The sequence below is a fragment of the Coregonus lavaretus genome (genome assembly GCF_964263955.1).
Source record: "Coregonus lavaretus genome assembly, chromosome: 14".
Lineage (NCBI taxonomy): Eukaryota > Metazoa > Chordata > Actinopteri > Salmoniformes > Salmonidae > Coregonus > Coregonus lavaretus.
Genome location: NC_140001.1, coordinates 10,875,274 through 10,995,899, shown reverse-complemented (window position 1 = coordinate 10,995,899; position 120,626 = coordinate 10,875,274). Strand labels below are relative to the sequence as shown.

At 42.0% G+C, this 120,626-nt stretch overlaps 3 protein-coding genes and 1 pseudogene across 4 annotated transcripts; all 4 read right to left on the bottom strand.

The window, feature by feature from the left end:
- Positions 1 to 55,483: 55,483 nt before the first annotated feature.
- Positions 55,484 to 57,456, bottom strand: LOC311140885 (arrestin domain-containing protein 3-like; the record flags this gene model as incomplete). Its single annotated transcript, XM_084176159.1, has 5 exons — positions 55,484 to 55,600; positions 55,818 to 56,074; positions 56,407 to 56,494; positions 56,915 to 56,925; positions 57,204 to 57,456. 5 exons carry the CDS (start codon positions 57,454 to 57,456, stop codon positions 55,484 to 55,486), a joined length of 726 nt encoding a protein of 241 aa, XP_084032285.1.
- Positions 57,457 to 57,566: 110 nt separating this feature from the next.
- On the bottom strand, positions 57,567 to 74,315 carry LOC311140883 (annotated as a pseudogene). The gene is made up of 5 exons: positions 74,289 to 74,315; positions 60,909 to 61,005; positions 60,328 to 60,383; positions 60,025 to 60,145; positions 57,567 to 57,570 (listed from the first exon to the last, which is right to left on the bottom strand). The product of its transcript is annotated as an uncharacterized misc_RNA (transcript).
- Positions 74,316 to 77,733: 3,418 nt separating this feature from the next.
- On the bottom strand, positions 77,734 to 87,671 carry LOC311140882 (arrestin domain-containing protein 3-like; the record flags this gene model as incomplete). The annotated part of the gene is made up of 7 exons (XM_084176158.1): positions 77,734 to 77,931; positions 78,671 to 78,927; positions 79,151 to 79,247; positions 79,840 to 79,990; positions 80,868 to 80,928; positions 86,775 to 87,200; positions 87,659 to 87,671. The coding sequence occupies 7 exons, from the start codon at positions 87,669 to 87,671 to the stop codon at positions 77,734 to 77,736; spliced, it is 1,203 nt and encodes a 400-aa protein (XP_084032284.1).
- LOC311140992 (arrestin domain-containing protein 3-like) lies at positions 87,080 to 104,983 on the bottom strand. Its single transcript, XM_084176262.1, has 7 exons — positions 104,628 to 104,983; positions 101,243 to 101,287; positions 94,190 to 94,250; positions 91,405 to 91,555; positions 91,103 to 91,199; positions 88,944 to 89,200; positions 87,080 to 88,246 (listed from the first exon to the last, which is right to left on the bottom strand). The coding sequence occupies exons 1-7, from the start codon at positions 104,881 to 104,883 to the stop codon at positions 87,905 to 87,907; spliced, it is 1,209 nt and encodes a 402-aa protein (XP_084032388.1). The 5' UTR covers positions 104,884 to 104,983; the 3' UTR covers positions 87,080 to 87,904.
- Between the last annotated feature and the right edge of the window lie 15,643 nt (positions 104,984 to 120,626).

The following is a 120,626-nucleotide window of genomic DNA, read 5'->3' as shown; positions in this document are numbered from 1 at the left end:
CTTGGATTGATTTGCACTTTTCGCACCAAAGTACGTTCATCTCTAGGAGACAGAACGCATCTCCTTCCTGAGCGGTTTGACGGCTGCGTGGTCACATGGTGTTTATACTTGCGTACTATTGTTTGTACAGATGAACGTGGTACCTTCAGGCATTTAGAAATTGCTCCCAAGGATGAACCAGACTTGTGGAGGTCTACAATTTTTTTTCTGAGGTCTTGGCTGATTTCTTTTGATTTTCCCATGATGTCAAGCAAAGACGCACTGAGTTTGAAGGTAGGCCTGAAATACATCCACAGGTACACCTCCAATTGACTCAAATTATGTCAATTAGCCTATCAGAAGCTTCTAAAGCCATGATATCATTTTCTGGAATTTTCCAAGCTGTTTAAAGGTACAGTCAACTTAGTGTATGTAAACTTCTGACCCACTGGAATTGTGATACAGTGAATTATAAGTGAAATAATCTGTCTGTTAAACAATTGTTGGAAAAATTACTTGTGTCATTCACAAAGTAGATGTCGTAACCGACTTGCCAAAACTATAGTTTGTTAACAAGACATTTGTGGAGTGGTTAAAAAATGAGTTTTAATGACTCCAACCTAAATGTATGTAAACTTCCGACTTCAACTGTATGCACGCACCACTTTTCCGTTATTTATTTTGTAGAATGTTTTGATACAAGTTATTTTTTTCATTTCACTTCACCAATTTGGACTATTTTGTGTATGTCCATTACATGAAATCCAAATAAAAATCCATTTAAGTTGCAGGTTGTAATGTAACAAAATTGGAAAAACGCCAAGGGGGATGAATAGGGGCAATACCAGAATAAATGGTCATTTAGCAGACGCTCTTATCCAGAGCGACTTACAGGAGCAATTAGGTTTAAGTGCCTTGCTCAAGGGCACATCGACAGATTTTTCACCTAGTCGGTTCGGGGATTAGAACCAGCAACCTTTCGGTTACTGGCACAATGCTCTTAACCACTAAGCAACCTGCCGCCCGATATCATTAATAAGTATAATATCATATTTAAACATTTTTTCAATAAATAATGATTTTTCATTAATCAGTATATTTGAGTTTAACCATAACATCTGTTGTAATTTTTGTTCTATCTTTTCTGGAGGATAACACTGAAATTGTACCCAGCTTTGTATGGCTTGTTTAAGAAAGGGCGATACTTTAAGCAAAATTTCATTTTCAATTTGTCGGAAATGAGAAGTTGTAATCTGTATAAAGGCAAAAGATTGAATCGCCTCAAAAAGTTCCTCCTCTGTAAATTGGCCTTCACACGGGTCTTTCTGTACATTTGTTCTTTTACATTATTATTATTATTATTATTATTATTATTATTATTATTATTATTATTATTATTATTATTAGGAAATAAATCCTTACAGTTAACATCATTCAGTGGAAATGGAGGAGACTGACAAGAAAATATACACTTAAAATATTTTGCTTCCTCTTTCAAAATATAATTTGGTGAATCATGGATGACTCCATCATTTGTAACGAGTTTCTATAAATTCTTTTTGGTAGCATTTATATGTTGAAGATTCAAGAAAGAATTTGTGCATTTTTCACCATTTTCCATCCAATTCGTTTTATTTTTGTAATACATTACACTTGATCGTTCTTGAATAATTACCTCCAATACTTTTAGTTTTTCCTCTAACCTATTTTGTGCCTCTATAGTCCAGTTTCCATTACCATCTACCTGCACTGTTATTTCCTCTATTTCCTTTATTAGTCTAACCTCTTTTGACCTAAACAGCTTTTGTTTTAATGATGAGTATTGTGTTGAATGGCCTCTAAAAGTACATTTAAAAGTGACCCATACAATAAGGGGATCTGCTGTACCTACTGTATGTTTTGCAGAAAAAAGTCAATTATGAATAATTTTGTCTTGGTTAAGAACAAATTGTCATCCAATAGGCTTTGATAAAATGTCCAATATCCCTGTCCACGTGGACATTCTGTAAGAGTTATATGGAGGCCAATTAGATGGTGGTCCAATCGCATTAGGTCTCCTATTAATACTTTTTTTTACTTTCAATGCCAGCAAGAATGAGACCAGGAAGTAATCAAGACGGCTAGCTTGATTAAGCCTCCTCCATGTATATCTCACTAGGTCAGGGTTTTTTAGCCTCCATATATCCACTAGTTCTAATGTATCCATGATATTCGTGATCTCCTTAAGTGCTTGAGGGTGATAGTTTGTAGTGTGATTTCCATTACGATCCATTGCGGTACTTAAAACCATATTATAATCTCCCACCATAATAATAGATTAATTAGTTGCTTGTGAGCTCAATAGATTATTATATATATATATATTTTTGAAGAAGTATGGCTCATCATTATTTGGCTCAGATAGATTAATTAGCCAGATCTGTTTTTGTTCCAATAGCATATTTAAAATAATCCATCTTCCTTGAGGATCTGTTTGCACAATCGGATCAAAATGTTTATTAATTTGTATAATCACTCCTTTTGAGTTTCTTTGCCCATGACAAAAATATATTTCTCCCTCCCAGTCCTTTTTCCACCCAACCTCATCTATATTTGTAGAGTGAGTTTCCTGTAAACAATAGATATTATATTCTTTCTCTTTTAGCCAGGTAAAAATGTATCTTATTTTTTTATGATCTGCTAAGCCATTACAATTGTAACTGGCTATACTTATTTCCCCACTTACCATAATGATACCCAAGTTTCAATTATACTTACCACAAGCAATGTTTGTAAACTTACCATTAAAAAGCACCATGCTGATTAAGTGTCCATATAGCTGTACCATAATATTTGCCCTGTTAAGCATACTGGAGCTGCAACTTTGTAAACCTCCAATTGTCCTAATATTCCACCCATTAAAACCTCCCCCCATATCTAGGTCTGTTGTCACTAAGACCATCAGACCATCTCCCTGACTCATGACGCACTTTTGCGTCCTAAGGCAAACCCTTGGCCGCCAATTGGCGTAGGCCAGAGAGAAATATGGGCAGTCCCATGAAAACACAATTCAATACTGCCACCCTTCACTAACACATTCAAAGCCCCGTAGGTCTATTGCATATCTATGAGGGTGCTTTTTAAGAGAACTAACCAAATAACATGGAAAACAGTCAGAAAAAAATAATAATAACAATAGTAGATCATATTAATAGAAATATTAACAGCACAATATTATAAATTCATGCTCATATTTAGAAAGTCCTAGCAAGGCTATAAGCATGTCAGCCCAGCCTGCTCAGTTCAGTGGATCTGATTGGCTATAAGCATGTCAGCCCAGCCTGCTCAGTTCAGTGGATCTGATTGGCTATAAGCATGTCAGCCCAGCCTGCTTAGTTCATTGGATCTGATTGGCTATAAGCATGTCAGCCCAGCCTGCTTAGTTCATTGGATATGATTGGCTATAAGCATGTCAGCCCAGCCTGCTTAGTTCATTGGATCTGATTGGCTATAAGCATGTCAGCCCAGCCTGCTTAGTTCATTGGATCTGATTGGCTATAAGCATGTCAGCCCAGCCTGCTCAGTTCAGTGGATCTGATTGGCTATAAGCATGTCAGCCCAGCCTGCTCAGTTCAGTGGTTCTGATTGGCTATAAGCATGTCAGCCCAGCCTGCTCAGTTCATTGGATCCAATTGTTCGAAAAAAAATTAGAAAAAATGAAGAGAAAACGACCAATTTATATTCAAGACCAGTTCTTTATGTCCATTACATGCAATACATATTTAATGTAGTCCTCATTATATCCTGTTTTAATGTAGTCCTCATTACATCCTGTTTTAATGTAGTCCTCATTACATCCTGTTTTAATGTAGTCCTCATTACATCCTGTTTTAATGTAGTCCTCATTATATCCTGTTTTAATGTAGTCCTCATTATATCCTGTTTTAATGTAGTCCTCATTATATCCTGTTTTAATGTAGTCCTCATTATATCCTGTTTTAATGTAGTCCTCATTATATCCTGTTTTAATGTAGTCCTCATCACATCCTGTTTTAATGTAGTCCTCATTATATCCTGTTTTAATGTAGTCCTCATCATATCCTGTTTTAATGTAGTCCTCATTATATCCTGTTTTAATGTAGTCCTCATTATATCCTGTTTTAATGTAGTCCTCATTATATCCTGTTTTAATGTAGTCCTCATTATATCCTGTTTTAATGTAGTCCTCATTATATCCTGTTTTAATGTAGTCCTCATTATATCCTGTTTTAATGTAGTCCTCATTATATCCTGTTTTAATGTAGTCCTCATTATATCCTGTTTTATTCCCACTAAAGTAACAAGGAAAAAGGAAAATAGATTCTAATGGCCACTAATGACTGGCAGGAAGAATTTGTTTTAGGCATCAACACTACCCATAAAGGAATACCTAAGTTTAACTTACAATCGACCCTGACACAGCCATGGCACGATAGCCAAGAATACATGCAGTACAGACAATCCAGAGCGAGTAAACCTGTAAAACCAACCCTCTTTCCACCCACACACATTTTGTTTTTATTCCAGGGTCGTTGCTCTATCACCTCCGTTGTTTTACACCTAGGCCTATATCACTAGGATCAAGAATATAAAAGGTAGTGTAAATAGTTTATATAGAATTATAAACTGGGTGGTTCGAGCCCTGAATGCTGATTGGCTGACAGGCCGTATACCATGGGTATGAAAAAATATTATTTTTACTGCTCTAATTACGTTGGTAACCAGTTTATAATCGCAATAAGGCACCTCGGGGGTTTGTGTTATATGGCCAATATACCACGGCTAAGGGCTGCATCTAGGCACATTCATTAACTTTTCTATTTGTGAAGAGGCCCTATGAAGAGTGTTAATTGGAATGAAAGTGAAGCACAAACAAAACACATTCAAGAAGTTTGTACACTGCCTTTAGCACCACCCATGCAGAAAGGATTATTTGCATTAAAACCCCCTGAGAGTCCACAGGAAACCCACTCTGGCTCACACCCCTGACCTCTCTGTAAGTGTCGGTCACATCGCTGTGAGAATTTTGAATGACCCTAATATCCCCCCAAAACAAGACTCCAGTTATTTATTTATTTCATTTTGGTGACGACTTGTTTCTCCAGCTACCACCGGAGAGGATGACCTCTCTCTGACGGACAAACAAACTCTCTGGTCAGGAGACAGATGTCAAATCGGTTGAGATCACAAGGTCATGCCACACGTGGATGTGTGTGTGGATGGTGTGTCTGTGTTAGTGTGTGCGTGCGTGTGTGTGTGCTTGCCATGGACACAGGCTCCTGGACCCTCAGTGTCAGCTGTGCACCCATATAGTCTCACAGTGAGAGGTAGAAGTCCAGAGGAGCCTAGCGGGTCCAGTCTAGAGTGGTTTAATGAGTCTCCAATCACAGACATTTTGCCCACAAAGGTGGGCAAGCAATTTGGCTGCATAGTTTAGCTCTAGACATTTAGCTCTACACATGAATGAATGGCAGTTAGATGCAAAGGTAAAGGCTAAAAGCCTTGTCCCTAAATGTGTACATGGGATATTCAGGGATCGCATGTCACAGGTCGGACATGGAGGGATGCCAGTTCTCAGGCAGTTACGGACCAATTAAACCCTATCGACAGAGCTCAGGACACTCTAGGAAAATAGGTGGAGAATAAGGGAAGCAGTACAGTATAATAACCCAGTTAGTCACTTCAAGCTTGTTGTTTTCCTTTGTCTGAGAAAAGTAAAGGCTCTGGGTGAGTGTAGTGTGATGGAATGAGCTTTAGGGCTCGCCTCCTTTACTTTACCCATAAGAAACCAGGGAATTCAAACTGTGATAGCCTGATTGATTGTACTGGCTGTGCTTGTATTGAAGAGTAATACGCTGATATGCTATGACCTTTGAGCCATCTTCAACACTAATTTGATGGTTTAGTATCACGCTGTCACCCGCTGCTAATTCAAATACATTTTGTTTGTCAACATGAAGCATCTGCATCTTTAGTGCTTCGTTGAAACCCACAAACCACCATTAATTCCCTGATGCCCATGGGTGGGACTGGTATGTGACATGGTAACCAGAGAGTGGTTCAGGAGGAATTCCAGATTTAGGAGGAGATTCCCCACCAGCATCATCGACGGCTACATGGAGTCAAAATGTTCTGCCTGAAACAAGACCAAGTTAATGACAAGCCACAGGAGGAGGCTCTGCTGACATACACAGATAATGTTGTAAACAGACAGCTTACATGTACACCATCTGATGGGATATAGGTTTGTACTATGGGTTCAGATCTAGGACCAGCTAACCAGTACCCTTCCCAAAAATTACGACCCGCTCCGCCGACAAGTATTTTGCTCCGCTCATACAGGAGTAATAAAGGCCTAGTACACTAATTTGGTGGGGGAATTTTTATTTATTTATATACAGTACCAGTCAAAAGTTTGGACACACCTACTCATTTAAGGGTTTTTCTTTATTTTTACTATTTTCTACATTGTAGAATAATAGTGAAGACATCAAAAATCATGAAATAACGCATATGGAATCATGTATTTTATATTTGAGATTCTTCAAATAGCCACCCTTTGTCTTGATGACAGCTTCGCACACTCTTGGCATTCTCTCAAATAGCTTCACCTGGAATGCTTTTCCAACAGTCTTGAAGGAGTTCCCATATATACTTAGCACTTGTTGGCTGCTTTTCCTTCACCCTGCCATCCGACTCATCCCAAACCATCTCAATTGGGTTGAGGTCGGGGGATTGTGGAGGCCAGGTCATCTGATGCAGCACTCCATCACTCTCCTTCTTGGTAAAATAGCCCTTACACAGCCTGGAGGTGTGTTGGGTCATTGGCCTGTTGAAAAACAAATGATGTTCCCACTAAGCGCAAACCAGATGGGATGACTTATCGCTGCAGAATGCTGTGGTAGCCATACTGGTTAAGTGTGCCTTGAATTCTAAATAAATCACAGACAGTGTCACCAGCAAAGCACCACCACACCATAACACCTCCTCCTCCATGCTTTACGGTGGGAACTACACATGCAGAGATCATCCGTTCACCCACACCACGTCTCACAAAGACACGGCAGTTGGAACCAAAAATCTCAAATTTGGACTCCAGACCAAAGGACACATTTCCACTGGTCTAATGTCCAATGCTCGTGTTTCTTGGCCCAAGCAGGTTTCTTCTTATTATTGGTGTCCTTTAATAGCGGTTTCTTTGCAGATATTCAATCATGAAGGCCTGATTCACACAGTCCCATCTGAACAATTGATGTTGAGATGTGTCTGTTACTTGAACTCTGTGAAGCATTTATTTGGGCTGCAATTTCTGAGGCTGGTAACTCTAATGAACTTATCCTCTGCAGCAGAGGTAACTCTGGGTCTTCCATTCCTGTGGTGGTCCTCATGAGAGCCAGTTTCATCATAGTGCTTGATGGGTTTTGCGACTGCTCTTGAAGAAACTTTCAAAGTTCTTGAAATGTTCCGTATTGACTGACCTTCATGTCTTAAAGTAATGATGGACTGTCGTTTCTCTTTGCTTATTTGAGCTGTTCTTGCCATAATATGCACTTGGTCTTTTACCAAATAAGGCTATTGTATGTATACCCCCCCCCCCTCCCCCCCCCCACCTTCTCACAGCACAACTGATTGCCTTTAAATTGTTTAACTTGGGTCAAACGTTTCAGGTAGCCTTCCACAAGCTTCCCACAATAAGTTGGGTGAATGTTGGCCCATTCCTCCTGACAGAGCTGGTGTAACTGAGTCAGGTTTGTAGGCCTCCACGCTTTTTCAGTTCTGCCCACACATTTTCTATAGGATTGAGGTCAGAGCTTTGTGATTGCCACTCCAATACCTTGACTTTGTTGTCCTTAAGCCATTTTTGCCACAACTGGAAGTATGCTTGGGGTCATTGTCCATTTGGAAGACCCATTTGCAACCAAGCTTTAACTTCCTGACTGATGTCTTGAGATGTTGCTTCAATATATCCACATTATTGTCCTTCCTCATGATGCCATCTATTTTGTGAAGTGCACCAGTCCCTCCTGCAGCAAAGCACCCACACAGCATGATGCTGCCACCCCCGTGCTTCATGGTTGGGATGGTGTTCTTCGGCTTGCAAGTTGCCACCTTTTTCCTCCAAACATAACGATGGTCATTATGACCAAACAGTTCTATTTTTGTTTCATCAGACCAGAGGACATTTCTCCAAAAAGTACGATCTTTGTCCCCATGTGCAGTTGCAAACCGTAGTCTGGCTTTTTAATGGCGGTTTTGGACCAGTGGCTTCTTCCTTGCTGAGCAGCCTTTCAGGTTATGTCGATATAGTGGTCCTCTGTAGCTCAGCTGGTAGAGCACGGCGCTTGTAACGCCAAGGTAGTGGGTTCGATCCCCGGGACCACCCATACACAAAAATGTATGCACGCATGACTGTAAGTCGCTTTGGATAAAAGCGTCTGCTAAATGGCATATTTTATTTTTATTTTTATATAGGACTCGTTTTACTGTGGATATAGATACTTTTGTACCTGTTTCCTCCAGCATCTTCACAAGGTCCTTTGCTGTTGTTCTGAGATTGATTTGCACTTTTCACACCAAAGTACATTCATCTCAAGGAGACAGAATGCGTCTCCTTCCTGAGCGGTATGACGGCTGTGTGGTCCCATGGTGTTTATACTTGCGTACTATTGTTTGTACATATGAACGTGGTACCTTCAGGTGTTTGGAAATTGCTCCCAAGGATGAACCAGACTTGTGGAGGTCTACAATTTTTTTCTGATGTCTTGGCTGATTTCTTTTGATTTTCCCATGATGTCAAGCAAAGAGGCACTGAGTTTGAAGGTAGGCCTTGAACTACATCCACAGGTACACCTCCAATTGACTCAAATGATGTCAATTAGCCTATCAGAAGCTTCTAAAGCCATGACATAATTTTCTGGAATTTTCCAAGCTGTTTAAAGGCACAGTGAACTTAGTGTATGTAAACTTCTGACCCACAGGAATTGTGATACATTGAATTATAAGTGAAATAATCTGTCTGTAAACAATTGTTGGAAAGGTTACTTGTGTCATGCACAAAGTAGATGTCCTAACCGACTTGCCAAAACTATAGTTTGTTAACAAGAAATGTGTGGAGTGTTTGAAAAATGAGATTTAATGACTCCAACCTAAGTGTATGTAAACTTCCTACTTCAACTGTATATTATTTCATAGTTTTTATTATTCTACAATGTAAAACATTTTAAAAATAAAGGAAAACCCTTGAATGAGTAGGCGTGTCCAAACCTTTGACTGGTAGTGTATATATATTTTTGTGTGTGTGTGTGATTTATCAGGGGGTGCTGCAGCACCCTCTGCACCACTACTTCCCACAGCTATGGTTCCTGATGTTTGAGGAGTGCTTTTCTGAGATTTGGCAGAGTATACTATTTGCAGGCTCACTGAAGTACAAAAGCTCCTCTGTTCCCTCCCCACCGCTCAGACATGACTCAGAGTGAGACATCTCTTACTGAATGGGCTCCGTCTCGCCACGTCTCCTACTGAAGGACAACTCTCCAAGACTCACTCTCAGTGTGCAGGGCTCACTTTGTAACCACCTATCTCTACTGCAACCTATCACTTTTGAACACCACCAGCAACCTTTCAGTTTTGACAGGTGAAGTGAAGTTTGATGTCCCTTTTCTGTACAAATTAGTGCAATGTTTCACATGAAATTGAAATAGGAAAATGATTAATTGAAATTATTGTATTTGTACATATGGGACATTGTAACATCGTATTTGGGTTGTATTGCCAGGTGTGCACTGTCTGTGTGGTCACCCCCACCTGCTGTCTGTGACCTCTGACCCCAGAGTACATTCCTGAGAGAGTGACGTAACACCAGCCCCCAGAGAGAGGCATCACTACGTGGACAATAATTCTGTATACAGGATAAAATACATCAACCTAATTTATATAGAGTGCCTTCGGAAAGTATTCAGACCCCTTGACTTTATCCACATTTTGTTACATTACAGTCTTATTCTAAAATGGATTAAATTAATGTTTTTCCTCATCAATCTACAGAATACCCCATAATGACAAAGCAAAACCAGTTTTTTTTTAAATTTTTGCTAATTTATTAAACATAAAAAAACAGAAATACCTTATTTACATAAGTATTCAGACCCTTTGCTATGAGACGCGAAATTGAGCTCATGTGCATCCTGTTTCCATTGATCATCCTTGAGATGTTTCTACAACTTGATTGGAGTCCACCTGTGATAAATTCAATTGATTGGGCATGATTTGGAAAGACACACACCTGTCTATATAAGGTCCCAGAGTTGACAGTGCATGTCAGAGCAAACACCAAGCCATGAGGTCGAAGGAATTGTCCGTAGAGCTCCGAGACAGGATTGTGTCGAGGCACAGATCTGGGGAAGGGTACTAAAACATTTCTGCAGCATTGAAGGTCCCCAAGAAGACAGTGGCCTCCATCATTTTTAAATGGAAGATGTTTGGGACCTCCAAGACTCTTCCTAGAGCTGGCCTCCCGGCCAAACTGAGCAATCAGGGAGAAGGGCCTTGGTCAGGGAGGTGACCAAGAACCCGATGTTCACTCTGATAGAGATCCAGAGTTCCTCTGTGGAGATGGGAGAACCTTCCAGAAGAACAACCATCTCTGCAGCACTCCACCAATCAGGCCTTTATGGTAGAGTGGCCAGACGGATGCCACTCCTCAGTAAAAGGCACATGATAGCCCGCTTGGAGTTTGCCAAAAGGCATCTAAAGACTCATGAGAAACAAGATTCTCTGGTCTGATGAAACCAAGATTGAACTCTTTGGCCTGAATGCAAAGCGTCACGTCTAGAGGAAACCTGGCACCATCCCTACTGTGAAGCATGGTGGTGGCAGCATCATGCTGTAGGGATGTTTTTCAGCGGCAGGGACTGGGAGACTAGTCAGGATCGAGGGAAAGATGAACGGAGCAAAGTACAGAGAGATCCTTGATGAAAACCTGCTCCAGAGCGCTCAGGACCTCATACTGGGGCATAGGTTCACCTTCCAACAGGACAATGACCCTAAGCACACAGCCAAGACAATGCAGGAGTGGCTTCGGGATAAGTCTCTGAATGTCCTTGAGTGGCCCGACCAGAGCCCGGACTTGAACCCGATCAAAATCTCTGGAGAGACCTGATAATAGCTTTGCAGCGATGCTCCCCATCCAACCTGACAGAGCTTGAGAGGATCTGCAAAGAAGAATGGGAGAAGCTCCCTAAATATAGGTGTACCAAGCTTCTAGCATCATACCCAAGAATACTTAGTAATTCACATTTCCTCTTGCTGCACGATTATTTTCCTGCTGTAGCAAACTGGCTGAAATTAAGATCCTACATCTGCATAGGATATGTATAATTTGATATCCATCAAGGCTTTAAAGAAAACAAACTCTTACAGAACAGATCAAAGAACTCTCTATTAAATGACAAACAGCCTCTAACCTCCTCTTACCCAGTGGAAGTGTTGTTTGACGTGTCTGAAATAAATACAGCATTGCACACCATATTTTGTAGGGGACTTTTCCCCAATATGACCAGATGTATAATTCAAGCTGTAAACCTCTCACTTTCTTTAAATCAGGCTGTCAGTAAAACTAGGGCGAACAAATTCTGTGCCTCTAAAGATCATTAAGGCAATATAGCTTGTTCTCCACACAAATATTTCCAGAGGGGAAGTTAACTTCTGTTTCCTTTTATTTTATTTATTGAGGACATATGGACTGTTTAGCTTGACATTTACAAATCAGTCCATTAGCTTACGCCATTTGAGGTGTGTCATGCTCACCTCAAGTGCTCTGTCACGAGTTCTGGTGAAGATGTTAAATACATATTTGCTTTGTTACGCTCTAGTCATAAAAAGGAACATTTCATTCAAGGTGTACAACACTGCCACACTCCAAACGCTGAATGCTGAGCTATCACTCATGGTTATAGAGTTGTCCCTGACCATGTTACCTGACCTGTAAAAGGATTTACCAGACTGAGTTTATTGGTCAGGTGATCTGGTTAACCAGACTGAGTTTACTGGTCAGGTGATGTGGTCAGGAAAATAGTTTACCAAACTGAGTTTACTGGTCAGGTGATCTGGTTAACCAGACTGAGTTTACTGGTCAGGTGATCTGGTTAACCAGACTGAGTTTACTGGTCAGGTGATGTGGTCAGGAAAAACTAATGGCCTTACTTATGGGCAATAGCAGAGGACATAAATGTTGGCGTGATTCATGACATCCTCAATTCATGATTCCCAGAAAGGAACAAGTTAATGATATTGTCTGGCTATTTACTGACAAGGATGGGCCCTTCTTCACATAACCAACACTCACTCATAGACACTGGGGCTTGTGGGGAGTTGAGTCTCTCTATCGTGTTGATTTGAGGGTGCTAATGTTGATGTGGAGGCCTACTCTGTTGAGCTGTTGGTCTGATATGGATAATGGGCCATGGCTCTTCATTGGCGGTGTCTTCCCATCCTCCCCCATGTTGTGTGCGTCAAGCCCATGGGACAGTAACAAGGTCCATATGTGGCCTCTTCCTCCGGCCGCCCCCCAAACCTGAGGGGGGTAGTGTTAACAGGATGACAGCCTATTGATTTACTCACACAGAGAGAGAGAGAGAGAGAGAGAGAGAGAGAGAGAGAGAGAGAGAGAGAGAGAGAGAGAGAGAGAGAGAGAGAGAGAGAGAGAGAGAGAGAGAGAGAGAGAGAGAGAGAGAGAGAGAGAGAGAGAGAGAGAGAGAGAGAGAGAGAGAGAGAGAGAGAGAGAGAGATCAAATCATTTGTAGTACAATCCCCAAAAAATATGGTCAAGGATCAAGACCAGTTGCTGGGTTGGAAGGTGGCTGGAACTACCACCAGAAACTACTAGGTGTGTGTTTAATGTGACTTAAACTGCTAGTCATTTTAGCTTGCTTATCTTTTTATGACTACCACTTTTTATGACTAACATTTTACTACCAGAAGCATTTGAAGAGGTCATCCTTTTCAGGAGGGGAAATCTACAATTAGACCGTGGGATCGTTTTGTAGGAGTGGTGGATCTGAACTTTTCTCCACAATCATATCCTAACTGCTTGAGGCTATGTGGTTAGGGTGGGGCTTAGTAAAGGCAAATCAACCATAAAAAAAATGCCCCCTGGACTTATCCAGATACTTAACCTAATTTCTCACAGTAATAAAGTATCCATAATTAATTGACAGGACAGTATTGCCAATGCAGTACAGGAGTTTGGGCTTGGCATGCTCTCTGACTCACTTCAAATAAGCGTCAGATACACAACCTTAGTCCCAGTCCACCAAAATCGATCTGATCCAATCTGAAATGGGGAATTCCTTGTTCAGAGATTTTTCATAAAAGAGTCTAAAACGACAATCAGTAAAGGTCACATTAAGTACATAAGTAATGTTGTGTCTCACCATAATCGTTCCCTTAAAAGGTGACCAAAACAGTCATTGATAAGAATACGTTGAGGTTTCTTGCTGATACAAAGCTTGTGGGATTTTTTTTTGTAAGTCATTCAACATAAAATGTCTAGACCTGCGATGCTTCATCTTGGCAAAACAAGGACAAGTAGATTTCTCATAGACTGTATGTAGTATGGCTATTGTTTTATAACTGGGCTTTACTTTCTAGGGGAATGGAAGGGGGCCCTCTGAATGAGTCTCCAGTCTTCCCACAACTAACACAGTCTATCAAAGACAGGAGACAATGTTGTCTGAAACCACACCAGCCACAGATATGCATTAGAATAATTGTTCATTGGTGATGTGTTTTTTGGGTGACCAAATCAGAATGTTCTGGCATCTGGATTGTGTTCCTGCTGGGATCTTCCTGAATTTGAAAGAACCACAACTTTATCAAGAAAGGATAGAGTTGTTTTAAAACAAACAGACGTCAGCCGCCCTTTAGACTCACAGAGCCTCAGCTTGTTTACAGTGGATGTCAAATGAACATGCTAACAAATAACATTGGCAAATCATAAATATTTTACACCTGCCAAAATGGCAAACACTCCTAACATAACCCATAATGATGCACTCATAATTCAATGTTTGTTGTCTTTTCTCAGCTACAGCTCAATGGGACCACATTTCAGGCAACTTGTAAACAATTTAAGAGATTATATTACAAATTAACAATCAAGATTTATTCTTGTAATAAAACCAGAGGAATATTTAGGAGAGGAAATAAATGAAAGACATGTCACATCTTGGGTGTATCCACTGTACCAGACAATGGATGTGTTTCAAATCTAAATCAACAAAGATCTTCAAGTTTCCCATGCCTACTTAAGAAGATATAAATTATTGGCACATGTTGGAGGATCTGTGATTAAATACCTCAAGATGTACTATTTATTTGTTTATTACCGTCTGTTATGTATATTCTGTATAGAGCAGACAAATACAACAACCATACACTTGAACAATTCCCTACTGTCTGATATTGGGAAAGGCTTTGGGGGTTGGTTACATGAGAATATGAGTGGTAGTATGGGAAGTTTGTGTGTAACAACAAGCATGCTGATGAAAGCTACAGTACAGAGGCTTGCCAAAGTATTCACCCCCCTTGGCATTTCTCCTAATTTGTTGCCTTACAACCTGGAATTAAAATGGATTTTTGGGGGGGGGTTGTATCATCTGATTTACACAACATACCTACCACTTTGAAGATGCAAAATATTTTTTGGTGTGAAACAAACAAGAAATAAGACAAAAAAATAGAACGCTTGAGCGTGCATAACTATTTCCCGCCCCAAAGTCAATACTTTGTAGAGCCCCCTTTTGCAGCAATTACAGCATGTCTCTATAAGCTTGGCACATCTAGCCACTGAGATCCTTGCCCATTCTTCAAGGCAAAACTGCTCCAGCTCCTTCAAGTTGGATGGGTTCCACTGGTGTACAGCAATCTTTAAGTCATACCACAGATTCTCAATTGGATTGAGGTCTGGGCTTTGACTAGGCCATTCCAAGACATTTAAATGTTTCCCCTTAAACCACTTGAGTGTTGCTTTAGCAGTATGCTTAGGGTCATTGTCCTGCTGGAAGGTGAACCTCCGTCCCAGTCTCTTTCAACAGGCTTCCCGTTGCGATGACCACGAAGATCCATCTGCTAGCCCCGGCCCGCTAGCACGCTCAATCAACAGTCGTGCCTCCTGCTCACCTGTGCTGTAGCAGCCTACGAACTGCTCCCGGACTTACCTATTGCTGTTCACTGAACCTTATGATCACTCAGCTACACAGCTGATGCCTGCTGGACTGTTCCTTTACACGGTACCCTATCCTGTTTATCTGTTTAGCCTCAGCCCAAACTTTCGTCGCCATTACCAGTTGTTGTCTTAGCCCTCTCGAATAACACCTGTGATTGCGTTATGCCTCTCTCCCATGTCAATATGCCTAGTTGTTTGGGCTAGTTCTTATTGTACTATTTCACTGTAGAGCCCCCAGTCCCGCTCAATCAGCCTCAGTGAGCTCCTTTGTCCCACCCCCCATACACACGGAGACCGGCTCAATCGGTACCTCCAGTGATGCTATCTCTTTCATCGTTACCCAAAGCTTAGGTGTACCTCCACTGTACTCATATCCTTCCATATCCTTGTCTGTACATAATGCCCTGAATCTATTCTACAACGGCCGGAAATCTGCCCCCTTTATTCTCTGTACCCAACGCACTAGAAGACCAGTTCTTAAAGCCTTTAGCCGTACCCTTATTCTATTCCTCCTCTGTTCCTCTGGTGATGTAGAGGTTAACCCAGGCCCTGTAGCACCCAGTATCACTCCTACTCCCCAGGTGCTATCATTTGTTGACTTCTGTAACCGTAAAAGCCTTGGTTTCTTGCATGTTAACATCAGAAGCCTCCTCCCCAAGTTTGAGTTATTCACTGCGTTAGCGCACTCTGCCAACCCTGATGTTCTAGCAGTGTCTGAATCCTGGCTTAGGAAGGTCACCAAAAATTCAGACATTTCCATCCCGAATTACAACATTTTCCGTCTAGATAGAACTGCCAAAGGGGGCGGAGTTGCAATCCACTGTAGAGATAGCCTACAGAGCTCTATCATACTATCCAGGTCTGTGCCCAAACAGTTTGAGCTTCTACTTTTCCAGAAATAAGTCTCTCACTGTCGCCGCTTGCTACAGACCCCCCTCAGCCCCCAGTTAAATAAGCATAAAAAAATTCAGAACTAAGAACAGATATAGCCCCTGGTTCACCTCAGACTTGACTGCCCTTGACCAGCACAAAAACATCCTGTGGCGTACTGCATTAGCATCGAACAGCCACCGCGATATGCAACTTTTCAGGGAAGTCAGGAACCAATATACACAATCAGTTAGGAAAGTAAAGGCTAGCTTTTTCAAACAGAAATGTGCATCCTGTAGCACTAACTCCAAAAAGTTTTGGGACACTGTAAAGTCCATGGAGAATAAGAGCACCTCCTCCCAGCTACCCACTGCACTGAGGCTAGGAAACACTGTCACCACCGATAAATTTCAATAAGCATTTTGCTACGGCTGGCCATGCTTTCCACCTGGCTACCCCTACCCCGGCCACCAGCTCTGCACCCTCCGCTGCAACTTGCCCATGCCCCCTGCTTCTCCTTCACCCAAATTCAGATAGCTGATGTCCTGAAAGAGCGGCAAAATCTGGACCCCTACAAATCAGCTGGGCTAGACAATCTAGCCCCCTGAAATTGGCGCAACCCCTATTACTAGCCTGTTTAACCTCTCTTTCGTATCGTCTGAGATCCCCAGAGATTGGAAAGCTGCTGCGGTCATCCCCCTCTTCAAAGGGGGTGACACTCTAGATCCAAACTGTTACAGACCTATATCCATCCTGCCCTGCCTTTCGAAAGTATTTGAAAGCCAAGTTAACAAACAGATCACCGACCATTTCGAATCCCACCGTACCTTCTCCGCTATGCAATCTGGTTTCCGAGTTGGTCATGGGTGCACCTCAGCCACGCTCAAGGTCCTAAACGATATAATAACCGTGATCGATAAAAGACAGTACTGTGCAGCCGTCTTCATCGACCTGGCCAAGGCTTTTGACTCTGTCACCGCATTCTTATTGGCAGACTAAATAGCCTTGGTTTCTCAAATGACTGCCTCGCCTGGTTCACCAACTACGTCTCAGATAGAGTTCAATGTGTCAAATCGGAGGGCCTGTTGTCTGGACCTCTGGCAGTCTCTATGGGGGTGCCACAGGGTTCAATTCTTGGGCCGACTCTAATCTCTGTGTATATCAATGATGTCGCTCTTGCTGCTGGTGACTCTCAGATCCACCTCTACGCAGACGACACGACTTTGTATACATCTGGCCCTTCATTGGACGCTGTGTTAACAAACCTCCAAACGAGCTTCAATGCCATACAACACTCCTTCCGTGGCATCCAACTGCTCTTAAACGATAGTAAAACTAAATGCATGCTCTTCAATCGAACGCTGCTTGCACCCGCCCGCCCAACTAGAATCACTACTCTTGGCGGGTCTGACTTAGAATATGTGGACAACTACAAATACCTAGCTGTCTGGTTAGACCGTAAACTCTCCTTCCAGACTCACATTAAGCATCTCCAATCCAAAGTTAAATCTAGAATCGGCTTCCTATTTCGCAACAAAGCCTCCTTCACTCATGCTGCTAAACATGCCCTCGTAAAACTGACTATCCTACCGATCCTTGACTTCGGCGATGTCATTTACAAAATAGCTTCCAACACTCTACTCAGCAAATTGGATGTAGTTTATCACAGTGCCATCCGTTTTGTCACCAAAGCCCCATATACTACCCACCATTGTGACCTGTACGCTCTCGTTGGCTGGCCCTCACTACATATTCGTCGCCAAACCCACTGGCTCCAGGTCATCTATAAATCACTTCTAGGCAAATCCCCGCCTTATCTTAGCTCATTGGTCACCATAGCAATACCCACCCGTAGTATGCGTTCCAGCAGGTATATCTCACTGGTCATCCCCAAAGCCAACACCTCCTTTGGCCGCCATTCCTTCCAGTTCTCTGCTGCAAATGACTGGAACGAACTGCAAAAATCTCCCTCACTATCTTTAAGCATCAGTTGTCAGAGCAGCTTACCGATCACTGCACCTGTACACAGCCCATCTGTAATTAGCCCACCCAACTACCTCATCCCCATATTGTTATTTACATTGTTATTTATTTTGCTAATTTGCACCCCAGTATCTCTATTTACACATCATCCTCTGCACATCTATCACTCCAGTGTTAATACTAAATTGTAATTATTTTGCACTATGGCCTATTTATTGCCTTACCTCCATAACTTACTACATTTGCACACACTGTATATAGATTTTCTATTGTGTTATTGACTGTACGTTTTGTTTATTCCATATGTAACTCTGTGTTGTTGTTGTTTTTATCGCACTGCTTTGCTTTATCTTGGCCAGGTTGCAGTTGTAAATGAGAACTTGTTCTCAACTGGCTTACCTGGTTAAAAAAAGGTGAAATAAAAATTAATTAATAAAATCTCTGGAAGACTGAAACAGGTTTCCCTCAAGAATTTCCCTGTATTTAGCGCCATCCATCATTCCTTCAATTCTGACCAGTTTCCCAGTCCCTGCCAATGAAAAACATCCCCACAGCATGCAGGATGCTGTTCTCGGGGTGATGAGAGGTGTTGGGTTTGCGCCAGATAGCGTTTTCCTTACTGGCCAAAAAGCTACATTTTAGTCTCATCTGACCAGAGTACCTTCTTCCATATGTTTCATTTCACTTCACCAATTTGGACTATTTTGTGTATGTCCATTACATGAAATCCAAATAAAAATCCATTTAAATTACAGGTTGTAATTGAACAAAATAGGAAAAACGCCAAGGGGGATGAATACTTTTGCAAGGCACTGTATATGCCGAAATTGTCCACTGTTCTCCAAGACTGACTGGATATTTTTCACATATCTAGTTTGTTCCTTTAGTCAAGAACCATAGTTGGAATCCAAGGTGGCACCAGAATACCTTTTCCTCTGGTGTAACAATGTAGAGGACCTCAGAGGTAGATGAGACCAAACCACCTGGAACAACTACTAGAGGAGTGATCTTGTTTCAGTTTCACTTGGGACTGATTCACTGTAAAAACAAAAACAAAAAAGCATTTCTCAAGTTCATTATCAGTGAGGGGAATTCATACAGTTCCTTATAAGCCTCACTGGAGTTATTTTGTTTTATCATCAAATGAAAACATGAAACTCACTCCTTCCTGTTCTTCACTCCTTGTTCTTGGATAACTTCTCAATAGATACCATCATCATTTTCTATTTGAAGGTATCCTGTGGTACATGATAAGCTGGCTGCATGGATGGATGTGTAGAAGGATTTTGTTTGTCGGACACACTCTGAATTTAGGGTTTATTTTGTTAAGAAAAGTACTGTACTTGATTCCACGTCAATTGTTTACAGACAGATTATTTCACTTATAATTCACTGTATCACAATTCCAGTGGGTCAGAAGTTTACATACACTCAGTTGACTGTGCTTTAAAACAGCTTGGAAAATTCCAGAAAATGATGTCATGGCTTTAGAAGCTTCTGATAGGCTAATTGACATCATTTGAGTCAATTGGAGGTGTACCTATGGATGTATTTCAAGGCCTACCTTCAAACTCATTGCCTCTTTGCTTGACATCATGGGAAAATCAACCAAGACCTCAGAAAACAAATTGTAGACCTCCACAAGTCTGGTTCATCCTTGAGAGCAATTTCCAAATGCCTGAAGGTACCACGTTCATCTGTACAAACAATAGTACGCAAGTATAAACACCATGGGACCACGCAGCCATCATACCGTTTAGGAAGGAGACGCGTTCTGTCTCCTAGAGATGAACGTACTTTAGTGCGAAAAGTGCAAATCAATCTCAGAACAACAGCAAAGGACCTTGTGAAGATGCTGGAGGAAACAGGTACAAAAGTATCTATATCCACAGTAAAACGAGTCCTATATCGACATAACCTGAAAGGCTGCTCAGCAAGGAAGAAGCCACTGGTCCAAAACCGCCATTAAAAAGCCAGACTACGGTTTCAACTGCACATGGGGACAAAGATTGTACTTTTTGGAGAAATGTCCTCTGGTCTGATGAATCAAAAATAGAACTGTTTGGTCATAATGACCGTCGTTATGTTTGCCAGCCGAAGAACACCATCCCAACCGTGAAGCACCGGGGTGGCAGCATCATGCTGTGGGGGTGCTTTGCTGCAGGAGGGACTGGTGCACTTCACTAAATAGATGGCATCATGAGGAAGGACAATTTTGTGGATATATTGAAGCAACATCTCAAGACATCAGTCAGGAAGTTAAAGCTTGGTCGCAAATGGGTCTTCCAAATGGACGATGACCCCAAGCATACTTCCAAAGTTGTGGCAAAATGGCTTAAGAACAACAAAGTCAATGTATGGGAGTGGCCATCACAAAGCCCTGACCTCAGTCTTATAGAAAATGTGTGGGCGAGCAAGGAAAAAAAAAGCGTGTGCGAGCAAGGAGGCCTACAAACCTGACTCAGTTACACCAGCTCTGTCAGGAGGAATGGGCCAAAATTCACCCAACTTATTGTGGGAAGCTTGTGGAAGGCTACCCGAAATGTTTGACCCAATTTAAACAATTTAAAGGCAATGCTACCAAATACTAATTGAGTGTATGTAAACTTCCCACTGGGAATGTGATTAAAGAATTAAAAGCTGAAATAAATAATTCTCTCTACTATTATTCTGACATTTCACATTCTTAAAATAAAGTGGTGATCCTAATTTTTACTAGGATTAAATGTCAGGAATTGTGAAAAACTGAGTTTAAATGTATTTGGCTTAAATGTATTTGGCTAAGGTGTATGTAAACTTCCGACTTCAACTGTACATAGTTGTTGTTATCAGTCTCACACAGTGAGAATTGATCATGGTGTATCAAACCACATACTACAGCTTGTAGCATATTGTATCTCTACAGTACATTTTTACATTTCAGTCATTTAGCAGACGCTATTATACAGAGCGACTTACAGCTAGCACATTCATCTTAGGATAGCTAGGTGTGACAACCACATATCGCGGTCGTAGTAAGCGGCCAGTTTCTTGCTTCATATAGATAATCCTCATCCACAAAGAAATCCATCGTCACACTTCCTAGTGGAGTGTTTCTACATAGTTTGTATAGAGTGTTACACACACAGACCCTCATCCCTTGGCGACTACCACACGCATGCTGCACACACACACACACACAGGCGTTCAATACAGTTAGTGTCACTTCAAGACAAAGTGGTGTTTGGTTGGACCAGCTCCAGTAGACAACAACTTCCCTTCCCTTGTCCTGAAAGGAAGTGTAGAAAAGTGCAAAGATATTCCCCCTCTGTGTATTATTCCAGCCTCCTCTCTTTACCACATTGTCTGATACTCTGGTAGCAGAGAATGAGGCTCACCATTCTCCAGCAGGGAGAATAAAAGTGGGAGGGTTGAGTCCAAGATGGCAAAGGGCCAAATGAACTGGAGGAGATGTGTTAAGACGAGGCACCACACCGTAATAAGGTAATATCACAATGAACCAGTTGAATGTAATACTTTTTTGTATTACAACTTCTCTGAAATATTGTATTAGAATATGCAAATATTCTCTATGAAATGGGCTTTAAAATTATGTAAGCTTTGAAATATATGTCAATTTTTAAATGAATTACATTCTGATGACGGTAGTATGATAACCAAAAGGAAATATACATTTACATCAAGTTTTAGACATTTTTATGTTTACTTTTTGAAAGTACTAATATTAAAGGACAAAAACTACCCCAAAATCTCAAAATTGATAAATAGTTTTAAAAAAAAAGTAATTTCAGCCTGTGGTGCCTTGCCTTAACATGGGCAATGGCACGTTAATTAACTGTAATCTTCCAGTGATTTCCTTTTCATTAGGCTATGTTTACTTATGGAGTCAAAGAGGAGTTTAGGACCGCCTACTGAGAATGGGTCCAGGAAGAGTCTAGGGGAAACTAGGAGCCTCTCTCTTCCATCTACCCCAGACGCTGTCTTTCCTTTCTTTTCCTTTTGTTTTATTCCACATTACTGTCATCTATAATATACTGTATGCAACAATTTCAATGCATTGAATTCCATTCCATTTCCCGAACAAAGGCCTTCTACCTTCTTCAGTTCGGTACCTCTGAAACAGTGACAGAAATGAATAATCACCACAGTAAAAAAATGGAGAGGCAGAATATCAACGGGCTAATATGGATAGATTGCTCAGGGAATTAGGATTAGTCACTGGTTGGATGTGGTGATGTCCAGAACCAGAGTGGGCCGGGCCAGGCCGGGATCTTGGCCAAAGCCACTGTGACCCAGTACATCAGCTCTGGCCCCAGCAGAATGGCCATAATGACAAACACATGGCCTGGCCATAAACAGAGCTGAAGACCAAGAGACAAAATATATTTTACATTGTGTGTGCTTGTTTGTGTGTGTGTGTGTGTGTGTGTGTGTGTGTGTGTGTGTGTGTGTGTGTGTGTGTGTGTGTGTGTGTGTGTGTGTGTGTGTGTGTGTGTGTGTGTGTGTGTGTGTGTGTGTGTGTGTGTGTGTGTGTGTGTGTGTGTGTGTGTCTCCAGATCCAGTATGATTTTTCACCTGGACACATTAGCCCCTCTCTCCTTCATGACTGGTAAAATAACTTATAGTCAAAGATGGTAAGAAGAAGGATAATAACAGGAGGTGTTGTGTGTAGTTCTGAAAACTCATGCTGCAACTTTCATTTTTCAGATCTTGAGATTTGAGTCTAGAGGTTGAGAGAAAAGTACCATTCATGCACACAGTAGACAGTCTGGACTGGTATGAAATCCACCACTGTCGACAAATCAAAATACTTTAAATAGATATTTAGTATTACAGGACTCAGTCTAACCCATATACTGTTATTCTCTGTCAATAATCCCACATTTCTCCACCAGCTATTGTGCAATGACATCATTTTGACCAAAGTTTTCTAATGAAAGCCAATGCTTTAGCGCCGTCCAGTGGTTTTATTGGGAAACTCAGTCTGATCCCATCTCCTTATCAGTGCAGCTGTGGACACTGCTATATATGAATGTGTATCACATAATTTCTTAATCTCTCCATTAAAATGTATGTAGATAATTCAGGGTACTGATGTAACCAGTATAAACCCATATAAATTGTTCTCTGTGTGTGTCTGCTTGCGTGTATGTGTGTTATTGAAGTGAGAATGTGTGTATGTTATAGAAGAGAGGGTGTTGCTGATCCCGGCTAACACAACTGCCCAACGCCATAAAAAAGCTTTCACAATTTATAACTAAACAGAATAGTATATCATGCTGTAGTAGTTCTGCATTAGCTTCACATAAATTCCTCCTGGGGAATTTACATCAGTTCTCTCAGACCACCTCAAGGGGGTGGTATGGTCATGGTTTCCCAAAATGGAAAAGGCCACTAGGTGAATGTCATTCAAGGTCACAATTGGCCCTCAGTTTCATCTGAGTACAAGCAACATTAGTGGAATGTAGCCAAAAGTCTCACTCAATAAATAACTAAATGACAATGGGCTTTGCAGCGATGTATGATTAGCATGGATAAAACAAAGACGATATGGTGATGGTCACTTTACCCTTACCTACATCAAATGTAATTTGATTTGATTTGTTGTAGGCATGAACTGATGGTACTCCTAATGACCTTTGAAAATGTATCCATTAAATAACAAATGGTGTTCTTTGACTTTTTGATTTTAGTAATAATAAAGACAAATGCTTGTGTTTAACCTTCGTGAGCTGGTTGGGAGAGGCTTTAATTTACTGTCAATAGTCATATCATCTTATGACATGTGTTATGTCATGTTTATGACAGTCCTATGACGCTGTTATGACGTACAATTCAAATGAAATGTTAAGATTTTTGTTAGGACAAAAACATGACATTTCAAAGGGACATTGCACTAACATAGGAGAATTGTTCATGCAACTGAGAAAATGTATCCAGACATTGCAAAGGGACTAAGAACATTGATGTATCAGGCCACCATGAAGGTACCAATCACACATTCTAACAGTTAATTCCACTGAAGGACATTGATTATTATTGTCTTTACTCATAAAATGTGAAACTTAGCTCATAGATGTGAGCTTGATGGAGTGCTCTGTTCCATTAGGGAAGAATAGTGAGGCTCTGTATAGGCAGCTGCAGTGGTTGTGCTACTACCACTCACTCACACACTGATCTGCTCTGATCCTGTCTATGAAATTGTGTAAAAAATAAGTATTTGAGTTGTCCACACCACAGGTGGACTGGGACCAAATATCGGCTCAGGCATTTCTAACACACAGGCCCATTTTGTTCTTTGAGGCCCCAACACCGGCCCGTTTTTTCCCTTGAGGCCCCCATTATTAGCCAGATAATTATAATTTTGCGCAAAAAAACCATGTTAGACATGCCCACTAGGCTAAAAATGGACCAGCCCATCTGGCATTTGCCCAAAGTGCCAGATGGCTAGTCCGTCCCTACACTACGCACACACACACACACAGTGTCTCACCCCCTATTGGTCGGCATCTCTCCACCCCGCCGCTGAAGTCTCTGAGGGGCTGCTGCAGCACTGTGCTCCAGGGGAGCCACTGGAGGGAGGCTTTTTTGCTTACTTCTATTTTTGGTCCGGATATCTCTAAGCACAGGACCACAGTCTCTCGCTTTCCCCCCCCCCATTTCCTACACACTGGTTACTAGTATAGTTCTACCCAAATGATCCTTTCTGGGCAGATGAGGAAACACATTCTAGCAGTGTAGAGAGGACTAGGCAATATGATACCATAGACACAAAGCCTACTAGAATGTGAGCAAGGAGCAAGGGTAGGCTAAGAACCACCCATAAATCCTGTTCTTCCTGCATGGCCCAGAGGCAGTGACCAAGTGTTCACCCAACCATAGAGTTAGGCAGGCAGGCCATGGTTGTAGCTCCCTTCCCCCATCCTCCATAATAGGAGTTTGGCAGCAGCCTCCTCCCAAGTGTGCAAGGCATAGACCAGACCAGAGTGGTTTAATCTGAACCCAGAGACCTCGGTTAGACATATTTTCTTCATTGCTGCATTCTGGTGTTGTTAACCATGTTTGTCAGTACTACACTCACACTAGGACTTTACAGTAAGATATCCTGAGGAAAGTCTACTCCTTTAGCCTACTGGCATATTTCAGTTGTTGTATACTGCATTAGATCTAGCGATACACTGACCACAGTAGGAGAACACTACAGAAACACAGTTCACCAAGGCTGCATGTCATATAATATAATGTTAACCCAAAGTAATGTATTCAAAGCCAATGCTGAAACCAGTGCATACCTGTAATACTGTACTTAGGTGTGGCCAGAGGAACATTCTTGTTAAATTTAATACTGTAAAAAATGTATCTTGTATGAGAATTATGTGTACCTGTCAGCTCAGGTACATGAAAGTAGGCTAAACAATACATCAGCTAATAGTTAAGAGTGCCAGGTAAAACATCAATTGACTTTACACAAATACTCCCCTCTGAGTGAAGAATAGGGACTGCCCACATTCCAACAATATAAAAGGGATGGACAAAATTCCCCAAATAGCCTATGGGACTTCAGTTTCGTGTAGTAACCCGTTAGAGGAAACATGTTTATGAATGAATGAGCTCATCATTAGGCTGACTGAACTATTATAATAGTATATAACTGTTTGAGATATATCCAGTAGGCTACATAGAGGGGTATGTCGTGTAGAACCACATGCTTCATCATCAGACATTTAGGCTACCTAAATAATATCATGGAGACCTATCATTTACTGCGCATTACTGCGTGCGTAATAACAGCCTACAAATACGCAATGTTATCACTCAGTGAGTGTTCTGTAAATTGATTGTTTATTCATGTAGGCTAGAAATTCAACATTCTTCATTCATTATACAATAAAAACAAACTGTTTATTTAGAAATAGGACATATGTATAGGCATAAACTATATCATGCACTCTTTTCCTTTCCTCCGTGTCCCCGGAGGTGGGTATCCTGCTATTGATAGTGGCGAATGCCAGCGGGCATTACAACAGCAAGCGGCCATCTGCCAGCCTAGCGAACTAGCAACCCCACCAGCTGCAGTCGCAAAACGCCCTACAAAGCAGGACATGCATGCAGCTTCTGACGTCTGCGGCCACACTGCGCTACAAAGCGTAGAAAACCCAAGAGCGGAAACAATGAGATTCAAGCTTATAGAAACCACATGGTTTAAAGACCAGCAAGTTTTACGAAGACGTCTCTAAGTGCATTTCGGCTCATATTGAATTGAAGGTTAGATTTGAGGATTATTTCCCCACGAAAAAATAAATACAAGACTCATGCAGGGACAGTTCTATACCCCGACATGGCGGCAAGAAAAAAGAGAGAGCTTTTTACTATTTTGGAAACTAGCGCGGACACAGAAACTACCACGGTCTCCGAGAGTGAAGATTCTCCGCTTAATCTTTCAGTCGATGTAAAGTGGTTTGAAATTCCTTTCAGAAAGCCAGACTCGGACGAGGAGGAAGACGAAGTACAGGAGGACGGCGAGGAGGGGGAGAATGGATTCAAAAGCACAGCAGCAACGGAGGAGACTGCAGACGCAGTCAGTTACATCGCGGAAGGAGGCTGCAATATTATTTTGGTCACTGGCAATGGAATCAAGCACGAGGAGGAGGAGGAGTACGCGAAGGAGTGCTATTATTCTACCTCCAACAACTGCTCTGACACCACGTCAAACGACTCGGATATTGATTTCTCCGATTTGGAGGAGGAGGAGCACACGAGTTTTTTCAGCTTTGATGATGACTTGGATGAAGACTGCACTTCTCCCGACTTCTGGGGCGAACCTGATCAGGTAATTTCAATAGAGCCATTCTCCGCTGTCAGTGGCCCTCAGCATTCGCTGGGGGCCGATGCTGACACTCGTGACTATTTCCGGTTACTCTTTCCAGATTCTCTTTTTGAACACATGGTAGAACAAACAAACAGTTACGCCCTCTATCGGCAAAGGAGGAGTGGAAAGTCAGACCCCCACTGGCATCCCACTGACCTGAGAGAGATGAAAGCTTACATAGGACTGAACATTCTCATGGGCATCAACCAGCTTCCTGATGCTGACATGTACTGGGCCAGTGACATTTTCATAGGCAATGCAGGCTTTAAAAAGACTATGACAGCTAGGCGCTTTGAGAAACTCACCCAAAACCTCCATCTATGTGACCGTGAGTCAGAGCCTGTGCGTGGCGAGCGAGGGTATGATGGCCTCTACAAAATACGTGCTCTGCTGGATGTCGTTGAGAACACCATGTGGGACTCGTATACGCCCAACCGCTGCCTGACTATCGACCAGGGAACCGTAGCTGTGAAAGGTAGTTTCTCCCCAACCCAGTACATGCCCTCCAAGCCCCTAAAGAAAGGACTCAAATTGTGGATGCTGTGTGATTCCCGGTCAGGCTACTGCCACCGTGCCAGGATCTATGTGGGCAAGGCCAGTGAGGAGGCGGCAGTGGCTGCCCTGGGCTACAGAGTGGTGATGTCCCTGGTGAGGGGTTTGGAGGGGAAGCACCACCACCTCTTCATGGACAGCTTCTTCACCTCTGTGCCCCTCATGCAGAGGCTCCTCCGGGACGGCCTCTACGCCTGCGGCCCCACCCAGCCCAGTCGCCGTGGTTACCCTGAGGTCCTCCGCCCGTGCAACGTTGGCAAGCTGTCGCCGGGCGAGTTTTACCAGTGCCAGCGTGGCAACCTTGTCGCCACGGTGACCCGGGACACCAAGGTGGTCAGCTGTCTGTCTTCCAACTCGGCGCCGGGGATTGTGGGTATCAGCCCGGGCAGGCAGCAGCAGCGTGAGTGGGAGGTGGATAGTGATGGCGGAGGAGGAGTGTCTTTTGGGGTTCCACACCCCCTCCCCCTGCTACTGTACCAGGAGAACATGAGAGGGGTGGACCTGTGTGACCAGCTGAGGGAGTGTTACCAGGTGGGGCGCCCCTGCAAGAAGTGGTGGCGCTACTTCCTGTGGTTCTACGTCAACCTCTGCATCGTCAACGCCTACGTCATCCTACGGGAGAGCCGCGGGGGCGCCCCTCCGGCCGGCTGCAACGGGAAACAGTTCACCCAGCGTCACTTCCGCGTCCGCCTGGCACAGCAGCTCATCGGGGACTACCAGGGGGCGAGGGGCATGGAGCGGGCGGCACGTAAACGCCACGCAGACTCACCCATTGAGTACGGGCACCGACTGGACCGCATGTCTGAGCGCTCCCGACGCTGCAGGAACTGCACGAACAAGGGGCTGCGACATGAGAGCGTGTTTGGTTGCAAGATATGCAACGTTCACCTGTGCAGGGGAGGGTGCTTCTCAGAGTTCCATAAATAAGTCTGGATAGTGGTTTGTATCTTTGTGTCAACCAACTTTAACTTGTGTCAAAAAACAACTTTTTTTATATGCTAAGATTTGTAAATCCAAAGGTTACCATGACAGGTGCACATTATAGTTACACTTTATTCAATGTAGAAGTAGACTAGTCACAAAGTCGTAGGATAGAAGAAGTATTATCGCACGAATGACTAGAGAAAATAAACTGTAATAGTTCATTTATGTTAGTATAGAATGTTTTTGGCTCATTGCCTTTCATAACACTGACAAAAAATGCCTTGTGTCAGTTTTTATACCATGAAAATAGTATGTTTTTATATGAAAATGAGACAAAAAAACCAGTGAAGACATTTTCTGCACTTACATCAACAAAATGTTTACTGTGGGAAGTTTATCTCTGCTTTTCCAAAAGAAATGTGTCCTGAAGATGTTCCTTTTATTGTTTTACACAGTTCTTTCCTCATGACTAAAACCTCTTGTTGGTAAATAAAAAGAAAGAAATGGACTTAAAGGCTTAAAGGACAATCAGCAGTTGAAACAATAACAAAGCATTCTCTCCGCCCTGTTTGGGTAAAAAGCTGAGGAATGGGCTCTTCCACGCTCCAATTCAAGGACTGACCATCCATAATATAACAATTATAGTTTTAACCATGATGCTGTATAGAGTTTGTTTACATTTACTTTGTTTACAAACATTGCAGTAAAATAAGCTTATAGTTTAACTAAGCTCATGAGGCATTTATATTCTTAAAGAATCAATGGTATGTATCATACATTTTGAAGTCAAAATAATTATGTCAGTCAAATTAACAGTCAAATATTAAGCCTTAGATAATTACTGCAAGAATACATTTGACCATTTCCCGCTGGGGCCACCCATATGTAAAATGTATGCATGCATGACTGTAAGTTGCTTTGGATAAAAGCTTCTGCTTAATGGCATATTATTAAATCTGATCACAGGTTAAAGGCATTACGGCTTTTAAAGGCAATTTCCGATTGAGCTGACATGCAACATGCAGTGAATGCGTGAACATTGCCTTTAAAAGATGCAATAACCTGCGATTTGGATTGAATATATATTTTTTACATTAAATTAGTTAGGCCTATATACTCTGTATTTACATCAAATGGATTTCTACTTCTTCACTAGAAATTCCCCCAACCCAACACACACATACACACACACATGAAAAGTGGTTTCCAGACCTTCAAGGGGACACAGCTTGGAGCAATTATGGGGCAAAAAAGCCTCTGTGTATTTCCTAGCCAGCGGACACACTGTTGCCATTTCACAGGCTCCCCAACCACATGACTACAGAACAACACAACCATCTGGGAACAGAGTAGCCTACCCTGGGTCCCAGGTCAGCCCAAACCTATGCTTGTCAGTGAAACGGGTTTGAGTGGGGAGGAAAGGTAACGTACAGACAGTATCAGTTGCAGAGGTTGGTTAAAGCACATGCAGTATCAGTCAAATATTAATCCTCAGATAATTACTGCAAGAATTAGTTTGACAATTTTTAGCAAATCGAGGTTAGCAAATCAATGACTATTGTTTATTTTTGCCAAGGCCATATACCATGGGTTCTCAAACATTTTAGGGCCAGGGACCCCTTTTGTGATAGCAAATTCATCAGGTACTCCCTCATAACCAAAACACAAAAGTGTGATAAAAAAAAAAGCATACAAACCAAGTCTGGGAAGGAACATTTTAAAGGCCTGCCTCTTGGCATCGGAGAGAAAAAAAATCTATTTTCAAGCTAATTTCCTGCAATTCTACAGATTCTGTCATGTGGGAGAGAGATTTGTTGTTGTTGCAGCTTTAAAGCTAATATCCTGCTATTCTATTAAATCTATTACACCCTCTAAACTTATTCCACGGATCCCAAAATGCATTTTAATCTGTTGTTTTTAGTAATATATTTTTTTTTTATTATACTTTTTTATTTAATTTGAGCTCTGACCCCACTTTGAGAATCCCTGCCATAAACTACTTCTCTTTGAAATAGCTTTGGCTAAAGCTACAGTACAGTCAGTTGAAGCCTGTGTGCAGGGCTGGCTCTAGCCTTTTGGGAGCCCTAAACAGATTTGGTTGGGGTGGCAAAACATTTTGTGGCCCCCCTCTTGACAGCGGAGAGAAGAATTTTAACTTTTTAAAGTTAATTTCCTGCAATTTTACTCATTTTGCCATGGGACAGAGAGAAACATTTTCAGTTTTACAGCAAATTTCCTGCAATTCTACACGTTTTGCCATGGGGTGCGCCCCACATGAAAAATAACAATAGTGTATACTATGGTAGGAATACTATAGGATTCACTGTAATGTTTTTGCAGACTTTACTGTAGTATTCACTGTAGTATACTTAGACAATAAGGCCCGAGGTGGTGTGGTAAATGGCCAATATACCACGGCTAAGGGCTGTTCTTTTGCGTCATGCCTGGATACAGTCCTTAGCCGTGGTATATTGGCCATATACTATAAACCCCCGAGATGCCTTATTGCTTTTGTAAACTGGTTACCAACGTAATTAGAGCAGTAAAAATAAATGTTTTGTCATACATATGGTATATGGTCTGATATACCACGGCTGTCAGCCAATCAGCATTCAGGGCTCGAACGACCCAGTTTAAAATGTAGTATACTGTATTATACTGTAGTATTTACTGTAGTAAATATAAATACTGTAGTAAAAAAAAAGAGTAGCATAAACTATAGTAATTACTGTATTCCCTTTGCGGATTGTAGTATACTGTAGTATTTACTGTAATGTGTTTGCTGACTGTAGTATGGTATACTGTATTATTTACTGTAGTATTTTTATGGACTGTAGTATACTGTAGTATTTACAGATTGCACAAACTGAGACATGAGGGAGGGGAATGGGCAGGGTACAGTGAGGGAAAAAATATTTCATCCCCTGCTGATTTTGTACGTTTGCCCCCTGACAAAGAAATGATCAGTCTATAATTTTAATGGTAGGTTTATTTGAACAGTGAGAGACAGAATAACAACAAAAAAATCCAGAAAAACGCATGTCAAAAATGTTATAAATTGATTTGCATTTTAATGAGGGAAATAAGTATTTGACCCCCTCTCAATCAGAAAGATTTCTGGCTCCCAGGTGTCTTTTATACAGGTAACGAGCTGAGATTAGGAGCACACTCTTAAAGGGAGTGCTCCTAATCTCAGCTTGTTACCTGTATAAAAGACACCTGTCCACAGAAGCAATCAATCAATCAGATTCCAAACTCGCCACTATGGCCAAGATCAAAGAGCTCTCCAAGGATGTCTGGGACAAGATTGTAGACCTACACAAGGCTGGAATGGGCTACAAGACCATCGCCAAGCAGCTTGGTGAGAAGGTGACAACAGTTGATGCGATTATTCGCAAATGGAAGAAACACAAAATAACTGTCCATCTCCCTCAGCCTGGGGCTCCATGCAAGATCTCACCTTGTGGAGTTGCAATGATCATGAGAACGGTGAGGAATCAGCCCAGAACTACACGGGAGGATCTTGTCAATGATCTCAAGGCAGCTGGGACCATAGTCACCAAGAAAACAATTGGTAACACACTACGCCGTGAAGGACTGAAATCCTGCAGCGCCCGCAAGGTCCCCCTGCTCAAGAAAGCACATATAAATAAATAGTCATTTAGCAGACGCTCTTATCCAGAGCGACTTACAGGAGCAATTAGGGTTAAGTGCCTTGCTCAAGGGCACCGACAGATTTTTCACCTAATCGGCTCGGGGATTAGAACCAGCGACCTTTCGGTTACTGGCACAACGCTCTTACCCACTAAGCTACCTGCCGCCCTACATATACAGGCCCGTCTGAAGTTTGCCAATGAACATCTGAATGATTCAGAGGAGACCTGGGTGAAAGTGTTGTGGTCAGATGAGACCAAAATCGAGCTCTTTGGCATCAACTCAACTCGCCGTGTTTGGAGGAGGAGGAATGCTGCCTATGACCCCAAGAACACCATCCCCACCGTCAAACATGGAGGTGGAAACATTATGCTTTGGGGGTGTTTTTCTGCTAAGGGGACAGGACAACTTCACCGCATCAAAGGGACGATGGACGGGGCCATGTACCGTCAAATCTTGGGTGAGAATATCCTTCCCTCAGCCAGGGCATTGAAAATGGGTCGTGGATGGGTATTCCAGCATGACAATGACCCAAAACACACGGCCAAGGCAACAAAGGAGTGGCTCAAGAAGTAGCACATTAAGGTCCTGGAGTGGCCTAGCCAGTCTCCAGACCTTAATCCCATAGAAAATCTGTGGAGGGAGCTGAAGGTTCGAGTTGCCTCGAAACCTTAATGACTTGGAGAAAATCTGCAAAGAGGAGTGGGACAAAATCCCTCCTGAGATGTGTGCAAACCTGGTGGCCAACTACAAGAAACGTCTGGCCAACAAGGGTTTTGCCACCAAGTACTAAGTCATGTTTTGCAGAGGGGTCAAATACTTATTTCCCTCATTAAAATGCAAATCAATTTATAACATTTTTGACATGTGTTTTTCTGGATTTTGTTGTTGTTATTCTGTCTCTCACTGTTCAAATAAACCTACCATTAAAATTATAGACTGATCATGTCTTTGTCAGTGGGCAAACGTACAAAATCAGCAGGGGATCAAATACTTTTTTCCCTCACTGTATATGTAAATTAAATACTGTAGTATTGACTATAGTTAAAAAAAGTGTTTTTGCGGACTGTAGTATTTACTACAGTGTTCTTGTGTGGATAATACTGTAGTATTTACTATAGTGTTCTACAGTATACTACACAATTCTATACTGAGCACTACACATGATCGAGGAATACTACAGTGTGTGATATAGTATTCTACAGTATACTACAGTTTACTACAGAATTCTATAGTAAGTACTGTAGTATAGTAAACTGTAGTATTTCTATGTGGGTGGAGATCAACTTTTGCAGTTTTAAAGCTAATTTCCTGAAATTCTACACATTTTGCCATGACTTATGCAGTGTTAAAATGATATCTGAGTGAGAGTGGCTAACAAAATCAATGGGGGCCCCCTGGAGGTCAGGACCCCTGGGCATGTGCCCTTCATACCCGGTCAGTAATTCAGCCATGATTACTACAAGTTTAGATAGCTAGCTAGGCTAATTTACCAATCATTTTATTTTTTTGTAGTGAGTGACTGTCATTGACTGACATAACAAAATGAAAACTGCTGATGCACAACCAAAACACTCAACAGTAGCCTAAATTGAGACCCTGACTGAGTTCCTTTTTGGGTTGGGGGCCCTCTAGCAGCCGGAGGCCCTAAGTGACTGCTTATGTCGCTTATGCCTGGAGCCAGTCCTTGCCCTTACAAAAAAAGATTGCAGTTTTGAAACTGCAATAACTGCAGCCGACTGTGGTATTTTGGATGGAGTAATTACAGAATAACTGCGGTGTACTGCAGTTCAACTGCAGTTATACTGCACTGTAACTGCAGTTACACTGCATAATTACTGCAGTAAAAAAAGGGTGTTATTTTGGACTAAGTTCTAAGGGTGCCTGTGTGTAATCAGGGACGGAGCCTGTTTTCATAGTTCAAAACACCCCTGTGTGTCCTCCTCCTGGGGTTTTGGTTTCTTGCTCTTCCTCCCCCTCCCTCTTGCTCTCTCTCTCTCTGTTTCTCTCTCTCTGTCTCTCACTCTCTCTGGTGTACCGTCTCTTGCTCTCCAGGCACTGCTGGGCCGACACACACACTGCTCTGCTGTGCAATCTTTCTCCCACTCTTTCACTCAGCTCTGTGTTCTCTCTGTCTCTCTCAGCTCTGCCATGCTACCCCCCCCTCTCCGCCCCCCTCCCTCTCTGCTGCTCCCCAGCTGGAAGAGGGTTAGTCAACTGGACGCCCCTCCCGCTGATACATGGGAGCCCCGCGGGGAGTCGCCATGGCAACACCGACCAGCGAAGACAGGGAGTCGCCAGCAGGCCCTTACGGTTGTCATGGGTACTCTCTGGCTACGGGGGCGGCAGGCGCCAGAGGCCACACCTCCTCAACCCCTTTCCAAAACCAGGCAAGGCTGAGGCATACACTGTACATGGCTGACTGTCTGTTTCTGATGTAGCCAGCTCCTACCAAAACCAGGCAAGGCTGGGACATACACTGTACATGGCTGACTGTCTGTTTCTGATGTAGCCAGCTCCTACCAAAACCAGGCAAGGCACACTTTAGGCCTACTACACTCAGTAAATACATGTATAGCACGGCTGTCCATCTGTTTCTGCTGTAACCGTTCGAGAGATGATGGTGAGAGGCAGGGTTGGGTAGATTACTTTCTAAATCTAACCTGTTATAGTTAGCCTACTAGTTACCTATCCAAAATTGTAATCAGTAACATACAGTGGGGGAAAAAAGTATTTAGTCAGCCACCAATTGTGCAAGTTCTCCCACTTAAAAAGATGAGAGAGGCCTGTAATTTTCATCATAGGTACACCTCAACTATGACAGACAAATTGAGAAAAAAAATCCAGAAAATCACATTGTAGGATTTTTTATGAATTTATTTGCAAATTATGGTGGAAAATAAGTATGACAAGCATGGAAAAACAAAGCCATGAAAATTTACAGACACTCTACCCACAATTATTTTGTGTATTTGTTTGCCTACAAAGGTGAATTTAGATGAAGCAGCACCAACTAAAATGTTTAATGATTTAGCCTCTCATCTCACCAGGTTTGGGGAGTAACTGATTACAAAAAAACTGTACCTGTAATCAGTTACGTTACCAGCAAAAATTTTGTAATCACATTACATATACTTTTAAAAAACTAGATTATTATTTATTGGATTACTTTTAAATTCAGAAAGGATGTTTGCAAAAATTATGACACCTTTCTGTTTTCTCAATGACATCAAATTCAGCTTTGAAAAAAGGCGCAAGTCTATGTTTGTTCCACCTGAGCGAGTCTGACCACAAGTCAGAGACCGCTTTGATGACACAACAAATGTGTTTGATGTATCCTTTTCGTCTTCGTTTAATGCCTCCTGCAGTCAAATGACCAAATCACCCTCTAGTGGGTAATATCATAATTAATTAACGTTATTCTTTTTAAAATGCCAGAAATCTGGTGTTTCTATGTCAAACAGTGTTGTTATATATCAGTCTTCTGTGATGTATAGACCCTTTTCCAGTACACGACACACTGACATCACGCACAGATGCACGCGACTCTTGGCGGCAGTACGAAAGCCATCACCATCTGCACCCATTCAACATAGCCTAGATTTAAGATTTTATTACTTCTAAACAAAATAACTTTTTGATGTTCCCATACGCTTACAATTATGTTTTGATTCTTGCATGAACAGTCATTAAGATTATATTTGGTCGTGATCTAGACCCACTCCAATTCGCATACCGCCCCAACAGATCCACAGATGATGCAATCTCAATCGCACTCCACACTGCCCTTTCCCACCTGGACAAAAGGAACACCTATGTGAGAATGCTGTTCATTGACTACAGCTCAGCGTTCAAAAACATTGTGCCCACAAAGCTCATCACTAAGCTAAGGACCCTGGGACTAAACACCTCCCTCTGCAACTTGATCCTGGACTTCCTGACGGGCCGCCCCCAGGTGATAAGGGTAGGCAACAACACATCTGCCACGCTGATCCTCAACACTGGGGCCCCTCAGGGGTGCATGCTTAGTCCTCTCCTGTACTCCCTGTTCACCCACGACTGCGTGGCCAAGCACGACTCCAATACCATCATTAAGTTTGCTGACGACACAACAGTGGTAGGCCTGATCACCGACAACGATGAGACAGCCTATAGGGAGGAGGTCAGAGACCTGGCAGTGTGGTGCCAGGACAACAGCCTCTCCCTCAACGTGAACAAGACAAAGGAGATGATCGTAGACTACAGGAAAAGGAGGGCCGAACACGCCCCCATTCACATTATCTATGCATAGTCACTTTTGTATAATTTTTTGTTACCCCTTTTTCTCCGCTATTGGTTGTTACAGTATTTTCCCATCGCTGCAACTCCCGTACGGAGTCAGGAGAAGCAAAGGTCAAGAGCCACGTGTCCTCCGAAACACAACCCTGCCACACTGCTCTCGTAACTCGGAAGACAGTCACACCAATGTGTCGGAGGAAACACCGTACACCTGGCGACCGAAGTCAGCTTGCAGGTGCCCGGCCCGCCACAAGAAGTCGCTAGAGCGCGATGGGACAAAGACATCCATGCCAAACCTTCCCCTAACCCGGACGATGCTGGGCCAATTGTGCACCGCCTCATGGGTCTCCCGGTCACCCGGATCTTTAGTGATGCTTCAAGCACTGCGATGCAGTGCCTTAGACCGCTGCGCCACTCAGAAGGCCACATGCATGGTCACTTTACCCCTACCTACATGTACAAATTACCTCGACTAACCTGTACTCCCGCACATTGACTCGGTACCAGTACCCCCTCTATATAGCTTCAGTATTGTTATTTTATTGTGATACTTTTTATTAAATGTTTTACTTTAGTTTATTTAGTTAATATTTTCTTAACTCTATTTCTTGAACTGCATTGTTGGTTAAGGGCTTGTAAGTAAGCATTTCATGGTAAGGTCTACACCTGTTGTATTGGGCGCATGTGACAAATAAAATTTGATTTGATCTTTGCAAAATGTTAGCTAGAATGCTAACGCTCATTGATATAGTCTGTATCAAAAGCTAGCCTAAGACCTATTTTAATGGTTGAAGTGTAAGTGTTTTTCTAAGTATAATGCAATTGATTTGCCATGATGACACGAGTGGCACAGTGGTCTAAGGCACTGCATCGCAGTGTTAGCTGTGCCACTAGAGATCCTCGTTCGAATCCAGGCTCTGTCATAGCAGGCCGCGACCGGGAGACCCATTGGGCGGTGCACAATTGGCCCAGGGTAGGGGAGGGAATGGCCAGCAGGGATGTAGAGCATGGCGTTGTGGGTTCGATTCCCATGGGGGGCCAGTATAAAAAAAAGAATGTATGCACTCACTAACTGTAAGTCGCTCTGGATAAGAGTGTCTGCTAAATGACTAAAATGTAAATGACACAAATAGAGGCTCTTTTTTGCTGGCGTTCTATAAGAACTCCCCCTTGTTCTGCCAACAACTTGTGTGCATCGCCCTCGTGCGGCAATGTTTGCAAACACAGAAAGGGGTCTATATAAAGTGTAATATTGGGATGCAGCAATGTACAGAGAGATCCTTGATGAAAACCTGCTCCAGAGCACTCAGGACATCAGAATGGGGCGAAGGTTCACCTTCCAACAGGACAACGACCATAAGCACACAGCCAAGACAACTCAGGAGTGGCTTTGGGACAAGTCTCTTAATGTCCTTGAGTGGCCCAGCCAGAGCCCGGACTTGAACTCGATCTAACATCTCTGGAGAGACCTGAAAATAGCTGTGCTGCAATGCTCCCCATCCAACCTGACAGAGGTTGAGAGGATCTGCAGAGAAGAATGGGAGAAACTCCCCAAATACAGGTGTGCCAAGCTTGTAGCGTCATACCCAAGAAGACTCGAGGCTGTAATTGCTGCCAAAGGTGCTTCAACAAAGTACTGAGTAAAGGGTCTGAATACTTATGTAAATGTGATATTTCCTGTTTTTGCTTTGTCATTATGGGGTATTGTGTGTAGATTGATTTTTTTAATCAGTTTAGAATAAGGTTGTAACATAACAAAATGTGGAAAAATTCACGGGGTCTGAATGCACTGTATCTGACAATGCATCTTTTTTTCTTTTTAAACCATCGATGTGTTGTTAAGGTTTCAATATGATCTATAGCGTGTGTAATATTATACTGTAGGATGCTGTAGACTCAAGTAGAACTGTAAACAATAACTGGCAAATCACTCTAAAATGTGAGCTTACTTGGAACAGCACTACTGTTCTGTTTTGTTTTATCCCCTTGCACTGTTGTAAAATGAAAACACGAGATTAGCATTAAAGATTAGACAATATAGTTGAAAACTTGAAAATGTCCTGGTTTTGTAGCACAAATGTTCACACACACAAACACACACACATACACACATACACATGGATACATTGATCAACTAAGTAAAGTTCTCCACTGGCAGATTTCTCCTCCCTTAGCTGAGTTAAACTTGAGAGTGAGGCCCTGTGAATCTTTCTGCTGAGTCAGAACCCAGCGGAGCTCTGAAGCCTCTCACTGTGTGTGTGTGTGCGTGTGTGTGCATGTGTGTGCATGGTGGTGTCCCATTTGCCAGATCTGAAGGTTTCAACATGGATCTCTGCCATAACATGCTCAGCTCTTTACACACTCTCCTTCTGGGCAAGGAGAGATCCCTGAGTCTCTGTCAAGAACATGGCCATGGTTTCACTTAAGAGCTCTTTGATTGAGTAACACATGCACTGTGAATCATGAATCTGGTTCTTTGTTTTTGCTCTTGTTTTATCTGAAAGCATTGGTAGACAAGGAAGAGCATGGACATTTCACAGGAAGGAACTCTATGGTCCAATGGTTGTTTTAAGTCTCTTGCCTGTTTCATGGATGCATACTCCCAAACCTAAAATGAGCTTTCTTCAGGGGACATGATTCTCTCTCCTAAGAAAATGTATCAAATATCTGTCTGAACTCTAGTCACATTAGCCAAGATGTGACCCCCAGCTGTAACCTCAGCAGCTGAAAAATGGGTGAACCTGCACACTCTCTTAGAAAAAAGGTGCTCTTTCTAGAACCTTAAAAGGGTTCTTCGGCTGTACCCATAGGAGAACCCTTTGAAGAATCCTTTTTGGTTCCAGGTAGAACCTTTTTGAGTCCATGTAGAACCCTTTCTACAGAGGGTTCCACATGGAACTCAAAAGGGTTCTACCTGGAACCCAAAAGGGTTCTACCTGGAGCTAAAAAGTGTTCTCCTATTGGGACAGCCGAAGAACGCTTTTGGAACCCTTTTTTCTAAGATTGTAGGGCAGTGGTTCTCAATCTTTTTTGGTTATGCCGATCACATGTTGCTCTGCCCTTTGTACCCTTGAAGTATCCCCTCGTGCATTTTACCAGTAGGCCTATGTTGGAGGTACCCCATGTGGATGGACCATCTCTGAGAGCAGGCGGGAGACAGCGGCCCTGCTGTCCCCTAGTGATTGGCCCCACACTCTCAAACCCACAGAACGATCTGGAAGCATTCATGTCATCTGAAGGCCCACAGACTAATCCACATGCCTATCAGGCCTTTCACTGTGTAGGAGAGAGATGCCTTATCTACATGATTGGATTTGTTCAATTCAATTGTATTACAGGGTTATAAAGTCATGTATGACAACATTTCCAGGAATGAGTGAGTGAATGACTGAGTGAGTAAGTGAGTGAGTGAAGAAAATTCAACTTTAAAGACAGTGTATACCCTATTCTTTTTTTAAATTCCGTAATCCCAGTGATTGGATGAAAAAGAAAATAAATCTGATTACGCTAGTCCCTGCTCTGTACTGCTCTTGCACAACTTTACCTACATCCCCATCTAGTGGAGACCAGGATACATTCCTTTTTTATTTATTTTTATTTAACCTTTATTTAACTAGGCAAGTCAGTTAAGAACAAATTCTTATTTACAATGACGGCCTACCAAAAGGCAAAAGGCCTCCTGCGGGGACGGGAGCTGTGATTAAAAACACAATTATAGGACAAAACACACATCACAAGAGAGACATCACAACACTACATAAAGAGAGATCTAAGACAACAACATAGCATGGCAGCAACACATGACAGCACAGCATGGTAGCAACACCACATGACAACAACATGGTAGCAACACAACATGGCAGCAGCACAACATGGTAGCAGCACAAAACATGGTACAAACATTATTGGGCACAGACAACAGCACAAAGGGTAAGAAGGTAGAGACAACAATAGATCACGCGAAGCAGCCACAACTGTCAGTAAGAGTGTCCATGATTGAGTCTTTGAATGAAGAGATGGAGATAAAACTGTCCAGTTTGAGTGTTTTTTGCTGCTCGTTCCAGTCGCAAGGCTGCAACGAACTGAAAAGAGGAGCGACCCAGGGATGTGTGTGCTTTGGGGACCTTTAACAGAATGTGACTGGCAGAACGGGTGTTGTATGTGGAGGATGAGGGCTGCAGTAGGTATCTCAGATAGGGGGGAGTGAGGCCTAAGAGGGTTTTATAAATAAGCATCATCCAGTGGGTCTTGTGACGGGTATACAGAGACGACCAGTTTACAGAGGAGTATAGAGTGCAGTGATGTGTCCTATAAGGATCATTGGTGGCAAATCTGATGGCCGAATGGTAAAGAACATCTAGCCGCTTGAGAGAACCCTTACCTGCCGATCTATAAATTATTTATCCGTAATCTAGCATGGGTAGGATGGTCATCTGAATCATGGTTAGTTTGGCAGCTGGGGTGAAATAGGACCGATTACGATAGTCTAGATTCAACCTCAGCCTGCAGCTTTGAAATGTGCTAAGAGAAGGACAGTGTACCATAAAGCCAGACTCCCAAGTACTTGTATGAGGTGACTACCTCAAGCTCTAAACCCTCAGAGGTAGTAATCACACCGGTGGTGAGAGGGGCATTGTTCTTACCAAACCACATTACCTTTGTTTTAGAGGTGTTCAGAACAAGGTTAAGGGCAGAGAAAGCTTGCTGGACACCAAGAAAGCTTTGTTGTAGAGCGTTTAACGCAAAATCCGGGGAGGGGCCAGCTGAGTATAAGACTGTATAATCTGCATATAAATGGATGAGAGAGCTTCCTACTGCCTGAGCTATGTTCTTGATGTAAATTGAGAAGAGTGTGTGGCCTAGGATCACGCCTTGGGGTACTCCCTTGGTGACAGGCAGTGGCTGAGACAGCAGATGTTCTGACTTTATACACTACACTCTTTGAGAGAGGGAGTTAGCAAACCAGGCCAAAGACCCCTCAGAGACACCAATGCTTCTAAGCCGGCCCACAAGAATGGAATGGTATACCGTATCAAAAGCTTTAGCCAAGTCAATAAAAATAGCAGCACAACATTGCTTAGAATCAAGGGCAATGGTGACATCATTTAGGACCTTTAAGGTTGCAGTGACACATCCATAACCTGAGCGGAAACCAGATTGCATACCAGAGAGAATACTATAGACATCAAGAAAATCAGTCAGTTGATTATTGACAAGTCTTTCTAACACTTTTGATAAACAGGGCAAAATAGAAATTGGCCTATAACAGTTATGATCAGCTTGATCTCCCCTTTAAATAAAGGACGCACCGTGGCTGCCTTCCAAGCAATGGGAACCTCCCCAGAGAGGAGAGACAGGTTAAAAAGGTCAGAAATAGGCTTGGCGATGATAGGGGTAGCAACCTTTAAGAAGAAAAGATCTAAACCAGCTGAACCAGATGGTTTTTTGGGGTCAAGTCTAAGGAGCTCCTTTAGCACCTCAGACTCAGTGACCGCCTGCAGGGAGAAACTTTGTAGCGGGGCAGGGGAAAAAGAGGGAGGAGCATCGGGGCTAGTCGCATTAGAAGGGGTGGGAGATGAGGAAATGTTGGACGGGCAATGAGGCATGGCTGAGTCAAATAGGAATCCTGGCTTAATGAAGTGGTGATTAAAGAGCTCAGCCATGTGCTCCTTGTCAGTAACAACCACATCATCAACATTAAGGGACATGGACAGCTGTGAGGAGGAGGGCTTATTTTCCAGGTCTTTAACTGTTTTCCAGAACTTCTTGCAGTTAGACCCAAAGCGAGATAACTGCTCCTTAAAGTAACTAACTTTGGCCTTACGGATAGGCTGAGTGCACTTATTTCTCATTTGCCTGAACGAAAGCCAGTCAGCCATTATATGCATGTGCCGAGCCTTTCGCTAAATTGAATTCTTGAGGTGGAGTAACTGCCAGATCACGGTCGAGCCAGGGGCTGAACCTGTTTTAAATTTTACATTTAAGTCATTTAGCAGACGCTCTTATCCAGAGCGACTTACAGTTAGTGAGTGCATACATTTTTTTTTTAAATTTTTTATACTGGCACCCCGTGGGAATCAAACCCACAACCCTGCGTTGCAAGCGCCATGCTCTACCAACTGAGCTACACAGGGCCCAATTCTCTTTTTATTTATGGGGGCGTGTTTGTTAACAATACCACTGAAAATATCAAAAAAGAAGGTCCAAGCGTCTTCCTTCACACCACAGTCAACAATTTTGTACTGTAACTGAAAGATCCGTGACAAGCAGATATTGTGTCATAAGGAACAAATGTGGAAAAACAGATTAAGTTAAACTCAAGAGTTGGGAAATAACTGATACATGTGACACAATAACATAATTACAGACATTGTGACAGTGACAGACAGTGTTTCAAAACAACAGAGATTCTGGGAAACTGGGCCCGTATCCACAAAGCAGCTCATAGTAGGAGTGCTGATCTAGGATCAGGTCCTTCCTGTCCATAATAATCTCTGTCCATAATGATCTAAAAGGGAGAACAGATCCTAGGTTAGTACTCCTATTCTGAGATGTTTTATGGATACAGGCACAGACCACCAGCTAGTGTCTTACATCCTATGGGCATCAAGGACCAGGACTGAACAACACTGTTTTCACACAGAATCTTATAGGAGGACATTCTTTCTGCCATTCTCAGCTGCTTTTAATTTGTCCAGGAGGATAACCAGGGGCAGTTTAACCTCTGGGTCTTTGGCCATTGGGCGTCAACAGTGACCTTAATGGAGTAGAGAATAGAGAGATGAATGTATACTGAGTTGATATTTGAGACATTGATTTGCAGGTTACTCAAAGATCTCATAATGGTGTAATTTACACAGTGAATTTCTAAATACGTTTTTATGAGAATTGCATTGCATTCCCTTCACACAAAAGCACAAAACATGCCCTCTTTCTCTAACATTATTCAAAGTGGTGCACTAAAAAGTTATTTGAATTCAACAAAACACAAGAGGTGCTGCTGCAAAATCGGTCGGTCTGCTGTCTGATCACTTGAAAATGCTTGGGTACACTCAAGCATGGTGGTGCTAGATCACATTACTACTCTCATCACTGTTATCACACGTATATGGAGAAGTTCATGTGAAAGAATGTCACATCACCTAAGCAGCATCAAATAATGCTCTTTCCTACTTTTCCACTGCATTCAGAGCCTAAAACTCTCATCATCAAATCAAATCAAATCACATTGTATTTGTCACATGCGCCGAATACAACAGGTGTAGACCTTACCGTAAAATGCTTACTTACAAGCCCTTAACCAACAATGCAGTTCAAGAAAGAGTAAAGAAAATATTTACTAAATAAACTAAAGTAAAAAATTCAATAAAAATAAAAATTTAACACAATAAAATAACAATAACGAGGCTATGTACAGGGGGTACCGGTTCCGAGTCAATGTGCAGGGGTATAGGTTAGTCGAGGTAATTTGTACATATAGGTAAGGGTAAAGTGACTATGCACAGATAATAAACAGCGAGTAGCAGCAATGTAAAAACAAAGGGGGGAGGGGGTGTCAATGTAAATAGTCCGGGAGGCCATTTTATTAATTGTTCAGCAGTCTTATGGCTTGGGGGATAGAAGCTGTTAAGGAGCCTTTTGGTTCTAGACTTGGCACTCCGGTACCGCTTGCCGTCCAGTAGCAGAGAGAACAGTCTATGATTTGGGGGACTGGAGTCTTTGACAATCCTTCCTCTGACACCACCTAGTATATAGGTCCTGGATTGCAGGAAGCTTGGCCCCAGTGATGTACTGGGCCGTACGCACTACCCTCTGTAGCGCAATACGGTCAGATGCCGAGCAGTTGCCATACCAGGCGGTAATGCAACCGGTCAGGAAGCTCTCGATGGTGCAGCTGTATAACTTTTTGAGGATCTGGGGACCCATGCCAAATCTTTTCAGTCTCCTGAGGAGGAAAATGTGTTGTTGTGCCCTCTTCACGACTGTCTTGGACCATGATAGTTTGTTGGTGATGTGAACACAAAGGACCTTGAAACTCTCAACCCGCTCCACTACAGCCCCGTCGATGTGAATTGGGGCCTGTTCAGCCCGCCTTTTCCTGTAGTCCGTGATCAGCTCCTTTGTCTTCCTCACATTGAGGGAGAGGTTGTTGTCCTGGCACCACACTGCCAGGACCCTGACCTCCACCCTATAGGCTGTCTCATCGTTGTCGGTGATCAGGCCTACCACTGTTGTGTCGTCAGCATACTCAATGATGGTGTTGGAGTTGTGTTTGGCCACGCAGTCGTGGGTGTACAGGGAGTACAGGAGGGGACTAAGCATGCACCCCTGAGGGGCCCCAGTGTTGAGGATCAGCGTGGCAGATGTGTTGTTGCCTACCCTTACCACTTGGGGGAGCGGCCCGTCAGGAAGTCCAGGATCCAGTTGCAGAGGGAGGTGTTTAGTCCCAGAGTCCTTAGCTTAGTGATGAGCTTTGTGGGCACTATGGTGTTGAATGCTGAGCTGTAGTCAATGAACAGCATTCTCACATAGGTGTTCCTTTTGTCCAGGTGGGAAAGGGCAGTGTGGAGTGCGATTGAGATTGCGTCATCTGTGGGTCTGTTGGGGCAGTATGCGAATTGGAGTGGGTCTAGGGTTTCCGGGATGATGGTGTTGATGTGAGCCATGACCAGCTTTTCAAAGCACTTCATGGCTACCGACGTGAGTGCTACGGGGCGGAAAACATTTAGGAAGGTTACCTTCGCTTCCTTGGGCACAGGGACTATGGTGGTCTGCTTGAAACATGTAGGTATTACAGACTCGGTCAGGGAGAGGTTGAAAATGTCAGTGAAGACACTTGCCAGTTGGTCCGCGCATGCTTTGAGGACACGTCCTGTTAATTCGTCTGGCCCCGCGGCCTTGTGAATGTTGACCTATTTACAGGTCTTGCTCACATCGGCTACCGAGAGCATGATCACACAGTCGTCCGGAAGAGCTGGTGCTCTCATGCATACTTCAGTGTTGCTTTCCTTGAAGTGAGCATCAAAGGCATTTAGCTCGTCTGGTAGGCTCGCGTCACTGGGCAGCTCGCGGCTGGGTTTCCCTTTGTAGTCCGTAATAGTTTGCAAGCCCTGCCACATCCGACGATCGTCAGAGCCGGTATAGTAGGATTCAATCTTAGTCATGTATTTGACGCTTTGCCTGTTTGATGGTTTGTCTGAGGGCGTAGCGGGATTTCTTATAAGCGTCCAGATTAGTGTCCCGCTCCTTGAAAGCGGCAGCTCTAGCCTTTATCTCGGTGCGGATGTTGCCTGTAATCCATGGCTTCTGGTTGGGATATGTACGTACGGTCACTGTGAGGACGACGTTGTCGGTCCACTTGTTGATGAAGCCAGCGACTGACATGGTATACTCCTCAATGCCATTAGATGAATCCCGGAACATATTCCAGTCTGTGCTAGCAAAACAGTCTTGTAGCGTAGCATCCGCATAATCTGACCACTTCCGTATTGAGCGAGTCACTGGTACTTCCTGCTTTAGTTTTTTATTGTAAGCAGGAATCAGTAGGATAGAATTATGGTCAGATTTGCCAAATGGAGGGCAAGGGAGAGCTTTGTATGTGTCTCTGTGTGTGGAGTAAAGGTGGTCTAGAATTTTTTTTCCTCTGGTTGCACATTTAACATGCTGGTTGAAATTAGGTAAAACGATTTAAGTTCGCCTGCATTAAAGTCCCCGGCCACTAGGAGCGCCGCTTCTGGATGAGCATTTTCTTGTTTGCTTATGGCCTCATACAGCTCGTTGAGTATGGTCTTAGTGCCAGCATCGGTTTGTGGTATTAAATAGACGGCTACGAATAATATAGATGAGAAGTCTCTTGGTAGATAGTGTGGTCTACAGCTTATCATAAGGTACTCTACCTCAGGCGAACAATACCTCAAGACTTCTTTAACATTAGACATCGGGCACCAGCTGTTATTTACAAATAGACACACACCCCCGCCCCTCGTCTTACCAGACGTAGCTTCTCTGTCCTGCCGATGCACGGAAAACCCAGCCAGCTCTATATTATCTGTGTCGTCATTCAGCCACGACTCAGTGAAACATAAGATATTACAGCTTTTAATGTCCCATTGGTAGGATAGTGTTAATCGTAGATCATCCAGTTTATTTTCCAATGATTGCACGTTTGCCAATAGTACGTATGGTAGTGGAGGTTTACTCACTCGACCTACGAATTGTCAGAAGGCAGCCCGACCTCCGCCCCCTTTTTCTCAGTCTTTTCTTCACGCAAATGACTGGGATTTGGGCCTGGTCTCGAGAAAGCAGTATATACTTCATGTCGAACTCGTTTAAAAAAATTATTCATCCAGTTCGAGATGAGTAATTGCTGTTCTGATGTCCAGAAGCTATTTTCAGTCATAAGAGACGGTAGCAGCAACATTATGTACAAAATAAGTTAAAAAATAAGTTATAAACAATGTGAAAAAACAAACAAAATAGCACAGTTGGTTAGGAGCCCGTAAAACGGCATCCATCCCCTCCGGCGCCATTATATATAATATACCTTAAGTGTGTAACTTCAGTATCGGTCAGTCTAGGAGGTTCCTAGATGATATGAGGCACAAAGTAGATTGTTATGATAACATCTCTTGTAATGCCACTGCCAGTTGTGGGTGTTCCTGGTATAAACACACCTTTGTGTGAGAGAAACAGAAACAAGTCCATTGATTAAAATCAACACCATACCCTCAGTCCCGGAACGATCATATCAGACTTGGACAGAAAGGTGAACTCAACTTTGACTTTGCTTGTCATCCTCATTGACCTTGTCAACTTTGTCTTCAAACTGTAGGTGATTTTGCCAAATTTTGCCACATAAGATGAAGGCATTTCTCTGAGATGAAAAAACATAACATAATATTCAGTCAACCACTATTACAGTAAAAACGTTTTTATTCTGTTAAAACACATTGTGTATGAAATGTTTCTAAATACCTACACATCATTTGATGGATGGAACACTTACTCAGTTGGGATCTGGAAGGTAAAAGGGTACACATGTCGCCCAGGACTAATGAATCTGGAATGTAAAAGGTTACTCGTCGCCCAGGACTAATGAATCTGGAAGGTAAAAGGGTACACGTCGCCCAGGACGAATGATTTCAAAGCCTGGAAAACAGTGAATACATTAATTGTATTCACATGTTGTATTACCATCTTAACATGGTACATCCTGATCAAAATCTCAAGAAAAATCTCATCACATCTCACCATAGTAGGCACAAAATACCATCATAAATTTGATTGTTAATTTCTGATTATTTACTATTTATGAAAGTAAACCAAATAAGAGGTAGGCTGCCATTACACACACCATCCATTTCCCCTTCCTGCAACAATATTTGCTCAAGACTGAAGTATTCCTTCTTGCTACTGAACTCCTTAGTATATTTATTTTGATGTTTGTTCCATTCCACCTTGGCTTTACCTATTGCCTTGACAACAAGAGACTTGACTATAGTCTCCTTGGATACATCCAAGGATGAATATCCCTTTTATAACATGGCTTTAATTTAACACATTTGCCACTAGAAATGTGTTCATTTGCCGATATAAATGTGTTCAATGTCCACTGAAGTAGCTAGCAAGTTTACTGGATAGCTACAGTGGTTGCCATGGTAACCTAACAAACAGACTTGCTAGTTTAGCTAACCAAACCATCAGTCCTAGCTTGCTATTATGAAAATCGAATTAAACAATATCAATACTGTTTTCAATTCGACTTTTGCTTTCAAAAGCAGCTCAAACAAAACATGTAAAAATTATCTATAGCCATTGAATTCTACTGTGCAAATATACTGTGCATTATAGGGAAATAATGCACACTCTAGAATGCCCTTCAAGCCAATCAGAAAGGAGTATTCAACAATGCCGTGGTATATTTAAGTGATAATGCCAGAGAAGGCAGTGTTTTCGACTTTGTCTCGGGCCTAACAACACCTGTGCCAATATATCCTCCAAACACCAACGGGTTACCAACATATTCAAATAATGATTGACATATTTTCATGAAAAACTTTATTTTGATGAATTTATTCATGATATTTCATCCTTCCACAAGATATAGTCCCGACACAAATTTAGGGTTGATACCCAAGCCGGCTGGTCGTTCGTTTTATCGGTTCGGTTGCCAGAGAACCGACCCTTCGTACAGTCTTTTTGTTCTGTATCTATGGACGCGACCCAGTCGTTCGTTGTAAATGTTCCATTGCCATTCTGGCTGTTAACGTTCTTATCCCTTGCTTGCTAGCTAGCAAACTACGGCTAACTTACAGTCACGTCAACAGTGCAGCCAGAATAACAACAGTAGCTGTATTTGCATTTGTTTAAGCTGTTTTCTAGTGACATTTATTTGGATACATCCATAACAATGAGTTAATGAGGCGCAATTTCGACCTGGCATAGAAAATGTGCTCTCTCGTCAGGACACTGTTCTTCAGAGGAGCTAGCCAACAACACAGCTAACACTTCAAACTGAAGCTGGAAAGACTGCAAACTAGCTGCACTTCGTTTCGTTTGACCTTTTTTCAATTGACATTTCTTTGTACATATCCATAAAAACGATGCCAGCTGATTCATGATTTCGACTGGCTGAGAAACGCTGCCTGCCTGTCTGTCTCGTCCCGACTCCCGACACGTTCATTACCATTTGAATATTGAAACAATGTTGCAAATGTCAGAGAGACAGACAGCAAGGTTTATACAAATCTCTGCTGTTGAAAACTAAATGTTAGTCTAAAAGAAAAGAAATGTGAGATATTGTCTAGATGCTTTTTATAGTAGAGATCAAGTTTATAAATTGCCTAGCTGGGCTGATGAGACAGTGGATTGTGCAGTCAGATGGAACAGAGTAAATAGTCATTTTAACATCATAGATTTAGCTGGTGGTAACTTGTGGAATAGACACTGGCTGGAATGTGGTTTTAACCAATCAGCATTCAGGATTAGACCCACCCGTTTTATAAAAAGGGATAAACCAGTTTTACACCTCACTATCCTATCTGCATGATGTTCCTCCTCCATGGAAGTAGTCCATGGAAACCTACTGGTTTCATTATCACATGCTTGTCTGCCATCTGTTTTGTTATGATTGTTACTGTTAGTTTGTCAACTGGTCTGGTATGTTTTAAGAGATACATGCAGTGAGTAAAGTCACTGTTGTTCATAACCAATGAGACGTTAGTAAAGTAAAGTGTTATTTTATTTATTTGAGAGATATACAGTAGACAACACATGCAACTCTGTTGGTCAAAGTGAGGTAGCTTGAATATTTCCTTGTATTTTTCCAGAATCTGAACAACTTTATAACCATTCACAAATGTTTATATGAATTTGTCCTTCTGTTTCAGCTCTGGTCCTGTGAACCAACAGGGCATGCAGGCTTTCGTTCCTGACAAGCACTAACACCTGATTCAATTATTTATCAAGGGTGTGAAGTCCTGTTGTTGTTTTCTCACACAATATCTTAAAGAGATTCTCCATTATTTTATATACTTTCTAGCCAGTAGTTCTGAATGTAGCGCTCACAAGCCAAAAGTGGTCCCAGAAAATTGCATACTACGTCACAAATGATCAGATATGTGCACCACGTCATTGCTCTCTCTCTTTCTCTCTGTTGTGTGTGCATCTTGCTAGCTGTCACTAAAATGGTGAACGCTGAAGCTCATTGGCTAGAAATTTAATTGCTAGGGGGCTGGCCCTAAAATTTAGGGAAAATGGCACAGCACAGCTTCCAGAAAAACAGAACTTCCAGAAAAACTAGGGATTTTGTGGCTAATTTAGGTAAGACAATAATTCTGCTCATAGACAGGATTCAGTAGGTTACTTTCTAAATGTAATCTGTTACAGTTACTAGTTACCTGTCCAAAATTGTAATCAGTCATGTAACTTTTGGATTACCCAAATTTAGTAACATAATCTGATTACTTTCAGTTACTTTTAGATGACTTTCCCCTTAAGAGACATTAGAAGAAGACAAAAATGAATATTCCCAATTGAACAACATATATTGCAGAATAAATCAATGTTAGAGTTTACATAGCTGGCCATAAATGGATGTTGTATTTTACTTTATGAGTTATGTAGCCTTCTTCTAAACCATTGCATTCTACTACAATTCAGATAATAATACGACTAGGCTATATCTTTACATTAAAAACCAAGTCTGACAGATTTCCAGTCATTCCAATTCATTTAATAGGTGGCAGGTAGGCTAGCGGTAAATAACTTTGGGCCGGTAACCGAAAGGTTGCTAGTTCGAATCCCCGAGCTGACTAGGTGAAAAATCTGTCGATGTGCCCTTGAGCAAGGCACTTAAAGCTAGTTGCTCTAGACAAGAGCATCTGCAAAAAATGTTTAAAAAAATAAAAAATACCCCTTGATCTTCAAGAATAGGACATGGAAATATAGATTAGCCAAATTGTTTTACCTGAGCATAACCCAAAAACGAAGGACTTGGAGGACTGATTGGGCTCATTGTTTCGAGTTGAAAAATAAATGCTGCTCTCATGGAATGGTACGCTTTGAGCACTACCGAAAAGTGCTATTTGCATGTGAAAAATGAATGCCATATGCTGCATCTGCTATAGGCCTATTGTTTACGTTTTTGTTGGTGACACTTTGATATCTTGATCATTTGCAGCTGTTTAATTTACTGCAGTGGGCTAAATTAGGTTCACACAGAGTGTTTCTTGGTAGTTGAAAATAAAGTATACACCTCACACACATGGTTATGGGATTTTTAAAAAGAAGACACTTGAGCAATAAAAGCCCCACTCGTGGCCTTCTTAAATTAAACTTGTTTTTGACTGTTTTTGCACAATACCACAGAAGAGTTTAGAAGGGAGGAACTCCCTCAAACTTTTATTCCATGGGCTGGGATCCGCACTATGCAGCTGCTGCAAGAGCACAGTCTATCCACTGGTCGCAAAAACAATGATTGATAGGCAGCTTAAACTTCTTCAATTAAACCATTATTGGGTTATATTACACATAAACACTGAGTGTACAAAACATTAGGAATAGCTTGCTAATATTGAGTTGCACGCCCTTTTACCCTCAGAATAGCCTCAATTCGTTGGGGCATGGACTCTACAAGGTGTCGAAAGCATTCCACAGGGATACTGGCCCATGTTGACTCCAATGCTTCCCACAGTTGTGTCAAGTTGGCTGGTAGTGGATCTCTACTCCGAAAAGCTCGTTCCATATCATCCCACAGATGCTCAATTGGATCTGGTGACTGGCAAGGCCACTATCAGTAAGCTGAATTCACTATCATGTTCGTGTAACCATTCCTGGACAATCCTACCCTTGTGGCATGGGGCATTATCCTGCTGAAAAAATATATTTGCAGATGGATACACTGCTGCCATGAAGGGCTATTCCTGATTGGTAATGATGTTCTGATATCCTGTGGCATTCAAACACTGCTCCACTTTTATCAATGGGCCCAATGTGTGCCATGAAAACACAACCCACACCATCACACCACCATGCATGTACTCATGTTGTTTTCTCCATACCCTAGTCATCCCATCAGCATGAAACAGCAGTAACTGGGATTCATCAGACCAGGTCATGTTTTTCCAATTCTCCAGTGTCCAGTGTTTTAGTTCCTTAGTCCACTGCAACCACAGTTTCTTGTTTTTTGCTGAAAGAAGTGGAACTCTTTAAGGTCGTTGGCTGCCATACCTCATTTGTGTCAAGGTACGATGAGTTGTTCATTCTTTTATGGGTCTTTGGGCAACAATGTTGTACTGGACTGTCAGTTGACTTAACTGTAGCCCGTCTGTTGCGCTGTACAATTCGTGTCAGCCTCCTTTGTCCTCTTTCATCAATGACCCGTTTTCGACCACTGGCCTGCCGTTGGATGGATGTCCTTTGGGTGGTGGACCATTCTTCATACACACGGGAAACTGCTGAGCGTGAAAAACCCAGCACCATTGCAGTTCTTGACACACTCAAACTGGTGCTCCTGGCATCTACTACCATACCCCGTTCAAAGGCACTTAAATATTTTTTCTTGGCCATTCACTGTCTGAATGGCACACATACACAATCCATGTCTCAATTGTCTCAAAGCATCAAAATCCTTCTTTAGCCTGATCCGCTCCTTCATATACACTGATTGAAGTGGATTTAACAGGCGACATCAATAAGGGATCATAGCTTTCACCTGGATTCACCTGGTCAGTCTATGTCATGGAAAGAGCAGGTTTTCCTAATGTTTTGTACACTCAGTCTACATTTGTGAACAGCCGACCATAACAACCACAATCCATAAGGAGCAAATAGCTAAATGAGAGAGCAGTAGTGTGAGTCACATCATTGTGCTGTGTAGATATCAATAATAAGTAATATTCGTATCGCCCGTAGGCTACACCACTGTTGTCGGCCCTTTTTTGGGGGGGGGATAGATCAGCTTTAATATTGCAGATATATTGTAGCTTCCATCAATATAATTGTCTGCATCACTTCCAATCCCCCATATATTTTTTTTCCGCTAATACATAGATATATATACATATACATACATACACATACATACAGTGGGGAAAAAAAGTATTTAGTCAGCCACCAATTGTGCAAGTTCTTCCACTTAAAAAGATGAGAGAGGCCTGTAATTTTCATCATAGGTACACGTCAACTATGACAGACAAATTGAGGAAAAAAAATCAAGAAAATCACATTGTAGGATTTTTTATGAATTTATTTGCAAATTATGGTGGAAAATAAGTATTTGGTCACCTACAAACAAGCACGATTTCTGGCTCTCACAGACCTGTAACTTCTTCTTTAAGAGGCTCCTCTGTCCTCCACTCGTCACCTGTATTAATGGCACCTGTTTGAACTTGTTATCAGTATAAAAGACACCTGTCCACAACCTCAAACAGTCACACTCCAAACTCCACTATGGCCAAGACCAAAGAGCTGTCAAAGGACACCAGAAACAAAATTGTAGACCTGCACCAGGCTGGGAAGACTGAATCTGCAATAGGTAAGCAGCTTGGTTTGAAGAAATCAACTGTGGGAGCAATTATTAGGAAATGGAAGACATACAAGACCACTGATAATCTCCCTCGATCTGGGGCTCCATGTAAGATCTCACCCCGTGGGGTCAAAATGATCACAAGAACGGTGAGCAAAAATCCCAGAACCACACGGGGGGACCTAGTGAATGACCTGCAGAGAGCTGGGACCAAAGTAACAAAGCCTACCATCAGTAACACACTACGCCGCCAGGGACTCAAATCCTGCAGTGCCAGACGTGTCCCCCTGCTTAAGCCAGTACATGTCCAGGCCCGTCTGAAGTTTGCTAGAGTGCATTTGGATGATCCAGAAGAGGATTGGGAGAATGTCATATGGTCAGATGAAACCAAAATAGAACTCTTTGGTAAAAACTCAACTCGTCGTGTTTGGAGGACAAAGAATGCTGAGTTGCATCCAAAGAACACCATACCTACTGTGAAGCATGGGGGTGGAAACATCATGCTTTGGGGCTGTTTTTCTGCAAAGGGACCAGGACGACTGATCCGTGTAAAGGAAAGAATGAATGGGGCCATGTATCGTGAGATTTTGAGTGAAAACCTCCTTCCATCAGCAAGGGCATTGAAGATGAAACGTGGCTGGGACTTTCAGCATGACAATGATCCCAAACACACCGCCCGGGCAACGAAGGAGTGGCTTCGTAAGAAGCATTTCAAGGTCCTGGAATGGCCTAGCCAGTCTCCAGATCTCAACCCCATAGAAAATCTTTGGAGGGAGTTGAAAGTCCGTGTTGCCCAGCGACAGCCCCAAAACATCACTGCTCTAGAGGAGATCTGCATGGAGGAATGGGCCAAAATACCAGCAACAGTGTGTGAAAACCTTGTGAAGACTTACAGAAAACATTTGACCTGTGTCATTGCCAACAAAGGGTATATAACAAAGTATTGAGAAACTTTTGTTATTGACCAAATACTTATTTTCCACCATAATTTTCAAATAAATTCATTAAAAATCCTACAATGTGATTTTCTGGAAATTCTTTTCTCATTTTGTCTGTCATAGTTGACGTGTACCTATGATGAAAATTACAGGCCTCTCTCATCTTTTTAAGTGGGAGAACTTGCACAATTGGTGGCAGACTAAATACATTTTTTCCCCACATATAAATTCATAGATATGCATATCCTTTAAAAATATATATTTTCCTTTATTACTTTCCAACCCCACCACCCCTCCCCTAATTGGAGTAAACTAGTGAACAACAACGCTTAGGCCTCTACTTCCAGCTTATACAGACTATATACATTTTATGGACACAGTCAGTTTTACAATAGTTCTATTTTGTTTGTTTTTACTCCTGAACTTCCTCTACCCTCAACCTCTCCGACCATTTTTGTGATGTCCATCCGGTTTGCTTCTATATGCCATATCTTTCAAACTGTGCTCTTTCACAAAAGTTCTTAACCTATAACCTATATACTTATTGTGGACACAATATGTTTTACGTTAGTTATCTTGTTGTTATTAGTCCCAACCTTCAGCTCCATTCAACCCCTCCCATCTATCTCTTAACACCATCCATTTGGGATTTCTATTTGCCATATATTTTTCAACTGTACTGTGATGTTTCACAAAAGTTCTGCTTTTGTCGTCCTTTCCTCCAAGTGTTTATTCAAGTAGGATGTATAATCTTTGGATGACAACAGCAGTCGCGCCATTTCAGTATTTTAGCATTTTATTAGGATCCTCACGCAAACATAGTTTCTGAATTAATATCCTAGAAGTAATCATCGGGTTTAAAAAAAAAGTATTTGTAATCTGATTACAATATTTTTGCTGGTACCGTAACATTTACATTTTTGTCATTTAGCAGACGCTCTTATCCAGAGCGACTTACAGTTTAGTGAGTGCATACATTTTTACAGTTACAGTTTTTTTGTAATCAGTTACATGTAATAGATTACATGTAATCCGTTACTCCCCAACCCTGCTCATAGATTATGCATGTATGAACTACACATTGACACAGCCAGCCCAAAGTTGGAGGTTTAAAAAATACTAAGTAGTCGCCAATGTTCTGGAGCATGTCTTTAAGAGAAGGTGAGAACTCATTTAGACCAGCTGTATTCCTGCTGCCGTTCCTCAGCTGCTTTTGATTTGTCCAGGAGGATAACCAGGGGCAGTTTAACCTCTGGGTCTTTGGCCATTGGGATGTCAAGAGTGACCTACAAATACAGAAAATATATGAATGTACACTTAGTTGCCCAAATGTTTAATTACAGCATAGTTTTCACATGCAAAGTGACTGCTTTATCCATATCTTTTGTGTGTGTGTTTTTTATGAGGTGAAAACGCTCTTTCCTCTCCTACTCTGCATCCCTGTATTCATAATTTAGCTGGTCTTGTGCTTTCATTATATGTGTGTATCTCATCACAATATACCTTCAGTCTGTACTCTAACTTCAGTATGGAGCAGTCTAGGAGGGAGACAGGGAGTTGTGGAGGGATAGTCAGCACTTTGGTCACAGTCTGTCTTGTAGAAGCCGTAACAGAATCTCCTCTCTCTTTAATGATGTCATTGGTGTAGACTTTCCTTTTATGCTTGGCGAAGAAGCTCTGCTCTTCATATAGGTAGAAGTCTGGGGTTACTGTGCGTGTAGAGTTGTTGTGTATCTCAACAAGGACTTTTATTGCTTCACCTTACAGTGGACACAAGGAAAGGAACTTGATTCAGTTATTGGGTTTGCAGACTGTACATTTAGAGACATTTTTCTCCTCAGGAGAAGTGTATCACATTGTAGCCTAATTCATTAGCAAATTAGATAGTTCACTCGTACATTTTCCCCCATTCATTTATTGAATTTCATATTTAATATTCATTTATTGAATTTGTATATTAATTTACCGATCTCTGTTTTATTTAACACAACCCACCTTGTACCTTATTGAATGGATATAGATGTAATATTAAAATGACCATCAGCTCTGATCGCTGTTAGGCTAGCTGAAGTGGCTTTGGTTGCAGTCTGACCTGATAGATACCCCATTGTCTCAATATGAATGTCCATAGAGATATTTCCAGAGGCAAGGAATACAACCTTGGAACCATGCTGGGGCTCCTACGAAACAAGAGATAAAAAGTAGACTGTTAAGATGCGTTCTCTTGCCATGCTTATTTTGTCTGTAACTAGTAAAAAAGCAGATGTAGTTGCAGAAACAGGATAGATAATAAGAACTCTTTACCCTCAGTCCAGGAATGATCATATTAGTCTTTGACAGATACGTGAACTCTGTCTTGGCTTTGTCTATCAACCAAAGCGTCCTGATCAACTTGGCCTTCAAACAGTAGGTGATTTTTCCCCATTTACCCATGTAAGATGAAGGCATTTCTCTGAGAGGAAATATGAAAAAAAAGAAAACCCATTATCATCTATCTGTGGAAACCACTAGAAGGCCTTTTTACATAACAAAATCTGTGATTATTGTTTCCTCAAATAAATAAAAGAAACCCACAAATATGTGATGGATGGAACACTTACTTGGCTGGAATCTGGAAGGTGAAAGGGTACACATGTCTCCCAGGAGTAATGATTTCAGAGCCTGAAAAACGGGATCTATTTTGAAATGGGCAATGTAAATTCAGATTCTGCTTAATACAAAGTCATATTAAGCATATATGTAACCTAACCCTACAGTATTCTCAACCATGGTTCTGGAATACCATAGCATCACCAATCATTATTATTGTGAGTTAGGCTATTAAATGGTTAGGCTAACCATTCTTAATTGTTGCAGAAAGTAAACACAGAAAGCTGAAGTGTTACATACCATCCCCCTTCCCTTCCTGCAACAATATTTTAAGACTGAAGTATTTCTTCTTGCCACTGAAGGCAACAGGGTTTTGCCCCTCATGTTCGTTCCATTTCACCTCAGCTTTCCCTTTTGCCTTGATAAAAAGAGACTGGAGAGAGGTCTCCTTGGATGCTTCCAAAGTGACCCGCCCAGTGATAGTATCCCCAGCTGAAAAAGTGCCATGTTCATTAATCATGTTGTAGTCGACCGAGAAGCGTTTAACTGTCATTCTGACTGAGTTGGTGAACTGAGCAGTCACAAGGGGCATGCGCAACTCTAATGTATGATTCATGAAGCAAGACAATAGTTTCAGTAGTCCACACAGTGTAACAGGAGATGTTACCTAGAAGCATGGAGGATGAGGACCAGAGCAGACCCTTTGAGTTCACTGTGTTATTACCTCCAGGCTAAAAGTCAACTGTGCTCTCTACTATGAACAGGGATACCAACCAGTTTGGCACATCGTTATCTAGCAGACATGTCCCTCCATTATGGAAGTAGGCTACTTTATCTGTGTCGCGGGCCACGGCTCTTCAGCCAACAGGTGGCTATTTTTTATTTTTTTATTTAACCTTTATTTAACCAGGTAAGCCAGTTGAGAACAAGTTCTCATTTACAACTGCGACCTGGCCAAGATAAAGCAAAGCAGTGCGATAAAAACAACAACAACACAGAGTTACATATGGGGTAAACAAAACATAAAGTCAAAAATACAACAGAAAATATATATACAGTGTGTGCGAATGTAGTAAGTTATGGAGGTAAGGCAATAAATAGGCCATAGTGCAAAATAGTTACAATTTGGTATTAACACTGGAATGATAGATGTGCAAAAGATGATGTGCAAATAGAGATACTGGGGTGCAAAATTAGCAAATAAATAACAATATGGCTATGTCACAGTCACATGGGTAAATGCCGTCAAATATGTTACAAATAATACATAATATAACTTGAGCCATATAATATAATTGTGTATAGGCTACATCAATATTGTACTCCCTTGATCAGGAGAAACCTTTATTACCATGTAAAACAGAGATGTTAGGTATTTGGCTTTGGGTTGTAGCTACAGTTGAAGTCGGAAGTTTACATACACTTAGGTTGGAGTCATTAAAACTCGTTTTTCAACCACTCCACAAATTTCTTGTTAACAAACTATAGTTTTGGCAAGTCGGTTAGGACATCTACTTTGTGCATGACACACGTAACTTTTCCAACAATTGTTTACAGACAGATTATTTCACTTACCACGTTCATCTGGACAAACAATAGTACGCAAATATAAACACCATGGGGCCATGCAGCCATCATACCGCTCAGGAAGGAGACGCGTTCTGTCTCCTAGAGATGAATGTACTTTGGTGCGAAAAGTGCAAATCAATCCCAGAACAACAGCAAAGGACCTAGTGAAGATGCTGGAGGAAACAGGTACAAAAGTATCTATATCCACAGTAAAACGAGTCCTATATCGACATTACCTGAAAGGCCGCTCAGCAAGGAAGAAGCCACTGGTCCAAATCCGGCATAAAAAAGCCAGACTACGGTTTGCAACTGCACATGGGGACAAAGATCGTACTTTTTGGAGAAATGTCCTCTGGTCTGATGAAACAAAAATAGAACTGTTTGGCCATAATGACCATCGTTATGTTTGGAGGAAAAAGGGGGAAGATTGCATGCCGAAGAACACCATCCCAACTGTGAAGCACGGGGTGGCAGCATCATGCTGTGGGGTTGCTTTGCTGCAGGAGGGACTGGTGCACTTCACAAAATAGATGGCATCATGAGGAAGGAAAATGATGTGGATATATTGAAGCAACATCTCAAGACATCAGTCAGGAAGTTAAAGCTTGGTCGCAAATGGGTCTTCCAAATGGACAATGACCTCAAGCATACTTCCAAAGTTGTGGCAAATGGCTTAAGGACAACAAAGTCAAGGTATTGGAGTGGCCATCACAAAACCCTGACCTCAATCCTATAGAAAATGTGTGGGCAGAACTGAAAAAGCATGTGCGAGCAAGGAGGCCTACAAACCTGACTCAGTTACACCAGCTCTGTCAGGAGGAATGGGCCAAAATTCACCCAACTTATTGTGGGAAGCTTGTGGAAGGCTACCCGAAACGATTGACCCAAGTTAAACAATTTAAAGGCAATGCTACCAAATACTAATTGAGTGTATGTAAACTTCTGACCCACTGGGAATGTGATGAAAGAAATAAAAGCTGAAATAAATAATTCTCTCTACTATTATTCTGACATTTCACATTATTGAAATAGAGTGGTGATCCTAACTGACCTAAGACAGGGAATTTTTACTAGGATTAAATGTCAGGAATTGTGAAAAACTGAGTTTAAGTATTTGGCTAAGGTATATGGAAACTTCCGACTTCAACTGTAAATGGCTAGACACTAATAACATAATCACTGAATAAATACTGGACCTAGCATTTTTAGGGTGCAGGAACAATATGATTTTCTCCTTCACTTAGGTTTTATTTAATATTAGTTCATGGTAAACATTAACTGCATTTGCCAGATATTTTACATATAGTGATAATAATGCAAAAATAAAGAAATAACGATTGTTATGTGAGAAATTGTGAACATTACATGCACACAATAAATAATATACAAAAACCATCACATTTAGCAATCTCAGATTTTAAAAAGGACCAAAATGACTGTTAAATCATACAAATAAATACACTGTATACAGTACATTGATAGATGAATATGCATCAGAAGAGAGTGGTATTTCATTTGATCCCGCTCGACCTCTAGCTGCTTGGAGACTGACCCATCAATGTTAGGGAGTAAGGTGGAAGATGGGGGTTCCTGCCCAAGACCTTGAGTTGCAGGAAGAACAATCATAGGTAGCTTGATCTCAGGGTTTTTGGTCAGGGCAACATCAAGGCAACCTGAAAGAACAGACAAATATTATGTATCAAAAACCATGAAATGTTTGTAGGGCAGGCTACTCTTTATAATCTGCTTTCATCTATAGCTAGACAATCATCTCTGTTTCACACTTCCAATATTAGGGTTGTTTTCTTGCCCTGTTTAGGAGTATTTACAAGCAATTTCTATCATTGTCAATTACCTTCAGTCTGTACTCCAGTTTGAGTATGTGGCAGTTGAGGATGGTTGGAGTGAGTTCTGCAGGGATGGTGAAGAGCTTGGTCACAGTCTGTCTGGTGGAAGAAGCAACAGACTCGCCTTTTTCTTTCACAAGGTTTTGGGTGTCGACTCTTCTCGCCCCTCGGGCAAACAAACTCTTCTTTTCATACAGGTAGAAAATGGGTTTGATTGTACGTGTTGAGCTGTTGGTGATATATTTCTGTGGCTTTCAATGTCTCACCTGTAAAGGTATTTACATATGCAGAAACACAGAGGAAAAATCTAAATGCCAATTTGAATAGTCATTGACATCACACATTTCTATGACAGTGAGATTATGTCCAGCCAAGGTTCAAATTATGCATTATTCACTCATGGAGGTGATCTGAAAACAGTGAGCTGGACCTATTTTAACACTTATGTGGCACCAAAACATCAACATGAATCTCCATTCTAACTCCTTGTCCTTGTTTTACTACAGTATAGGCCTATAGCCCGGGGTAGTCACATTGATTATGTAGTGCTGATGCTACTTCTTTCCACTAGTTGGTGCTGAATCATTACCTTGCTGGTATCCCATCCTCTCAGTGTGAATATTCATAGAGATGTTTCCAGATACAAAGAACACAACATCCTTATCCTTGGTCCCATGCTGAGGTTCCTGAAAAGGCACAACAGTGGTGACACAACATAGAATGTGAAAATGATCTCTTGTGCAATGACAGTAGTGCTTGGTGTATCGTAGCCCTTTCCTGCAGTCAATGACCAAAAGCCCCTATTTGGCCTCATGGGTGGAATGTTATTCATATTTTTCATAATTTCATAAATAACTAATCATCAGTAATATGTGTCAGTGCAGTACATGTTTTTTCCAATAGTTTTCTAAGAGATGGCAGCAAGCTGATAGGTCTGCTGTTAGAATCAGTAAAGGCCGCTTTACCACTTGTTGGTAGCAGAATGACTTTGGCTTCGCTCCAGGCCTGAGGACAAACACTTTCCTGTACGCTCAGATTAAAGATATGACAGATAGGAGTGGCTATAGAGTCAGCTACCATCCTCAGTAGCCTTCCATCTAAGTTGTCAATGCCAGGAGATTTATCATTATTGATCGATAACAAACATTTTTACACCTCTCCAACACTAACTTTACAAAATTCTAACTTGCAATGCTTTTCTTTAATATATACAGTATATATATATATATATATATATATATATATATATATATATATATATATATATATATATATATATATATACACTTGACATAAGATCTTCTCTAAGCATTACAGGGATATGGCTCTGAATATATACAGCAACACCTCCCCCATAAGCATTCCTGTCTCTTCTATAGATGTTATATCCTTGTATTGCTACTGCTGTATCATCAAATGAATTATCTAAGTGAGTGTCAGAAATGGCTAATATATTAATGTTATCTGATGTTAACATATTATTGATTTCATTAATCTTATTTCTAAGGCTACATATATTAATATGGGGTATTTTCAGCCCTTTCCTGTGTAGTTTATATATTATGTTTACAGACATAATATGGAAAAGAGCAAACAAAGCAAGATAAAAATATATATATACATTCAGCAGTCCATTAATAAGTTGGTGTGTGTAAGAGTGTGTGTGTGTGTGTGTGTGTGTGTGTGTGTGTGTGTGTGTGTGTGTGTGTGTGTGTGTGTGTGTGTGTGTGTGTGTGTCTGTGTGTGCACTGCGGGGTTGAATCTACACTACATAACCAAAAGTATGTGGACACCTGCTCGTCGAACATCTCATTCCAAAATCATGGGCATTAATATGGAGTTGGTCCCCCCTTTGCTGCTACAACAGCCTCCACTCTTCTGGGAAGGCTTTCCACTAGATGTTGGAACATTGCTGTGGGGACTTGCTTCCATTCATCTACAACAGCATTAGTGAGGTCGGGAACTGATGTTCGGCTATTAGGCCTGGCTCGCAGTCGCCGTTCCAATTCATCCCAAAGGTGTTCGATAGGGTTGAGGTCAGGGCTCTGTGCAGGCCAGTCAAGTTCTTCCACACCGATCTCGACAAACCATTTCTGTATGGACCTCACTTTGTGCATGGGGGCATTGTCATGCTGAAGCAGGAAAGGGCCTTCAGCAAACTGTTGCCACAAAGTTGGAAGCACAGAATCGTCTAGAATGTCATTGTCTGCTGCTGCGTTAACATATCCCTTCACTGGAACTAAGGGGCCTAGCCCAAACCATGAAAAACAGCCCCAGACCATCATTCCTCCTCCACCAAACTTTACAGTTAGCACTTTGCATTGGGGCAAGTAGCATTCTCCTGGCATCTGCCAAACCCAGATTTGTCCGTCGGACTGACAGATGGTGAAGCGTGATTCATCACTCCAGAGAACGTGTTTCCACTGCTCCAGAGTCCAATGACGGCGAGCTTTACACCACTCCAGCCGACGCTTGGCATTGAGCATTTTGATCTTAGGCTTGTGTGCGGCTGCTCGACAAGGAAACCTATTTCACGAAGCTCCAGACGAACAGTTATTGTGCTAACGTTGCTTCCAGAGGCAGTTTGGGCCTTGGTAGTGAGTGTTGCAACCAAGGACAGACCATTTTTACGCGGTACGCATATCAGCACTCGGCGGTCCCGTTCTGTGAGTTTGTGTGGCCTACCACTTCGCGGCTGAGCCATTGTTGCTGGTATACGTTTCCACTTCACAATAACAGCAATTCCAGTTGACCAGGGCAGCTCTAGTAGGGCAGAAATTTGATTAACTGACTTGTTGGAAAGGTGGCATCCTATGACGGTGCCACGTTGAAAGTAACTGAGCTCTTCAGTAAGGTCATTCTACCGCCAGTGTTTGTCTATGGAGATTGCATGGCTGTGTGCTTGATTTTATACACCTGTCAGCAACGGGAGTGGCTGAAATAGCCAAATCCACTAATTTGAAGGGGTGTCAACATACTTTGTATATATACAGTGCATTCGGAAAGTATTCAGACCCCTTGACTTTTTCCACATTTTGTTTACGTTACAGCCTTATTCTAAAATTGATTAAATTGTTTTTTTCCCCCTTATCAATCTACACACAATACCACATAATGACAAAGCAAAATCAGGTATTAATAAACTTTTGCAAATGTAGAAATAAAACAGAAATATTACATTTACATAAGTATTCAGACCCTTTACTCAGTACTTTGTTGAAGCACCTTTGGCAGCTATTATAGCCTTGAGTCTTCTTGGGTATGATGCTACAGGCTTGGCACACCTGTATTTGGGGAGTTTCTCCCATTATAATCTGCAGATCCTTTCAAGCTCTGTCAGGTTGGATGGGGAGCGTCGCTGCACAGGTCTCTCCAGAGATGTTCGATCGGGTTCAAGTCCGGGCTCTGGCTGGGCCACTCAAGGACATTCAGAGACTTGTCCTGAAGCCACTCCTGCGTTGTCTTGGCTGTGTGCTTAGGGTCCTTGTCCTGTTGGAAGGTGAACCTTCACCCCAGTCTGAAGTCCTGAAATCTCTGGAGCAGGTCTTCATCAAGGATCTCTCTGTACTTTGCTCTGTTAATCTTTCCCTCAATCCTGACTAGTCTCCCAGTCCCTGAGGCTGAAAAACATCCACACAGCATGATGCTGCCACCACCATGCTTCACCATGTGGATGGTGCCAGTTTTCCTCCAGACGTGACACTTGGCATTCAGGCCAAAGAGTTCAATTTTGATTTCAGCAGACCAGAGAATCTTGTTTCTCATGGTCTGGGAGTCTTTAGGTGCCTTTTGGCAAACTCCAAGCGGGCTGTCATGTGCCTTTTTTCTGAGGAGTGGTTTCCGTCTGGCCACTACATAAAGCCTGATTGGTGGAGTGCTGCAGAGATGGTTGTCCTTCTGTAAGGTTCTCCCATCTCCACAGAGGAACTCTGAGGCTCTGTCAGAGTGACCATCAGGTTCTTGGTCATCTCCCTGACCAAGGCCCTTCTCCCCCGATTGCTCAGTTAGGCCGGGCGGCCAGCTCTAGGAAGAGTGTTGGTGGTTCCAAACTTCTTCCATTTAAGAATGATGGAGGCAACTTTGTTCTTGGGGACCTTCATTGCTGCAGAAATTTTTTGGTACCCTTCCCCAGATCTGTGCCTCTACACAATCCTGTCTCGGAGCTCTATGGACACTTCCTTCAACCTGATGGCTTGGTTTTTGCTCTGACATGCACTGTCAACTCTGGGAACTTATATAGACAGGTGTGTGCCTTCCAAATCATGTCCAATCAATTGAATGTACCACAGGTGGACTCCAATCAAATTGTAGAAACATCTCAAGGATGATCAATGGAAACAGGATGCACCTGAGCTCAATTTCGAGTCTCATAGCAAAGGGTCTGAATACTTATGTAAATAAGGTATTTCTGTTCTTTATATTTAATACATTTTCAAAAATGTCTAAAAACCTGTTTTCACTTTGTCATTATGGGGTATTGTGTGTAGATTGATGAGGGGAAAACAAAATGTAATCAATTTTAGAATAAAGCTGTAACGTAACAAAATGTGGATAGAAATCAAGGGGTCTGAATATTTTCTGAATGCACTGTAGTGTACGAACCCATAGGCTTTGCTCTCTCATCCCTTCCAGGCTTTTGTGAGGGAGGGTGGACAATGAGCCTGTCATAGCAGATGTAAGCAATGTCCTCACGCGCTCTGGCAGCTTTCATGGCTGGGATAAATTCTTCAGGACAGCTTCAGGATAGTCCTTGTTGAGGAAGATATAAGATATACATTCCTCTCAAGTTCTTGGCTCTTTCCAGAACAGCTACCTTGTCCTTGAACCTCAGGAACTTGACCAGTATCGGCCTGGGCCTGTCACCTGGGCCGGTGTTGGGTTTTCCAGTCCTGTGGGTGCGCTCCACCTCAATTTTCCTGTGGTCAATCTTCAGTTTCTCCGAGATAATTTCCCTCACTTTGTCCTCAGACTCCATCCAGGTCTCATGTGGAGATTCTGCAATTCCATCCACAATCATGTTGTTACGCCTTGATTGTCCCTCAAGATAATCTGATTTCTCCGTCATTGTTATTATGGATTCACATACAGAACTGATGTCCTCTCTCAATGCCTTACCGATTGCTGACATCTTGCCATTCTCCTGTTGAAACAAATCGAGCTGACCCTGGGAGAACTGCAAACTGTTCTTCAGGTCCTGGACCTCTCTGGTCAGGTCGTCCATTATTTATTAGTTGACTCCAGCAGTATTTGGACAAAAAACACTTGAAGCTATTTTGCTTGTAGAACTATTTTTGTTCATTTAACCTCTTAAGGAATCGGTCCCATTTTTTCAATTTTCGCCTAAAATGACATACCCAAATCTAACTGCCTGTAGCTCAGGACCTGAAGCAAGGATATGCATATTCTTGATACCATTTGAAAGTAAACACTTTGCAGTTTAGGCGCAATATAGCAGTGTGTGTGCAAAGTTTCAGATTGATCCAGTGAAGCATTGCAATACTGGACTATTTTGTATCAAGTCTGCCCAAATGTGCAAAATTGGTCAATTGATACATTTTCAAGTACATAACTATAGAGAACATACAAACATGATATGGTAACACAAAATGTAAGTTTACACACTCCCAGGAATGTCATAAATGATGGATCATTAGCTTATACACTAACTTTCACACATCTAGATGGCCGGGCGGGGTGGGTGTGGAGCCAGAGACAGCAGGGGTTCGAACCCAGTTCCTACATTTAAATATAAAAATTGATTTTATCAAACAAAACTATGCTACATTTTATCTCTGGGACCCTCAGGATGACAAATCAGACCAAGATTACTGAATGTAAGTACATTATTTACCTTCAGAGGTGAATGTATCAAACCAGTTGCCGTGATACGTTTTTTGTTGTTGTGCACTCTCCTCAACCAATAGCATTACATTTACATTTACGTCATTTAGCAGACGCTCTTATCCAGAGCGACTTACAGTTAGTGAGTGCATACATTCTTTCTTTTTTTTCATACTGGCCCCCCATGGGAATCGAACCCACAACCCTGGCTTGCAAACGCCATGCTCTACCAACTGAGCTACACAGTATTTATTCACTGTGATAGCTACTGTAAATTGGACAGCACAGTTAGATTAACAAGAATTTAGGCTTTCTGCCCACATAAGACATGTCTATGTCCTGGAAAGTTTGCTGTTACTTACAACAGTCATGCTAATCACATTAGCGCACATTAGCTCAACCGTCCCGTATACAGGACACCGATCCCGTAGTGGTTAAAATATCCTTCTCCTGTGATAGAGAGACACCACTGTCCTCAACTGTACTCCTGCCGGCTTTGGTCTTTGTCATGGTAACATCATAGGTTATGCAGTTACTCCTCGCAGTTCCAGACAGGGCAGGTCGCAGGGAAGATTAAAAACAACAATAATAACAATAACAAACATCAGGAGTCTAGACAGCCACAAGCCCGGGAAAATCTGCAGTCCCAGCCACAATGGCTAACCTAGTCGCAGACTGCGTTCAAGCAGTCAAGAAAACCCTGCTAGCTTGATAGGCAGCCAGCTATCAGTTAGGCTAGCTGCTACGCCAAACAGCTCCTCAGACCCGGCCTTGGTCGGCAGGATCACTGGACAGAGAGTAGCAACTGTTTCAAACCGCGTCGTGGGATCCAAATTCAAAAGGTACAGCAGCTAGCTAGTAACCAAACTTTTTCAATAGACTTTCAAAACTTTCCAAAACAACAAACTTTGCAAAACATCAAACCAAGCTCTCCCTCGTTCCATGTTCAACAGGAAGTGAGGACAGGAAGTGGACTTATTGTGGACCCAGAGCATCCCAAACATGCTCAATGCTCAATGGGTGACATGTCTGGTGAGTTTGCAGCTATTTTTGCAGCAATTTTTTTAATGTATCGTGTAGTAGAGCTGCATAAGTGAACTCAGTGGAATTAGAGTATGATAGCTAAAGAGATGGCGAAAACACCTGTCTCCGGATTACATCTTCAAACTAAGGGCAACCATGGCATGTGTGACAGGGAGACGCGTCCATCCATGCATGATGGTATCACTGGCGCCGACGAAGATGGCGGCCTCGCGACTAGCTCTTAGGAAACTTTGCAGTATTTTGGTTTTTTATTTATTATTTTTTACATTTTTAGCTCAGAAAGTGTTTTGCATCATTACATACAGCCGGGAAAAACTATTGGATATCAGAGCAGCGGTAACTCACCAACATTATGACCAGGAATACGACTTTCCCGAAGCAGATCCTTTGTTTGCTCTCCCCAGGGCAACTGAACTGATTCCAGCGGCTGACCCAAAACATCGCCGGCAGAGAAGAGGCACTCGGAGCAGCCTGCTGGTCCGACTTAGGAGGCGCGCAAACCACCCACCGTTTCCAAGTATTCTACTCGCTAATGTTCAATCTTTAGTTAACAAAGTCGACGAACTACGGGCAAGGATGTCTTTCCAGAGAGACATCAAGGCCTGTAACATACTCTGTTTCACGGAAACATGGCTCTCTTGGGATATTCTGTCGGAATCAGTCCAGCCAGATGGGTTCTCAGTTCATTGCGCAGACAGGAATAAATATCTCTCCGGGAAGCAGAAGGGCGGAGGTGTGTGTAATTGTAGTAACATAGAGGAACTTGAGTCCTTCTGTTCACCCGACCTAGAATATCTGACAATTAAATACCGACCGTATTATCTCCCAAGATAATTTTCTTTGGTTATAGTCACGGCCGTGTATATCCCCCCTCAAGCCGATACCACGACGGCCCTCAAAGAACTTCACTGGACCTTATGCAAACTGGAAACCACATATCCTGAGGCTGCATTTACTGTAGCTGGGGATCTTAACAAAGCAAATCAGACGGCATACCTAGCCGCGTCCTCAGAGCATGTGCAGACCAGCTGGCTGGTGTGTTCATGGACATATTCAATCTCTCCCTTTCCCAGTCTGCTGTTCCCACATGCTTCAAGAGGGCCACCATTATTCCTGTACCCAAGAAAGCAAAGGTAACTGAACTAAATGACTATCGCCCTGTAGCACTCACCTCTGTCATCCTGAAGTGCTTTGAGAGACTAGTCAAGGATCATATCACCTCTACCTTACCTGTCACCCTAGACCCACTTAAATTTGCTTACCGCCCCAATAGATCCACAGACGATGGAATTGCCATCACACTGCACACTGCCCTACCCCATCTGGACAAGAGGAATACCTATGTAAGAATGCTGTTCATTGACTATAGCTCAGCATTCAACACCATAGTACCCTCCAAGCTCATCATTAAGCTCGAGACCCTGGGTCTGAACCCCGCCCTGTGCAACTGGGTCCTGGACTTCCTGACGGGCCTCCCCCAGGTGGTGAAGGTAGGAAACAATATCTCCACTTCGCTGATCCTCAACACTGGGGCCCCACAAGGGTGCGTGCTCAGCCCCCTCCTGTACTTCCTGTTCACCCATGACTGCGAGGCCAAGCACGCCTACCAACAATGACGAGACCGCCTACACGGAGGAGGTGAGGGCTCTGGGAGTGTGGTGCCAGGAAAATAACCTCTCACTCAACATCAACAAAACAAAGGAGATGATCGTGGACTTCAGGAAACAGCAGAGGTTGCACCCTCCTATCCACATCGACAGGACCGCAGTGGAGAAGGTGGAAAGCTTCAAGTTCCTTGGCGTACACATCACCGACAAACTGAAATGGTCCACCGACGCAGACAGTGTGGAGAAGAAGGCGCAACAGAGCCTCTTCAACCTCAGGAGGCTGAAGAAATTTGGCTTATCACCTAAAACCCTCACAAACTTTTACAAATGCACAATTGAGAGCATCCTGTCAGGCTGTATCACCGCCTGGTACGGCAACTGCACCGCCCACAACCGCAGGGCTCTCCAGAGGGTGGTGCGGTCTGCCAAACGCATTACCGGAGGCAAACTACCCGCCCTCCAAGACACATACAGCACCTGATGTCACAGGAAGGCCAAAAAGATCATCAGGGACATCAACCACCCGAGCCACTGCCTGTTCACCCCGCTATCATCCAGAAGGCGAGGTCAGTACAGGTACATCAAAGCTGGGACCGAGAGAATGAAAAACAGCTTGTATCTACAGGCCATCAGAATGTTAAACAGCCATCACTAGCACATTAGAGGCTGCTGCTGCCTATTGAAATCACTGGCCAAGAAATGGAACACTAGTCACTTTAATTATGTTTACATATCTTGCACTACTCATCTCATATGTATATACTGTATTCTATTCTATAATATTCTACTGTATCTTAGTCCATGTCGCTCTGTCATTGCTTGTCCATATATGTATATATTCTTAAATCCCATTCCTTACTTTTTTGTGTGTATTGGGTATATGTTGTGAAATTGTTAGATATGTGTCACGCTCTGGCTCCGGGACTTTGTATGTTGAGCCAGGGTGTGTTCGTTTCGTTGTGTTCTGTTTGGTTGGGTTGTTCTATGTGGTTGTATTTCTTTGTTTGGATGAGTGACTCCCAATCAGAGGTAACGAGTGTCAGCTGTTTGGCTCGTTGTCTCTGATTGGGAGCCATATTTATACTGTCTGTTTTCGCCAGTCGTTTGTGTTACGTGTCGTGTTTTGTGTATTTTGTAATTACGCTTGTTTGTGCGTAATTGCGCCTAGTCGCCTCCTTTGTTGTTTGAGGCCGTGCCTTTTTGTATATTACATTGTTTCTTTGGGACTTTAGTAAAAGTTTTTGGACTAAGCCTCGGTGTCCTGCGCCTGACTTCCACCCCACATACACCTCACCTTATGACAGAACACAACGAAACGAACACACCCTGGCTCAACATACAAAGTCCCGGAGCCAGAGCGTGACAATATGACTGCACTGTCACATCAGATCTTTTCACATCAATTTTCTTCAGATGTGATCTGATTAGTCAAAAGACCAATTAGTGGAAAAAAATATCAGAATTGGGCTGCCTGTCTAAACGCAGCCTATGGTGCCTGAGCGGCCATCGGAGAGGCGTGTACATGTGAGGGACTTGGTAATGGGCGCGTTCCTCTGCCCAGGTGTTGCTGATGCACTATTTGCTATGTGACAAGCAGGAATGTGTGATGTGTGGGCCCTAGTACATACAAGATAAGATCATAGGACCAGGAATCCATAATATTTTGTATAGTGAAATGCAGATGGGGCCGCTGATTACCCGGGGCGCAAGGTGGTTGGAGTTATCAACAAAGCAGCATGACAGAAATATGATGCCAAGTTTTCGAACTACCGGTAGTTTCTTTGTGAAGATACAGTGAGGGAAAAAAGTATTTGATCCCCTGCTGATTTTGTACATTTGCCCACTGACAAAGACATGATCAGTCTAGAATTTTAATGGTAGGTTTCTTTGAACAGTGAGAGACAGAATAACAACAACAAAAATCCAGAAAAAGAAATGTCAAAAATGTTATAAATTGATTTGCATTTTAATGAGGGAAATAACTATTTGACCCCTCTGCAAAACATGACTTAGTACTTGGTGGCAAAACCCTTGTTGGCAATCACAGAGGTCAGACGTTTCTTGTAGTTGGCCACCAGGTTTGCACACATCTCAGGAGGGATTTTGTTCCACTCCTCTTTGCAGATCTTCTCCAAGACATTAAGGTTTCGAGGCTGACGTTTTGGAACTCGAACCTTCAGTTCCCTCCACAGATTTTCTATGGGATTAAGGTCTGGAGACTGGCTAGGCCACTCCAGGACCTTAATGTGCTTCTTCTTGAGCCACTCCTTTGTTGCCTTGGCCGTGTGTTTTGGGTCATTGTCATGCTGGAATACCCATCCACGACCCATTTTTAATGCCCTGGCTGAGGGAAGGATGTTCTCACCCAAGATTTGACGGTACATGGCCCCTTCCATCGTCCCTTTGATGCGGTGAAGTTGTCCTGTCCCTTTAGCAGAAAAACACCCCCAAAGCATAATGTTTCCACCTCCATGTTTGACCACTTCTGCAAATGCTTCCACTGTTTTGAACAGATTAGATTATACTATTTAGAACGAGCAGCCAGCTCACAAACGAACAAGTGCACCAGGGAGAACGCAACAAGCATGCAGATGCAATAAGTGAAAAACACATTATCTAACTGGGGATAGCTAGCTAACATAATGTCAAAAAGCATGATGTGCTAGCCAGTTAACTTTCATTCTAAAATAACTTCATATTTCCAAGTTAGTCAGATATTAGTTTAGAGAGACTTGAAAATTCACAACATGTTAAGTGTGTGCCCACAGGCCTCTACTCTGCTACCACTTATCTATAACACAAAATATATTTGTACATGTGTGTATAGTGCGTATGTTATTGTGTGTTTGTATGCATGTGTCTATGTATGTGTTGCTTAACAGTCCCCGCTGTTCCATATGGTGTCTTTTTATCTGTTTTTTTTATCTAATTTTACTGCTGGCATGAGTTCTTCATGTAGTCATGGCTCTATGTAGTATTGTGCACCTCCCATAGTCTGTTCTGGACTTGGGGACTGTGAAGAGACCTCTGGTGGCATGTCTTGTGGGGTATGAATGGGTGTCCGAGCTCTGTGCCAGTAGTTCAAACAGACAGCTCAGTGTATTCAACATGTCAATACCTCTCACAAATACAAGTAGTGATGAAGTCAATCTCTCCTCCACTTTGAGCCAGGAGAGATTGACATGCATATCATTAATGTTAGCTCTCTGTGTACATCCAAGGGCCAGCCGTGCTGCCCTGTTCTGAGTCCCTCTTTGTGGCACCTGACCACACGACTGAGTGGTAGTCCAGGTGCGACACAACTAGGGTCTGTAGGACCTGCCTTGTTGATAGTGATGTTAAGAATGCAGAGCAGCGCTTTATTATAGACAGACTTCTCCCCATCCTAGCTACTGTTGTATCAATATGTTTTGACCATGACAGTTTACAATCCAGGGTTACTCCAAGCAGTTTAGTCTCCTCAACTTGCTCAATTTCCACATTATTCATTACAAGATTTAGTTGAGATTTAGGGTTTAGTGGATGATTTGTCCCAAATACAGTACTTTTTAGTTTTTTAAATATTTAGGACTAACTTATTCCTTGCCACCCATTCTGAAACTAACTGCAGCTCTTTGTTAAGTGTTGCTGTCATTTCAGTCGCTATGGTAGCTGACGTGTATAGTGTTGAGTCATCCGCATACATGGACACACTGGCTTTACTCAAAGCCAGTGGCATGTCATTAGTAAAGATTGAAAAAAGTAAGGAGCCTAGACTGCTGCCCTGGGGAATTCCTGATTCTACCTGGATTTTGTTGGAGAGGCTTCCATTAAAGAACACCCTCTGTGTTCTGTTACATTTTTTTTAGACATCCACAATATAGCAGGGGATGTAAAGCCATAACACATACGTTTTTCCAGCAGCAGACTATGATCTATAATGTCAAAAGCCGCACTGAAGTCTAACAAAACATCCCCCACAATCTTTTTATCATCAATTTTTCTCAGCCAATCATCAGTTATTTGTGTAAGTGCTGTGCTTGTTGAATGTCCTTCCCTATAAGTGTGCTGAAAGTCTCTTGTCAATTTGTTTACTGTAAAATAGCATTATATCTGGTCAAACAATTTTTTCCAAAAGTTTAGTAAGGGTTGGTAACAGGCTAATTGGTCGACTATTTGAGCCAGTTCAGGGGGCTTTACTATTCTTAGGTAGGGGAATAACTTTTGCTTCCCTCCAGAACTGAGGGCACACACTTTTTAGTAGGCTTAAATTGAACACATGGCAAATAGGAGTGGCAATATCGTCCGCTATTATCCTAAGTAATTTTCCATCCAAATTGTCAGACCCCGGTGGCTTGTCATTGTTGATAGACAACAATAGTTTTTTCACCTCTTCCACACTTTACGGAATTCAAAATTACAATGCTTGTCTTTCATAATTTGGTCAGATATACTTGGATGTGTAGTGTCAGCATTTGTTGCTGGCATGTCATACCTAAGTTTGCTAATCTTGCCAATGAAAAAATAATTAAAGTAGTTGGCAATATCAGTGGGTTTTGTGATGAATGAGCTTGATTGAGGTAATATGTACATGTAAGTTTGGTTAGGTGATTGATTGATTGAAGTACTGTGTACATGTAGATAGGGGGTGAAAAGCACAAAGTCTGGATAGCCGTTTAATGAACTGTTCTGCAGTCTTATGGCTTTGGTGTAGAAGCTGTTCAGGAGCCTTTTGGTTCCAGACTTGTTGCTCCGGTACCGCTTGCCGTGTGGTAACAGAGAGAATAGACTGTGACTTGGGTGGCAGGAGTCTTTGACCATTTTTAGGGCCTTCCTCTGACACCACCTGGTATAGAGGTCCTGGAGGTCCTGGATGACAAGGAGCTCGGCCCCGGTGATGTACTGGGCCATATGCACTGCCCTCCGACGCCTTGAGGTCGGATGCTGAGCAGTTGCCATACCAAGTGGTGATGCAGCCAGTCAAGATGCTCTCAATGGTGCAGCTGTATAACTTTTTGAAGATCTGAGGGCCCATGCCAAATATTTTCAGCCTCCTGAGGGGGAAGAGGCATTGTTGCGCCCTCTTCATGACAGTGTTGGTGTGTTTGGACCATGATAGGTCCTTAGTGATGTGGACACAGAGGAACTTTAAGTTCTCGACCATCTCCACTATAGCCCCGTCGATGTGAATGGGGGCATACTCGGCCCTGCAGTTTCCTGTAGTCGATGATCAGCTCCTTTGTCTTGCTGATGTTGAGGGAGAGGTTGTTGTCCTGGCACCACACTGCCAGGTCTCTGGCCTCCTCCTTGTAGGCTGTCTCATCATCGTAGGTGATCAGGCCTACCACTGTCATGTTGTCAGCAAACTCAATGATGGTGTTGGTGTCGTGTGCGGCCACGCAATCGTGGGTGAACAGGGAGTACAGGAGGCGGCTAAGCACGCACCCCTGAGTGGCCCCCGTGATGATGGTCTGCGTTGCCGATGAGTTGTTGCCTACCCTCACCACCTGGGGGCGGCCCGTCATAAAGTCCAGTATCCAATTGCATAGTGAGGTGTTTAATCCCAGGATCCTTAGCTCAGTGATGAGCTTGGAGGGCACTATAGTGTTGAATGCTGAGCTGTATTCTCACGTAGGTGTTCATTTTGTCCAGGTGGGAAAGGTCAGTGCGGTGTGCAATAGAGATTGCGTCATCTATGGATCTGTTGGGGCGGTATGCAAATCGGAGTGGTCCAGGTTTCTGGGATGATGGTGTTGATGTGAGCCATGACCAGCCTTTCAAAGCATTTCATGGCTACAGGGGCGAAAGTCATTTATTAATGAAGCCGGTGACTGATGTGGTAAACTCCTCAATGCCATCGGATGAATCCCAAAACATATTCCAATCTGTGCTAGCGAAACAGTCCTGTAGTTTAGCGTCCACTTAATCGGAATCGAACCATTTCCATATTGAGCACATCAAATCAAAATCAAATCAAATTTTATTTGTCACATACACGTGTTTAGCAGATGTTATAGCGGGTGTAGCGAAATGCTTGTGCTTCTAGCTCCGACAGTGCAAGAATATCTAACAAGTAATATCTAACAATTTCACAACAAATACCCAATACACAAAAAAATAGTAATTGAGCACATCACTGGTAAATCCTGTTTGAGTTTTTGCTTGTAAACTGGAATTAAGAGGATGGAGTTATGGTCAGATTTGCCAAATGGAGGGCGAGAGAGAGCTTTGTATGCATTTCTGTGTGTACAGTAGAGTTGATCTAGAGTTTTTTTCACCTCTAGTTACAAGAGACATGCTGGTACAAATGCATGGATAGCCTTCCAAAATCAGAGTAGACCTGTTTTAAATCTGACATCAGCGGTTGCTTCTGTGGTAAAACTAATACATTAAATTCATATTGCATCCAAGTAATGTTCATGTAACAATGTTGCTTCCATCTCTCCGCTTGCCCCAGTCTAGGCTCTAGGGGGACTGTGTTGTACGCATCCAGCAGCACTTCCTATTCCGCCCCATCCATATTGGACCTGAACAAGCATGCATACACATCCAACCTCCTTCAGGTTTTAATTTCTACCCCTTTTTGGCTACTTTCTGCCATTGACTTCACCAGGCTTTCTGAAGCCTGGTTCTCGATGAGGCTACACTGATATACAGAAATTTCCATCAAATATCCCTGATTTGTATGCGCTCATAAAAAATTGTAATAGGCCTATCTTATCAATTAAAAAAGACATGTAGCCTTTTCCCCCTGACTTTTGAATAGGTGATTACATCTCTGTGTAGCCTATACTTTATCCCTCACATTTGTTTTCCATAAATTAAATAATTGTCTTTGCACAAGTCTTTAGTTGGCTAATCCTAGCTTTACTGTAATGTTTGGGGATTTGTTCATTGCAAATAGTAATAATAATATATTTAATTTGTATAGTGCTTTTTATTAGTTCTCAAAGCTTTTCTAAGGCAACATGCATACATTTAAAATCAAGGCAGGTAAAATAGCAATAAGTATATGTGCTAATAATAATATAATATTAATAATATAATAATAATATGCCATTTAGCAGAAGCTTTCATCCAGAGCAACTTACAGTCATGCATGCATACAAAAATGCATATAAAAAATAAATACCAATAAAAGTGTAGGAAGAAATGGTTAGACAATACAATACAATCAATTCCAATTCTTCTGAAATTGTTCACCCTCCATCTTCCTTTCTCCAGGAGAATATCAATAGAATTTGCTCAATTCCTCACATCATCGCCGCTGTCCTCTCTTCCCATCTTTTTGAAAAAGGTCAAAGGTAATCGAGGCCGAGGCGGCAAGGAGAGGAAACGTGGAAACAACTACGCTGGTATGAAATTAGACTTTCCTTGTCGACTAGCATCTCATGTTTACAGAGGAGAATTTCAAAACATACACTCACCGGCCAGATTATTAGGTACACCATCCCTTTCACGAAAATAGATCGCTCCTACAGACAGCGAGTCACGCGTGACCGTGGCTTGCTATATAAAGCAGTCAGACAGGCATTGAGGCATTCAGTTACTGTTCGATTGAACATTAGAATGGGCAAAACAAGTGACCTAAGCGACTTTGAGCATGGAATGATGGTCGGTGCCAGGCGCGCCGGATCCAGTATCACAGAAATGGCCACCCTCCTGGGCTTTTCCCGCACGACAGTCTCTAGGGTTTACCAACAATGGTGCAACAAACAAAAAACATCCAGTCAGCGGCAGTCCTGTGGGTGAAAACAGCTCGTTGATGAGAATGGCAAGAATCGTGCAAGCTAACAGGAAGCGGCACAGGTCCTAATCCAGGCACTTGTCATCTCCCGTCTGGATTACTGCAACTCACTGTTGGCTGGGCTCCCTGCCTGTGCCATTAAACCCCTACAACTCATCCAGAATGCCGCAGCCCGTCTGGTGTTCAACCTTCCAAAGTTCTCTCACGTCACCCCGCTCCTCCGCACACTCCACTGGCTTCCAGTTGAAGCTCGCATCTGCTACAAGACCATGGTGCTTGCCTACGGAGCTGTGAGGGGAACGGCACCTCCGTACCTTCAGGCTCTGATCAGTCCCTACACCCAAACGAGGGCACTGCGTTCATCCACCTCTGGCCTGCTGGCCCCCCTACCTCTGCGGAAGCATAGTTCCCGCTCAGCCCAGTCAAAACTGTTCGCTGCTCTGGCACCCCAATGGTGGAACAAGCTCCCTCACGACGCCAGGACAGCGGAGTCACTCACCACCTTCCGGAGACATTTGAAACCCCACCTCTTTAAGGAATACCTGGGATAGGATAAAGTAATCCTTCTACCCCCCCCCTTTACTCCAACCCACCCCCCCCACCCCCCCCGAAAAAATAAAAATAAAAAACAACTTTGTAAAGAGGTTATCCCACTGGCTATAAGGTGAATGCACCTATTTGTAAGTCGCTCTGGATAAGAGCGTCTGCTAAATGACGTAAATGTAAATGTCTAACAGTCGGGCCACAAGCGGCGCAGTACAACAGTGGTGTTCAGAGCGGCATCTAGGGAACGCACAACTTGTCGACCCTTCAACGCCACAGCGTATTTAAACATTGTTGCTGACCAGGTGCATCCATTCAGGCTGTTCTGAAGGCAAAGGGGGGTTCGACCCGGTACTAGATGGGTGTACCTAATAAACTGTGTGAAGTGGTAAAAATAAATGTAGCTAGTTGTGCCTGAAATGTTATAGATAAAACGATGAGTAGCATATCATTTTAAAGGTACATACTTTTCTCCTCCGACAAAACAACAACTGATTCAAAGGGGATGTGGCGCATTTCAAAACTCTTCCATGTAGTACTCCGGTAGGATACCTATCAAGGAGCAAACTCCTCCGTTCTGGGTCACGGAAGAGAGGAGGATGGAGGAGTTGAGGAGAGGATGGACTTTTGCCCAATTGAGAATCTCTGTGTCTCTACAATTTTCCATAGAAATTTGACGAGGAAGCAAACATTTCGTAGGGGGGTGGTAGCTCAGAGGCTGTTGGGACTTGTGACTCAAAACCAAAACTGGAGTAAGGTGGGGGTTCCTGTCCAAGAGTTTGAGTTGCAGTAAGAACAACAATAGGTAGCTTGATCTCAGGGTCTATGGCCAGTTTAACATCAAGAACGACCTGAAAGAATAGAAACACAACAAGTATTACAAAAGGCTTGTTTGAATAATTGGAAACTTAAAACATAGTTGTTCATTTGGTGTCTGGAGCTCTGCAGTTCAGATTCATCCTATCACATACACTACCGTTGAAAAGTTTGGGGTCACTTAGAAATGTCCTTGTTTTTCGAAAGAAAAGCAATTTTTTTTGTCCATTAAAATAACATAAAATTGATCAGAAATACAGTGTAGACATTGTTAATGTTGTAAATGGCTATTGTAGCTGGAAACAGCTGATTTTTTATGGAATATCTACATAGGCATACAGAGGCCCATTATCAGCAACCATAATAATAATAATATAATATGCCATTTAGCAGACGCTTTTATCCAAAGCGACTTACAGTCATGCGTGCATACATTATTTTTTTTTTGTGTATGGGTGGTCCCGGGGATCGAACCCACTACCTTGGCGTTACAAGCGCCGTGCTCTACCAGCTGAGCTACAGCAAACACAACGTGCCATTGGAACACAGGACTGATGGTTGCTGATAATGGGCCTCTGTACGCCTATGTAGATATTCCATAAAAAATCAGCCGTTTCCAGCTACAATAGCCATGTACAACATTAACAATGTCTACACTGTATTTCTGATCAATTTTATGTTATTTTAATGGACAAAAAAATTGCTTTTCTTTGGAGAACAAGGACATTTCTAAGCGACCCAAACTTTTGAACGGTAGTGTATGTAGGTAGCTACCTTCAATCGGTACTCCAATTTGAGTATAGGACAGTTGAAGATGGTGGCAGGGAGTTGTGGAGGGATGGTCAGAATTTGGGTCACCGTCTGCTGAGTGCCAGCAGGGACCCGATCACCCTTCTCCTTCAAGATGTTGTGGGTGTGGACTCTCCTCTTATTCTGGGCGTAGAAACACTGCTTTTCATACAGGTAGTATTTTGGGGTCACTGAGCGAGTTGAGTTGTTGACAATAATTGCCCTGACTTTCAGAGCCTCTCCTGTACAAATAGATTTAAAACCTGAATGAGGTTGGATGTGTATGCTGGTTCAGGTCCAATATGGTGGGGCAGAGTAGGAAGTGCTGCTGGATGGGTAAGACACAGTCCCCCTCAAAAATGAAACCTATTTGGTTAGTAGAGATCCGACTTGAGTATTTTTCACCCCAGTTTATTTGAGACAGGTGGTAAAGTTTTTTATGTACAGCTCAATATCAATCGTTACCTTGCTGGTATCCCTGCCTCTCAGTGTGAATGCTCACATAGATTTTTCCAGATGCAAAGAACATAACATTCTTATCCTTGGTCCCATGCTGAGGTTTCTGAAAAATGTGACACACAGCAGTCACAATGAAGTTATATCTGGATCCATGTCAGTTTGGGGAGCGAAAAATATTATTTATTTAGTGACAAAAAAGGAATGTGTTATAGAATGTGTTTCCCCTGTCTGACCTAAATAACTTGTTTGTATATGTATGCTGATCTGTAAGTATTGGATGTATGGAATTGACTGTTGATACTGTAGGTAGGCCTAGAGTATAAGTATTTATGTTTTTGTAAGTATTTTGTCAGTACATTACTTTTTATTTATATTATTCTTGTTTTAAATGTATGTAGTTCGGTCCTTGAGCTTTTGTTGTCCATGAATGTTCTGTATCATTTCATGTTTTATGTTTTGAGTGGACCCCAGGAAGAGTAGCTGCTGCATGAGCAACAACTGATGGGGATCCTAATAAATAAAGACATAAGGCCAGGAGTTTTTCCAGACCATGTGACCAGGAAGTTATCACTTGACTTGATCAATGTTAGTTGTGGGTGTAACACAAACATTATATTCTACATGACAGGCAGGAATGTGTGATAACTAAACTCTGGGCCCTAGTAGTGACAATATAGCCTAATACTGGTCCTTACCATTAGATATGGGATCATAGACAGGTCTGCCTTTGAGACAAAGGTGAAATCAGTCTTGGCTTTGGTGACAAACCTCATTGACCTGGTCAACTTAGCCTCTAATGAGTAGAGGATTTGACCACATTTACCCTTGAAGGAGGAGGGCATGTCCCTGAGGAAGACAAGATAACATCGTAGGACCACGAATCCATCACATTTCTCTAGTGAAATTAAAACAAAATGTCACATTTCTATCCATAACCATGATTTAAAAGAAATCTCTAGTTAATTACTATTGCATTAATCTCATATACTCTTTCTGCAGCTAATATATCTGGTTTATTTCAAATTATGTTCCTGCACTGCTATGATTTCTTTATGTAGATGTAGATCGTGCATATGAGTAGTGCCTAGTCTCTCATGGTTAGCCTTCCAAAATCAGAGTAGGCCTATTTGAATCTGACATCAGTGGTTGCTTCTCTGGTAAAACTCACAAATTAAATTCATATTGCATCCAAGTAATGTTCATGTAACAATGTTGCTTCCATCTCTATGCTTGCCCCAATCTTGGTTCGAAAACAAAGACCCTCACATAAACTACTATCACCCACAAAGCATTGTTACCCATCGCTCCACAAAAGCCACAGCCCTTGCGGACTGTTAACTAGCGTGCACTGGTAATTAACTAGCCATTTCATCCCCCTTTGACCTCCTCATTTTCCACAGCGACCCCGCAGCTGGGCAGAGCCCAACTGAGTGATCTGGGTCAAAACAGCAATGTGTCCCTGTCGTTGCCCCAACCTCAGCTAGAAACCTGGGACCCTCTGAACACATTGACAACTATCACCCATGAAGTATCATTACCTATTGCTCCACAAAAGCCGGGGCCCTTGGGGAGCAAGGGAAACAACTACTTCAAGGTCTCGGAGTAAGTAGGTGGCTTCCCCAATTGGGTGATGTCACCGATTGAAAACTACTAATGTGCACCACTGACTAGTTAGCCATTTCACATCGGTTATATTTACAACATTAAAAAGTGTAATACTTACTTGTCAGGAATTTGGAACGAGAAAGGATGCACATGCCTTCCTGGAGTTAGAACATTGGTGCCTGAGAGTTTGGGGAAATAGAAATCTAATTTAGATACACTGAACAATGTTGACCATGTAGTCTCTCCCAACATCTGTTATCAAAGTTAACTGAGCTGATTATGGGCATTCTGCGATTGGTACATCCATTTTTGGACTTTCAAATTAGGCAGCCGCTGCGTGACCTGACTGAACCAGCCCTTCACACTCCAGCAGAACACCTATCCTGTGCATTAAACAACCTTATAATGTTCTGTGTTTCTTAACACACAAAGAAAGTTTTGGAAAAACCTTACGCAGCTTTTGCTGCCCCCCCCCCCTCCCTTCACATTACTCACTTTAGGCTACTCACCTTTTTTAAACCCCAGTCTAATCAATGACATGTTGTACAAAGTATTTGATACACTGCCGATTTTGCAGGTTTTCCTACTTACAAAGCATGTAGAGGTCTGTAATTTTTATCATAGGTACACTTCAACTGTACACTTCAACTGTGAGAGACGGAATCTAAAACAAAAATCCAGAAAATCACATTGTATGATATTTAAGTAATTCATTTGCATTTTATTGCATGACATAAGTATTTGATCACCTACCAACCAGTAAGAATTCCGGCTCTCACAGACCTGTTAGTTTTTCTTTAAGAAGCCCTCCTGTTCTCCACTCATTACCTGTATTAACTGCACCTGTTTGAACTCGTTACCTGTATAAAAGACACCTGTCCACACACTCAATCAAACAGACTCCAACCTCTCCACAATGGCCAAGACCAGAGAGCTATGTAAGGACATCAGGGATAAATTGTAGACCTGCACAAGGCTGGGATGGGCTACAGGACAATAGGCAAGCAGCTTGGTGAGAAGGCAACAACTGTTGGCGCAATTATTAGAAAATTGAAGAAGTTCAAGATGACGGTCAATCACCCTCGGTCTGGGGCTCCATGCAAGATCTCACCTCGTGGGGCATCAATGATCATGAGGAAGGTAAGGGATCAGCCCAGAACTACACGGCAGGACCTGGTCAATGACCTGAAGAGAGCTGGGACCACAGTCTCAAAGAAAACCATTAGTAACACACTACGCCGTCATGGATTAAAATCCTGCAGCGCACGCAAGGTCCCCCTGCTCAAGCCAGCACATGTCCAGGCCCATCTGAAGTTTGCCAATGACCATCTGGATGATCCAGAGGATGAATGGGAGAAGGTCATGTGGTCTGATGAGACAAAAATAGAGCTTTTTGGTCTAAACTCCATTCGCCGTGTTTGGAGGAAGAAGAAGGATGAGTACAACCCCAAGAACACCATCCCAACCGTGAAGCATGGAGGTGGAAACATCATTCTTTGGGGATGCTTTTCTGCAAAGTGGACAGGACGACTGCACCGTATTGAGGGGAGGATGGATGGGGCCATGTATCGCGAGATCTTGGCCAACAACCTCCTTCCCTCAGTAAGAGCATTGAAGATGGGTCGTGGCTGGGTCTTCCAGCATGACAATGACCCGAAACACACAGCCAGGGCAACTAAGGAGTGGCTCCGTAAGAAGCATCTCAAGGTCCTGGAGTGGCTTAGCCAGTCTCCAGACCTGAACCCAATAGAAAATCTTTGGAGGGAGCTGAATGTCCGTATTGCCCAGCGACAGCCCCGAAACCTGAAGGATCTGGAGAAGGTCTGTATAGAGGAGTGGGCCAAAATCCCATTATTTATTATTATTTATTATAAAATCCCTGCTGCAGTGTGTGCAAACCTGGTCAAGACCTACAGGAAACGTATGATCTCTGTAATTGCAAACAAAGGTTTCTGTACCAAATATTAAGTTCAGCTTTTCTGATGTATCAAATACTTATGTCATGCAATAAAATGCAAATTAATTACTTAAAAATCATACAATGTGATTTTCTGGATTTTGGTTTTAGATTCCGTCTCTCACAGTTGAAGTGTACCTATGATAAAAATTATAGACCTCTACATGCTTTGTAAGTAGGAAAACCTGCAAAATCGGCAGTGTATCAAATACTTGTTCTCCCCACTGTATTTCTGAACAATTGGTCCGGACTGGACCAAATCTGAACCAATCATAGACGTCTATGTTTGGGCCAAATCAAGGCCAGTCTGGACTGGATTAATAATCAATGTCTGTGAATGTTGAAATCAAGGCCGAGCGTTCTTTCAAAATCGGAAGAGCGTGAGCTGCATTACTTTATTATAATTTTTTTGTCAAGTTAAAGGGACATCCACGCCTAGGGCGATAATTATAATGATAACTATAATAAATGATAAACTGTACATAAACTATAAACATTGGCGAGCATCCACACTAGAGGACAGTTTATAATTTCTCATTCTACAGTAGCCTTTGCCTGTCAACTGATCAACCCATTCTACTGCACACTGTATAAGGTGTTTACAGACTATTCAGCGCTTTCAGGGTGTGTGTATTGTCATAGTGACAACTGCAAATAAATGTACATGCAATGAAAAATGATATACAAACACATGTAGACGTTAAAGAGACATTGAAAAGACATCAAGTTAATTTTCAGTTCATGGAGAAAGTTTAAAATAGATATTTTACCAATGTTGAAATTGTCTTTTTACAGACATTGAAAAATACCTATTTTTGCAGACATTGAAAACATGACTCTACCAGACATTAAAAAGTTGCTTTGTCTGACGTTGAAGTCACATTAATCATACGTCAATGAAGAACGCATTATGTCATGTTTAAATGTTCAAATAAAATAGGAAAGAGAAGCAAAATGGAGGTTAACCAATCATAAACGTCTATTTTTGGGCCAAATCAAGGCCGTTCTGGACCAAACAAAAATCAACGTATGCGGACCAATAACCGAAGTCCATGGACGTCCTGCATCAATTTCAAGAACTTTGAAAGACTTATTCTACCAGAAAATAGTCCAAATAAAGAAAAACCCTGGACTGAGTAGGTGTGTCCAAACTTTTGATTGGTACTGTATATATATACACACTGAGGGTACAAAACATTAAGGACACCTTCCTAATATTGAATTGCACCACTCATTTTGCCATCAGAACAGCCTCAATTTGTCGGGGCATGGACTCCACAGGGATGTTGGCCTATGTTGACTCCAATGCTTCCCACAGTTGTGTCAAGTTGTCTGGATGTCCTTTGGGTGGTGGACTATTCTTGATACACACGGGAAACTATTGAGCGTGAAAAACGCATGCAGCTTTGCAGTTCTTGGCACAAACTGGTGCGCCTGGCACCTACTACCATACCTCGTTCAAAAGGCACTTAAATATTTTGTCTTGCCCATTTACCCTCTGAATGGCACACATACATAATCCATGTCTCAATTGTCTCAAGGCTTAAAAATCCTTATTTAACCTGTCTCTTCCCTTTCATCTACACTGATTGAAGTGGATTTAACAAGTGGCATCAATAAGGGATCATATTGCTTTCACCTGGATTCACCTGGTCAGTCTATGTCATGGAAAGAGCAGGTATGTGTCCTTAATGTTTTGTACACTCAATGTATATATACTGAACAAAAATATAAACGCAACATGTCAAGTGTTGGTCCCATGTTTCATGAGCTGAAATAAAAGATCCCAGAAATTTTCCATATGCACAAAAAGCTTATTTCTCTCAAATGTTGTGCACAAATTTGTTTACATCCCTGTTAGTGAGAATTTCTCCTTTGCCAAGATAATCCATCCACCTGACAGGTGTGGCATATCAAGAAGCTGATTAAACAGCATGATCATTACATAGGTGGACCTTGGGCTGGGGACAATAAAATGTCACTCTAAAATGTGCAGTTTTGTCACAAAATGTCACAGATGTTTCAAGTTTTGAAGTAGCGTGCAATTGGCATGCTGACTGCCGGAATGTCCACCAGAGCTGTTGCCAGATAATTTAATGTCCATTGCTCTACCATAAGCCACCTCCAACGTCGTTTTAGAGAATTTGGCAGTATGTCCAACCGGCCTCACAACTGCAGACAACTTATAACCACGCCAGCCTAGGACCTCCACATCAGTCTTCTTCACCTGCGGGTTCAGCTTTTCTGATGTATCAAATACTTATGTCATGCAATAAAATGCAAATTAATTACTTAAAAATCATACAATGTGATTTTCTGGATTTTGGTTTTAGATTCCGTCTCTCACAGTTGAAGTGTACCTATGATAAAAATTATAGACCTCTACATGCTTTGTAAGTAGGAAAACCTGCAAAATCGGCAGTGTATCAAATACTTGTTCTCCCCACTGTATTTCTGAACAATTGGTCCGGACTGGACCAAATCTGAACCAATCATAGACGTCTATGTTTGGGCCAAATCAAGGCCAGTCTGGACTGGATTAATAATCAATGTCTGTGAATGTTGAAATCAAGGCCGAGCGTTCTTTCAAAATCGCCATGTTTGGAGGAAACCTGGCACCATCCCTACAGTGAAGCATGGTGGTGGCAGCATCATGCTGTGGGGATGTTTTTCAGCGGCAGGAACTGGGAGACTAGTCAAGATCGAGGGAAAGATGAATGGAGCAAAGTACAGAGAGATCCTTGATGAAAACCTGCTCCAGAGTGCTCAGGACCTCAGACGGGAAGATTCACCTTCATACAGGACAACAATCCTAAGCACATAGCCAAGACAAAGCAGGAGTGGCTTCTGGACAAGTCTCTGAATGTCCTTGAGTGGCCCAGCCAGAGCCCAGACTTGAACCCGATCGAACATCTCTGGAGATACCTGAAAATAGCTGTGCAGCGCACTCCCCATCCAACCTGACATAGCTTGAGAGGATCTGCAGAGAATAATGGAAGAAACTCCCCAAATACAGGTGTGCCAAGCTTGTAATGTCATACCCAAGAAGACTTGAGGATGTAATGAGTAAAGAAATTTTCCGGATTGACTGACCTTCATTTCTTAAAGTAATGATGGACTGTCATTTCTCTTTGCTTATTTGAGCTGTTCTTGCCATAATATGGACTTGGTCTTTTACCAAATAGGGCTATCTTCTGTATACCAACCCTAACTTGTCACAACACAACTGATTAGCTCAAACGCATTAAGAAGGAAATAAATTCCACAAATGAAGTTTTAACAAGGCACACCTGTTAATTGAAATGCATTCCAGGTGACTACCTCATGAAGCTGGTTGAGAGAATGCCAAGAGTGTGCAAAGCTGTCATCAAGGCAAAGGGTGGCTACTTTGAAGAATCTAAAATCTATTTTAATTTGTTTAACACTTTTTTGGTTACTACATGATTCCATGTGTGTTATTTCATAGTTTTTTACATTTTTACATTTACGTCATTTAGCAGACGCTCTTATCCAGAGCGACTTACAGGAGCAATTAGGGTTAAGTGCCTTGCTCAAGGGCACATCGACAGATTTTTCACCTAGTTGGCTCGGGGATTAGAACCAGCGACCTTTCGGTTACTGGCACAACGCTCTTAACCACTAAGCTACCTGCCGCCCTAAGCTACCTAAAGCACACCGTTGCCTCGTTTGGTTCACATTCCAATGATAAAACTGTGGGGGGGGGGGGGGGGGGGGGGCTATAAATAAAACTTCTGAATGTGGGGGGGGGACATGTCCCCCCTCCCCCCCAGTGAAAATTGCACCCCTGGTTAAAACTATAAGTTTGATATCATGGATGATCAGTTCTTGCACTCAGAGCTCCGTCTATGAATTTGAGTGAGGTTAGTCTACATTTCTCTACCCCCGCCTTTCCTTAACTTTATCCAAACAGTATAGCTTTTTTATTGTTTGAACTGCAGATTGCCCCTTTACTACTTTTTCCCCAAAATGTCCTCCTCATCTTTATGATGGCTGATATGCAATGCATACATTTGTAAGAAAATAAGAAAATAAGTTTTGATACTTTACCATTCCCTTCCTGCAGTATACACTGCTTAATTGAAAAATATTCATCTTTGGCATGGTATGTTACCATCGAGTATTGTCCATAATCTTCCTCCCACAAAACAGTAGCTTTTCCTTTTGCCTTGACAGAAAGACATTTAATCTTTGTTTCAGCTGAAACGACCAACATAATTCTCCCTGTGATAGTATCTCCCCTTGAAAATACATTTAGCCCATTCTTCGCGTCATATTTGATTGTGAAGATTTCGATTGTCATTCTGGTCAATGAAATGAAGCGTAGCCAACGCAGAAAGAAAAACAAGTGTTGGTTGGGTTCACAACTGTCTGTAATATAACATAGTAAGGGAGTAGGTTTATGTTTACAATAGGCGGGGACAATAAATAGGCCTTTGCCCACGATATTTGCAATGTCATCATTAAACGTTACGTCTGATTAATTTTCCAACACTTGTTGTGGCAGCATAACTCCGTGATTCTTCTCCATAAAATAAAAGGTTGTAAGGCTTACATAAGGTTTATGTATGCATATGGTGTGGTATTTGGTTGATAACAAGGTGTTTGTGGTTTTCTGTATCTCATCATAAAAAAAATTGACCAGTGGCCTATTATCATCCTGGATATATATATGGTAATAGTGGAAATGTGTGTGTATGTGTGTGTGTGTATATGGTAATAGTGAAAATGTGTGTGTGTGTGTATGTATATATGTAATAGTGAAAATGGCCAAATAAGTCCAAGGAAATAAAAAGCAGGGACGTCCAGGACGATAATAGGCCACTGGTCCATTTTTTGAGATACAGAAAACCACAAACACCTTATAAATAAAACTATTTAATTAGATTATCAGCACCGCCATGAAATTATAACATTCACTGTTTCATTCTTACCAGCAATATTCATATGTAGACAACTTATACAAGGCACACTGTTAGGCAGAGCTTTGTTCCATTTCATTATTCATAGTAGGCATTTCCAAAAAGATTGAAGTTATACACGTTGCCATGGCAATGACAAGAAACATCAACAATAGAGAAGTATGGAAGTATAAATGGACGTCTAAAGAGATAGAAAACTGCACATTATAATATACAACGCATTCATTTGTTATCATCTACCCTCTATCTTTTCTCCCACTAGGATTGACCACCAAAATCAGACAGGGATGGGTATACTCCGTAGGCTGGGGGAGGCGCATAAGCTCCTGGGGCCATTGGTGGATAGGCTCCTGGGGCCGTTGGTGGATAGGCTCCTGGGGCCGTTGGTGGATAGGCTCCTGGGGCCGTTGGTGGATAGGCTCCTGGGGCCGTTGGGAATTGTGGTGCGCTGTTCCATCCGGGTTGGTTTGTGTTCCCAAACGAGTCAAAACCAAAGTCAGAGTAAGGTGGCGGCTGCAGTCCAGGCGTTTGAGTTCCAGGGAGGATGACCAATGGCAATTTGACTTCTGGGTCTCTGGCGTACGGAACATCCAGGACGATCTATGATGTAAACAAGGATATTGGAATCAAATTCAATGCAATAAACGACAAAGCACAGTATGCAAGCTAGAATTAAAGGTAAATGATTACATTTACATTTTAGTCATTTACGCCCAACGCTCTTAACCAGTAGACTACCTGCTGCCCTTGATTATTGGATATAACGTATATTCAAGCTAATATTTCAAGTGCATACTGTTTAAAAAAAAAACGTTTACATTTGAGTTAGAAAAAATGACTCGTATAAATCGATCAGTGACACTTTGTCAAACAGTATAACGATTTACCAATTGCATAATGTGGACTCATTAAGAAAATGGTTTGCCCAACAGTAAGTTATTCTTAGAGAAAGAGAACATTTCTCATTAAGATCATTGTGGTTAAAATGTAGCCAGCCTCTAGTCTTTGCGCTACATTTCTATCAATGATAACAACCCACATGACTTCAGAAGTTGTAAAACTGGGTCTCTAATCATTTCAAAAGTCTAATGACTCCCTTGGTAAGCAATAACAACAAAAGAAAGGGAGGAGTTTCACCAGAGCATTCCTTTTGCAGCAACCAAGCCCACTACAGCATGTTGTAAGCCCAGAACATGTTTCCTGTATCTTAGTAAATAAATGGTCAAGGCACATTGTAGTAGTGGTTTTGGATAGACACTGAATACATGTTTTAACACACACACAGAGAGATACACACCTTCAGCCTGTACTCGCATTTGATATTACTGCAGGTGAGGATGGACGGAACAATGTGGTGTGGGATTTTAAGGACTTTAGTGACTTTCAGTTGCCCAGATGGCGGGATAGGCTCTCCCAGCTCTTTCAGGATGTCTTTAGTGGACACCCTCATCTTTCCCCTCGCAAAGAAGCTGTCCTTCTGGTACAGAGTATACTTGGGCTTGATCTCACGAGAGGAGCTATTCTCAATGGACGCCACAACCGTCAGGTCTTCACCTGCAAAGGGAGGGGGGTATATTTATGGTAGCTATGTTTTTCTGAATTCATGATACTCAGCGCCATGGTCAAACCGTAATATGAGATAAATGATAGTAATTCAAACACTTGAGCAAATCTACCATGTCTGTGCATGATTTGCGTGAAACCTCAACTTGTGCTTTTTTATGAATAAGTAATTCATAAATACAAGTGTTAAAGTGGAACTGACAGCGTTTTAGCAACATTAAATCATATAAAAATCTGTTCATATACACCCCCAGGAAGAATGACGTTTCTTTTACATTTTCTGACAAGCGAGCACATAGATAGGGTAATTTCCATACTTTCATAGAATGTTTGGGAATGACGTAGAGTAAGGCATTTGTGAAAATTCTATATCAATATAGAGTGTGAAAGCGGCCGTGCGTTTGGATAATTAATAGACACTGCAGTAAATAAAACCTAATACAAATGTGTCAGTCTTGTCCAGGACCGGACTCTACACAGACCAGTGTGCCATAGCCAAATCAGAGCTATAGTAGGCATACAGTGGAGAAAAAAAGTTTTTAGTCAACCACCAATTGTGCAAGTTCTCCCACTTAAAAAGATGAGAGAGGCCTGTAATTTTCATCATAGGTACACATCAACTATGACAGACAAATTGAGGAAAGAAACTCCAGAAAATCACATTGTAGGATTTTTTATGAATTTATTTGCAAATTATGGTGGAAAATAAGTATTTGGTCACCTACAAACAAGCAAAATTTCTGGCTCTCACAGACCTGTAACTTCTTCTTTAAGAGGCTCCTCTGTCCTCCACTCGTTACCTGTATTAATGGCACCTGTTTGAACTTGTTATCAGTATAAAAGACACCTGTCCACAACCTCAAACAGTCACACTCCAAACTCCACTATGGCCAAGACCAAAGAGCTGTCAAAGGACACCAGAAACAAAATTGTAGACCTGCACCAGGCTAGGAAGACTGAATCTGCAATAGGTAAGCAGCTTGGTTTGAAGAAATCAATTGTGGTAGCAATTATTAGGAAATGGAAGACATACAAGACCACTGATAATCTCCCAAGATGAAAGATGAATGAATGATTGTCCCAACGCACGTTTTGACAACTCAATACGAACTGCCGGCCCGCCCATTTGATCGATCCCAAATATATTTGATTGACAACTAAGAGATATGCATGCTAACTGTGGATAACAGTCGTTCAAGTTCAGCATAGCTAGCTAGCAAAGCGATTCACATTTCTTGCTAGCTAACCAAATGACACCCGCAACTCTAGCTGTAGCCACCGAAAAACGATGTGAGGGGAAAAAGTTGGTCGCTCTCCCACTCGTCCAATGACATGACATCCTTCCAGCAGTTAGCTAACCTTAGCCTCAGTGTTTTTAGCTTGCTAAATAGTTACATAAATAGATATGCAAGCCTACTAGCCACGTTATGACCTACTTGTGATCATTGCCCATGCTAGTTTGATTGTATAGACTTTCCCAGCCTTAGTTACTTACATTCGTCCGTTTTTGTCCAAAATATTGAGTCATTGAAACAGTGCATCCCGAATGGGTTGATATTTTTGACTGATATGATCGTCTGTTTGTTTCATATTTGCAAAGTCATTAAAATGCTGTCAATTCCACTTTAACCACTAAAGTCAACAATACAACTGACAAGATTCAGCTGTATTGTTTGTGTATGCATGACAAAGAACAAAATGCAATCATCTGGAAAGTATATGCTTGAGGATTGGAATACTGACAACACCCTTCCTTCACTCTTACATGTTTCCATACCTTATATTTTCTAAGAACAGTAAAGTGTTCTTAAGCAACAGTATGGTATGAAAGGCTATATACCAGGAGTGCATTACTCTGTCCCTAGCCCTCGTTAGTCCTGTTGGTTTTCTTACCTAAGTAGTAGCCCATTCTCTCTATGTGAATGTCCATTCCCACTTTTCCTGAGGTGAATAACTTCATCTTTTTAGCCTTGGTTCCATGCTGAGGTATCTGAAAAGGAACAGACAGTTGTGCTACAAACACCACCACCATATAACCACAATAAGGAGGAGAAACAATTAAGAAAAGCATTGGCAGTACTGCATTAGTATCGGGATAGGCTCACACAGTAGTATTCACTGTGTCAACAAGGCGCATGTGTGTGTGTGTGTGTGTGTGTGTGTGTGTGTGTGTGTGTGTGTGTTTGATTCCATACCATCAGCACAGAGATGCTGCCCGGGTCTGCCTTGGAGACAAAGGGGAACTCAGCCCTGGCTTTGCTGGATATCCTCATTGATCTGCTCAACTTGGCCTCTAACGTATACAGGATTTTCCCCCAGGCACCTTTAAAGGATGATGGCATTGCTCTATGAAGGAGGAACATCAGTATTATTAGTTTATTTTTTATTACAAAACGGAGACTAAGCGTGGTGATAGATCGACATTCTACATAAAGTTAATATTTTATGGTGTAGTAACTAGAAGCTATTTGGTAACTACACTCAGCTGTATGGTAACTCCAGATTAGGGCCATAAATAAACAAGTGAACTGTCATAATTGGAAAATGGGCAACTAATGTCTCCGATTGGTGCAAAGTGTTAAACAAAGCAAAATATATTTTATATTTGAGATTCTTCAAAGTAGCCACCATTTGCCTTGATGACAGATTTGCACACTCTTGGCATTCTCTAAACCAGCTTCATGAGGTAGTCACCTGGAATGCATTTCAATTAACAGGTGTGCCTTGTCAAAAGTTAATTTGTGGAAATTCTTTCCTTCTTAATGTGTTTGAGCCAATCAGTTGTGTTGTGACAAGGTAGGGGTGGTATACAGAAGATAGCCCTATTTGGTAAAAGACCAAGTTCATATTATGGCAAGAACAGCTCAAATAAGCAAAGAGAAACGACAGTCCATTACTTTAAAACATGAAGGTCAGTCAATCTGGAAAATTTCAAGAACTGAAAGACTTAAAATAGTGAAAATAAAGAAAAACCCTGGAATGAGTAAGTGTGTCCAAACTTTTGTTTCTTCAAGTGCAGTCGCAAAAACCAAGCGCTATGTGAAACTGGCTCTTATGGGGAGTCATTGCAGATAAAGGTGGCACAACCAGTTATTGAGTGTAAGGGGGCAATTACTTTTTCACACAGGGGAATTGGGTGTTGCATAACTTTGTTTATGAAATAAATGAAATAAATATGTAATTGTTGTGTTATTTGTTCACTTATGTTCCCTTTATCTAATAGTAGGTTTTGGTTGAAGATCTGATAACATTCAGTATCACAAATATGCAAAAGTTGAGAAAATTAGAAAGGGGGCAAATACTTTTTCATAGCACTGTAAGTATTCAGACCCTTTACTCAGTACTTTGTTGAAGCACCTTTAGCAGCGATTACAGCCTCGAGTCTTCTTGGGTATGACGCTACAAGCTTGGCACACCTGTATTTGGGGAGTTTCTCCCATTCTTCTCTGCAGATCCTCTCAAGCTCTGTCAGGTTGGATGGGGAGCGTCGCTGCACAGCTATTTTCAGGTATCTCCAGAGATGTTAAAATCGGGTTCAAGTCCGGGCTCTGGCTGGGCCACTCAAGGACATTCAGAGACTTGTCCTGAAGCCACTCCTGCGTTGTCTTGGCTGTGTGCTTAGGGTTGTTGTCCTGTTGGAAGGTGAACCTTCACCCCAGTCTGAGGTCCTGAGAGCTCTGGAGGAGGTTTTCATCAGGGATCTCTCTGTACTTTGCTCCGTTCATCTTTCCCTCAATCCTGACTAGTCTCCCAGCATGATGCTGCCATCACGCTTCACCGTAGGGATGGTGCCAGGTTTCCTCCAGACGTGACACTTGGCATTCAGGCCAAAGAGTTCAATCTTGGTTTCATCAACCCAGAGAATCTTGTTTCTCATGGTCAGAGTCCTTTAGGTGCCTTTTGGCAAACTCCAAGCGGGCGGTCATGTGCCTTTTACTGAGGAGTGGCTTCTGCCTGGCCACTCTACCATAAAGGCCTGATTGGTAGGGTGCTGCAAGGATGGTTGTCCTTCTGTAAAGTTCTCCCATCTCCACAGAGGAACCCCCCCCCCCCCCCCCCCCGATTGGTCAGTTTGGCTGGGTGGACAGCTCCCTACCAATCAAGAGTGTTGGTGGTTCCAAACTTCTTCCATTTAAGAATGATGGAGGCTACTGTGTTCTTGGGGACCTTCAATGCTGCAGACATTCCTTCGACCTTATGGCTTGGTTTTTGCTCTGACATGCACTGTCAACTGTGGGACTGGTGTGTGTCTTTCCAAATCATGTCCAATCAATTGAATTTACCACAGGTGAACTCCAATCAAGTTGTAGAAACATCTCAAGGATGATCAATGGAAACAGGATGCACCGGAGCTCAATTTCATGTCTCATAGCAAAGGGTCTGAATACTTATGTAAATAAGGTATGTTTATTTTTAATACATTTGCTAAAATGTAAAATAAAACTGTTTTCGCTTTGTCATTATGGTGTTTAGTGTGTATATTGATGTGGAAAATGTTTTATTTAATCCATTTTAGAATAAGGCTGTAACGTAACAAAATGTGGAAAAAGTAAAGGGGTCTGAATACTTTCCGAATGCACTGTCCATGTAGTATCTGCAATCTATTGATTATATTATTGACTTAATATGGCTGTTTACTCAGGCAGCTCATTTCTGATCTTTTGCCACTAATTGGTCTTTTAACCAATCAGATCAGATATTTTGCCCATAATTGGGCAAAATATCCTAATTGGGCTGCCTGTGCTTCAAACGTAGAGTAAATAATTTGTTTATTCTCATTCAGTGTGTCATGAGGAATGCTAAGACACAATCAATCATAAAACACAATGACTTAGAAAGTTAACCATTGTAAACAACTCAGGATTACCTTGCTGATGTTAACAAGATAGCTAACTACTCTAATTATTTGATTGTGCTTCATGATCGAGTGTCTTAGCAATCTAAATATTAGCCCACCAGGTGTGTATGCAGGGCACTTACTGCTGAGGGATCTGAAAGGTGAATGGGTAAACGTGAGTTCCAGGAGCTACGACATTACAATCTGAAAAACAATAAGTCACGTTTATGTTACAAGAGTAAAAAAGAAGCCGTCCAGAAATATGGACCTTTTTCTAGGCATAAAGTTCAGTGAAGTGTGTAGTAAAGCTGCGTATTTGATAAAGTTGCCACACAGTGAGTGTGTGTGTGTGTGTGTGTGTGTGTATGGGTGATTCTCACGAACTTGGTACATTTTTAAAAGACAAAGATAAACATTTTTATTTTGTAATGAATAAGATACCGTCTCAAATTAATCATCTTAACTGTTCAGATTCAAGACCATGCGCAAAAAAAGTATTACCGTAACACTTGTGATGTTAGAAAAGAAACATAGCATGGTGAAAATGTTGCAATTTTTTAAAAATTGCCTTAGAGATACAGGATAATTATTACAATATTTCATCCAAAACAATGTGATTATGATTAAGTATATTTTAATTAGTTATCTAGCATGTTCATAACCTGGATTTTTTATTTATGTTTTAAACTATTATTAATATTTTAAAAGTACACAAATATAAAGAGTAAATTACATTTTATGCACAGCTAAAATATTTTGAATTCTGTAATATTCTAGGAATATGTTATCATTGATGCATTTCGGTAATGAGATCCATGTTACGGTAGATGAGACCACATTACGTTAATGAACAAATAAAATGAGCAAACAATATTTTATTAAGAGCAAAAAATATAAATTTAGAACCATATTAACCATTAAGAACAAATTGATCATAACCTCCCCACCACTGCCCAGCTCCACCACATCCCACACCCGCTAAACCACACATTTTTTTAAATGAACAGTCCTTCCCTATTCCTTCAGTGTTACGAGTGTAGGCTAACTACAGTGTTCCAACCAGTGCCTAAAATAATGCTAACCAGTAATGCTAATCGCTAACTAGCTAGCTGGCTAGCTAAAATGCCATTTAGCTAAATGCGCTAGCTAGGGCAAAGCAAACATTAGCTCTAATACAGGTTGCTACCAGTGATGGTGTATATCAGCATGTTGTTTGTTTGTGCATTAGCATGTTCTGAATCAGATAGCCTGTTCACAAATATTTGTCTAAATGCTATTAAAATGTGATTAGGGTCCCATGGGAAACACCGACCAACACTTTGGTTCCTACCCTGTCATAACTCCTACCTGGCTTTTTCTATTTGTTGTCATGCCAAATCTTTATACTTCTATGATTCCCAACAGTTGTGTTTTGATCTACGCAGTTTATTAGGTACACCACCCCGTTCACGAAAATTGATCACTCCTACAGAGTGAGTCACGTGGCCGTGGCTTGCTATATAAAGCAGGCAGACAGGCATCAAGGCATTCAGTTACTGTTCGATTTAATGTTAGAATAGGTATAACGAGTGACCTAAGCGACTTAGAGTCTGGTATGATCATCGGTTCCAGGTGCGCCGGATCCAGTATCTCAGAAACGGCCGCCCTCCTGGGCTTTTCACGCATGACAGTGTCTAGGGTTTACAGAGAATGGTGCAACAAACAAAAAACATCCAGTCAGCGGCAGTCCTGTGGACGAAAACAGCTTGTTGATGAGAGAGGTCGAAGGAGAATGGCAAGAATCGTGCAAGCTAACAGGCGGGCCACAAACAGACAAATAACGGCGCAGTACAACAGTGGTGTGCAGAACAGCATCTCGGAACGCACAACTCATCAATCCTTGTCACGGTTGGGCAATTGCAGCAGACGACCACAACGGGTTACACGCCTATCTGCTAAAAACAAGAAGCAGCTCCAGTGGGCAAGCAATCACCAACACTGGACAATTGAGGAGTGGAAAAACATTGACGAATCCTGGCTCCTGTTGCGTCATGCTGATGGCAGAGTCAGGATATGGCGTAAGCATAAGTTAAATGTGTAAGACATTTCCGTTGAATGCAGTCAGTTGTGCAATTGACTAGATATCCCCTTTCCCTATCAATTTAAACATACATTTTTCTGGTGCTTATAGTATGTGGTGCTCCTAACTTTTCTACCAATGAAAAACAGTGCTACCAATGAAAAAAGTTAATTTAGAGCCCTGGTTACAACACAGGTATAAAAGCAGTGTCAATTGGATTGTTACCAAATCTTTCTGTAGGGACAAATGAGTCATCAATAACACTCGTCTGCAACTTTCCTCTCTACACACACACCTCTCTTTCCTTTCTTCTGTACTCCTCATGCAGCTCTGGATTCCTGTACAGTTGCTCTCTATGCTTCTCTGCCTTCTCTTTTGATGAAGCCCTCTTTACATTTTAGTCATTTAGCAGATGCTCTTACAGCTAGTGAGTGCATAATTTTTTTTTCATACTTTCTTTCCTTGTCTGCCAATCTTAATAACAAGAACTTTAGATTAATCAGATTGTTCTGTTTATTGGACTACTACATTATTACACAACCCCTAAAAGGGGAATTACATTTTCAAAAATGTTGTTTGTCAGATGTTTTCATACCTCAAAAGTAGTCTTATGGGAAAAGTTAACCCAAATTACAAAATTCCATTGGTACATTGGTTTCCTTATCCTGTAAGCAGTCGGCGGACAAGGTAAGACAGCAATCCATGCTTTGGTTTTGTTTAGCATTTATAGCACAAAACCTATGCAAGTGGATATCCCCGATACAAGCATGTTCCATGTCCAAATCCTCCCAAAGTGTAAAGAATGTATTATATAGCTCAATAAAATTACTTTGACATGATTTGGAAATGAAATGCGAAAAAGTATAATAAAATCAGGGATATTCACTTACATTGGCTTTGTGCTAGAAATGCTAAAAAGTTAGAGACAATGACCAGGTAAACAAAACCAAAGCATAGATTGCTGTCTTCTCATAAATAGACAGCATACAGAGTAAGTGGACCAATGTATTTTGTAATTTGTGTGAACTATTCCTTTAAGTCCACATCCCAGGCCATTCATTGTGTAGATACACCTACAGTGGGGGGAAAAAGTATTTAGTCAGCCACCAATTGTGCAAGTTCTCCCACTTAAAAAGATGAGAGGCCTGTAATTTTCATCATTAGGTACACGTCAACCAGAAAATCACATTGTAGGATTTTTTATGAATTTATTTGCAAATTATGGTGGAAAATAAGTATTTGGTCACCTACAAACAAGCAAGATTTCTGGCTCTCACAGACCTGTAACTTCTTCTTTAAGAGGCTCCTCTGTCCTCCACTCGTTACCTGTATTAATGGCACCTGTTTGAACTTGTTATCAGTATAAAAGACACCTGTCCACAACCTCAAACAGTCACACTCCAAACTCCACTATGGCCAAGACCAAAGAGCTGTCAAAGGACACCAGAAACAAAATTGTAGACCTGCACCAGGCTGGGAAGACTGAATCTGCAATAGGTAAGCAGCTTGGTTTGAAGAAATCAACTGTGGGAGCAATTATTAGGAAATGGAAGACATACAAGACCACTGATAATCTCCCTCGATCTGGGGCTCCACGCAAGATCTCACCCCGTGGGGTCAAAATGATCACAAGAACAGTGAGCAAAAATCCCAGAACCACACGGGGGGACCTAGTGAATGACCTGCAGGGAGCTGGGACCAAAGTAACAAAGCCTACCATCAGTAACACACTACGCCACCAGGGACTAAAATCCTGCAGTGCCAGACGTGTCCACCTGCTTAAGCCAGTACATGTCCAGGCCCGTCTGAAGTTTGCTAGAGTGCATTTGGATGATCCAGAAGAGGATTGGGAGAATGTCATATGGTCAGATGAAACCAAAATAGAACTTTCTGGTAAACACTCAACTCGTCGTGTTTGGAGGACAAAGAATGCTGAGTTGCATCCAAAGAACACCATACCTACTGTGAAGCATGGGGGTGGAAACATCATGCTTTGGGGCTGTTTTTCTGCAAAGGGACCAGGACGACTGTTCCATGTAAAGGAAAGAATGAATGGGGCCATGTATCGTGAGATTTTGAGTGAAAACCTCCTTCCATCAGTAAGGGCATTGAAGATGAAACGTGGCTGGGTCTTTCAGCATGACAATGATCCCAAACACACCGCCCGGGCAACGAAGGAGTGGCTTCGTAAGAAGCATTTCAAAGTCCTGGAGTGGCCTAGCCAGTCTCCAGATCTCAACCCCATAGAAAATCTTTGGAGGGAGTTGAAAGTCTGTTGCCCAGTGACAGCCCCAAAACATCACTGCTCTAGAGGAGATCTGCATGGAGGAATGGGCCAAAATACCAGCAACAGTGTGTGAAAACCTTGTGAAGACTTACAGAAAACGTTTGACCTGTGTCATTGCCAACAAAGGGTATATAACAAAGTATTAAACTTTTGTTATTGACCAAATACTTATTTTCCACCATAATTTGCAAATAAATTCATGAAAAATCCTACAATGTGATTTTCTGGAAAAAAAATTCTCATTGTGTCTGTCATAGTTGACGTGTACCTATGATGAAAATTACAGGCCTCTCTCATCTTTTTAAGTGGGAGAACTTGCACAATTGGTGGCTGACTAAATACTTTTTTCCCCCCCACTGTATATGCAATAACCCAAAATGAAATAAAATCAGGAAATGATATGGTGTTTTCCTGTTGGTGTTCAGGCATACAGCTGGCTCTACACAACCAATGGCATGGGGTGTGTATTTATCTTGTGAAAAGCATGAGCTGGCGCACACCCAAAACATTAGTTCAGGCATACGGCTGGCTCTTCACAACCAATGGCATGGGGGGTGTATTTATCTTGTGAAAAGCATGAGCTGGTGCACACCCAAAAAAGTTAGTAGAGGTGCTGACTAACGGCGAGTAAGCTGTAGGCTATAAAAATAAAGAGAGTCGTACACTATATATTAGCTCCCACCAACGTTTCGGGATCATCTTGTATTCATCTTGACAATTCATCTTTGAATTTACGTGTAATGCCCCTTTAACACAGGTTTGTCCAATGTTTTCAGACCTCAAAAGTTGTGTAATGTCAAGAACAGCCCGCATTGCATGTCAACAATTACAACATCATGCTATATGCCTCAACCCCAAATGAGTGATGTTTCTTTTCTGTTGAAGAAGCAGCAGCTATTCTTCCTGGGGTCCACACAAAACAGAACATGACAACATACAGAATGCTTATGGACAGGAACAGCAACACACATTTAAACTAAGAACAATCCAACTAAAGAACAATCTGACTATTTTAAAGTAATAAGAAGAAGAAAGAGAAAGTAAAGAAAAATATATAAATTAATAATACTAAGAATAATGTGTGGGTGTGTGTAGAGTGTGTGTGCGCATCTCTTCACAGTCCGCATTGTTCTGTGAGGTGTCGTTTTATCCGGGGTTTTTTTTATCCTTGAGGTGTTGTTTTATCTGTTTTTGAACAGTTACCTGAGGTGGAAGATAATTCCATGCAGTCATTGCTCTATACCAGGGTTCTTCAATTCCGGTCCTGGAGGGCCGAAACACTTTCTACCTGGTAGTTAATTGCACTCACCTGGTGTCCCAGGTCTGAATTAGCCCCTGATTAGAAGGAGAGGATGAAAAACAGAGGTGTTTCGGCCCTCCAGGACCGGAATTGAAGAACCCTGCTCTATACAGTACTCTGTGTCTCCCAGCCTCTGTCCTGGACTTGGGGACTGTGAAGAGACCCCTGATTGCATGGGGTACACCCCCCTTTAACTTTTTTCACATTTTGCTGCTTTAAATTTTAATCTAAAAAGGAAAAAAATAATTTAATCCCTACAACCTACTCAACATTTTCAAAGTGAAAGAAAGTTATTTTAAAATAACTTTTCAAATTAAGAAAATACTACTGAAATATCATAATTGGTTAAGTCTCCACCCCCCTGGGTTAGGCTAATACTTGGTGGAAGCAACTTTGGCAGCCATTACAGCTGTGAATAATTTCCATTAAGATTCTACCAACTTTGCACAACTCTTAGGGTTTTTGTCAAAATTGCTCAGGCTCAGTAAATTTGGTTGGGGATCATTGATGGACAGTGATATTTAAACCTTGCCTCTGATTTTTTAAGGAGATTTCAAAATCAGGACAGACTAGACCACTCAGGAACACTCAACACCTCTTGGAAAGCCATTCTGGTGTGTCTTTGGCATTAAAATGTGTAATTGTCTCACTGAAAAATAAAACTCTTCCCCCAGGGTTAGGTTTTCAGAAGACTGAATCAGGTTGTCCTCTAACTTTTTACATGGGCTTTGCTCCTTTCATATTTATTTTGATCCTGACAAACTTCCCAGTCCCTGCCGATGACAAGCATACCCATAACATGATGCTGCCAACACAATAGGTTTTGAGCTGTGTGTTAACAGGCTGAACAGACAATTCGGTACTTTCAGCGCGTCAATACCTCTTACGAAGACCAGCAGTGATGCAGTCAATCTCTCCTCCACTCTGAACTAGGAGAGAATGACCTGCATGTTATTGACATTGTCCCTCTGTGTACATTTGAGGGCCCAGACGTGCTGCTCTGTTCAGGTTCAGCTGCAGCTTTTCTAGGTCCTTTTTTGACACACCTGACCATACAACTGGGTAATAGTCAAGATGCGACAAAACCAGAGCTTGCAGGACTTGTTTGGTTGCATGTGATGTTAAGAAAGCAGAGCATCTCTTTATCACAGACAGACCTCTCCCCATCTTTACAACAATAGAATCAATATGCTTTGACCATGACAGTTCACAACAGTGGCGTGTATTCATGGATGCCAAGGGAAGCCATGCTTAACAAAAAAATTGACCATAAATAAAAATAAAACATTCTGTTTCTGTGTTTAATAATTTTCCTTCAAGTCACAAAAGGCTGAATGTATCTTACAGGAGAAAGCATCCGAGCGAGCAAAACTGCGGCCCTCTGTCTCTCTATGTGTAGGCCATCTATCTGATGCCGTCTGGTCCATATAAAGGCTATAAAGCTGAATTGGTTTCAGTTGGTTTTATGAGAATCACTCATGTGTGTCTGCATGCGTTGCCACACAGTGTTCCAGAAGTGTTGAGTGTGTGATTATAAGAAGCAAACTCACACATAGTGGCACTTTGACCTGTCAACAGGGTTTGATGGTCTTGTCCTAAGGAGAAATCAGTATATAGTTATTGAACGATTGTTTAGATCAAGGCGACTATGTACATCTGTTAACATGCGTTTGGATCATCATCAGCTGATGGAAAAGGCTCACTGGAATTCGCATAACTCACTCTTAATGCATTGCCCCACAGCCCCTCATTGGCTTACCTGGAATCTTTTACCTGTAAAAATTGGTTAAAGAAATCCAACTCTACACCAAAAGTAGGTGTTTAACTTGGTGCAATGGTATGGATCATTATTGATCAGTTGCTGTACAGTCGTGGTCAAAAGTTTTGAGAATGACACAAATACTAATTTTCACAAAGTCTGCTGCCTCAGTTTTGATGATGGCAATTTGCATATAATAATAATAATAATAATAATAATAAGCCATTTAGCAGACACTTTTATCCAAAGTGACTTACAGTCATGTGCGCATACATTTTTACGTATGGGTGGTCCCGGGGATCGAACCCATTACCCTGGCGTTACAAGCGCCATGCTCTACCAATTGAGCTACAGAATGTCATGAAGAGTGATCAGATGAATTGCAATTAATTGCAAAGTCCCTCTTTGCCATGAAAATGAACTTAATCCCCCAAAAAACATTTCCACTGCATTTCAGCCCTGTCGCAAAAGGACCAGCTGCCATCATGTCAGTGATTCTCTCGTTAACACAGGTGAGAGTGTTGACGAGGACAAGGCTGGAGATCACTCTGTCATGCTGATTGAGTTAGAATAACAGACTGGAAGCTTTAAAGGAGGGTGGTGCTCGAAATCATTGTTCTTCCTCTGTTAACCATGGTTACCTGCAAGGAAACACGTGCCGTCATCATTGCTTTGCACAAAAAGGGCTTCAGAGGCAAGGATATTGCTGCTAGTAAGATTGCACCTAAATCAACCATTTATCGGATCATTAAGAACTTCAAGGAGAGAGGTTCAATTGTTGTGAAGAAGTAGTCAGGGTGCCCAAGAAAGTCCAGCAAGTGCCAGGACCGTCTCCTAAAGTTGATTCAGCTGCGGGATCGGGGCACCACCAGTGCAGAGCTTGCTCAAGAATGGCAGCAGGCAGGTGTGAGTGCATCTGCACGCACAGTGAGGCGAATACTTTTGGAGGATGGCCTGGTGTCAAGAAGGGCAGCAAAGAAGCCACTTCTCTTCAGGAAAAACATCAGGGACAGACTGATATTCTGCAAAGGGTACAGGGATTGGACTGCTGAGGACTGGGGTAAAGTCATTTTCTCTGATGAATCCCCTTTCCGAATGTTTGGGGCTTCCGGAAAACACCTTGTCCGGAGAAGACAAGGTGAGCGCTACCATCAGTCCTGTGTCATGCCAACAGTAAAGCATCCTGAGACCATTCATGTGTGGGGTTGCTTCTCAGCCAAGTGAGTGGGCTCACTCACAATTTTGCCTAAGAACACAGCCATGAAAAAAGAATGGTACCAACACATCCTCCGAGAGCAACTTCTCCCAACCACCCAAGAACAGTTTAGTGACGACCAGTGTCTTTTCCAGCATGATGGAGGACCTTGCCATAAGGCGAAAGTGATAACTAAATGGCTCGGGGAACAGAACATCGACATTTTGGGTCCATGGCCAGGAAACGCCCCAGACCTTAATCCGATTGAGAACTTGTGGTCGATCCTCAAGAGGTGGGTGGACAAACAAAAACCCACAAATTCTGACAAACTCCAAGCATTGATTATGCAAGAATGGGCTGCCATTAGTCAGGATGTGGCCCAGAAGTTAATAAACAGCATGCCAGGGCGGATTGCAGAGGTCTTGAAAAAGAAGGGTCAACACTGCAAATATTGACTCTTTGCATAAACTTAATGTAATTGTCAATAAAAGCCTTTGACACTTATGGAATGCTTGTAATTATACTTCAGTATACCATAGTAACATCTGACAAATATTTCATAACACTGAAGCAGCAAACTTTGTGAAGACCAATACTTGAGTCATTCTCAAAACTTTTGACAACGACTATACACATTATATAACGTTACTAGTCAGCCCCTTGTCAATCTTTTTTTTTTTTTCACCTTTATTTAACCAGGTAAGCCAGTTGAGAACAAGTTCTCATTTACAACTGCGACCTGGCCAAGATAAAGCAAAGCAGTGCGATAAAAACAACAACACAGAGTTACATATGGAATAAACAAAAACGTACAGTCAATAACACAATAGAAAATCTTGTCATTTACATTTTAGTCATTTAGCAGACGCTCTTATCCAGAGCGACTTACAGTTAGTGAGTGCATACATTTTTCAATCTATACCTTCAGTAATAGTAGTGACATGTGAAGTGCAGTGGCGACTACACTGGACTAGCCTGATCCACCATATATAGATCTCACACACACACACAGACACATATAGCACACACACACGTATACACATACACACACTACCGTTCAAAAGTTTGGGGTCACTTAGAAATGTCCTTGTTTTTGAAAGAAAAGCTATTTTTTTGTCCACTAAAAAAACATCAAATTGATCAGAAATACAGTGTAGGCAATGTTAATGCTGTAAATGGCTATTGTAGCTGGAAACGGCTGATTTCTAATGGAATATCTACATAGGCATACAGAGGGCCATTATCAGCAGCCATCAGATGCTGGAGGAGTGCTTGATGCCATCTGTCAAGCATGGTGGAGGCAATGTGATGGTCTGGGGGTGCTTTGGTGGTGGTAAAGTGGGAGATTTGTACAGGGTAAATGGATCTTGAAGAAGGAAGGCTATCACTCCATTTTGCAATGCCATGCCATACCCTGTGTGCGGCGCATGATTGGAGCCAATTTCCTCCTACAACAGGACAATGACCCAAAGCACAGCTCCAAACTATGCAAGAACTATTTAGGGAATAAGCAGTCAGCTGGTATTCTGTCTATAATGGAGTTGCCAGCACAGTCACCGGATCTCAACCCTATTGAGCTGTTGTCCAATTTGTGGGAGGTGCTTCAGGAAGCATGGGGTGAAATCTCTTCAGATTACCTCAACAAATTGACAACTAGAATGCCAAAGGTCTGCAAGACTGTAATTGCTGCAAATGGAGGATTCTATGACGAAAGCAAAGGACACAATTATTATTTCAATTAAAAATCATTATTTCTAACCTTGTCAATGACTACATTTCCTATGCATTTTGCTATATTATCTACTGAAACTCATTTCATGTATGTTTTCATGGAAAACAAGGACATTTGTAACTTTTGAACGGTAGTGTATATATATAAATAAATAAAATGGTAGAACGACGCTACTACTGCACTACAATAGGCATACTTCGTAAATACATTTCCCATTGAAAACTCTGGAAGCTGGGCTTGATGCCTTACCTTGGCCTTTTTGTTCTCGAATGATACATTGTTCAATGCTAAAGTACTTGTCCTTGGAATGGTAAGTTACAGTTGTCTTATTATGATGTTCTGTCCAAAGGACCTCCGACTTTCCCTTCGCTTTTATGGAAAGAGAATCTATTTTGCAATCTTTTCCCAATTCCAACGTTATTCGTCCCGAAATGAAATCGCCGCTGCTAAAAGTTTTGCCTACATCGTCGTAGGTTACCGAAATATTCTTTACGGTAGACGACATTTCAAGAAGAGCGCACGGAGAGATAGTAAAGAAACTGAGGTAATTTAAAATGTTCAATTGTTACTAAGGAACGACGCGAGTCTCTTTCATGACGTAGTCTAAACGATGGGCGTGGCATGAACCAGAATCTTACGACAGACCTTCTTCTTCGATGAGGTTTAACGGCGGTTGGCATCCAATTTGTTGCATTACCGCCACCTACTAGACTGGTGTACAACTCCCTTATATTTTGCTTGAAAAATTAAATAAAGAAATACCCTACCATCTAACACTACACTCACAAATTCAAAATTATTATTAATAATTAACACCACCCCACTCCACTATTTAAATATATTCATTCCTACCTCATGCCCTCAACCTGAGATGATGGAACATTACCACTTAACACTCCCTGTAACTCTTCTGATGTCAAGTCTCGCACACCCAAATACCTCTCTGCAGCTGCCACCACAACCTCAATTTTCTTAGACGTACGTTCCATCCCTGCTGTACAATTAATAACCATTGCTATAAATGCTAAACATTCAAATCTTACTGAAACATATCACTTGTCCTATCCCTCTGCATTGGTACATCTCTACTACTCTCACCACTCCTCCCCCTTGACCCATCTTCCTCTACTTTCTTCACTGCCTCAGCATATGACAACTTCTTCACTACTCTTACCCTGGAAACCTCAACCTGCCTCTCTCGCACAGGACATATATTTAAATAGTGTGGTTGTGGTGTTAATTATTAATAATAATTTTGAATTTGTGAGTGTAGGGTATTTCTTTATTTAATTTTATTTTTCAAGCAAAATATAAGGGAGTTGTACACCAGTCTAGTAGGTGGCGGTAATGCAACAAATTGGATGCGAACCTCCGTTAAACCTCATCGAAGAAGAAGAAGCCATTCAACAACGTTTCAAGCATAATACTGTCAAAATACGTTCGATACTTATCAAATAATGGAGTTTCGCTGATCAACTATGGCCATTACTACCGTTACGGTCGGTATGTACTTCCAAAAAGGTCTAAATAAAAAGTGACATGCAACCGAAAAAATGCAGTCTGGAAATAATCTAAACATTGTTTTTGACCAAGTGTATGCGCTTCTTCGTTTTCTTTAGGATTTGTTTGGCGGATCGCATCCAACTTTTAGGTGCGTACACCGCCACCTACTGTACTAGCGCGTGAGGCCATTCACGGCCTACCTACATGAAATTCTTGAAGTGCAAGAGCTCACCGAAAGAGGAGTTTTTGTATGGAGGTCAAATTTCATGTTCACATGCGTATCAACGGCTGATCTTGCCTCTTCTTTTTCTTCATTATTATGGCGGTCCGCAAACATATTATAGGTGCATGCCGCCTCATACTAAATTATATTGGCTGTGTATCAGCCTACTATTCTGTAGTATGAATTCATTACACTTAGTGAAAAATTATCGTACACCCAAGTACTCTGCAGCTGCCACCACAACAGCTATCCTCTGTGATTTACGAAACATGTTTGTTGTTGTTGCCAGCACTACAGAGGGCTATATAGGTCCTCTAATACAGGACTAGTAAAGGCCCAGTGCACAACTTTTGTAAGAAAAAAACAAAAACATTTTCAGGGGTGCTGCATACTCTGTATCTGCTATCTTGAAAAGAGATAAAACACCTGATACTATACTGAAAAGATATATAAACGCGACATGTAAAGTGTTGGTCCCATGTTTCATGAGCTGAAATAAAAGATCCCCAAAATTTTCCACATGCAAAAAAAGCTTATTTCTCTCAAATTCTGTTCACATCCCTGTTAGTGAGGATTTCTCCTTTGCGAAGATAATCCATCTACCGGATAGGTGTGGCATATCAAGACACTAATTAAAATAGCATGATCATTACACAGGTGCAACTTGTGCTTGGGACAATAAAAGGCCACTGTAAAAATGTTCAGTTGTCACACAACACAATGCCACAGATGTCTCATGTTGAGGGAGCGTGCAATTGGCATGCAGGAATGTCCACCAGAGCTGTTGCCAGATAATGTAATGTAAATTTCTCTACCATAAGAAACGTCCAACGTCGTTTTAGAGAATTTGGCAGTACGTCCAACCAGCCTCACAACCGCAGACCACGTGTAACCACGCCAGCCCAGGACCTCCACATCCAGCTTCTACACCTGCGGGATCTTCTGAGACCAGCAGCATTTCTGCACAAACTGTCAGAAACAGTCTCAGGGAAGCTCATCTGTGTGCTCCTTGTCCTCACCAGGGTCTTGACCTGACTGCAGTTCGGCGTGGTAACCAACTAAAGTGGGCAAATGCTCACCTTCAATGGCCACTGGCACGCTGCAGAAGTGTGCTCTTCACGGATTAATCCCAATTTCCACTGTACCGGGCGTGTATGGCGTCGTGTGGGTGAGCGGTTTACTGATGTCAACGTTATGAACAGAGTGCCCCATGGTGGCGGTGGGGTTATGGTATGGGCCGGCATAAGCTAAAGACAACTAACACAATTATCTATGGCAATATTAATGCACAGAGATACCGTGACGAGATCCTAAGGCCCATTGTCATGCCATTCATCCGCCGCCATCACCTCATGTTTCAGCATGATAATGCACTGCCCCATGTCACAAGGATCTGTACACAATTTCTGGAAGCTGAAAATGGCCCAGTTCTTCCATGACCTGCATACTCACCAGACATGTCACCCATTGAACATGTTTGGGATGCTCTGGATCGACGTGTACGACAGCGTATTCCAGTTCCCGCCAATATCCAGCAACTTCACACAGCCATTGACGAGGAGTGGGACAACATTCCACAGGCCACAATCAACAGCCTGATCAACTCTATGCGAAGGAGATGTTTTGCGCTGCATGAGGCAGACCACCAAATATAGACTTATTTTCTGATCCACGCCCCTACTTTTTGCAGATGCCTATCTGTATTCCCAGTCATGTGAAATGCATAGTTTAGGGCCTAATGAATTTATTTGAAATAAATACTAATCCATACTAACAAAGGAAATAGAAGGTCTAACAGAACAGTGGTCCTCTGTAGCTCAGCTGGTAGAGCACGGCGCTTTTAACGCCAGGGTAGTGGGTTCGATCCCCGGGACCACCCATACACAAAAATGTATGCACGCATGACTGTAAGTCGCTTTGGATAAAAGCGTCTGCTAAATGGCATATTATTATTATTATTATTATTATTATTATTATTTCAATTGACTGATTTCCTTAAATTAACTGTAACTTTGAAATTGTTACATGAAGGGTAATTATAATTCATGTGGGGATGAGGATGTGTTGTGAAGGTGAACTTTCACCTATGTGCTGTAATAGAGAAAGAGAGACACACCTTGCACACCAGCGGCATAGTCATGTGGGATAATGTGTGGTCAAGGTGAATTGTTATACTAAGGCTAGAGGTGAACTGTCTAAAAGAGACACCTTGCACAGAGTGATCTGGTATGGCCATAAAATCAGGATTGTTAGCCTCTAAAGAATAGAGTTCTAATGTTATTGAGATCTGCATTAAACACATAGGCCTACGCTATAGGGTGGATTTTCGGACACAGATTAAGCCTACTCTTGGCGTAAATAGCATTTTTATGCTGGACTAATGAAAATAGACTTTCTAAAACATGGTTTAAAAGTCTGTTTAAATCTGGATTTACACAGTCTGATTTCCACAAAGAAAATGAGGGCTAATCCAGGTGTAGGTGAGGGTATACATTAAACCTAGAAGGAGGTGGGTTAACTTCAGATTAATGCAGTGTGTCAATGTGAGTTTCCTGCTTTGCCTGACAGAGTTGAAAGTATTCCTATTTCAATTTATTTTACATTGAATCCTTAAAAATGGCAGTCCACACTTTCTTTGTCTTGACTTTATTGCAGAATTTGATTCAAAAGGTTGTTTCATTCGCTGCAACTTTTGAATGTTTTCTTCTATCACCTTATATTGTTTGATTTTGATCGTTTGCTCGAGTCCGTGTTTGAATTACACACAATGCTAGGTTATTTTAGTCCATCCCAGGTTTTAGAAGCCACCTCAGGTCATAACTGTCAAGTTAATCTACATAGTTATATCACTCTAGATACTCGAATTAGGTCTGATTCTGACTTAATTTAAACGCTGTCCAGGAAGTGACAGTGACATTAATATTTTTAGAGGGTGGGTACAGAGGCTTGCAAAAGTATTCACCCCCCTTGGCATATTTCCTATTTTGTTGCCTTACAACCTGGAATTAAAATTGATTTTTGGGGGGTTTGTATCATTTGATTTACACAACATGCCTACCACAATATTTTTTATTGTGAAACAAACAAGAAATAAGACTAAAAAACCGAAAACTTGAGCGTGCATAACTATTCACCCTCCTAAAGTCAATACTTTGTAGAGCCACCTTTTGCAGCAATTACAGCTACAAGTCTCTTGGGGTATGTCTCTATAAGCTTGGCACATCTAGCCACTAGGGTTTCTGCCCATTCTTCAAGGCAAAACTGCTCCAGCTCCTTCAAGTTGGATGGGTTCCGCTGGTGTACAGCAATCTTTAAGTCAGACCACAGATTCTCAATTGGATTGAGGTCTGGGCTTTGACTAGGCCATTCCTAGACATTTAAAATGTTTCCCCTTAAACCACTCAAGTGTTGCTTTAGCAGTATGCTTAGGGTCATTGTCCTGCTGGAAGGTGAACCTCCGTCCCAGTCTCAAATCTCTGGAAGACTGAAACAGGTTTCCCTCAAGAATTTCCCTTTATTTAGCGCCATCCATCATTCCTTCAATTCTGACCAGTTTCCCAGTCCCTGCCGATGAAAAACATCCCCACAGCATGATGCTGCCACCACCATGCTTCACTGTGGGAATGGTGTTCTCGGGGTGATGAGAGGTGTTGGGTTTGCGCCAGACATAGCGTTTTCCTTGATGGCCAAAAAGCTCAATTTTAGTCTCATCTGACCAGAGTACCTTCTTCCATATGTTTGGGGAGTCTCCCACATGCCTTTTGGTGAACAACAAACATGTTTGCTTATTTTTTTCTTTAAGCAATGGCTTTTTTCTGGCCACGCTTCCGTAAAGCCCATCTCTGTGGAGTGTACGGCTTAAAGTGGTCCTATGGACAGACACTCCAATCTCCGCTGTGAAGCTTTGCAGCTCCTTCAGGGTTATCTTTGGTCTCTTTGTTGCCTCTCTTATGAATGCCCTCCTTGCCTGGTCCGTGAGTTTTGGTGGGCGGCCCTCTCTTGGCAGGTTTGTTGTGGTGCCATATTCTTTCCATTTTTTAATAATGGATTTAAATGGTGCTCCGTGGGATGTTCAAAGTTTTTGATATTTTTTTATAACCCAACCCTGATCTGTACATCTCCACAACTTTGTCCCTGACCTGTTTGGAGAGCTCCTTGGTCTTCATGGCACCGCTTACTTGGTGGTGCCCCTTGCTTAGTGGTGTTGCAGACTCTGGGGCCTTTCAGAACAGGTGTATATACTGAGATCATGTGACAGATCATGTGACACTTAAATAAAGTCCACCTGTGTGCAATCTAACTAATTATGTGACTTCTGAAGGTAACTGGTTGCACCAGATCTTATTTAGGAGCTTCATAGCAAAGGGGGTGAATACATATGCACGCACCACTTTTCCGTTATTTATTTTTTTGAATTTTTTGAAACAAGTTATTGTTTTCACTTCACCAATTTGGACTATTTTGTGTATGTCCATTACATGAAATCCAAAGAAAAATCCATTTAAAGTACAGGTTGTAATGCAACAACATAGGAAAATAATGCCAAGGGGGATGAATAATTTTGCAATTCACTAAATTGATGAGCTATTGAATTAATCACTTTAGCTCCACTGCCTCAATAAATTCAATGACTACTGTCCAAGTTGCCTGAGGAAAACATTCAGATCTATGTTATGGTTTTGGGGTGATTTTTTTGGAAGGAAAGGTTGCAAATCGGTCACAATTAAAAACGTTATAATCTAATTCACGTAAAATCATGACGTTTCACCCCTTCAATGGCCTTCATCGTAATAACATGTTTTTTTAGGTGACCCATCTATCCCCTACAAATCCCAGACCTTTATTGGCCCCTGTAGGAATGCCAGAATGATGTGCATGGAGGATAGAAATTCATTTAAAAATGCATTTATTCATTGTATAAGACAATTCACTACCTTTACCACATTAACTGATGCCTTCCTTCCTATCTTATTGGGATTCAGATGAAATTATGGTAATACAGAGAGACTACAGTTGTGTAATAGTATGAAATATACAGCTGTGGAAAAAATTAAGAGACCACTGCAAATTTTTCTTAAATCAGCATCTCTACATGTATGACAGCCATTCCATTCCAGTGTCTGTTGAATTCCAACACAGGCACACCTCATTCTACTGAATTTGGTACTGATTAGGTGATCACCTGAACCAAATCTTATTTAATGAGGAAAAGTATGCCTGGTTGTTCCTTAAAAGTAATTTCCTCTCAATCTTAAATAAACATGCCCCATTCAAAAAATACAGAACTAAGAACCGATATAGCCCCTGGTTCTCCTCAGACTTGACTGCCCTTGACCAGCACAAAAACATCCTGTGGCGTACAGCATTAGCATCAAATAGCCCCCGCGATATGCAACTTTTCAGGGAAGTTAGGAACCAATATACACAAGCAGTCAGGAAAGCAAAGGCTAACTTTTTCAAACAGAAATTTGCATCCTGTAGCACTAACTCCAAAAAGTTTTGGGACACTGTAAAGTCCATGGAGAATAAGAGCACTTCCTCCCAGCTGCCCACTGCACTGAGGCTAGGAAACACTATCACCACCGATAAATCTACAATAATCGAGAATTTCAACAAGCATTTTGCTACAGCTGGCCATGCTTTCCATCTGGCTACCACTAACCCGGCCACCAACTCTGCACCCTCTGCTGCAACTTGCCCATGCCCCCCCCCCGCTTCTCCTTCACACAAATTCAGACAGCTGATGTTTTGAAAGCGCTGCAAAATCTGGACCCCTACAAATCAGCTGGGCTAGACAATCTGGACCCTTTCTTTCTAAAACTAGCCGCCGAAATTGTCGCAACCCCTATTACTAGTCTGTTCAACCTCTCTTTCATAACGTCTGAGATCCCCAGAGATTGGAAAGCTGCCGCGGTCATCCCCCTCTTCAAAGGGGGTGACACTCTAGATCCAAACTGCTACAGACCTATATCCATCCTGCCCTGCCTTTCGAAAGTATTCGAAAGCCAAGTTAACAAACAGATCATCGACCATTTCGAATACCACCGTACCTTCTCCGCTATGCAATCCGGTTTCCGAGCTGGTCACGGGTGCACTTCAGCCACGCTCAAGGTCCTAAACGATATTATAACCGCGATTGATAATAGACAGTACTGTGCAGCCGTCTTCATCGACCTGGCCAAGGCTTTCGACTCTGTCAACCACCGCATTCTTATTGGCAGACTAAATAGCCTTGGTTTCTCAAATGACTGCCTCGCCTGGTTCACCAACTACTTCTCAGATAGAGTTCAGTGTGTCAAATCGGAGGGCCTGTTGTCTGGACCTATGGCAGTCTCTATGGGGGTGCCACAGGGTTCAATTCTTGGGCCGACACTTTTCTCCGTGTATATCAATGATGTCGCTCTTGCTGCTGGTGACTCTCAGATCCACCTCTACGCAGACGACACCATTTTGTATACATCTGGCCCTTCATTGGACACTGTGTTAACAAACCTCCAAACGAGCTTCAATGCCATACAACAATCCTTCAGTAGCCTTCAACTGCTCTTAAACACTAGTAAAACTAAATGCATGCTTTTCAATCGAACGCTGCTAGCACCCGCCCACCCGACTAGAATCACCACTCTCGACGGGTCTGACCTAGAGTATGTGGACAACTACAAATATCTAGGTGTCTGGTTAGACTGTAAACTCAACTTCCAGACTCACATAAAGAATCTCCAATCCAAAGTTAAATCTAGAATCGGCTTCCTATTTCGCAACAAAGCCTCCTTCACTCATGCTGCCAAACATGCCCTCGTAAAACTGACTATCCTACCGATCCTTGACTTCGGCGATGTCATTTACAAAATAGCCTCCAACACTCTACTCAGCAAATTGGATGTAGTCTATCACAGTGCCATCCGTTTTGTCTCCAAAGCCCCATACACTACCCACCACTGTGACCTGTACGCTCTTGTTGGCTGGTCCTCACTACATGTTCGTCGTCAAACCCACTGGCTCCAGGCCATCTATAAATCACTGCTAGGCAAATCCCCGCCTTATCTTAGCTCATTGGTCACCATAGCAGCACCCACCCGTAGTCTGCGCTCCAGCAGGTATATCTCACTGGTCATTCCCAAAGCCAACACCTCCTTTGGCCGCCATTCCTTCCAGTTCTCTGCTGCCAATGACTGGAACGAATTGCAAAAATCTCTGAAGCTGGAGACTCTTATCTCCCTCAATAACTTTAAGCATCAGTTGTCAGAGCACCTTACCGATCACTGCACCTGTACACAGCCCATCTGAAATTAGCCCACCCAACTACCTCATCCCTATATTGTTATTTATTTTGCTCTTTTGCACCCCAGTATCTCTATTTGCACATAATCTCTTGCACATCTAGCATTCCAGTGTTAATACTATTGTAATTATTCTGCACTATAGCCTATTTATTGCCTTACCTCCATAACTTGCTACATTTGCACACACTGTATATATATTTTCTGTTGTATTTCTGACTTTATGTTTTTTTTTACCCCATATGTAACTCTGTGTTGTTTTTATTGCACTACTTTGCTTTATCTTGGCCAGGTCGCAGTTGTAAATGAGAACCTGTTCTCAACTGGCTTACCTGGTTAAATAAAGGTGAAATAAAACAAATAAAAAAATAATAAAAAAAAAGTATAAAAACCACTGCTGTGGTCATCACTATCCTCTTGCAATAGGACCAGCTGGATGGTAAAAACAGTGCTAATAGTACCTCAAAAGTAATATTAATCAAAAAATAACTATTGACCATGCCAAAAGAGTTGAAAAGGAAAGTTGAGTGAGGAAAAGAAGGGTTCAATTCTGGCTTTACTGGCAGAGGGATACAGTGAGCGTCAGGTTGCTTCCATCCTTAAAATTTCAAAGACGGCAGTTCATAAGAACAAGGTCAAGCAGCAGACATTAGGGACAACAAAGCTACAGACCGGCAGAGGGCGAAAACGACTCTCTACTGACCGGGATGACCGCCAACTCATTAGAATGTCACTCAACAACCGTAGGATGACATCAAGTGACCTACAAAAAGAATGGCAAACGGCAGCTGGGGTGAAGTGCACGGCGAGGACGGTTCGAAACAGGCTCCTAGGGGCAGGGCTGAAGTCGTGCAAAGCTAGAAAAAAGCCCTTCATCAATGAGAAGCAAAGAAGAGCCAGGCTGAGGTTTGCAAAAGACCATAAGGATTGGACCGTAGAGGACTGGAGTAAGGTCATCTTCTCTGATGAGTCCAATTTCCAGCTTTGCCCAACACCTGGTCATCTAATGGTTAGACAGAGACCTGGAGAGGCCTACAAGCCACAGTGTCTCGCACCCACTGTGAAATTTGGTGGAGGATCGGTGATGATCTGGGGGTGCTTCAGCAAGGCTGGAATCGGGCAGATTTGTCTTTGTGAAGGACGCATGAATCAAGCCACGTACAAGGTTGTCCTGGAAGAAAACTTGCTTCCTTTTGCTCTGACATTGTTCCCAAACTCTGAGGATTGGTTTTTCCAGCAGGACAATGCGCCATGCCACACAGCCAGGTCAATCAAGGTGTGGATGGAGGACCACCAGATCAAGACCCTGTCATGGCCAGCCCAATCTCCAGACCTGAACCCCATTGAAAACTTCTGGAATGTGATCAAGAGGAAGATGGATGGTCACAAGCCATCAAACAAAGCCGAGCTGCTTGAATTTTTGCGCCAGGAGTGGCATAAAGACACCCAACATCAATGTGAAAGACTGGTGGAGAGCATGCCAAGGCACATGATAGCTGTAATTGAAAATCAGGGTTATTCCACCAAATATTGATTTCTGAACTCTTCCTAAGTTAAAACATTAGTATTGTGATGTTTAAAAATGAACATTAACGTATTTTCTTTGCATTATTCGAGGTCTGACAACACATTTTTTGTTATTTTGACCAGTTGTCATTTTCTGAAAAATAAAATGCTCTAAATGACAATATTTTTATTTGGAATTTGGGAGAAATGTTGTCAGTAGTTTATAGAATAAAACAAAAATGTTATTTTTACCCAAACACATACCTATAAATAGTAAAACCAGAGAAACTGATCATTTTGCAGTGGTCTCTTCATTTTTCCAGAGCTGTATACTGAACAAAAATATAAAACGCAACAATTTCAATGATTTTACTGAGTTACAGTTCATATAAGGAAATGCGCAAGGCCCACCCACTGGGGAGCCAGGCCCAGCCAATCAGAAATATTTTTTCCCCCACAAAAGGGCTTTATTACAGACAGAAATACTCCTCTGTTTCATCAGCTGTCCGGGTGGCTGGTCTCAGACGATCCTGCAGGTGAAGAAGCCGGATGTGGAGGTCCTGGGCTGGCGTGGTTACACATGGTCTGTGGTTGTGAGGCCGGTTGGACTTGCTGCCAAATTCTCTAAAACGACGTTGGAGGCAGCTTATGGTAGAGAAATTAACATTAAATTATCTGGCAACAGCTCTGGTGGACATTTCTGCAGTAAGTATGCCAATTGCACGCTCCCTCAAAACTTGAGACATCTGTGGCATTGTTTTGTGCGACAAAACTGCACATTTTAGGGTGGCCTTTTATCATCCCCAGCACAAGGTGCACCTGTGTAATCATCATGCTGTTTAATCAGCTTCTTGACATGCCACACCTGTCAGGAGGATGGATTATCTTGGCAAAGGAGAAATGCTCACTAACAGGGATGTAAACAAATGTGTGCACAAAATTAGAGAGAAATAAGCTTTGTGCGTATGGACATTTTCAGGGCTCTTTTATTTCAGCATATAAAACATGGGACCAACACTTTACATGTTGCGTTTATATTTGGGTGAAGAAGGCACAGTGATGCCGAAACGTTGGTGTTTTTTTACCCAATAAATTACTGGGAGGTTATACATATGGAGTGTGCGACTATTTGTTTTTATTGCTTACAGTTTATTCAACGTTAGTCAGCACCTCTACACTAAATAATTTTCTCTGGGTGTGCGCCAGCTTATGCTTTTTATCAGTGCCTTCAGAAAGTATTCACAACCCTTAACTTTTTCCACACTTTGAAAAGGTGAAATGTCTTGAGTCAATAAGTATTCAACCCCTTTGTTATGGCAAGCCTAAATAAGTTCAGGAGTAAACATGTGCTTAACAAGTTGCATGGACTCACTCTGTGTGCAATAATAGTGTTTAACATTATTGTTTTATGACTACCTCATGTCTGTACCCCACACATACAGATAATTGTAACGTCCCTCACTCGACCAGTGAATTTCACACACAGATTCAACCACAAAGACCAGGGAGGTTTTCCAACGCCTCACAAAGAAAAGCACCTATTGGTAGATGGGTAAAACATCAAATAAACAGACATTGAATATCCCTTTGAGCATGATGAAGTTATTAATTACACTTTGGATGGTGTATCAATACACCCAATCACTACAAAGATACAGGTGTCCTTCCTAACTCTGTTGCCAGAAAGGAAGAAAACCGTTCAGGGATTTCAACATGAGGCCAATGGTGACTTTAAAACTGTTACAGAGTTTAATGGCTGTGATAGGAGAAAAGTGAGGATGGATCAACAACATTGTAGTTACTCCACAATACTAACCTAATTGACAGAGTGAAAAGAAGGAAGCTTGTACAGAATACAAATATTCCAAAACATGCATCCTGGTTGCAACAAGGCATTGTCCTGAATACAAAGTGTTATGTTTGGCGCAAATCCATTACAACACATTACGGAGTACCACTCCTCATATTTTCAAGCATAGTGGTGGCTGCATCATGTTACGGGTATGCTTGTAATCATTAAGGACTGGGGAGTTTTTCAGGATAAAAAAGAAACAGAATGGAGCTAAGCACAGGCAAAATCCTAGAGGAAAACCTGCTTCAGTCTGCTTTCCACCAGACACTGGAGATGAATTCACCTTTCAGCAGGACAATAACCTAAAACACAAGGCCAAATCTACACTGGAGTTGCTTATCAAGAAGACAGTGAATGTTCCTGAGTGGCCGAGTTACAGTTTTGACATAAATCTATGGCAAGACCTGAAAATGGTTCTCTACCAACGATCAACAACCAATTTGATGGAGCTTGAAGTATTTTGAAAAGAATAATAGGCAAATGTTGCACAATCCAGGTGTGGAAAACTCTTAGAGAGACTTACCGCGAAAGACTCACAGCTGTAGTTGCTGCCAAAGCTGTTTCTCCAAAGTATTGACTCAGGGTTGTGTGAGTACTTATGCAAATTAGATATTTCTGTATTTCATTTTCAATACATTTGCTAACATTTCTAAAAACATGTTTTCACTTTTTCATTATGGGGTATTGTGTATAGATGGGTGAGGGAAAAAACAATATATTTAATCCATTTTGAATTCAGGCTGTAAGACAACAAAATGTGGAATAAATCAAGGGGTATGAAAACTTTCTGAAGGCACTGTAGCTAACAGTAGCAGTATGTGGGTAAAATCACTGGGGAAGCCAAGCCCCCCCCAACCCAACCCCCAAAACAGCAATATTACAACCTGTGTTGTGATAATTGCATTGTTTGCTCTATAACCTGTTAGTTCATATGCCTTGCCACCGTGATATATAGGCCTAAGGCTGAGACAATAACAAAACACAGTGGCAGAATAAAATCAACCACACCTTTGTTTCATCACAAAACTGGAGAACAACATCTGTTCCGGTGGTGTCCATAAAGTATATTGCATGTAACAAACAGTTACATGACCTACAGCATGGTCAATCAAGTTAATGTTTCCGACATTTTCGGACTACTAAACAACTATTGATTTAAAACACCGGAGAGATACCGCAAGTCGCAAAGAAAACAGGAGCTGCCTCCACTATTCCAGCACCACTTCAATGTCATCAAATCCCCTATGCTTAGTCTAATACAGTGACAACTAAAATATTCCAAAAACAATTTAGTCCAATCAACGTAAGCTATATATCATGTGGCTGTCCATGGGACTGATTTCCGTGTGTAAGTAGATGATTTCCGTGTGTAAGTAGAAAAGACATGTTGACTCACCCTACTTGTAGAGAAACACCAATGCCATAATCCTCTCTTTCATGTTGCCGAAACAGTTTATGACTTTGTCATACAGTACACACCTTTTAGTTTTTGTTGTCCTAGGCTACCTGGCTAAAATGCTAACTTCCCTTAATGGGCAACAATTAGCCAGCTAGTTAACATTAGCCTACTACATCTAGCTACATAGTGAACTTCCATCCTCTCAGGCTAGAGGCACAATGTATGAATTTATGGTTGGATCCGAATTGCCGTTTTAATCATTGGCCAATACGGAGAATTAAGTAAAACCACAAGTCCAAATCCATATCTCCATCCAATGGCTAATTTAGGAAAGGGACAATTTTAGCTAGCTAGCCACCGGAGGGCAACAACACAACACAACAATTCAAGTTTTTTTCTGTCAATGATGTTTGGCTTTGGATGTGAAGCCAAATCCAAACTTTTTTTTGGTGCACCAAGACCATTCACAGTTGAGTTCACTCAGTCTAGCTCAACGCTGATTGGCTATCATTGTATATATTTTTTTTATCAAGGGAGGCCAAATGCTCACTGGCTTCCCTTGCTACAGACGGCAACAATATCATACTCTTTTTGACCAGACAGCATCAGATAGATGGGCTACACATACAGAGATAGAGGGGCGCTGTTTCGCTCAATCGGATGCTTTCTCCGGTGAGATACATTCAGCCTCTTGCTAATTGAAGGAAAATTATGAAACAGAGAGATTAAAGATAAATAATTTTCGGGGTTTTGTTTCTTGGTAAATGTTCCCTTGGCATACATGAAAACATGCCACTGATAGCTACACATCAAACATATTGCAGCAACCTTAACCGAACACCTGGCGAAACGGTTAAGGTGTTGTCTTTACAGTCGCTGGACCGTTTTGTAACAGAGGCCAAACCTGACAAATAACTAAAATGTCAACCATAAAACCGTACACCCAAGTACTTTTCTGCAGCTGCCACCACACATCTACAGTGGGGAAAAAAAGTATTTAGTCAGCCACCAATTGTGCAAGTTCTTCCACTTAAAAAGATGAGAGGCCTGTAATTTTCATCATAGGTACACGTCAACTATGACAGACAAATTGAGATTTTTTTCTCTCCAGAAAATCACATTGTAGGATTTTTAATGAATTTATTTGCAAATTATGGTGGAAAATAAGTATTTGGTCACCTACAAACAAGCAAGATTTCTGGCTCTCACAGACCTGTAACTTCTTCTTTAAGAGGCTCCTCTGTCCTCCACTCGTTACCTGTATTAATGGCACCTGTTTGAACTTGTTATCAGTATAAAAGACACCTGTCCACAACCTCAAACAGTCACACTCCAAACTCCACTATGGCCAAGACCAAAGAGCTGTCAAAGGACACCAGAAACAAAATTGTAGACCTGCACCAGGCTGGGAAGACTGAATCTGCAATAGGTAAGCAGCTTGGTTTGAAGAAATCAACTGTGGGAGCAATTATTAGGAAATGGAAGACATACAAGACCACTGATAATCTCCCTCGATCTGGGGCTCCACGCAAGGTGTGGTCCTCTGTAGCTCATCTGGTAGAGCACGGCGCTTGTAACGCCAAGGTAGTGGGTTCGATCCCCGGGACCACCCATACACAAAAATATATGCACGCACGACTGTAAGTCGCTTTGGATAAAAGCGTCTGCTAAATGGCATATTATTATTATTATTATATTATGTCTCACCCCGTGGGGTCAAAATGATCACAAGAACGGTGAGCAAAAATCCCAGAACCACATGGGGGGACCTAGTGAATGACCTGCAGAGAGCTGGGACCAAAGAAACAAAGCCTACCATCAGTAACACACTACGCCGCCAGGGACTCAAATCCTGCAGTGCCAGACGTGTCCCCCTGCTTAAGCCAGTACATGTCCAGGCCCGTCTGAAGTTTGCTAGAGTGCATTTGGATGATCCAGAAGAGGATTGGGAGAATGTCATATGGTCAGATGAAACCAAAATAGAACTTTCTGGTAAAAACTCAACTCGTCGTGTTTGGAGGACAAAGAATGCTGAGTTGCATCCAAAGAACACCATACCTACTGTGAAGCATGGGGGTGGAAACATCATGCTTTGGGGCTGTTTTTCTGCAAAGGGACCAGGACGACTGATCCGTGTAAAGGAAAGAATGAATGGGGCCATGTATCGTGAGATTTTGAGTGAAAACCTCCTTCCATCAGCAAGGGCATTGAAGATGAAACGTGGCTGGGTCTTTCAGCATGACAATGATCCCAAACACACCGCCCGGGCAACGAAGGAGTGGCTTCGTAAGAATCATTTCAAGGTCCTGGAGTGGCCTAGCCAGTCTCCAGATCTCAACCCCATAGAAAATCTTTGGAGGGAGTTGAAAGTCCATGTTGCCCAGTGACAGCCCCAAAACATCACTGCCCTAGAGGAGATCTGCATGGAGGAATGTGCCAAAATACCAGCAACAGTGTGTGAAAACCATGTGAAGACTTATAGAAA

Coding starts and splice junctions, on each gene's coding strand:
- LOC311140992 (XM_084176262.1), bottom strand. CDS start 104,883: ATGTCGTCTACCGTAAAGAATATTTCGGTAACCTACGACGATGTAGGC. Junction 94,251..101,242: donor AGGTCAAAGTGCCACTATGT/GTGAGTTTGCTT, acceptor ATTGTTTTTCAG/ATTGTAATGTCGTAGCTCCT. Junction 89,201..91,102: donor GAGAATGGGCTACTACTTAG/GTAAGAAAACCA, acceptor CTCCCTTTGCAG/GTGAAGACCTGACGGTTGTG.